Genomic DNA, 144,179 nt, shown 5'->3' with positions numbered 1-144,179 from the left:
CAAAAGAGCAAATGATCTCATACTTCTAATTTTTAAAAAAGTTTAACGTTGCAAGAAAACTTTGGTCGAGGGCCGCAAGAAGGCTAGGGCTGACAGTGACTACATCAAGAGACTGGTGATAAGCTAAGGAAGACAAGATAATATAAAAAGTTGTTTTTAGATTGGTTGCGCATAATTTATAACGAAGAAAGCCATGCAGATTTTTAGAGAGCAGATTTTTATCATTAATAATTAAAAAAAAAAAAAAAAAAAAAATTATCATCATAAACCGGACTAACATTGCTTTATTTCCAGAGAGAGGGTACTACCCAAGAGTTAAAGGATTCATAGAAGTTTTTTTCGGAATTGCGAAGCTTTTGGCAGATATTTTAAGTATTAAAAGATGAAAACTGTTAGTTCTTAAGGATTTATGAAAGTTTAGATTGGTAAGTTCCTTAATAATGTCTGTGATAGAGAAGCCCGAGTTGTCATTATAAAAGCATTTAGATTTAACATTTATTTAACCAAAAAAAATATTCAGAGCTTTCAAAAGTAAATTTAGATTTGAAACAGAGAGTTCAGAAGATCAAGAGTTCTTTAAGACCGGAAAAGGTTTCAATTTTGCCTGAAGCATCTTTTAGAAAACGGATTTTATCTTCAATTTTTAGATGTTTATTAATGTATTTGTAATACAAATGTGATTTTATTTGGATTAGGTTATCAACAAACCGTAGATTAACTGTTCAGCTATATAGAAAAAAACCAAACTTTAAATAAGTTATTACGAGCCTAAAATAAAATAAAATTTTCTAATAAATAGTGAAAGCTAAAATGTCTAAAGCAAAAAGAGCAGATCAAAAAGAAATATAAATAAGAAATATATAATATAAATCAAAATACTAGAACAAAACTCATATACAAATTTTGTATAGGAGTTTTGGGTTGTTCTTATAAACTATATGCGTCCTTCAAGAGGTTTTAATCTTCAATTCATAAATGATTTTGCAAATAAAACAGTTGATTTCTCCGGCTCTGAACAATTTGTTACTATTCTATTTGATGAAACGAAAGTTTAAGAAAATTTAATTTGGGATAAATACTCCAGTGAGTTAATTGGATTTTTAGATTCAGGAGATATTAAAACTAACTATGCAGCATTAAAAAAAGTGTGAGAGATAACATCTTATACCTTGGTATTTAACGTTAAAATTGTAGTAAATCAACTTTCTTTTAGTCTAGCTACATTTGCCACAACTGGAGTGACATTATCACAACTGGAGTGACATTATCACAACTGGAGTGACATTATCACAACTGGACATTATCACAACTGGAGTGACATTATCACAACTGGAGTGACATTATCACAACTGGAGTGACATTATCACAACTGGAGTGACATTATCACAACTGGAGTGACATTATCACAACTGGACATTATCACAACTGGAGTGACATTATCACAACTGGAGTGACATTATCACAACTGGACATTATCACAACTGGAGTGACATTATCACAACTGGAGTGACATTATCACAACTGGAGTGACATTATCACAACTGGACATTATCACAACTGGAGTGACATTATCACAACTGGAGTGACATTATCACAACTGGACATTATCACAACTGGAGTGACATTATCACAACTGGAGTGACATTATCACAACTGGAGTGACATTATCACAACTGGAGTGACATTATCACAACTGGAGTGATATTATCACAACTGGAGTGACATTATCACAACTGGAGTGACATTATCACAACTGGAGTGACATTATCACAACTGGAGTGACATTATCACAACTGGAGTGACATTATCACAACTGGAGTGACATTATCACAACTGGAGTGACATTATCACAACTGGAGTGACATTATCACAACTGGAGTGACATTATCACAACTGGAGTGACATTATCACAACTGGAGTGACATTATCACAACTGGAGTGACATTATCACAACTGGAGTGACATTATCACAACATATGCTAATATTTATAGCAGTGCGTTATTTTGAAAGTGTAAATTAAAAAGTCATTGCTGCAACTGCAGAGAGTGCATCAACAAATAAAAATTTCTTTAAAACTCATAAGAATTATGATGGTGACTCAGGAAAAACATTATATATTGCATTAAAAACTTTTTTAGTAATGATAGTAGATTTATTTATTTCTTTGCAGATGTACCTCATCTAATCAAAACTTCTTTAAATTGCTTATGTAATTCTGGTTCTGAATGTAAACCACGCTGTATGTAAAATAGTAGATTTTTTCTTCTTTGGAGTCATATTTCCAAATTTTATAACTCCGATTTAGAGAGAGGTTTAAAACTTGTTCTTAAATTAACAAGTGATCATATAAACTTAGCACTATATTTTCTTATGAAAGTACATCTTGCATCCCAAGTATTGATTGAAACTGTAGGAAATGTTTGGACCACCAGAAGCAGCTGAAACTGCAGAACTTCGTTTACTGATGAATATGTTTTTTGATTGCTTAAATGTGAAAAACAGTGTTGAATATAAAAAAGAAAAAGCCATTTTTAAAGCCTTATGAATCATTAGACGATTCAAGATTTGCTTTGTTAGATAACTTCCTCCTTTACTTAAATTGTGAAAGGAATCTATATATCAGCAAGAAGGAAGTGTTGAAGAGAGGTCAAAATCAAAAATGTTTATTTCTTCACAAACTTATGAAGGTTTGCAAAATACGCACTGTATTAATTTAAAGAAGTTTTAAAATTTTTACTTGAAAATGGTGTTTAGTTTGTTTTCTCTGAATAGTTCTGCCAAAGTATCTTGAAAACTACTTTGGAAGGCAACGCGCAATAGGTCGCAGAAAAGATAATCCATCTATTAGAGATTTTGGCTTCAATGACAATACAATCAAGTCACAGTTTTCTGTTTGTCCAATTTCGGTAATGTTCTATATAATGACAGTAATATTATGGGTATTGAAAATATTCCTTTACTAAAAAGAAAAAAAAAGGTTAAAGTCATTCAAATTAGAAACCAACATTGAGCGCTACTATTTTACATTTGATGATAAAAAAAATGAAATAAAAAAGTTATTTTTATAATCACAAAACTTTAAAAGCATTATTCGTTATTTATAATGGTATCTATAAAAAATTTGCATAAAGGCAATGTGTTTTTTCTTCAAAAAATATCTCTGAATAATCGGATTTTTTTAGTATAATAAAGGGTCTTCCATAAAGTAATATACTCTCGCGTGCTAAATACAATAAGGATGGAAATAAAAAGGGTGGTGGGAGTTTTAGTCCAAATCTAATAAACAGGGGGCGGGGTATTAATAAAAGAATGAGCAACAATTTTACAGAACACGAATAAAACAATTTAAATCTAGTGTGGCTTTCGGTCAAATGTCCTTTTTTTAATTGCTGTTATTTTTTTTGCTATAAAAATATGAGAAATAAAAAAAAATCTATTTTTTGACTAATCGAAATTTTTAGGTATTTTGACAAATCGAAATTTAGGTCAACAATTATTAAAGCCTATGAAAACCAATTTAAACTATTAAAGCCAATGAAAGTTTTTTTTATATTAGTTCTGAGATGCTTTTTGTTGATATCAAAAATTAATAAACGGGAGGAGAGGAGTCAAGTTAAGTTTGGGTGGTTAGAAAAAATTTCGAAAAGTTGATAAACATCCTTTTCACAGGTATGTGAGTTTACCCAAAATATATGAATGCATAGAAAGAGTTTCAAAGACAGCGAGAATGTATACGGTTTGTCTTTCAATCTCTTCTAAAACTCTTCTATTTCTTTTTTTTTAACATGAGCATTAAGTTTCACGAATTTAAAAAAAAAATTATTATGTTACTAAAAAATGTTGAATTAATTTAAAGTAGTTTTGTTTTAATGTTTTAAAACTTATATGCTGGGGAGTAGATTTTGTAATAAGTAATCCGTAATAAGTAAGAGAGGGTTGTTTTGTTTAAGTCTCCAGAGCCGACAACATCGGGGGAGGGGGCTAGAATGGCACGTGCCTCCCTTTCCCCCCCCCCCCCCTTTTTTTTTAGAAAATTTTAAACGATAAGGACTTTTTTCAGAAATTGACGATTGTGCCCCTCCACTTCAAAACCCATGTCGTCGGCCATGGTCTCAATCAAAGCAGCTTTAAGAACCAATCAAAGCAGTAAAACAGGAAATTTTTCAAATATAAATTCTTAAAATTATATTTGATCTATTTGATTCAGTTTTAATATATATGAATTGAGGTGAAAGTGAAAAGTGGGTACTCTGAGGCTCCAAACAAACAGAGGAACCAATGAAAACAATAGCTAAATGATGATAACAACATGCTGAATGCTCATACAAATATTTTTGACTAATTTTTCTTTATTATTAAATTATCAAGTTTAAATTTAAATTTTTTTTTTTTATCTTCAAAATAAACAAAAGTTTTTATAAACGCATAAATAATAAAATTTATATGAATTCTTAGTTTTTTAAAATGGAAGTTTGAAAATCGAAACGAAATAGCTTTACATGAACTAAAAATACTATTCAATCAAATACAAATAATAAATGCAACTTTTAATCAAATACAATAAAAATAAAATAGTATAGCATACTATTATATAATACAAACAGCTGACCCTAAAACCGACTTTTATTAATCTAACTATGTGTCACAACAAAAGACTTTTTTAATAAATAAAGAATTTTAACCATATTATTAAACAGAGTTTAAGTAGTGCCATTAGTTTTAAAAATATATGTGGCTATGAAAATAGCCTTTTATGTTCAACAAACTAATAAATATCATTTTCTTCCACTCAATCGAGTCTTTTCTTTTTCATTTTATGTTTTTCAGTACTGTCTCAGGCATAAGAAAACGAACAAACTCTTACAAACAATATAAGTAAGTGCTCTAGCAAGTTCTTACTAACTTCAGTTAATTCTAGATCATTGGAAACATAATATAATTTGATGACATGAACCTAACCAGATCTTCAGAATCTAGCTTTGAAAAGAGTTGTGTTGTTTTTCTGTGAAAAATATTCTTGCATGTCAGTAAAAGATCTTGAATTATATTGTTCACTTTTCACACTGTTAAAAAATTCGCCGTAGATTCAACGGAGAATGTCTGGCAGCAAAGTGACAGCACTTTCTCCGTAAAAATTAACGGTTTCCGTTGTTTCTAATTTCCGTAAAATTCAACGGAATAAGTCAGTTAAAAAAGATACAGAACTTTCTCCGTAAAATTGACGGTTTCCGTAATTCATTTTTTCCGTACAAATTAGCGGTGAAAGTCAGGCAGCAAAGAGACGGCACTTTCTCCGTAAATTTTACGATTTCCGTTAATTCAGCAAATAGACAGTTATATATATACTTAAGACAGTTATATATATACTTAACTCATCTTACTTTTACGCGAAAATCAAAAATAAATGAATAGAATTTATATGTTGTTATAAAAATGTAATTCAACTATTAAGAAACTACTCGTGAAATGATAAAAAATTATAATATAATACACATCATTAAAAAACTCAGTAAAAAATACAACATAAAAAAACTCAGTAGTTCTGAGTACTTAAGCCACACACAAAACATTTAAAGAAAATCTATTTTAATCATATAGACCAGGGATGGCCAAATAGCGGCTCGCGAGCCGCATACGGCTCTTAAAACGTCATTGCGGCTCTTTTCAAAAGATATATTGATTTACTGATAATAAAAACTTGAATTATTCATAGCCGAGACTTGTTGTTTGAAAAATGGATATAGCAAAAGGTGACAATAAAGCACTTCCCAAAAAAAAAATGAAAAGAAAAATTTAAGATGAGAACAGATCATTTCATGGTAATTGGACAGAAAAATACATATTTATTCAAAAAGAAAATAAACCTATGTGTTTAATTTGCAATACTGAACTAGCTCATAATATGATATGTAATGTTAAACGTCACTACGAAACAAAGCATATGTGTTTTTTCTGAAGAATACCCAATAAATTCATGTCATAGAAAAAATAAAATTGAGTTGCTTAAAACAATATTTAAAAATCAACAAATGAATATTTCATCTTCCAGCAAAGAATCAAATATTATAACAGAAGCAAGTTTTATTATAACTTGGAACGTTGCAAAAAGTAAACATCCTTACACGGATGGAGAGTTTGTAAAACAAAATCTTTTTGATGTGACCTCAGTTTTTGATCCTAATAATAGCAAAGTTCAAAGGTTAATTTCAAATATTTCTGTTTCTCGACATACAACTGAAAGAAGAATATCTGAGATTGGTGTCGAAGTTGAACAGCATTGGTGTTACATATCTAACAAATACTGCCTCAAATGGCAGTATTTGTTAGATATGTAACATCAGATGTACTTGTGAAAGAAGAGTTGCAAGATTTAGTAAAGTTATCTGACACAATTTGTGGAATTGATTTAAAGGAAGCCCTTGACACTGTTCTGGTGAAAGCCAATGCTCCTAAGAATAAGCTTATTAGTGTTGCTACAGATGGCGCAACAACAATGGTTGGAAAATAAATTGGGCTTATGGGTTTACTAAATAATGATCCTACGTATCCAGAGTTTATTTCAGTTCATTGTGTGATTCATCAAGAGCATTTAGCAAACAAAAAATTTTAATTTTTCAATTGCTTTTAAATCAGTGCTGAAGATTGTAAATTATATTCGATTTAATGGAAAAAATCACGAACAGTTTAAAAATTTTATTAGTGAATTGAATCTTGCTGAAAAGACCAAGTGACTTTTCCTTTTACTGTGCTGCAAGGTGGCTTTCAAGTAGTGACGTTCTTTATAGGTTTGTAGAACTATTAGAACCAATTAAATGTTTTTGCTTGAAAAGCAGAAGGCTATTGAAATCTTTGACGATGTAAATTTTTTGCAAGATCTTTTATTTTTAACTGATGTAATGCAATATTTACAAAATGTTGTCTTGCTCAGACTATATTTAGTTTTCAAAAAAAAGAAATTGCTCTTTTTCAGAAAGATCTTACCTTAAAAACTTTTAATCATTTTCCTCAAATGAAGAAAATGATTCATAATCCTAATCCTACAATTCAGTATTATGATCATAAGGTTGAATCATACCGGGAAGAACTACAGAATTTATTCGAAGACTTTCAAAACAGGTTTAAAGATTTGTATACTCTTAAATCATCATTAGCATTTTTAGCAAACCCTTTTTTAATTGATATTATTAGTGAGGTTTGTCCAAACAGAAAATATACTTGAAGAAACATCTCAATTTGAAATAGAATTATTAGATCTCCAAGAAGATCAAAATCTTCAAATGCTCCATAAAACACTAGCTTTATTAGATTTTTGGAAAATGGTTCCTGAAGTTAAGTATCCTTAACTAAAAAGGATTAGTACAAAACTTATTTCAATTTTTGGTTCAACATATACAGTATCGGACAAAACAAGTGCAACCAAATAACGCTAATTTAGTTTCTTTATATAAAAGTGCTGCATTTTTACAATTTAGAGAAATAACTATGTAACTGTTTAGAGACAAAGTTCTTCAAGTTTTATTCATCACAAAGTTCATTATTTGTACACGAAAATAAATAAATTTAACAAAAGTATTAAAAAAAGTTGATTTCCTTCTGGACAAAACAAGTGCAACTCGACAAAATGTTGACCAAGCTGTATTTCCTTATCACTATTTCGTGGCGAACCCTTTGTTGTTGATCACATCCTTGTAACTTTGAGGCGTAGATTCGATCAGGTGATCAATGAAACTTTGTGGAATCGCTGCCCAGGCTATTTGGATTTTTTCAAACAGTTGATCCTTATTACGAACACCTTCACGATTAATTCTGCGGTTGACGATCTCCCACAGGTTCTCGATAGGGTTGAGATCCGGAGATTGAGGCGGCCAATCCATCACCGGTAGGTGGTTGTCTTGAAACCACTGCTTGACTACTTTTGCAGTGTGTTTCGGATCGTTGTCTTGCTGAAAAACCCATTTTATTGGCATATTCCATTCAGCATGAGGTAACATAACATCTTTCAGGATATTTTTATACATGAAACGGTCCATTATTCCATCGTTTCGATGTATTGGACCTAGAACGTTAGCAGAAATACACCCCAAGACCATTACATTGCCTCCACCATGCTTCACGGTCTTATGGCAGTAACGTAAATCGAGGCGTTTTCTAGCCGGTCCACGTACACGGCAAATGCCATCGCTCCTAATGATGTTGAACTTCGATTCATCACTGAACAGGACAGATCGCCATTTCTGCACATTCCAGTCAATATGAGATGTAGCAAACAAGAGTCTTTTCTTCTGGTTTTTTAGTAAAATCAGCGGTTTCTTTGCAGGGCATCGAGAAAACAATCCGGCTTCAACAGCACGTCGTCTGATTGTTCGGCCCGATACAGGCAGCTCTAATTGCTTTTGTATCTCGACTGATGATATCCAGGGATCCTTCTTGACGGATCTGACGATCATAGAATCCTCTCTAAAAGTGGTGGAACGCGGTCTTCCACATTTGTTATCTGCTGCCAACTTCCCCGTAGAACGATATTTGGAACATAGTCTTGATACGGTCCTTTTTTTCACGCGATATTTATTACAAATACTTTTTTGTGACATTCCACTTACGTAATCGCCAATAATTTTGTTTCTTAGTTCCAATCCAAGACTGTCGGGAACCATTTTTGCACTTGAAGTCATAAAAATAATAAAAATAAATAATCACGCTTCTCAAGACTTACCGTGTTACATTTACCTTTGGATGATACAATAATGCTCTGTGGAACACAACGTCTTGGTTGGATGTGGAATGTATTGATGTAATGAAACACTTGTTGTATTTCACTTCTTGTATTGATGTTCTTCGATAAAACAATTTGATAAAACTCGTTTCGATAAACTGTCTTGATAATACTGACTGATTGACTTCCATATACTGACTGAATTACATGTCAATTTACATGTGTCTTATATAGTAAAATGAACCTGTGTGAACCTGTTCTGGAAGATTCTAGATGCTTCTTTTCGATGCTTCTGGAAGCTTCTGGATGCGTCTGGATGCTTCTGAATGTTTCTGGATATTTCTGGATGCTACTGGATGCTTCCAGATGCTTCTTCTGGAAACTTCTGGAAGCTTCTGCATGCTTCTGGATACTTTCTTTAATTATTAAAAAACTTCCGTGACGTTGACACGGACCAGACTTATGAAAATATAACAAACCAAAAAAGTTGCACTTGTTTTGTCCGCTGCAAAATGGCACTTGTCAACGAAATTCTCCCTGTGTGCTATTGCCTGTCAGCTGATTGCTCATGTCATGGCATACTATGACTCCAGACTCCTGAACTGTTTGCTGTGGTAGTATAGTTCGTTTCGTTTTTAAGACATGTAAAATTAGGAACACTTTTTAGCATTGTTCGATGTTGGTTGCAAATGTTTTGTCCAATACTGTACATGTGAATCTTTATTTTCGACTATGAAGTTTGTTAAATCAAAGTATCGCGTCAATCTAACTAGTGAACATTTGTTACAGTTGCTTAGAATATCAACTACAAGCTTGAAAACAGATTTTAAAAAACTTACCAGTAGTGTTGTCTTAGTGCCTGATAAATTTATAATAAATTATGCAAGTTATTATACAAGAAGAATTTTCTTATGGTCTTTTACAAAAAATAATTGATGTTATAAAAAGAATTCTCTCTGTTATGTCTATTTTTTGCTGAATGATGAAAAGATATTTTTTAATTGTAAAAATAAAAGTAATTTGAACTTAATTGAAGTTCATTGAAATTTTTTTTTTATTGTGTAGTCGTTTATTTATTTGATATTTAGCAGTTTTTAGTAACTTATGTTATTAAGTGGTTTTAAGCAAGTTCAATTCGAATAAAAGCAAGATTAATTCAGATACATTAAAATTATTTTTTTTCTCTAAGAAACCTTTTTATCTTTAGATTTTTATATCTTGCTTACAATTATTTGTATAAGGAAATTTATGGTTGTAGTAATTGTGTTAATTCAAAAAAAAAGTTATGATTTAGAGACGCTTTCTCAATTTTTCTACAAATAGTTTTCTAGTATGAATAAAAAGGAATCAGATTTTATGTAGCCAAGTTTACATTTAAAGAATAGCTTTTACTTTCTTTATTGTAAAAAAAACTAAATACTAAATAAAAATTGTGTACATACTAAGTTAATTTATAAAAGTTCAATTTCCATTTAAAAAATAAAAATATCGATGTATAAAAAATCTCAATTTACATTCGCTAATTATTTTTTTTAAGATGAAGTTGGCATAGCAACATATTTATTGCGGCTCTTCGGCACACGTCATTATTTATATGCGGCTCTCGCGTCTTAAAATTCTGGCCAACGCTGATATAGACCATATATGGTCTATATTAGACTATATATAGTCCGGTCAAAATAGACATTTCAGTTTACAATAATTCGCATAGAGCTGAAAATTGGTACAGACCTTGGGGACATTATTACAAAAAAAAAATCAAAAGTCCCCACCGATCCTGCATCTGCAAAAAAAGTTATTCAAGGTCAAAAGTTAAAAAAAATGGTTTTTCATATTTTTCCGGTAAACGATAAGTTTAATCAAAAAAAAAATTTATCAAGCAATAGTTTTAGATGAAATTATTTACAAAAATTCTCTTTTTTTCCTAAGAATCACGATTCCTGAGATATTGTTAAACTTAAAGTTGAAGAAGTCTTATTCAACATAATCTGTATATTATATTTTATATAATGTGTATTAGTATTATTACTATATACTATTTTATATATATATATATATATATATATATATATATATATATATATATATATATATATATATATATATATATATATATATATATATATATATATACATATATATATTTATATATATATATATTAGTATATTATATCTTCTTCGCTTTTTTCTTCTTCTTTTTCATCTTCTTCTTCTTTTTCTAGCTGGAAATGTTAAAAAGATATATAAGCTGTCTCATCATTAATATCATCAAAATCGTTATTTGTTGAAATTGATTCAAAATTGGAGCAAGACTGGCCTCGACAACTAATACATATTGATGAACACAATAACCCAACTTTTTTGCATTACATTTTGTACTGCAACCCTTTTTGCAATTGCAAAAGATGGTGTTGAGAAATATTTCTGGAGCTAATGGGAGTAAAGCTTGAATTGACTCCCACTCCCACCTACTAATTTTCAAACCCAGTCTGCTGTTGGTTCCTTATCCATACTTGAACTTGATAGTATACTCAATATAAGTGCTGACTTGCAGGAATAGGTGTAAGAAGAAGACAAGATAGTTGCATTCTTTTATTATTCCGTGTGTTTTTTACAAAACTTTTATACCTATACTAGTCTATAAAAACAATTTTTTTTTGGAGCTCTATAATGAGCACGAAGATGCTGTTCAAATAAGCTTACCAATCTACCATGCATTCAGCTCTTATAAGCTTCTTTATAATCGACACCATATTAAAATATTGCATCCATGGTTTTGCTGTAGGTCCTCGTTTTTCAAATTCTTTTAGTTTTTTATTGAACTGATAAAGAAATCTTTCACATTTTGTATTATCGTGACCACTTTCGATATCGTTATATAAAATTATGTTATTTATGATATTTTCAACGGTAATATTAAGCTCTGCAACTATCTCATCATTAATAACAAGATCTATTTGTGGCACCTGATCTTCTCGTGTAAATGAAATTTTCAAGGTAACAAATTGAATGATACCCTTTATGTGAAGCGTGCTATTACCGTCTAAAATCTTTAGATTTATATCAGCGTTATCTGCAACATAGTGAATAAGTGTGCCAGTTTGTGGTGGTAAGATTGATAAGAAAATGCGGATGATGAAGAATTGACGATTCCTCATACATCACAGTGTCGTTGTAGGATGCACATAAACCAAAAGAAGAAAAGATTTGTGTAAGACGTTTTGAACCAAACCGTCTATGAAAAAATACTGAGAGACCTAATAGTAATTTTGACTTGAAAAATCTAGACCTAACAGCAATGTAATACTGTGGCTGAAACCTGTACACGCTAATTTTATATGTACTAATTTAGATCGTTTATTTCTAAGAATTACTTGCTCCAAAAAAAATGTCGATGACTCCGGAATATCTCTGGTAATATCTTCGAACATTTGACTAGGTGAGGAATAATTGGTATTATCAAAGACTAATGATTAGATGTCCTTTCGAATGATTGCTGATGCAGTTTTTAAGATTTGAAATTGTTCTTCCTCTTTATTTTGGCTTTTTTTTTCATATTAATCTTGGTTTAGAATATCACAAAGGTTGTCGAAAAAACAAATGAAAGTTAATCTGCCCGGTTTTTCAGTGATAATAATTTTATTACCATACTTGATTTCAATTGTATCTTAATTGTTCTGTTATCTAAATCTGGAATTTTGCAAATACTTTTAAACTCTTCCAATAAAAACTGACAATCATCCTTCTTTCCACGATCAATAAGAATTGTTACAAACTTTTAAAAGTTTACTTCAAATAAAAGGTAAATGTGACAATTGTAAAAAAGTATTAATCAGCACAAGTCGTTATGAGAAATAACCTAACGTTTTAACTGCAAAAGCCAGACAAAATATCGTTTAAGACAAACTTAATTTGGTATAACGCAGGCCCGTAGGAACAAAAAATATATAAGGAAGGTGGGGGCAATACTATTGGGTAAGTCAAATAGTAGTAGGTCCAAATTTTTTTTGCCAAATGAACTTACGCCAAAAATACGGATAACAAATTAGGTCCTTTCTATCCTTTTTTTCTTTTATTTTTTAATTTGTAATCGCTTGCTTTTTTCTAATAATTAACGTTATATATTTGAAAAATTAATGTGAATCACAAATGCCCCTGCTGACCCCCCGTTTGTAAGGGGCTGTAACGTAATGAAATATTTTTAGCGTTTAAAACTTAGTTTTATAAAAAAAATTTTGTTTAAAAAATCTTGAAAAAGATGATTAGTATTAACTAATCATCTTATTTTTCATAACTGGGTTCATAAAAATGGCTTTACAAAAAAGTTTTATCAAAAAAAATTATTAAATTAAAAATATACTAAATTAATACTCGTAAATATTTTTTTAAACATATCACAATTATAAGAACCTAATTTTAATTAAATATAATTGATTTTAGAACGGATAAACAAAAATTTAAACCCCCTATAACTAAGCAATATTTTGTTGTTCTAATCCAAGAATCAGAAAAAAGCTGCAAAAGCCTTTTTTTTTATAGATGGTAAATGGCGCTAGCAAAACGAAAAACTTTCCTCTGAATAACTTTTTTTTTCAGATGTGGAATCAGTGGGGACTTTTTATATTTTATTTTTTATAATGTCCCCAACGTATGTACCGCTTTTCAGCTCTATGCGAGTTATTGCAAACCTACCACTATTTTTTCGACTATTTTGACCGGACTAATATGCAAAACGCGCTAAGTCACAAAAATAAATTTTATGAGTTAATTTCATTTCCATAATCTATCGATTGAAATCTATTTTCAATTTAAATTTTAGACCACTTAAAAGTTTTTCCTATAAATAGAAAAAAAAATGCATCAATTTCTGTTGATGCACACTATGAGTAGCTCAGTTTTTACTCATTTTCTTAAATTCAATTTACTTAGACTTGACGCATTTTCCAGATGAACTCCTCATATGCTGATGAATTAATTATTGTAGTAATAATAGTTATAATAAATATAAACAAACTATAATATATTATAGTAGTTAATATATATATTGTACCTTATATATTAAATAATATTTTATTATGACAAATTATACTATATTATAATATTTATTATATATATATTATAATATTTACAATAAATATAAACAAAACGTCTTTTGATCATGGTGGCCACTATATTTTAAAAGTTAAATTCCAGGACATTTTCAGGACTTTTTATTGCATTTTCCAGGACATTTTATATCCTAATAAATGAATATTATCAATTATCTTTTCATTAAATATAATAATATATATATATATATATATATATATATATATATATATATATATATATATATATATATATATATATATATATATATATATATATATATATATACAGTGGAGAAAATAGAATTAGCCTCACCATGTACTGATCCAATATTTTGTAAATCTCTAAGCAAATTTGGGCGGTGCATCTTTTGTATCCACACTTATATAATTATTGTTACAAACAACAACTTTTTAGATTACAATATAGCATAATTAAATTACGGTACGTTTGATAAAACCAGAAAATGTATAGTACTTAATATTTGCAGTAGCAAATAGAATTAGCCTCATCAATAATTATTTTCAGTTTACTTGTATATTTTGATCTGGTGATACGCATTTGTGACTTGGTTTTTTATTATTATTTGTAAGTGAAACAAAGACTGTGAAATCATGGCTCATAAAGTTTTTAACATTTGGTTTTTGATACCTGAATTTGAAATGGGACGTGGTAAGCGTATAACAAATGAAGTATTAGCAGTAATCAAAGCTTGTAAAGATACAGACTTATGCAATCGGTAAATTACAAAGAAAATTAAAAGATCTACAAAAGGAAAGTGGTGTCAAACGTAAAATTGATAATCGTACTAAACGAGTTATTGTACATCGTGCTGCTGCTCAGCACATGATTACATCTCAAATTCGTGTTGATTTACAATTACCTATAACTGTTCAACGTGTGAAAAAAATCTTACATGAAGATCCAAACACAGTTCGGAAAAGCGTAAACCAAGACCAAAACCTACTGTTCGTCATAAAGAAGTTAGATTACAATTTGCAAAAGAACACATGTCTTCGCAGGAAGAATGGCATCAAGTTCTCTTTAGTGATTAAAAAAAGTTCAATCTAGATGGTCCTGATATTACTGGCACGATCTTTGAAAAGAAAAAGAAACTCGAATGAGTCGTAACTTTGGTGGTGGAACTGTTATGGTTTGGGGAGCTTTTTCATTCGCTGGAAAACAACCATTGCCATGGATTTCAACAAAAATGAATTCACAGGACTACATTGATTTATTACAAATTAGTTTGCTTGAACATGGTGAAGAATTGATGGGTGAAAGTTTCACTTTTTAAAAAGACAATGCTGCTATCCATAACACAAAGCTTACAAAAGCTTGGTTTAGAGAGAAAAATATTCACGTAATGGAATGGCCCGCATGCAGTTGACCCAATTTGACATATATATATATATATATATATATATATATGTATATATATATATATATATATATATATATATATATATATATATATATATATATATATACACACACACACATATACACAGGGCCTAATTGAGAATAGGGGGGCATAAGTAGCAATTTGCCAAGAGCATCACACAACTTAAAAGCCTCTTTTCTATATTTAAGGACTTTTATTTAATTGGGGAAAAAAGTAAATTAATATATTGGGGCCTCTAATACATAAGTTGCCCTGCGCCTCATATTTTCTTTAATTTCAGCCGCTGTATATATACATATTACAATTTTTATACTTAGGTGCTTGCAGCCATGTATTTAAAAGATGAAATAGTAATTTATACTTTTACTATTTACACTTTTTCTAAAATTAAATTTGCATATTTATATAATAAAAAGTAATTTAAAACCTTAGAAAAATTAAATATCATAATTTGATTCGCAAGACTTAAACTCCACAATTTCAGATATAACAAAACAAGAATAAAATAAAACAAAAATTCAAAGTAATTTAAGCAATATGTTAAAAATAAAGAAAACCTTTTGATTAAATAATAAATCATAGATAATTCTCTATTGAAATTTAAAATTTAATTCAAACCATTTATATACATTTTTTTTTTGCATAAAAAAACTTTTTATGCAAAAAAAAAAATGTAATTTTTAACTTGATTTAGAAAAAGAAAATTCCAGGACATTTCAGGACATTTTTATAAAAAATTTAATTTTCCAGGACATTCCAGGACACTTGTAAAAATCCAGGACATTCCAGGACTGTGGCCACCATATTTGATATATTGATGTCCAATCAAACAGCGCTAGTTCGTTTCTCAGCGCTTTTTTTCCCGATTTTATTTCAATTTTCAGGATTCATTTATGCTATACACCTACATAATAATCAGATCAGATTAATAAATCATTACAGTAAAAAAAAAAAAAGTAATATTGAAAATATCAAAAAAATATATTTAGAGCAAGCAAGTAGAGCATACAGTTGCAGATAATCATGATGCAGTGATTTAGAAGAAAATGTAGAGTAGAAGTAGATAAAGTTAGAATACATTGCAGGTAATATGAAAAAGCTATTGATTTTTATAGATGTTTTATAACCAAGTGTGAAAGACTATCATCACAAATAACCCTGATCATTGTACTTTTGTGTTTTGGCAAGAGAGGAGCATTTTTATGGAGTAAATCCATGATTTCAGCTGGCAGCTTTTCCAGGGAACTTTGAAAACATCTATCCAATTGTCGAGCATAGGACTGAAAGATTCAGATGTAGTTACATTTAAAATTCAAGTTTGGATTAAAACCGGAACCAAAGCATGAACCTGAAGAAAACTTTTAATATTAGTGTTTCATTTTAAAAGTTCAAACAATCAAAATTAATCAGTATAATATAAATTAATAAAATAAATAAAAATAAATAATTAAATAATAATTTAACAACTATCATTAAAATTTCTATTCTACAGATAACTTTGTCAAAAATAAACATCAAAATTTTTTATTCTACAGATAACTTTGTCAAACCACAATTTTAAATAATTTAAATATAGATCAGATAATAAGAATAGTATTTGAGAGTCTTTTAAAAAGACTGCACTACAAAAAAGGAAAATATAAAAATACATCTAACATACTATTTTAATTAATATTTACCTTCTTTCCATGTATTTATCTTGCATGTGGTTTATGCTCCTCCGGCTTGTGGCTATATAGAGGCCACATACCAAGGTCCACGAAGACGAATTCAGCTCACTAAAGAGCATCATAACCCTCTTCGCAGACCAAGAGTAAATGATAGAAGAATGAAGGATATTTGAGAGAAAGTTAGAAGAAGTTGAGTCAGTAAGTTGATATAAAGACAGTAGATAGTATCGCACTAGGTATTAGAATGTGCAACTTATGTTCTATATCAAGTTCACTTGATAGAAACCCTTGTTAAGTATAAAGTTTCACATAATTTAGGTAAGTTTTATAATATAGATATATATATATATATATATATATATACATATATAGATATATATATATATATATATATATATATATATATATATATATATGTTATAATTTAAGTAATAATGCAATATAATATTAATGACGTCACTTCCCGTCTTCTGAATATTACAGTTATTAGTAACGCTATTTATATATAATCTATTATACATACGGTTATTTGTTACGCTATTTATATACGATAGATGTTTGTAGTTCTTATATAGCCTTTTTCTTATATTTGATAAAAGCCAAAAATATACATGAAAGACTTTTTAATTATGGTTTACAACAATACTATTATTATGGTTTTACTATTTTATTATGGTTTACAACAATTTTATCAAATATAAAAATTTATTATATATAAATATAAATCAGTATGGATGCAAAAATATTCAAAAAAGTACTGTGCGACGAACCAAACGAAGAAGACTATATATATTGGAAAAAAATGCTATCAATTTATCTAGATAAAGCCACAATCCCAGAGGACTGTAAACTTCAAGTCTTATTCGTTCTATGCGGAGTGAAGGCTTTTACGATAATTCAGGATGTTACATCATACGACGATGCAATCAAAATTCTTGATAACAAGTATCAAAAACGATCGACAGCGATCATGATGCGCCATAAACTTCGCTCTTTTAAACAAAAGGGAGGGGAATCGATTGAAAGCTTTATGAGTAACTTAAAACAATTTTCCAGAAAATGTCCAACAGAAGCTCTAACAGCAGATCAACATAGTAACCTACTAATATGTGATGCTTTTATAGCTGGTATCCGCTCACCTTCTATTCGTCAACGACAGCTTGAAGCTACGGGTGACAATCTAGAGTCACTTTATAAAACAGCTCTTACGATGGAATTGGCCACCGAAGATGCCCTTAATTTGACAACAACCATAACAGATACTACCACGCTACCAACTTTTGTAGCAAGTCATAATCTTACCGAATCTCCCTGTTTTTGGTGCGGTAATGATCCACACTCAAAAATCAAATGCCCTGCACGAAACTCTACATGTACACATTGTCATAGAAAGGGCCACTGGGCAACTGTCTGTCTTTCTAAGAAAGAAAACAAAACTTATACCAAAGCAGCAGTTGTTAAAGAATATAACGAAAAGGATGATAACACAATAATATCTACGGTCATAGCAGCAATTGACTCACCTGATAGACTAATTAACGTCACCATAAACGAAAATCTAACATATGCACTGTTAGATACTGGGTCCGACAAAACTTTTATTACATCAAAACTTCTTCGACAATGGAAATTTTCATACGACACTCAATCTACCTCAAAGGTATCACTGGCAGACAACTCGACATTAGAAGTTAAAGGTATCTTCCATGGTTTATTATTATTGGCTAGAGAAAAACTAAAAGTACAATTTCTCGTTGTGGACGACTTGGTAGCACCAGTAATTATAGGAATGGACGTGTTAACATGTCATTCCTCAATTACCATTAATTTTAAAGGAAACAAAGAGCCTCTAAAATTCTGTTTAGCAACAAAAAGCATGAAATGTTCAACATACGCCTTAATTCCTGGAATCGATATTAACAAAATAAAACCAGTAGCTACAACCTCACGACGTATTCCCAAAAATATCTCCGTCATAACAGATAAAATAAACCGCTTACTAAAAAAAGACATAATTCAAGTAAGCCGCAGCCCTTGGCGAGCTCAATGTTTTGTAGTATCAACAGGAAATAAAAATCGCCTCGTGATCGATTATTCGAATATAATTAATTTACACACTCCGCTCGATTCATATCCTACACCACGAATCGATGACTTAATACTTAAAATAGCAGTCCATAAAATTTTTAGCACAATTGATCTCAAATCGGCGTATCATCAAGTGAGAATACGACCTGAAGATTACAAACTAACCGCATTTGAAGCTAATGGCAAATTATATGAGTTCAAACGCTTACCCTTTGGATGTACAAATGCAGTACCAATCTTCCAAAGAGTAATGGATGAATTCATTCAGGATAATAAACTTGAAAACACATACGCTTATCTCGACGATATAATTATTGGTGGAAAAGATGCCCAAGAGCACGATAAAAATCTTAGTCGCTTTCTACACGCAGCTAAAATCGCCAACATTGAGATAAACGAAGAAAAGAGTAACTTCAAAAAAACTCATATCGAATTCTTATGCCACATTATTGAAAATGGAACTATAAAGCCAGACCCAAAAAGATACGAAGCACTGATAAATATGCCTGAGCCAAGATCGTTAAAAGAGCTAAACCGAATGATAGGTTTATTTGCTTATTACGCTAAGTGGATACACAATTGCACAGCATTAACTCTCCCAATTACTCAAGCAAGAGACAATTTTCCAAAAAAGGGTTTAACCCCACATGCCAAAGAAGCAATAAAAATACTCAAAAATAAACTTGTAGAAGCTTGTCTAGCCTCCCCTAATTTAAAAGTTTCATTAACAATAGAAACTGATGCCTCCGACTCAGCACTCGGAGGAACGCTATTACAACTTGGCAGGCCAGTTGCTTTCTTTTCAAGAACATTAACTAATGCCGAAAGGAAGCATGCGATAGTTGAAAAAGAAGCGGCTGCCATAGTGGAGTGCTGTAGAAGATGGAGGCATTTGATTAACTCAGTACCATATATTAATATAATAACCGACCAAAGATCCATTTCCCTTATTTTCAATAAACAGAATGCAACAAAAATAAAAAATGAAAAATTAACTCGATGGCGTTTAGAATTAGCTGATATTAATTATACAATCTCATACAGGCCGGGGAACCAAAACATTGTAGCAGATGCCCTTTCAAGATGTTGCTCGATTGTAAATAACACTAAAGCGTTTTACAGTATCCATTCCCAGCTATGCCATCCCGGAGTTACAAGAATGATACATTACTGCAAAACCAGAAATCTACCATACTCCACCGCAGAAATCAAACAATTAACAAACCAATGTACAACTTGCAATGAACTCAAACCACGTTTTTATAAACCACCCACAGGTCGTCTCATTCAGGCAACAAGGCCTTGGGAACGCTTATTGATGGACTTTGTTGGACCTTTACAATCCACTACAACAAACAGATACATCCTCGTGGTGGTTGACGAGTACTCACGCTACCCATTTGCATTCCCCTGTCAAGACATATCAGCTGAAACTGTTATACGACACCTTCTTAGCCTCTTTTCATTATTTGGTGCACCATCATCTATTCATACAGATCGAGGAACTCAGTTCGAAAGCTTAAAAATTAAAGTTTTTCTAGAAAAGAACGGAGTAATTAAAACTAGAACCACTCCTTACCATCCTCAAGGCAATGGTCAGTGTGAACGAATAAACGGAACAATACTAAAAGCTGTTAGTCTAGCTCTGAAAACCTTAAGTCTAGGAAAAGAGAAATGGGAAATAGTATTGCAAATGGCTTTGTCCTCCATAAGAGGACTTCTGTGTACCGTCACTAACAAAACACCCCATCAGAGGATGATGAACTTTCAACGCTCATCAATAATAGGCACTGTTTTACCTAACTTCTTAACAGAACAGGATTCCACAATCCTTTACAGACGTCAAGTACGAATGAAAGGAGTTCCACTCGTTGACAGAGTTCAACTACTAGAAACAATATCGCCCCACTACGCTCGAATAAAATTTCAAAATGGAAAAAATTGATACTGTTTCAACAAAAGACCTCGCCCCACTAGAAGACCTAAATCCCCCAACAGAATCAGTTCAACAACAATCCGGTGATTTGAACATTGAACAGATGATCAACAATACCAGCAATTCAATAAACAGAAACCAAGAAGAACTAAACGAAACCAACGAAGTAACTTCAAGCCAATTAGTTGAGAATTCAATTATAGATAGTATCCCTTGTAATCAGTCACCTACAACAGCGGTACCTAGTCAGCCTATGCAGAAAGTTACTACTCCCGAGAATCTTACTAACATACCCTCAAGAACAAGACGCGTTACGAAGAGGCCAAAGTATCTCGACAACTACTTTCTTTCCTAGTATAATATCAGAGGTTAAGTCTATACTCTCCGCCCTAAAACTTTCCTAATGTGGAGAAGACTGTTATAATTTAAGTAATAATGCAATATAATATTAATGACGTCACTTCCCGTCTTCTGAATATTACAGTTATTAGTAACGCTATTTATATATAATCTATTATACATACTTATTTATTTGTTACGCTATTTATATACGATAGATGTTTGTAGTTCTTATATAGCCTTTTTCTTATATTTGATAAAAGCCAAAAATATACATGAAAGACTTTTTAATTATGGTTTACAACAATACTATTATTATGGTTTTACTATTTTATTATGGTTTACAACAATATATATATATATATATATATATATATATATATATATATATATATATATATATATATATATATATATATATATATATATATTGTAAAAAACAAATAAATAATCTCAAATAAATACACTGTCAATCGCAAATTCAAAATAATGTCTAAATAAAATTGTAAATAAAACTTGGCTTATTAGTAAATTATGTTTGCTTTATTTACAATGTTTTAAGATCCTTTTCTCATGAGCTGAACTTTTTATAGTTTATATTATTTAGTGCTTCTTTTATATACAATACAAGTATAACACTAAATAATATGAACTTTAAAAAATTCAATACATAAGAAAAGGTTTTTGTACCATAAATGCTATATAACAATATTTTATAGGAATAATATTATATAGATATTATTAACATAGGAAACTAGTTTTTAAAAGTACCTATCTTTAACAAATATCTATAACTATTTATAACAGCTTCCTTAATCTAAATTAAAGATAGTTCCCTTTAATTTAGATTAGTTATTTGCACTTCTTTAAAAACATATAACACTTTAGTTCCAGTAAAACCAATATAAATATATATTAAAATCTCTAAATTGAAATTATTAAGGTGACCAACTATACTCATTTACTGAGTCTTGTACTCTTTTTTCACAAACCGTACTCTTTTCAAATCCTGTACTCTGAAAGTACTCATTTGTATTTATAAACATTTTTTTAGATTATTTTATTTCAATTTCATTAATTAAATATTTATTTAAATTCTTTATTCTTGTTTATGCACTTATTTTTTGAACTTTTATTACCAAAATATTTTTTGATTTATTTTTTCTTCATAAAACTTTTTTTTTTTCACTTTTCACCTATAAACAAACACTTCCTTTTACGATGTCATTACAAAGACGGCATAAGTTTTATGGGAATTTCCTTTCTGTTTAATTAATTTAAGATTTGACGTCTACAAAATAAAATAAAATTTTATTTATCTAGTAAAGGTGAAGTTGCATGTAAGTATTAATATTATAGTTTCATTTTCATTTTACTTAAATAATATCTGATTATAATATTTATTTAAAATTAAAATAAAAAATATATTACTAATTTAATTTTTAGACTATTAATTCAAATATGAGCGATAACAAAAGAAAGGAAAAACTGTTTAAACGAAAATTTAAAAAAAGAGTTTCCGTTCATTGTAGTTAAAAATCGAAATGATGACTCCTTGGTTAAACCATAGTCATAGTATTTAACTAGTCTGGAAACGCAGGACATTTTCTATAGGTTTCGTAAAATAACTTGAACTTTATGGGGTGATCGGATTGAGAGTGCATCAAATGTTTTTAAAATGACTTTTTATGGCGCAGACTTTAAAAATTTGAATGAATTCGATGCTGTTATTGAGTTGCTATTTGTTGGAGACCTCAATTTTAGTTCAAACATTAGACTACCTAATTTAATTTATCCTAACCAAAGTAAAGAAAGAATATTTATGAGTTTGTTTTGCAAGAAACGATGTATATCACATGGCGACTCATCACCTCAACGCCAAACACAAGGACAAGTTTACTGATAAACATTTAGTAAAGAATAAAAGAAAGCAAAGATTATTCTTAATCTTATTAGGTTTTAAAATTATTTAATCTAGATTGCAGAAAAGTTTGCCTCAGATAAATGGTATTCTACTATAAGCTGAACATAAAAATTTTAAATCAAGTATAAATATTTCAAATATTTCAAGAAGTCATTGCAGCTTAGTTCCTAGTGAAAATGTAACTGATTCATTTCATGGAAATGCTGAAATTTTGTACCGCTGATTCTACAAAATATTTTCTGGAAAAACAATTTCTGAAAAAACAATTTCTTTTTAATTTTCTTTTAAGCCAAAGTTGTACTTTTCTTTCGTGTTTTGAAGTAACAAATCTTGTCTTTGTTTATCTGACTGGTATCTCTTTTACCAATGATAGTATAAAGTTTAAGTGTGTAACCCACTACATTACTAAACAAAACATTCTATTATGACCTAGTGTGAATGTTTTTAGTTCCTCTAATTTTACAATTGGTCTTAGTTCTAACATGTCTAAGTTGTATCTTGAGCAGTGTTTATCGTATTTGTTTGCTGCTAAATATGCATGATCATCTAACACTTTATATACAAGTTCAATTTTTACATCGTAAACGATAACCTAAAAGCTTTCAAGATTTCAAAAAGTCAAACTAAATTGATATATAAAGAACATCAATTAAAAAACACCCTCTACTTTGGAACAAGAACATTAAAGAGAAAGTGAGATGACTTGAACCTACTAAAAGAGCTATTTTCAGAGCCACAGATTTTTTTTAAATATTATTGGTATATAATTAGCTCCTAGAGAAGTAAAATAATTACTTTATGTATATTTAATAGTTTTATGGTGTAGTAACTTTATAATAAATTAACAATTCAAAATTGAATAATAAAAATAATACAATTTATCTTTTTAATTTTAAAATAATAATGACAACACTACTATTCTACATATATTTTACAAATATAAAAGATATTTAGTTTTGAACAAATCTAACAACATCGTTTTTTTTTGGCATGACTTTATATTATATTACTACCACTTAATATTACCCATGTAGCTAAATACATTACATTTCCAGCTACTAAAAAAAATTTTTTTTTTTTTTTTGGTATTATTGAAGCCAAAGTCATAAAAAGTTGGGTTATCCTTGCGCAAGCACTAAGTGATTGTTAGTGTCAAAAATAATTTTTAAATAAGCTATTCCATTATATAATAAAATTTTTAATACAGCAAAAACTTATTACTTAGGCAGCAAGTTTAACACTTTTTAATAAATATTTTGTCAACTTTATATGCTCTAAAGTTTAGGTAAAATACAAAAGCCTCATTCTCTGTCTTCATAGAATATATAAGCAATATGGTTCCACAGTATAAACTTACCATCCTTACATATATCTTTTTTTTCCGTTTATTTTAAGTTGGATAAATCATATTTAAATAAGACAGTAACAAGTTGTCATACTTTAATGTGGTGGATTAGGTATAAAGGAATCATTTAAAATGCCTTTTCAACAACTTGCAATTTGCAGAAACATCGCAAGTTACAAGCAACAACTTTTAAGAAATTTAGTTGACAAATTTGGATTGCTTTTTAAAGCAAAAGAAACGTTTATTATGCAGTGGCACCAGTTGTAAAAAGCTTACGAGCTTTTGATTTTTAGTTTAAGAAGCTTTGATATACAAGCTATTTTTAAAGTAAATCCTTATTTTTTTTTTACAGTTTTTTACTTATTAATAAAACTAGAAAACATTTTTGCACAACATTTATTGTTAGAATTGCACTTCTAAAAAAGGTAGAAGTTCTACCGTAGGGTAGAATATTATTTTTTCCTTTAAAGGTAGAAAATTATACAACAAATCATTATTTTCAATATAAATTAGTTAATAATTAAGATATAATTTGTTATCTAAGGTAGATAATTATGCTGTATTAAGGGTATACCACATATCCTACCCTAAGATAGAAATTTTTAAGAGTGTTTTCCAGTAATAAGTGCTTTTAAACCATCTAAAATGATAAAATTGCACCTGATTTTCTATCTTCTCTTTACATTTTGTTGGTACCTAAAAGATACCAACATAATGTAAAGCGTGATATATAAATTATCAACTAATCCAGCTAAGTAAACTTTTTATAGAATATAGAGTTTATTAGGCTCTATTAGCTAACATTTTAAATAAATACTCTGAATATATGATACTAAGCATTTATACCCATATATATCCATCAAGTTATACAGTCGATGAAATGTTTGCATCTATAACATATTTTCATATAGCATAGCTTAAATGCTTATATGATTAGAATATGCATGATTCATACCACTTCAACCTTTCACGGAACTACATTTATCAACAGCTGATGTCTTTATTTTATGCTATATTCATCAGCTTATTCAGAATACGAAATGTATAAACAACCCAAAATAATAATTTGAAACTGAATAACCAAAACAAACACAATTTTGCTCCAGCCATTTAAATTATTGTCCCAGAATATATGCGACTTGACTATAGCGAATTACAATGTTTACAATTTGATGCACTCTAAAGAAAAAGCTGAGCGCTAGTATAGAGAGGAACTTAAGTGTTATAAGAAAACGGCCCGCGTTTCCAGACTATTTTAAATACTGACTATGGATTTAACCGTGTCACATGATAGAGCCAAAAATATTTATCCTCGAAAATATCACCGAAATATTTCACAACCGAAAAATTTAGAACCGAAAAGTATACTTTCATTGCAGGATCGAATTACAAAATCCTTTCTTGCGTCGAAAGTTTTAGAACCGAGTTTTACAACCATAAAAATTTGGATCGAATTACAAAATCCTTTCATTTTTTATTTTGATTTAAAAAACTTTATTTCACGACATTCGATCGAAATTTTTTCATTTCTAAAATTATTTATGACATTTCAATTGATAATTCGATCGAAGTTTTTTCGGTTCTAAATACAATTGAATCGATGTATACAAAAACGTTTTAAGTCATAAAAACTATTTTTTCGGGGAAAGAGAAAAAACTTATTAAACCCAAAATTATTACTTTAATAAATTCAAAAAAAATTCTGGGTGCTTTTGACATCTTTAAATATTAGATTTGTTAAAATATATATCAAAATTTGTGATATATATATATGTGTTATACATAGTTAAAGTTGTCTGACTTAGAACCTTTTTGTTTACATTTGTTAAGGATAATAACAAAAAGCTTGTCTTTTATATATTTATTCATTTTTTGTACAAAAAACTATTAAAAATCAAAGTTCAAACTATTACACATGTTAAATCACACAATGTATAAAAGGACCGATTACAAAGCCTTTGTCAGACACCTCACTGGATATCGTGTTCCTCTTCCCCGCCATTCGTCTCGTCGGTTGATGGCCAGCTCATGAGTTCATCATAAAAACCACTGAACTCATCCGTAACATATTGCACTAACTTCCTAATATCCTGCAGCTTCACTCTTTTTATTGGAACATTACCCAATGGGTAGCACACATTTTGCGGAAACTCGACGATGCGATCGACGACTTAAGACAACTTGTAAGTTTGGACCATCAGCCCATCAATGAGTGGCCTACAGACAATTAAATGGAACGATATGGAACGTGTTGTCTAAGACGTTTTTATAAAAACATGTTGCATGGTATGTAATAAAAAAATTGTTAAAAGGCTAATTGGGTATCGAAATTGCAATACAAATCTCACCTGCAATCAGTTCCAACAGTAATAGCAGGTACAGTTCTTCATTTGTAGTCAATGTACTCTTTACCTTTCACTCTAGATTCTTTAACAACATTCCTTTTCCACACAGCCTCATTTTTAACCTTTCTTCCACTGCAAGTACTAGGTTCTTCATCCATTATAAGTCTTTTTCATTAAAACAACGAAATGAATTGTAATAATTACAATTCATAACGCAATTTAATTATTAAATTGCGTGGGAGAAACCCTGTACGGCGGATTTGACTGACGTAGTTTCCTTGTGGAAATATAAATATACTCTAAACGGTTTTTTTATGAGCATATTTGAGGTGTTTTTTAAAGTATAAGTTGAACGAGGAATTTTTGTAGAGGCAGTTTTTCTAATGAATAAAAAAGATCTGAAATCGAAACATTGTGTTCACTGCGAGAAAACTACATGAATAAGCCCAAATAACCTCAAACTCGTAACCAAATCAAAACAAAAATTGGATTTAAAGCATCTGAAAGCTACCAGCAGAACAAAGCTGGTTTACTCAGTGCTGCCAACAAAAAACCTTTTAAGTCACTGGACCTAGAACCTTTTAGTTTACAGACAATATTTCAGCTCTCTATTTAACGTGTACGGAGAGGTCTGATTTAGAATGTTCTACTATACAATGGTGGAACTGTCTTCAAAGAACCAATTTTCATCAAAAAGTCAAATATTGAAAAAAATGACTTAAAACGTTTTTGTATACATTGATTCAATTATGACTTTCGATTGAAATTATATCGGTTCTAATTTTTTTCGTGAATATTTTCGGTTGTGTAATAAATTTCTCATATTCGGTTCTAAATTGAAATTTACGATTCGATTGAATCATAGGACGCCGATTCAACAAGTTCTGAATCACATCTCGAAAAGGTATAGTGCACATACCACCTAACATAATTGTCTTAACTAAAGTTTACTTTATAACTAAGGTGCTTAATACACGAGAGGGGACATAAACTAATTTATGGAAAACTTTCAGGCCGACCACGAGTTTAATAAAAAAACCCCAGGCAGTTTTTACAACCAATAAAGTAAGAATTATTACATTTTCTTTTTTAAAAAAAAACTATGTATTTAAATGTTAATCAGAAAATACACGTTATTCTTCATCATTATCTTGGTCCATTTTCTTTAAGAAAGCAGCCTTTTTTTGTTTAACACGATCTTGTTTCTGAGCAAGAGACATCTTCTTTCGACTCCATCTACAAAAGGATTTTAAACATAATCAGAAAAATATCAGAAAACAAAATTTATTAAATTTAAAGTCTTTATAAAAATAAATATTAGGTCTTTATATTTTTTATCAAAACTTAAAATAGTTTTATAAAACATTTTTAACTTTTATATCAAGACTATAATAATAAAATAAACTAAACCTAAGTTATAGCTTATTATTGAAGCTAACGTAGAATTTTACAAAAACATAAATGATTTTGGGCAAAAAATTGAATCAAAAATAAAATAATGATTTATATTTAAATGAAATCATAAACTTTAGTAGAGATGTCAAATCAGGCATAAAATGACAGGCTATGTACCCATCAATCAAATAATGTAAAGATAAAAGTTTAGTCAGAAGACACCAACCCTAAATTAGAGCATTGCTAAAAATCAACAAGATTTCTTTAACCTTCTGCTTATAATTAGTTCTCTAATTGAGGATCCACTATTACTAACTCACCTCTTTCCTTTAAAGTGTTTCTTTTCTGAAGGCTTAGAAGAAGGATCTGCTCGAATAGCTGCATGACACTTTTTGTACATTGCTTCAATCTAAATAACAGCATCAAAATAACTAATTTATTAAATTTATCTACATTTGTCTAAGAGCTAACTATAAGTATAAAGCATATAGCTGTATACAACATAAGTTAAAAAAATTGCACATACAGTTCCAGGAGTTACTCCTTCTTTGATATACTGTGAAAACTGTCTTTTAAAGGCTTCTTCATCTTCTTCTTGTAGCGATGTCATGTAATCGGCAACATTTTTTCCAAATATATGATTACGATGTACCTCAGCATTTAAAGCTTTTCCAGCATCATCATATCCAGGAAAACGACGAGTACTAAAATTCAAATTAAATATTGTAATTTTTTATAACCATTTAACATTAGTTATATTACATTTACTATTTAAACAGTTTTTAAAATCATAATTTTAAAATCAAATTTATGATTTTAAAATTAAATCAGTTGTTAAAATCATGTTACAATTGGATGATTTTTTAAAAAACTTTCATAAATGCAATTTTAGAGCGAGGATGATCCTCACAATTAAAATTTCCACTAAAGAGAGCGCAATAAGTCAAAAATTTTTAAGGTGCTCAAATGTAAAATTACCAGAAGGTGGACATGTATTTCAGGCACCCCTCTTTAGTAAGCCTGCAAAATGTTTTTTATGAAACAAATATTGTTGAAAACCATACTCTAACCCAGTTCTTTAGGGTTAGACTTTCAATAAAATAAACTTTATTGTTCAATTTAGGGTAAGAATATAGTTTTCAATAGATGTTATGAAGAAAATGACTCACTTTGTATAAACTTACTAAGGGGAGATGCCTGAAAAAAGTCCGCTTTATGTTAAAATAACTAATTTTAATAAAAAAGTTTCAATGCTTGACCTTGTTTGAAAGTGTAAAAATTGAAAATCAAAAAGAACATAGACCAAAAACTTATAACAATACATTTAAAAATTTTAATGAAGTATATCTGTATGATTCAAGTTTGTTAAAATAAAATTTACTAGTTTACAAAACTATATATGTTTTTTAAGTATTTATTTTATAAGTTCATTATAGGTCGTAACATTATGTAGTAAATCTACAGTTAAGCAGTTTAAAATAATTTTACTTTTTCACTTGTTGCGCTCTTGTGTGGAGACTTGCTTGAAGTAGAGACTAATAAATATAAACATAAAAAATATTGCTTTCAGTACATACATTAACTATTTTGTAACCTGCTGCTACATATAATTATTGTTACATTGACTATCTTATATATATATCCAATATCTTATATACGAGTGTTGCTACTTAAACTACTATCATTAAGCCTGCTGCTAAATGAAAGTGCTGCTACGTCAACTGAGGGTTTGACACGAGGCAGCAATCTTTTTCTCTTATTATTTTAATTAATATTCCTTATGTTTAAAAAGCCTCCTCTTACTAGAGACTGTTTACTGTAGATTTACCCTATTACACTTATAAAATAACGAAACAAGGACACAGTCATTTATTTGTATACTGTAGAATGAAAAAGCAACAATAAAAATTCTCAATAAACACTTTAAATTGGCAATTATAGAACTTCTTATTGACTTTTTAATTTTTTAGATTGACAATGTTAATTAAAATTCACTTTTTAACTGATTAATAGTTAGTCTCACAATTAGTATCAGTAAATATGCAGAGAAAAAGTTACAACTGACCTGTGAGGGATGTCTAAACCACCATCAACAGCACCTTTTAATGCACCAAAAACTCGAGCACCAGTTGTGGTTCGTTTTAAACCTACATCAAGGTAGCATCGGAAAGCATGCGGACCATCATTTACTGATTCAACATTATATTCAGCGCCATCTACTTCCTTTTGACCAGCATATGTTTCGTGCAAATTAAACTTTAATAACAATCGTCTGGCTAACAATAAACCAGTACAATAAGCAGCAGCATAATTAGTTAACCCGACCTTAACGCCATATTTTGGGAGCTCATGAGAGTATGCAGCACACACTATCACATCTCCCTCGATTTTGGCGTAGGCTATCTGGCATGCAATATCTTTGTTCGTGAATCGTACAATAAGACGATATTTTGGAGTGTTATATTTGTTTTTGTCTTGTGTTACCAATCGTTTACGAGCATAATAATCAGTTTTGCCCTCTCTTCGTCTTTTGAATTTAACTTGAAATCTTTTAAAGTAAGCTTTATTTTTGATAACTTTGACAAAACCCTACAAAAAGGAACGAAAACTATATTAGACATTCGCATGAGTATTCGGATTGAAATCTATTAAAATCCCATAAATCACTACTTTAGATAAACCATAACGAGTATATAGCTTATTTTTAAAGACTCCTGATTCTAAATATTAATTTCATTTGGAATACTAAGAAGTAATTGTACCATATTCACAAATTTGATATAGCCAGGTAGCTTCGGTTATGGGGCAACCTATGCAAAAAGAAATAACACGGTGAAAATTGCTGACTTGCGGTTCGCAAAACGGCTTATTTAGTAAAATTGCAGACTGCCCATTCTAACTCAAAATTAAGTATCATAAATAATTTATGATTATAAAAATTAGTATTTTTATAAATGATGATCCTTTAAAAAAAAATTAAACAATTTTAAACTAAAATAAAAAAATAAATATTTATGAAATAAAAAAAATTTAATAATATGGAAAAGTAAAATAAGAAACCACTCGCACGTGGTGAGAAGATTACGTTAAGTTTCCGATGCTTGTTGAAAAAAGAAGTTCATATAAAGATGTTTCACAAAATTAATTCTCTGAAATTATTTTTTTATTTATTTTGTGAATTATTTCTTTTTTTACAAATATACGTCTAAAATATTATCCTAATTTACAACTTTTGGCTAAATAATTTTAATATACTCAAAAAAAGTTGCAGTGAATATAATTTTCACAATAGTCAGGTTTCTAAATATACTGATAATCCATATACTTAGAAACCTGACTATTATATATATATATATTTATAATCAATTTGATTATATATATATATATATATATATATATATATATATATATATATATATATATATATATATATATATATATATATATATATATATATATCCGTATCAGGTTTGATTATATTTGTTAAGAGTCTGTACGAGACTTTTAATCTATGATAGACTACACGTATAGTGTAAGAGGTAGAAGTTCTTTAATAATCTGTCAAAAAAAAAGGGAAAAAGAAAAAAGTTTATGCCTGCATTAGCGTTCTATGCGACATTTCTTTTGTAACAACTTTGTTGTTTATGTTATACTTAAATACAATGTTAAAACCATACCATGTTGTTCCTGTTATAACTTTAATCATCTTTGATCTGAAATTTTTTTAAAATGGTAATTAAAAGTATTACTTTTTTTGATCAATTTAAAAAAAATCTAGTAGCGTTAAGCTTGGTGTTAATATAATAGTAAATCCAGTAAAATAGTAAACACAAGTATTACATGCCAAGTATCCAAGTGTATAACAAACTTGGTTACAAATAACCATTTGTTAGTTATTTTGCTAAATGTTTTTATTTTGCATATTTCTGTATACAATTAAAATTGTGTTCTTTGTATTAGAAATTATAAATTTCATTACTTTTTTAAAATATAATAAAAATCAGTTTTAAGTATTAAATACTTTATTTATTAAATATTTAAATTTAAAAAAATTAATTATACAAAAATTTATGTTTTTCATTTATAATTATTTTTCAATAAAAAGATAACATTTTATTTTTAGAAAATAATGAGTGACTCCAAAAATGTTGACTTGAAACTTTCAGCATCTTTAAATCGTTTTGGTTTAAAAGGACGTGGTGGTATAAGTACTGCAAGGTTGCCATCCTTAAAGCCTGCTAGAGATTTAACACTTGGAGGAACACCAAAGCGTACTTTTACACCAAATATTGTTGGGCGTTCAATCAAAAAGGAGGAAGTAAGTGAAACAAAAACTGATTTCAATCAAAAAAGAGGAGGACATTTTAATCAAGGTAGAGGACGAGGAAGAGGGCGAAATGAAATTATTGCTTCATCAGGAATTTTTAGTCAAGGACCAGCTACACAGCAAACGTTAGCTCGAGCATTAGGTGGTGGAAGTTGGAGTGGAAACAATAGTTCAAATGACAATCCAAGTAGTATCAAATATGAAATAAAGTCGAGCAAAGGTTTTCAAGAAGATGATTTTGAATCAAGCAAAGTATTAGATATACTCAATGAAACTGGTGAAATAGAAATGAAAGATACAAAATCTGGGTTTATGGTTCCAATAACACTTCCTCTTTCTTCAAAAGTTTTGCATGAGGTTAAATCTGAAGATGAAAGTGAAGAAGTAAAAGTTGCAGCAACAAAAGACATAAAAAAAAGCATAAAAAAAAAGTTTAAACAATCTTCTCATAAGAATGAACTTATTCAAAGTGAAGTGAAAATAAATGATTTGTTTAAATCTGACAGTTCTAATGGAGATTTTTTTTTTTTTCAATTTCCTGATGCTTTACCTATAAAACCTATATCTGATGATGGTGCCATGTTAAAACCTGAACAGGATATGAATATAATTTCAGCAGAAACCATTGTGACTGAACAATTAAAAAAATTCACTTTTCAAAATGTTTCTGAAGGTTACATAGGAAAACTACTGGTTCATAAGTCTGGCAAAGTTAAAATGCATTTAGGAAATGTTTCTTTTGAAATCATGCTTGGCACTCCATGTGGCTTCTTGCAAGATCTTGTATCAATTAATGTGGAGAATGACCCAGGGGAAATGATATGCTTAGGTCATGTAAACCACAGGTTAATAGCTGTTCCAGATTATGAAGCACTTTTAGGAAGCTTAGTTACTTAATTACTTTTTTAAATATGTATTTTTCTAAATTTGTTTTTGCTTTATTGGTACAGTTTTATATTTTTTAACATTACTTACTTCGTACAAGTGCAATAATTTTTGGTTAATTGGTGTTAATTGAAATGAAATAAAAATACACACATCTTAAAAATAAAAGTAGACCAATTACAGTGACATACTATTCATTTAACTTAAATATATATATATATATATATATATATATATATATATATATATATATATATATATATATATATATATATATATGTGTGTGTGTGTGTGTGTGTGTATATATATGTATGTATATATATGTATGTATATATATATATATATATATATATATATATATATATATATATATAAAAAACAAATATATATATATAACAAATTTATATATATATATATATTTAATACATTTATAGTATATATATACATATAACACATATATGGACAATATATTTAATAGATTTATAGTATATTTACATATAACACATTTATGGACAGTATATATAACAAATTTATGAACGAAAAGATTCAACCATTTTTTATTATTTAGATATGTACTTATAAATGCCAAATATGCGTGCTAGCAACACACAGAGTAATCAAGTGTTGTGTTTTGATTGCGTAGTTAATCCATTTTAAATTTACAAGTTCTTACTCAACTGCCTCCTATATTAGTGCACCCTCAGTTTAAAAGCAGATTTAATGCAACATGGTATAACTAAATACTAAAATACTTTCCAAGGACTTATATGCGGTAATGTTGTAGTAGTAGAGCACTCGCTCCATAAGCGAGAAGTTCCGAGCTTGACTCCAACTACATCAATGGTAGTACCGCTCTCGACTTGTTTCTCAGCGCAGTGGCCTTGTTTGTGAAGGTTCATGTTTTGGAGATATAGAATTGGGTGATAGTTGTAACCACAATAAAGTAGCCTCCTTGACTGAAGTGGCCTTTGTGGCCTTTAGGAGGTGAATTAACATTAAAAAAAAATTTTTTTAGTTGTACCATTCTTGTACCTAAGTTCAGTACCTTCAGTTGTACCAAATTTTTCAGTTATACCATTAAAGCCACACTTCAAAAAAGAAGTTATAGTTTACCCAAATTTTGCAAAGCAAAATTTCAAAACAAAACTTGGTGACATGTCTTGTTCTGCAACTTAAGCAGTTTGCAGCTCAGAAAGTCAGATTTTGCCAGCCAACAACTTCACGCTTCAATCCTAAATACAATGCTATCTAATCTAATTTTATGCAATTGTAATATTGGGTGCAATTTTTGCAAACGGTTGTTCTATGTTCAAAGGGGCTATCAGGTAAAATATTTCAAGGCATTACTCCAAGAAAATGTGATTACTGTTCTTGCCTAATGGCTTTTACTTATCAGTTTTAACTCTGTTGAAACTGATGGGTAAAATTAAAAGTAAAAGTTGCTAAACTTAGCTATAAGTTTAGCAACTTTTGTTAAAAATCTATTTATCACACTTTTATTATAGCTAAAAGCTATGATGAAAGTGTCATTTATAAATGCCTAATACTGTGATGGTCTTGAATCCTCAATGCTGTGAAGAAATGACTGTTCTAAAAGTTCTAGGAGCTCATACAAAGTACTAAATCATGTTTTATACTGTGGCTGCTCTATTTTTATATGTTTATGTAAGTTATTAGTGCAAAAATGGTTTTTCACTTTAAGTATTGGAAGGTCAGATCTTTTTGGCCTTAATAGTGTATATATAAGGTTATATACAAGGTCAAGACCAAAGTCTTGGTCTCAAAACTCATATTTAACTGTCTTGGTATTGGTCTTGAAGCCTAAAGTCTTGGTCTTATTCTTGTTCTTGAAAGCCTAGAGTATTGGTCTTGGTCTCAAACCTCTACTGTCTTTTACTTTCTTGATTCTTACGAAAAATATCAATTCAATGAATGGGTTAGTTATTAATAACAAACCGTAGATTGGCACAACTTTTACTTTCAATGAGAGTCTTGATCCCAGTCTTGTAAAAATTTTCAAAGTCTTGTCCTTGGTCTTATTTTTTGATGTCTTGGTATTGAACTTGGTCTTGAAGCATTCAGCCTCGGTCTTGATATATATATATATATATATATATATATATATATATATATATATATATATATATATATATATATATATATATATATATATATATATGTATATATTTATATATATATATACTCACTTTTCTTCAACTATGTTTGAATAATTTTAAATAATAAATTAGTATTTGTATAATTTGATAAATAAAATAGTAAATTAGTGTTTGTATAATTTGATCTTTCACAGTTTACTAAAATAGGAATTAAAAAAAAGAGGAAAATGTTCTCATGAAAAAATAACCTGATTACAAAATGCCCATGAAATTCAAAACATTTAAATGTGCAACACTGAATTTGTGGAAAATAAACACGCCTATTGGACACATAGAAATTACTTGTTGTGAAAGCGGATTACATTCAGTCATACAAACAACTGTTGCATTACCACCTGATCTTAGGTAAAAATTTTTTTAATTATTTTCTTTATTACATATTTATTATTTATTATCAAAAAATAATATCCAGTATTTTTTTCTTCCTATTCTTAGGGCTTATTCTCCATGGTATCATGGTGAATAAAGTCCTAAGAGTATGACTAGCGGCATCATTAGAAAGAGTGATACACTTTTTTTTTTATAAATTGACTGAGTGTTAGGGTTAGGGCATATGAAGGAGTTCTGCTGTTAAAAGCGTTTTACTACTGAATCTTTATCTTTATTTTTTTTTATCTTTTATACATGTCACTTTTTTATAATTGCAATGAAGTAGTATCTAGCAGCACATTGTTAGACACAACATCATAATAATTGTTTGATCGCTTAATATTTGTTGTTTGCATTTGATTGCAATTTTTTTTTCACTACAGTTTCTCATTCATCTTGGTGATCTTCAATAAAGTATGTACATAGGTATGAGGAGAGGTTACCCCAAAACATACAAATGCCTATAGGGGCTATTCAAGGAAAATAATTTGGGCAGCTGTATACCCCCCCCCCCTTCCTTGTGCTGCTGCTTGCCTTAAGGAAATTTGCCGGAAACATTGCTGAATATTGGCATTTTTTCGCTTAAAAACAATATAAGCTGTAAAGAGTGTCTCAATTTCTGATTTTGGGCAGCTCTCAAATGTTGCCAAAATATATTCAATGCTGTCAAAAGGGTCTAGAATACCCCCTGGCGTACAAGGTGTTTGAGAAAGCAAGTATGCACTTGATTTGACTCATTGCAATCTCTTATTTTCTATCTCTTTTAAAACTTGATTTTTTTTGTTTACATAAGCAATGAATTCACAACTTTAAAAAATCAATATTATGTTATGTAACAGAAAAATGTTGAAATAACTGAAAGTTTTTTTTTTTTTTAATTTTTAGGTTAGGGAACAGACAAGGGGGGAGATCCTAAATCACTGAATTTTAATGTGTATGTACTTGATGGGTGCCTCCTTATCTTTAATAATCTCTTATTAAATTTTTTTTAACTATAAAAAATTTTTCTTTTTCTTTATAGTTTTAAACTATTAACTCAATAACATTACACTTTTAACAGTTAATAGTTAAGTTAACAGTTAAATATTATAACATTTAACTGTTATAATATTCCTGTTTTTTTTTTGTTTTTTTGTTATAAAGTGTAATTCATATTTAATGTCAGGTTTTTTTCGTAGTAGAAGTTTACAAAAGAAAAAAAAGAGGAACTATTAGATAATTATAAAATAAAAAATTTGGTCTAAATATTTTTTTCTAAAAAATAAAAAATAAAAATAATAATATTTACTATAAGTTTAATGAGTTTAATGAGTGTTGCTCTAAAATGATAGATTTTGATGTCTTCATAAAGTTTAAAGAATTAATGCTACTAAAGATTTTCTTTTTTTAATTTTCTATTCTTATTGCATTTCTATTCACGCTGTGATATTGTTATTTCATTCATTTTGTTCTTAAATTTACAATAATGAATTCAAAACTTTTCCTTTGTTGTCTATGCCAAACAGAAACCCTCATTCTAATTTAAACTGAATAGCATAAACCGATCAAAATCTATTTATAAAAAATATTTCACAAGTCAAGTAAACAACTTATCATGTCCTACTTAAATTCTTGTGATAAGCAAGTACTCATACTACAAGTGTAGCAAGCTTTGTTTATATTGCTTAGAATTCCTGAGTATTTTGTTTATTTGTATCAGGGAGTCCCAAAAAGGACTCCGGATTTAAAAGTCAAAAAAAGATTACTTCATTCTAGTTTTTGGTATCCAGGAGCTCTAAAAATATAAATAAGTTTATGGACTACTGATAGAAAAAAAATAAGGACTTTTAGGTTGGAAGAACAATCATTTTTTGAACACGGAGTCCGTAGGTATAATGGCAACTAGGACTCCGGGACTCCAGGCTTAAAAACAATAAGTTTCAAGTCATTAAATCTCATGAATTTTTTTCTTATAGCAGATCATAATTCAACAAACATGTTTAATGCTTCCGGACAATACTGACTTAGAAAAAGTAGAGATGTAAAGCCGGAGTCCTTTTGGGACTCCGCATCCCTGATTTGTATGTTTCAAATAAAAGGAGTTGTTGCCCTTGCTTTATTAATTAAACATTAGTGACATTCCACTACAGTATAAATATTTTTATTGGACGATGCTGCATTAATATATTTAAAATTATGATTTTTAAATTTTGTGTGGATAAAAAGTATTTTCACTTGTAGTTGATGAAAACAATCAAAGTTGGGTGACAGGAATAATGTTGAAAAATGAATTCCAAAACAGTTTAAAAAGGCCTAATGTCGCTAAAAAAAGGAAGTGTCGCAAAAGAATTTAATGAATAGTGTCGAAAACAAAAAAAAGGAATAGTGTCGCAAATAGTAGAGTCTGAATAGTGTTGAAAACATAAAAAGGAATTGTGTTGCAAATTAATTTAATGAATAGTGTCGAAAACAAAAAAAAGGAATAGTGTTGCAAATAATAAAAAGAATAGCGTTAAAAATAGTAAAATCAGAATAGTATTGAAAACATAAAAACGCAATAGTGTTGCAAATTGTAAAAACGGAATAATGTCGCAAGTAGTAAAACCGGAATATTGTCACAAATAGTAAAAACAGAATAGTGTCGCAAATAATAAAATTTGAATAATGTCGCAAACAGTAAAAACAGAATAGTGTTGCAAATAGTAAAAACGGAATTGTAATCAGAGAGAATTAGCAAAAAATAGGGTCTCAAGTTTAAAACTATTTAAATGTAAAACATGTAAATATATAATTAAAACTATTTAAATGTAAAACATTGTTGTTTTTGAAACAGTTTTTTAATTTCTATATTTTTACTGATTAGATAAATATTATAATGTTTATACAATTAATTTAAAAAGCAATTATTTATTCATTGAGAAGATAACAGATAATTATAATTACAGGGGTTTTGGCTTTTTGAAAAATACAAATTCTTATTTTATATGAGGTATAGGCATAAATGATGACATTTTTTAGTTTGAATTAACTTTTAAAATTTCCAAGACCAACTTATCATCGATGAATTTTCCTCAATAATGTTTTTCTTAACCCTGCTTTTTTTAAAAGACTTGAGCAAATGGGCCATTCCAACATGGGCCAAGGGGCTATCCCCCCTTAATTTTTTGATGATTTTTTTTTGTTTGTTTAAATAGAGTAGTTTTAAGTATTAATTTTTTTGGTAGTCTTTGGTATGTTTTGTTGGTCCTTTGCCTCCCCTTTGCTACTAAAATGTCATGCACATGAATTACCAAAAGAAAAATATGTGGTTCTTTTTAAGGTAAAATAAAGTTTCACATTTCCATGAACTTGTTCATGGAAATATGAAACTTTATTTTACCTTAAAAAGAAAACCAAAAGTGCTAAAAAAAAACATTTCTTTTAAATTGAACGCTCTTTAAGGGCGGATCCAGACCATGTAGAAAGGTGAGGGAGCGATTTTTAGATTTTTAAGATTTCATGGATCCAGACTTGCCCTTGATGCACTTAGAATCTAGGTAATTCACTTTTTGCAGTTTTTACATTGTTTACCCAAAATTCTGATACAAAAAGGTCATCTTTAATTCATCATAGTCACTGGGTAAAAAGTGACGCTAGTCTTCGCATCCTAATATTTTTGCTTTAATAAACCCATTGCTGGTAGCAAAACTATTGTTATGATTATACTCTTATACAAATCTGGAGTAAAAGTTTATGATATTGAACATTACTTTCGTTGCTGCACAAAATGTATCTGTATTTCACTTTCTTCATATCGTAAAATTTTACAAAATCCAAAATAGAAAAACTGTAAATTCAAATTTCAGAAATTAGCAGCTTAACAAAAATGCAAAATAAAAGTGCATTAGAATCCCTTTAAGTCGGACTCTCAAGGTTAATAGATATATAGTCCGATGTAACAAATGGTAAAACAAAAAAATTGTCAAATTATTTGAAGATAAAGGATAATACCTGAAATTCATTTGCAACACTAATCCATTTTTTTGTTTTCGACACTATTCCTTAAATTCATTAGCGACACTATTTCGTTTTTTTGTTTTTGACACTAATCCTTAAATGCATTTGCGACACTATTTCATTTTTTTGTTTTTGACGCAAATCCTTATATTCATTTGCGACACTATGCCATTTTTTTGTTTTTGGCACTATTCTCGAAATTCATTTGCAACACTATTCCATTTTTTTGTTTTTAACAATATTCATTAAACTCCTTTGCGACATTCCTTTTTCTATTTTCAACACTATTCATTAAATTTATTTACGACATAATTCCTTTTTCTGTTATTCGACAATTAATAATGTGACAACTTGCGACACTATTCCTTTTTCACATTTTTGACAATCAAATTTGCGACAAAAGTTTGCAACAATTAAAATTTTGTGACACTATTCCATCACACCTCAAAGTTCATGAAATTTTAAAATATTTGGTTGTATATGACCTTTTGAGATTACAGTGTTGAGTTGATTACAGTGGCAAATCATCAAAGCATTAAATTTGCCAGCAATTTTTGTTTTTCTATAGGTATATTTTACTATAAATCGGTAAGCAAATCTGATTTTTTTAATGTTATTCTCTTCTCTAACTTAAAGATTAATCAATTAAATACAAAACAGAACCTTATTTTAACGCTGAATAACAAATTGTTGTTATGTAACTTTTTTTTTTTTCACAGTTTTTTTCTTATTATTAATATTCTGATTCACTTCCAACAAGGCTGCAAGCAACCACAAGTAAGTCGGGAGTTATTAGAAAATAAAGAAAGGAAGAGAAAGAGTTAAAGAGCAAGGAAACAGTTCACAAATGACTTAAAATGTTGTAAGTTGTATGAGTCAGGAAAACATGAAGATGGAACATGAACATGAGAGTTCCAAATAGTTAAAGTGCAGGGGAAAAAACTAGGCGAAAAATGTTTTTAGAGCATGCAGGAACAGATACAGTAAAAGGATAAGACTTTGCTGAATGACAAGTCAAATGGAATAAGTTTTATTTAATCGAACTAGAGATGATTTGAGCAATGAGCTCTTTGTTTTCCACTGGACATCTGTCCTTTTATCTCACTCTGCTCAACTCTTTTTAACTTACTTTTCATCCCTAAGGCGTTCACTGCTCGGTGCAGCTTCACTAAAATGCTTTGCATTTACAACAAAAATTTATTTTCCACGTGGACTGCGGAGCAACGACTATATTCCTGACTACCACATGGATGCTAGGTAAACTTATTTACCTAACAAAACCTACAAAGAAGATAACCTACAACATCAACAAACACATGCTTATGCACATACACCTCACATTCTGAATTAACACTTTATTTTTCTCTTTTTTTAATTTATTTTTATTTTCTTCTATAATTATTCTTTATAACATATTTTTATTAATAAATATTCACTGTATACGACACAAAGTCAGCCATGCTATACATACAGTCTGTTCAACTGACTAGAAGCTACCTGCTAACTGTTTTAGAAAACCAATAATTCCACTCCACTTCAGATACTCCTGTTAACATTCCTGTTAACAGTCACATGACATTTTCACAGTTACTCTTATAACTTATACATAATTCCATATAATCTTAGATTATTAGTTGTAAAATATATATACAGATTATTAGTTTGTTAAATAAATACACAAGTAATTGTTACTATGTTGGTGTAATTCTATTTAAATTTTGTAGATTATTAAGTTGCAACAGTTTGTTATTGTAAAATACATGTTATATAAAATATGTTACACCAGTTTTAATGACTTTCAACCAATTTCATATGAACAGCTCATACCATCAAGACATTCTATTACAGTAGACACACACAAATACACTGCATTGACTGTCTACATTGCATACACATCTATAAGACTCAAAACAGTTCATAAATCTTACTGACACTCGTGATACTGCAACAAAACACTGCACTTATCGACACTCATGTCAACAAAGTGACTTACAATTGTATGCAAGCTGTACTTAGCCCCATTAAGTGTCCCCTGGTCCCAGTGTCAATTCAGAAGTCTGTGGCAATCGTCCTGACAGGGTACTCTGAGAATAGTCCTTTTGGGATAACACAATGAGATACCTTGACGAGATACCCTGGTGTATACCCAGAGTGGAACTTCTTTTGGGATACCTGTCTCGGGCGAAAGTTGGAGGTCTTCTTGTGTTCATACTGTATCATTGGGCACGAATCCATACTGTACTTGAGACGTCAATGACACACTTAAATCGATAATGTATGTTTACCACCCTAATAATACAGACCACAGGATAACAACTTATAAAACGAATAGTTTTGCTCCGTCACTGATACTGTCTACACATCACACTTACGCTTGACACTAACAACAATTTAGTAAAACAACAGTAAATGACTCTTATGTATCTCGACTATTGTTTATTGTTATTGTTTATCTTTACAACATTATACTTATCATTTTTTAGTAATTTTCTACTTTGAGGCTCTTTGTTTTCCACTGGACATCTGTCCTTTTGTACTTTTATCTCACTCTGCTCAACTCTTTTTAACTTCACTAAAATGCTTTGCATTTACAACAAAAATGTTTTTAATTGTTTAAAAAAGAAATTAATTGGTCTAGGGTCTGTTTCATACAATGGTTTCTTTAATTTAAAGTCTTTTGTTTTACATTTATTAAAAACAATATTATTTTAAAGCATTTTTGAACGAAAATTTTTGTTGCTTTAAACAAAAATTTAAAACATTTTTGTTCATTTGACTAACTTATAACAGGTTAAAAAATATAATTTAAATTCAAATAAGTTTTATTTAAAAAAAAAAAATGTTTCTTGCTGATAAACTTCAATAAGTTGAGTTATTTAAATTTATTTCATTTTCTAAATATCCTTTTTGTATTATAACAAATAGAACATATCTGTATTATAAGTATATATTACATTTTTTTTGTAAAAAAGTGTCACATAAGTATTATATGACTTTTTTTTTTGTATTAGTTACTTTTTTGTATGTATAATGCCAAAAACTAGTTCTGTTATTTGGGATTATTTTGAAAAAGAACCAGTTTATAAAGATGTTGGAGTAGTTGTCAATACAATTAGCAAAAAGTGCTGAAAAATTTTCAAACATGCTAAGAGTTCAACAACTAATATGAGATACCACTAAAAAATAACTCATTCATTTTTGTATAAACTATTAGTTGAAAAAGAATGAGGAAATTCAGTTGATTGAAATAAGGGAGAGGAGAATAATTCTACAGAGACATAAGATAGGCTCTAACAAATATTTTTTTATGGGTACCATTTTAATTAAACAGCTCAATTGAAAAGTTATTTATTACTCATCAGCAAAAAAAGAATTATTTAAGAAGTTTCAGTTTGCTTAAGTAGTCCCAACTCAAAAAATATTGAAAAACAAAAGACAAAACAGTATCTAAGTCACAAAATAATATAGTTTCTTTACTTTCAAATACAAAAGTCAGTTCAAAAAAAAAAAAACAGCTGGTTATCTATCTTATTATCACAAAGTTCTTGTTTCATGAATCTCTACCTTTTAGTAAAGTTTTAATGATTTATAGTTTTGCTCCAATATATCATGGGTAACTTGCTAAGTGCAAGTTACCCATGATATATTGGAATATGTAGGCAGTTAGATGAAAAGTGGACAAGTAAGCCAAAAGATGTAAATTGTATAGGATTCATCACTGACTGCTGGACTTCTAGAGCTGTAGATTCATTCTCAAAATTTAAGCATATTGCTAATGATTACACTTTAAGAAAGTTTGTTATTTGCTGTGAAGAGTGTTTAGGATGCCATGCTGCCCAACATATTGCTAATGGAATAGACAAAATGATTGAGTCAGTTGTTGGCTTGTAAGCAAAACTAAAATTAATGATTATTTATGCTGTTAGCAACATGATAAAAATGGTGACGCTTTCAAAGCATGTAATTTGAGTTATGATGAAAGGAATAATACTTGTTTAGATTAATTTTTTTAAATGTTATACAATAATAATAATGTATACAATCCCAACCCTGGAAAAGTTGTTTCAGAAGCATGCGCAAAAGATTTTCATAGACCAATTGATTTTTGTGTTGCATGTCACATGTCAAAGACATTAGAATCGGTGATATGTCTTTAATTGAAGAAGAAATGTTAGTTGTTTTTTTTTTTTTCATAAAGCGTGTCACCAGAAGCAACACAAACATTTTAACTTGGTGGAAAGACAATTCAAAGGTTTTTCCCATCTTGGCTAAAATTTCCAGATCCATATTTTGCCAATATTGTAACTTGTAGTAGGGAAAACTTTAGCACTTATACAATAAGACAATTGGTGTTTTGCAATGACACCTTTGAGAATATTAAAATGAAAAATTGGAAATTAAACGATCCTGTGAATGTAAAAGGAGAAGTGATAATTTTCATTTTTTTACAATAGACAACTATATTTATGTGTTTCAGTATTATTTTGTTTACTTTCAAGAATATACAAATATGTTTTGCAACCTTGTCTATGTGTTTTAATTTTCAATATTCATTTGTTTGCTTTCAAAAATATTTGTATCTATTTTGCAGTATTTTTTAATTTATGCAAGTTAATGGAGTTTAATGGCTGCTAAAATAAATTAATGACTGTTAAGGAAAAAGTACAGTTTATAAGTTTTAACGGAACAGATTTAAACTGAAATTTAATTAATTTTTTTTAATGTAACACAAGTTAGCAGTTTTTAATGAACCACCTTACGCCCATGCTTATGGTAAACTTTGTTACAATCATTATGCCATTAAATAATCATAGTTTTATAAAAATGTTTAGTAGCATCTCAGAAGTCATTGTTAGATTTTTATTTTTAAAGGTTGATCTTGGCGCTGCTTATTTAAACGATAAAGCTGGCGCAGTAATGGTACGTTAAGAAAAGATGCAAAGTTTAAAACAATCACAGAACCATTACACTTTGGCAGTATACCATATTACAGTGTTATGAATAACAGCAGCAGTTCTGCAAAAACAATGGGTATAAAGGAATTGTTTCTCATAAAAATAGTACATAAAGGTAAATAAACATTTTTTTCTTAACTTAAACATCAAGCGAATAAACTGCAGTTTTATTAATCAGGAAAATCGTTAGTCGTAATACATAACAATAAATTGGCATAACAACATGACTATGAACTCTTAGGTGCTTAATACACAGAAGGGGATGTTTATTAATTTTCGGAAAATTTTTCTTTCCACACTAAGCTTAAGACCTCGTTTATTAATCTTTTAATTGAATTAAGTATTAATTTTAATATTAATAGTTAATTCAATCAACTTTACTTGTTATCATCAAAAAAACAACATCTCACAACCAAAATAAAAACAGAAAATTTATATATTTTACAGTTACTGATAAGAATAAAAACTTTCAGTGTAATCAAGCTTTAAAAATCGTTGACCTTAAAAAAATATCATTTCGATTTGTCTAAAACTAGATTTTGTTTATTTCTTGCCATAGTATAAAACTTATATAAGCATTCTAAATCCTATTAAAATTATGATAAAACAGCTGTTAAAAAAAGTGCATTTGATCACAATAGATCTGGACTAAAATTCCCATCCCCCTTTTATTCCTCTGCCCCCCCCCCCCTCTTCTTTGTATTAAGCATGGAAGAGTAGGGAGACAGGAATTATTTGCCTTTGCTTTTACTCTTGGAGGTCTGTAGCCCTGACAACAAAGTTTTTTGTAAATATTAAAGTCTTAAAGGGATCCTAATGTGCCAAGAGAAAACTGTATTCATATTAAAGAGAGTGATAAAAAAAATATTTGGGCAGAATTTTTTTAAGTAAAACAAAATAATAATGTATACCAAGAAAAATAAGCTTTGTTGTTTTACCTGAAGCTCGTCGTCTCCATGTTAGTTAGTTCCTCAAAGTCTTTAAAATATATGCCGCAATTCTACAGACTTTATAATTTATTCAAGCGCGTTTAATTCCAAAGAGTTTTAGTAAATGAAGTCATTGTACAATTTCTATAAGAAATCTAAAAATTCCTTCTTTTTTTTTTTTTTTTTTTTTTAAAGTTTATAGAGTTTTTTTTTATAGTTATAGATTACTAAAGGATTTGTTTAGTTACTTATTATTATATAAAAGTTTTTTTTCACCATAAATTACTGTAGAATTTCTTTAGTTATTTTATTTTCTAAATTTCGCAAAGTTCCACATTAAAAGTATGAATAAAATATTTCAAATACTTCATGCTCGTCTATTGCTATAAATTATTTTTGTGTGTTATTTATTGTTGTTAAATGATTATTATCCTTGTTAAGATTCTGTTAAAAAATTTATTTTGTACTATTTAACTCTGCTGCAAGCCGCTGACAGTGGCTTTTGATTTTTTTTAATTAGAAGTGTATAAGTATTTAGCTAAGCAATTACAAATGTCTTTTGAAGAAAAACATTTTTATACATTAAATTAGTTTTGTTTTAGACTTAATGCTTTAGTTACTATTTATAAAAACAATGGTTTTAAGCACTTTGCATTTCTTATTGTTCAATGATGCGTGTTAAAAAACTTATTTAATTAAAAAGTTCATTTGTTTATCTTTCTACTGATATAAAGTTTGTTATGCTTTTAAAGAGATTTACCATTCAAATTTTAATTAGTTGTGCCATCCAAATTTTATTTCAAAAAATGTGTGCTCGCAGCGAAAAGATTTTTGTTAAAATGGCTGGTAGTAAAAGAGTTAACCTTATGAAAGTTTAATTAACAGTATTTGTTTGCCAAACTTTTCATCGGGTACAAATATTCTTGAAATATTTATTTAATCATGCGAGAATATATTTAATGAAATTTAATTTGTAAAGCATGTATTGCTCATTTTATTTTATTTTTTAAAATTGAACAATTATTGGTCAATATTGCAAAAAAGTGTGGCATTATCGAGTCAATTTTAAAATTGAAATCCTTTAATGAAAAACTTTTTATTGTTAATTTTGGTAGTTTTTTTATTAGTATTTTTAAGAGACAGGTTTTAATGTAAAATACTTGCCAAATATGACAAATTGGGAAATATAAAATATAAATTATTTTTTGAGCATGCGCTGCAACACATTGACAATTTTAATTGCTATCTGTCTTCAATTATTGTCATAAAACGTTGTTATTGGTTTTAAACGTTGTTATTGGTTATTAATAAAAAGCTGTCTGTAAATTTGTTAAGTGTAAAATCTATAAATATTTTCTAAAAAATTAAGAATTCTGCAAATATCTCTAATAAATGATGACATTTACCAAAATTCTTTATTAATTAAAAGTTTAGGAATTTGTAAAATGTCATTTCGATAGGAGAACAAAAATGTCATAGTGATAAACAGCTTAAAAAAGTGATAAACTATAAAAAAAGTTCACATTGTTTACAAAAAAAAAAAAAAAGATTCAGAATATATAATAAAGGTGATCAAAGTCTTTTTTGAATAATTATTATATTTAAAAGAATGTTTATATTTATTACATCTTAACTTGAAAATCTTAATTTTTTAGATTCTTGCGCTCTATGAAAAAACATTCTTTTGTTTAGCTTTCTAAAAGATTTATAGGAAAGTCATACAATTGATAATAAATGTTTATTTAAAAAAATAAAACAGAAACAAATAAGGTTGATTCAGGAAAAAAATATCTTCAATGACTTCATTTACTAAAACTCTTTGGAATTAAACGCGCTTGAATAAATTATAAAGTCTGTAGATTGAGGCGCATATTTTAAAGACTTTAAGGAACTGGCTAACATGGAGATGGCAAGCTTCGAGTAAAACAACAAAGTTTATTTTTCTTGGTATACCTTTATTATTTTGTTTTACTTAAAAAAATTCTGCCTAAACATTTTTTTTTATCATTCTCTTTAATTTGAACAAAACTTGTTCAAATTAAAGGGATTCCTTTAAAAAATATGAATTTAGCTGAACTTTTTATCTTGCATTAATTATTGAAAAAATTTTCTTGGGGCACTTCTGGGGCCCCAAAAAATGTTTTTTTACTATTCATTTTGGCAACAATTTTAATCCAAAAATTTAATATTACTTTTAGCTGGTACCAAATATCAATTTGTATAACAAGCAAAAACAGTAGCCCCCTTTTTATCTCTTTAAAAAAAACCTAAAAAAATTTTTTTGAATTTTTTTGTTAAAAATAAATTTTTTTAATATTAAATATTTAAAAAAAAAAAAATTAATTTTATAAAAAAAAAATTTTTTCCTTGTAAATGCTATGAGCCAACTAGCCTCGTGAAAATTTTGCCAACTTACCCCAAAGCCTTTTTTCAATAAACAGTCTATAGATCCTGAAAAATGGCAACTATTAAAAAAAATCTGGCTGAAAATAGTAAACCAATTGTGGCTGGAATTTTTTAAATAATTTTTTTTTTTACATACAACTATTTTCTTTGTAAAGTAAATTTTCATTGTGAAGTAAAATGGAATGTTCCAAAAGTTCCGTTTTTGTTCAAAAAACACATAAACCCCAATATCTCCCATATGCATGCGCGAATTCTAACAATAGTACAGTGAATGATGAAATGGTCAATTAGGAAGGGTCTGTAATTTTTGGCACTTTCTGATGAAGAACTTGAAAATACAAATGCAGAAGGCAGCATTAGAATCATCTGTAAAAATAGTACTTTTAATTAATAGTGCAGTCCCTGAAATAGATCATTGCTCTGATGTTGCTACTGTTAATCATGCTCTACACAGGGTAATTGAGCTGGGGATCATTATTCCTAAGTTTAGTGTCCCATTCATTATCTAGAGCTGGGAATTGCAGACTCATTAAATAAACGATGCTTATTTAATGAATCTGCAATTAATGCAATTTGCAAAAAAAACCTGTACAGATGTGTTTATCTCTTTGAAAAAGCAATGCTAAGATAGTGATTGTTGTTATGACTTTGTTGGTGTGAAATGTGAAAGGTACAGTCGCCCATCAGTGAAATGTTGGACAGAACATCAAGTAGCTAGTTTTAACACAAACAACCATAATTTGGGAGTTTTAATCAGTTTTTACAACCAGCAAATAGCTGACCAATATGTTTCGATGAAAAAAATCAAATTTAAGCTTAAAGGCGTGAAAAAAAATGCGTCACGCTAGTATATTTCTATTCAACACAGCAAAGTAAAATATTCTTATTATCCAACAATTAAGTAATATTTTAAAAAATACCATTTTGATTCTATCTTCACTAATAATAATATACCCATTTACTTTGAAAATGTCAAAGAAACTGGAAAAACTGTTACCATGAATGCTCTTTAGTCATGAACAGAGGTATTTCTTAATACCTCTAGTATGTTTTCCAAATTAAAACATGTAGACGTTGATTTATTTGTAGAAAGATAAACTAGACAAGGTAACTACATAACATTCTTCAAAGGTAACTTGGATAATGCTCTTCAAAAAGTTGCTAATAAAATTCTCAACGCTATTTTCAATTTAATTTACAAATAACACTCCAAGACCGCCTTGATCCGGTATTTAATGATCCTATTTTTCAGCCAATAGGAGTTCTGCTTTATTCACAATTCTACCAGATGTTAAAAATATCTTATGGAAAATGTTATGTATAGTGCAAAAACATCCTGCATATCATAAAGTTAAAAAGTTTCAATGCCAACTTATAATTCAGAATCGGAAAGTGTGTTCTCATTTTTGTTGCACATTTTCTCCAAAGATCAGCAACAGTTTCCTTATAAAGTGTTAAAAACCATTCTCTGTTTTCGTTGTGTAAGAAGTTTTTTACAATACATTTTATGATCACGCTATTAAAATTATTTTCAAACCAATAGCCAAACACCCATTATCCAATAGCAAGAATTTTGCGTAAGGTTTTATTTATCAAATTGATGCTCCTAACGTTGCTAAATGTTTGATAACCAGAATAATATAGAGTTGTAAGGATGTTGAGTGGAATGTTGCTTTTATTAACAATTGTTTAAGTATAGTTTTTAAAAAATGATTGCTAAAATAACAGTGTTATTTTACTTTAACAACGGACAAATAAATCATACTAAGTATTTTTCGTATTTTCTATATTGATAAATTTCAAAGAATATTTTTGAAACATTTAAAAATTATGACCTCATTAAATTTGTTACTCCCTCAAACTGAGGAGGGTTTAAAGTTTATATGGTCATAATTTTTAAACACATAGTGACTATTCTATGAAATTAAAAATTTTTTGATAAATACTAATACACCTTATTTGATCAGAAAATAACACGTAAAAATTTTGATATCTGGAATCAAATTGTGTGCGTAAAATCAAAATAAACTTACATTCAAACGATTTTCTCAGTAAACATCAAACTGACTTTTAAGATTTTTTTTTTAATATTATTTATTCTAAGATTATAGACCCAATGGGTTTATATATAAATAATAAATTGAAGCAATATTCTAGATTAAGAAATTTGCATGCTTCTGGAACAAAGAAGGAATTGGTTGCTCGTGTATTTTCTGTATGTATCTATATTTGGTTGTTGATGTATTTTATAGAAATTTTTATTGTGCCTTTACCAACTGCTTCTGAAGAAGTTGATGAACTCAAAGACGAATATCAAAAACAAATTTTAATTAACGATATTAAATTGAGTGATCCGTTTATCTTAACAGATAGTTGATCGCCTAAAGAAGATATAATTTTAAATATTGGCCAATGGTTTTGTTTCCATATATTAACTATCTGATGTTTAACCCATTTGAAATAGGTAGCAATGACCTAAATGATTATAAAAATTCAAAAGCTTTCAGTTTTGAATAACACAATTTGGCTTCAAAAATTGGCATATCGCTGCATAAGTGAAGAAAGTCCATTTTGTACAATAAAAGGTGAATGCAGGCAATCATGATGTATTAATGACACATACCATAAACTGTGGTTAATTATGGAAAAAGAAAATGCAAAAATCCGATCTTGTCGCTGAACATGTATGGCATATACTCTCGAGTCCTTAATACTTTTTTTTTGGGGGGGGGGGTATTTATTAAAATGGGTGGGGGAAATTTCCCATCCAACTTAAGCTTATTAAGACCCCCTTCCTTCCTCAAAACTAAAAAAAAAATCAGTGAAAATTTGAAAATAATTATTTCAGTTACCGATAAAAACAAAAACTTTCAGTGTAAACAGGCTTTAAAAAATGTTAACCTATTAGGCTAGGTAAATAAAAAAAAGTAATTGCTTTTACTCAGTGTTTTTGGAGTTATTGGTCAACTTTAAAGGAATAAAAACTTTTTATTCACTTAAAGCTGAACAATTACATAGCAATTTTGGAGTAAATTGCTTAACTTTAATTAAAGTATTTGTCTTTTTTTATTCACCCGGCCTAATAAATCTCGATTTGTCAAAAATCAGCTTTTGATTAATTTCTCACCAAGGTATAAAATTCATATCAGCATATTCAATCCTATTGAAATTATGGTAAAACAGCTGGTAGAAAATACGTGTTTGACCGCAAGCCACACTAGAATTAAATAGTTTTGTGTGTGTTTTGTAAAAAAATTAGTTTGGATCATAGCCATCTGTACTAACAGGCCTCGTAAACAGGAATATAGAGTCCTGGGGCCAACAATATTTTAAAGTTATTTTGTTTAATAATAGCAAAGCAATGTCTTTACTAATTTTTAATTAAAGTACAACTATCTAGTTTATAGATACAAAAAATATCTAAAAAATATTGCGTGACAAACTGTAATGATAATTACAATAAAGAAAATAAAGAAAAAGTTTTTTGGCTTCCTCATGAAAAAGAATAATAAACTTGTTGGGTTAATGCTATACCATGAGACAATATACCTGACAGTCCAGATACAGTTGTTTGCGAAAGACACTTTCCATCTAGATATCCAGCAGTAACTAAATTTGGCCATAAATGGCCTTGTGATCCTCCATCACTTTTTACATGTATTAAAACCTAGTTTAATACCTACTCTTTCACCGCCATTAAGAACAACTTTTTAAGCATCTTCATCTGTCTGGAACATGCCCAAAAAATTTGATATATTTTTAGTTGCTGATAAAATTACATCCTTTAGCTCATTACATCAGAAGTTACAAAATAAAGAAATTGATTTTGGGTCAATTAATGTAAACTGGTATTTAGCTGGTGAACAGTTGCTGATCATTCAGTCAACAGACTTAAAAGAAAACTCTTTAATTGTCAAATTTATGCTTAAGATCAAGAATAATCTTACTTTTGAGGGATACTTTTGTGGGATTAAACATAAAATTGAATCTCTATCTGAAAACAGGATTTTTATAATCAATTCTTGCTCAAATTTACAAGAAGCTATTAGTTTTTTAAAAACTTAACAAAATCCAATAAAATAGTAAATCTTTTGCAGCACATCCATTATATGAGTTCTATTACAGTTGGAAAAAAAATACACCACAGAAACTATTGTACAAGCGTTTGAATACTTTGCAATTTTAAGATCATTATATGGAAGATTAAGGGAAGATTATGAACTTCCAAGTATTTCTCTTCTAACAAAGCTAACTTCAAAACTGGATTCTGCAATGGATGATACAGAGTTTTTAAACTATTCATTTTCAAGTTTTTTCAAAACTTGAAAATGAAATGCAGAAAAAGTGTTTACTATTGATTAACAAAGTATACATCAAATCATCTCTTACTTGCCATGCTGGCTCATTCTTTGGAAAAGCAGCAAATAAACCAGACTCTTTAGCAACTACTGTTTTAAGTTTTATACTAGTTTCACTTTATGGAGGACTGCAATATCTTTGCAGAAATTTCCCCATTTGTGAGCTTGGTTTTAAATTTCTGTTTGAAGAAACTCAATTTGTTTTAGAGGGAATAAAGAGTGCTGGAGGGATACTGGTTGCTATAATATGTGATAATAATCGTGTAAATCAAGCACTATTTAAATTGTTTGAATGTGTTGATCTATGGTTGACCAAGGACAATATGTTTTTGTTATATGACTTTATGCGTCTACTTAAATCTGTTTGTAACAACTGGGTCACAGAAAAAAGCCAAAAGTTACGTTATGAATATAATGGGGAAACTAAATATGCATGTTGGTCTAATATCTTAAGTTTGTTCAGACTCAAAGAAAATAATATTGTAAAATTGTCTAAACTTACAAGTGTGTGGCTGTTGCACCAAAACCTATTGAAAGACAAAAGGTGTGTGCTTGCCTACAAGTCTTTTGTGATGAAACTGTAACTGCTTTAAAATCTAACATAAATATAAAAGAAGCAGATGACACCATAACTTTTATTGAAATACTTGTGAAGTTTTGGGAAATTGTCAATACAAAAGGAGTGTATGCTGATATTTGATATTGAGATCTATATAGAGCAGTTATATCAACTTCAGAAGATGCTAGACTATCATTTTTACCTAGTCTTGCAACAATGGCAGCACAAACGACTAGCAAGTCATTTGTGCTGCCATTGTTGCAAGACTAAGTGAAATGAAGTTAAAGAGCAAGAATAAGCTAAATTTTATTATGAAGAATTCGACAATTATACTGCTAAAATTAATCGTGGAGGTTTGAAAATACCAAATGACAATGTTTGTCAGTGGACCATATTTTCTTATATTTTATTTCATGAAATTGTTAATAATGTCTGTAAATAAAGTCACCTTGCAATATTTTAATGTTAATATCAGAGTCTTTTAACTTTAATACAGAAAAGAAACATGCTATTTCACTTTCAAACATTTTTTTTTAAAACTATGTTAATTTATATGCACCAAGGTCATCTAAAGAGTCACAACAAAAGATCTTAAAGCTTTCAAAGTAAATCTATTGTGCGTGTGTTTTTTACTTATGATAACTCTATTGTTACTTATATTTTCTGTTTGTTTAGTGATTTTGGTAAAAAATTTAGTATTTTAATCTGTATCTAAAATATATGAAATGTTTTGAAAACTTTGTTACAAATTTTGTTGTTACTAAATATATTCAATTTATGGTTTTTTCGAAACTTAAACATTTTATTAATTTGAACTTTTTATTAATTTAAACTTAAACATTTTATTAATGCGGTAGTGGTGTAGTGGTAGAGCGCTCACTTCAAAAGCGAGCGTGGTAGAGCTCTCGCTTCAAAAGCGAGAGGTTCCGAGTTCAATCCCGCCACGTTCCTGGTAGTACCGCGCTCAACTTGTTTTTCTGCGCAGCGACCTTGTTCGTCAAGTTTCGTGTTTCGGAGTTATAAAGTTGAGAGAGAGTTATAAACTTAATTAAGTAGCCTCCTTGTCTGTAGTGGCCTTCTGGGCCTTGGGGAGGTGAATTAACAAAACAAAAACAAAAATTTTTTAAATATACTATATAATATTTTTTTTGACGCCTGATTGTGTGATTTTGTAAAAGATTTTGCATCTTTTAGCTGAGAAAAGTTTTGTTTTTGTAGGTAAAGTTTTATAGCTAAAGAATGTTTTTTTTATCTTAGTAGTAAGCTTGTTATGAATAAATAGGTTTTAATTATTAAGTAAAATAAATAGATTAGTTGTAGTTCACTCACACTAAATAAAAACGCTTTTTTACAAGCAAATGTTCATGCTACACATAACTTTTTCTTAGTTGTTGTTTTTATTGGCCCCCAGCCCCAGGCTCCGATTTGCACGTTTACGAGGCTTGTTGGTATAGACAGCCATGGTTTGGATTGATAAATTGAAATTTTTTTAAAAATATACTTATGTTGTAACATGGCGTCAGATTGGAAGTTTTTAGAAGAAAAAATACTCTCTCGTTCCCTCCCTCCTCCTCCTCCTCCCCCTCTACCTCCCCCCCCCCCACTTCCCTTTTTTTATTAGATTAAAAACCCTGTTTATCAGATCTCAACTAAATTTCCAACCCCCTCTTTTAATTCCATCCAGTTTCTTAAAGAACTTAGGAAACAATAAAGGAGGATAACAAGTTCTTTTTCAAACCTTCATGTACATTACATTCTTGTTTTTTCCACTTAAAAAGTTTATAATGCCTATTTGAATGACTGCACAGTTATCTCTTTCCATTGGGTTGGATTTAATAGTAACGTCACGATCATTTCACAATCGCCTAAGTCATTTTTTCATGTTATGAGAAATAAATAAAAAACAGAAGAAAAAAATTTGCTTATTTTTCTCTGACATCACAAAAAAAAATAAACTTTTTCCTAATTGGTTTAAGATATTATCTTAAACCAACTTATTTTTGTTTTTTATTACTGTGATGTAAGAGAAAAAATAGCAATTTTTTAAAATTTATTTCTTATAACATGAAAAATGACTTGGGCGGTTGTGAAATGACCCTGACTATATAGATTAATACTAAGTTTTTACAAATATTTAAAAAGCTTTTTATCGAATAGTCAGATTTATACCACCACAATTAGAGCTCTCGCCGCACAGTATGATAAAAGTTTAAGTTGGAAAGGTGTATTAAGTTGAGAATAGTAAAAAATATATTTTACTAGCTCGTTCTTACGCTTAGGGAAAAAAAAGAGGAGGGGTTTTAGGGGCTTTTTTGTTCCAAGGCTCTAATCAACGTTTTTTCAAAGTATTTTTATTTGGCATAAGTATAAACATATACAGTATCGGACAAAACGAGTGCAACCAAATAATGCTAATTTAGTTTCTTTATATAAAAGTGATGCATTTTTTCAATTTAGAGAAATAACTATGAAACTGTTTAGAGACAAAGTTCTTCAAGTTTTATTCATCACAAAGTTCATTATTTGTACACGATAATTAATAAATTAATCAAAAGTATTAAAAAAAATTGATTTCCTTCTGGACAAAACAAGTGCAACTCGACAAAATGTTGACCAACCTGTATTTCACTATCAATATTTCGTGGCGAATCCTTTGTTGTCGATCACAGCCTTGCATTTTCGAGGCATAGATTCGATCAGGTAATCAATGAAACTTTGTGGAATCGCTGCCCAGGCCTTTTGGATTTTTTCAAACAGTTGATCCTTATTACAAACACCTTCACGATTAATTCTGCGGTTGACGATCTCCCACAGGTTCTCGATAGGGTTGAGATCTGGAGATTAAAGCGGCCAATCCATCACCGATAGGTGGTTGTCTTGAAACCATTGCTTGACTACTTTTGCAGTGTGCTTCGGATCGTTGTCTTGCTGAAATACCCATTTTATTGGCATATTTCCATTCAGCATGAGGTAAAATAACATCTTTCAGGATATTTTTATACATGAAACGGTCCACTATTCCATCGTTTCGATGTATTGGACCTAGAACGTTAGCAGAAAAACACCCCCAGACCATTACATTCCCTCCACCATGCTTCATTGTCTTATGGCAGTAACGTAAATTGAGGTCTTTTCCGGCCGGTCGACGTACACGGCAAATGCCATCGCTCCCAATGATGTTGAACTTCGATTCATCACTGAACAGGACAGTTCGCCATTTCTGCACATTCCAGTCAATATGAGATGTAGCAAACAGGAGTCTTTTCTTTTTTTTTTTTTTTTTTTTTTTTTAAAAAAAACATCTTCGCTTCCAATAAGGCTGCAAGCAGCCACTAATTAAAGTTGGAAGTTACTGTAAGAGAAAAGATGAAGGTCGTAGAGCAAGATAACGATTGACAGACGATTTAAAAGATTGCAAATTATATGAATCAGGAAAGCAAGATGAAGGAAGCGAATTCCTAAGAACTGATGTTCGAGGAAAAAAACTAGACGAATAAGCGTTTTTGGAGCACTTAGGAACAGTCACAGAAAAAGGATGACACTTAATTGAATGACGAGTAACACGAGAATGAATTTTAGTAGATGGCACAAGAGACGCTAGCTCTTTAGAGCAGTGCCCATTATAGTATTTGTAGAAAAGAGAAAGAGAAGCAACATTACGACGATGTGATAATGGTTGGAGGTTGGCTGCAAGAGCAGGTCCAACTATGTTTACAATGCGTTTTTGCACCTTGTCTAAAAGAGAAAGGACATCATTAGAAGATCCGCCCCAGATATGGCAACAGTATTCCATACAAGGCCGGATTTGAGATTTATAGAGATAGAGAATAGAATCCAGAGTAAGAAAGTGGCGAGCTCGATAAAGAGATGCAACCTTAGCAGATGCTAATTTTGCAACCGATTTGATATATGGTTTCCAAGAAAGATTGGAAGTAAGAGTTAATCCTAGAAGATGAAGAGTAGGTGACTCATCGAGTACATCACCGTTCATAAATATAGGAAGATCTAAATTATTGCGATAACGATTGGCTGAAAAAAATTGAGTTTTATCAGAATTAAAGTTCACCAGCCACTGTGAGCCCCATGCTGTAGCAGAAGTGAGATCCTTTTCAAGCTCAAATGCCCCCTCCAGGCAATCAGAGGGTGTTGGTTTCTTATCACGACAAGAATAAATGGTAGTATCATCAGCAAACAATGCCACCTTAGATGTGAGAATATCTGGAAGATCGTTAATATAAATTAAAAAGAGTATAGGGCCAAGGATAGAACCTTGAGGAACCCCTGAAGTTACAGAATAAGAAGAAGAGTGATGTCCATCGAGGACAACTTTTATGCTACGATTGGAAAGGAAGGATTCAATGATCTTAAAGATGTTGCCGGATACACCATAAGAAGAAAGCTTATGGAGAAGACCAGCATGCCAAACTTTATCAAACGCTTTTGAAATGTCAAGAGCGATGGCCTTAACCTCTCCACCTTCATCTAATGCACGATAAAACCTGTAGATTATTACTGTTAGCAAATCAGCTGTAGAACGAGAAGATCGAAATCCATATTGATGGTCAGAAAGCAAGTTATTAGATTCGAGATGAGAAATTAGGTGTTTGTTAATTAAAGATTCAAAAACCTTGCTTATGATAGGAAGAAGACTTATGGGACGGTAGTTAGACGAATCAGATCGCTCCCCAGAATTTTTGAAGATAGGGATAATAGATGCGGCTTTCCAGCAGGCTGGAAAACAAGACTCTGATAAGCACTTGTTGAATAGTTTTGAGAGTATAGACGACAGCTCCGGAGAACACTTCTGCAAGACAATAACAGGTATGTTGTCTGGGCCACAAGCTGTAGAAGAGTCTAGGCAGGAGATCACTTTAGATACAGATGCTGGAGTGATATGAATGTCAAGCAATGGATCAACCTGTTTGTTGGCAATATCAGGTAGAACGCAATTAGTGGAATCAAGAGATGATATTGATGAAAAGTTTTTAGCAAACAGTTCGGCTTTGTCTTTAGGTGAGGTGACAAAGTCTGAACCATACAAGAGAGGTGGAATTATAGATTTGCCCTTATTATTGATATTATTAAAGATTCTCCAGAAGTCACGAGAGCCTAATTTTTGAGATGAGATACGAGATTTCATGACCTGAGAATAGCGGGTTTTGGTGTTAGACAAAACCATTTTACAGTTGTTTCTAGCAGTAATAAACAGACGTCTGTTTTCTGGAGAATTGTTTTGCTGATAAATATGGAAGTAACGGTTTCGATTGGCAATCGCAGCAGCACAGTGTGAGGAAAACCATGGAGGAGAGTGAGGCTTGACCTGGAATTGTCGAGAGGGAATAAAAGATTCCATGCCAGCCTGAATCCACGAAGTTATGTAAGAAGCACATTTGTCGACAGGAAGTAGAAAGATTTCTACCCAAGGGCCATCACGAAGAAAATCACGGAAAGAATCCCAGTCAGCTTTACTGTAGTTGTAAGAGGTTCGATAATAGGGGGATTCAGGTGATGAAGAAGAATGAGATATTAGTTTTAAAGAGATCAAACTGTGATCAGAAGCACCTTAGGGTGAATGTGGAGAAACTGAGCACTGACTAGGATCAGAAACAAGACATAAGTCAAGTAGAGAAGGTAAATGATTAGGGTTGTCAGGAAAGCGAGTTGGAAAGTTGACTATTTGAGTTAGGGATTGAGAAAGGCAAAAGTTGTGGGCTTTAATGCCTGCAGAGTCACTGACACTAGAGCCAAGCCATTCAGAGTGGTGAGCATTAAAGTCACCGACAACAACTATATTAGCTGATGGATAAAGAGAGAGGGCTTGGTCAATATGATCAGAAATAACATCAAAAAGAGTGCAGTCTTGAGATGAAGGAGAGCGATATAGAACAAAGAGAAAGGCAATAGAGTGAAGTGGTGCTAAACGAAAGCACATGAAAGAATAGTCTGTGGATTCAAACCTAGTTTCACGACAAACAGGTGAATTCTTACGAATGTAAATGCCCAGGCCAAGCATGTGACTATTGGAGTCTTTATGAATCAGAGGAAGATAACCATCAACACTAAGATCACACGATTCTTCTGGTTTTTTAGTGAAATCAGCAGTTTCTTTGCAGGGCATCGAGAAAACAATCCGGCTTCAACAGCAAGTCGTCTGATTGTTCGGTCCGATACAGGCAGCTCTAATTGCTTTTGTATCTCAACTGATGATATCCAGGGATCCTTCTTGACGGATCTGACGATCATAGAATCCTCTCTAGAAGTGGTGGAACGCGGTCTTTCACCTTTGTTATCTGCTGCCAATTTCCTCGTAGAACGATATTTGGAACATAGTCTTGGTACGGTCCTTTTTTTTCACGCGATATTTATTACAAATACTTTTTTGTGACATTCCACTTACGTAATCGCCAATAATTTTATTTCTTAGTTCCAATCCAAGACTGTCGGGAGCCATTTTTGCACTTGAAGTCATAAAAATAATAAAAATAAATAATCACGCTTCTCAAGGCTTACCATGTCACATTTACCTTTGGATGATACAATAATGCTCTGTGGAACACAACGTCTTGGTTGGATGTGGACTGTATTGATGTAATGAAGCACTTGTTGTATTTCACTTCTTGTATTGATGTTCTTCGATAAAACACTTTGATAAAACTCACTTCGACTGTCTTGATAATACTGACTGATTGACTTCCATATACTGACTGAATTACATGTCGATTTACGTGTGTCTTATATAGTAAAATGAACCTGTGTGAACCTGTTCTGGAAGATTCTAGATGCTTCTTTTCAATGCTTCTGGAAGCTTCTGGATGCGTCTGAATGTTTCTGGATATTTCTGGATGCTTCCAGATGCTTCTTCTGGAAGCTTCTGCTTGCTTCTGGAAACTTCTGTATACTTCCTTTAATTAATAAAAAACTTCCGTGACGTTGACACGGACCAGACTTAAGAAAATGAAACAAACCAAACAAGTTGCACTTGTTTTGTCCGCTGCAAAATGGCACTTGTCAACGAAATTCTGACTGTGTGCTGTCACCTGACAGCTGATTGCTCATGTCATGGCATGCTATGACTCCAGACTCCTGAACTGTTTGCTGTGGTAGTATAGTTCGTTTCGTTTTGAAGACATGTAAAATTAGGAACACTCTTTAGCATTGTTCGATATTGGTTGCAAATGTTTTGTCCAATACTGTAAGTTTTTAGTGTTTGCTTTATGTCCAGAAGTTAGCATCTGGTGGCTAGCTTCTATCTCAAACACAAAAAAATGCTACATGCTCCCCTGAATTTAACAATAAAATATTGTATTTTCAATGAATAAAGTTGACCTTAAAAATTAGAAAATCGTTTGGCAAACAATTATATTTGCAACGAATATTTTTCAAGCAGTACAAATTTTTAGAAAAATGATTTATAAAAAGAAAAAACAACCAAATTAATCATTGACGCACTACTTTCAGAAACTACCTATAAACTGAAACAATCATTTTCAAATGTCTTCGATATTTTTGAACACAATTAATTGTTTTTAACAGAAGCAAAATCGCTACCTAGTCTTTATCAGTTTAAACTATTTAAAGTCCTTTTAAATGATCAATGTTGTTAGTATTAGTTTTTATTTTAATATCAACGAAATCTTGAAAAGTATGCCATGATATATTAACATAAATCATGATATATTAGGAACCATCCATAAAGTACGTACGCAGGTATGGGGGGGTTCCCAAATTCGTACGAGCGCGTACAAGGGGGGGGGGGGGGTGTTAAAGACAGTGAGTACGTACGCGATTTGACTATCTCTCCTAAACTTGATTTTTTTTTTTAAAACATTAAATTTCTTGTGCGTAATAAATCAGAATTGTGTCTTAATTGGGCAGTGTGCAATTGTATGAAAGTCAACCAAAAAGAGTGCAAAACTTTATCAATAATTGGTAACCACTCAGACCAAATCATTAGTTAGTAACCACTCACACTAAATTGCAATACCTTTCCCAATACTTCTTTTTTTTTCTTTTCCCAATACAATATTTATTAGTCAGCGGTTGCAAGTACTTAGATCTTTTAGCTTTTAATCTTTTATCCTTGCGTTAAAAAGAAACTCTAGCTACTACATAAACACTAAAAACTATTTAAAGTTAATACAATTAAACTTAAATTAACTCACGTAAAATTAAAAAGCTAATTGACAGCAAATGTAAATAAACTCAAAATATTCATTCTTCAAAAAATTCTATCAGATTCCTTTTATGCAATAACTAAAAAATTAACCCTATCTACGAGCAGAAATTCTGGCAGATCTCCATTTAATATCAATGCTAATACCACCATATCAAAAATGCGTGATCAAAAAACTTTTAGTACAAAGATACGTGTTGTGTGATGGAATAATGATAGCGATTTATATCTGCCGAGTAACATTGTGCGTTGTCCATCAAACATTAAAAAAAAAGTTTAGCAGTGTAAATAAATATTTATTAATCAAATAAAAGTATTTTCAGTAATTTTATTTATAATGAAGTTAGAGCTCTTTTTTTTCTTTAGCGTAAAGGTTTCTCTACTTCATGGATGCATCATGGATGTATCAGCACTTGTTAAAGAGGTTTTGAATTGGTTTACTGTTTATTTTGAACATCCGAAAGCTACTTCAAGACTTTGCATACCAATTATATGTAGTGCAGTTTTAAAAAGTGATATATGATAATTTTTCATTGTTTTAAACGTTTTATTGTCGTTTATTTGAAGTTTCTTTGATGTTTTTTTTTAACGACCACATTTGAAAAAACACTAGTGTTTTTTAATTGTGGTCAAAGCTTAAATTTTCAACTTTTTATAATCAATTTTTTCTTTGACAGGCGATTTCAGAAAAAAAGCTTTGTTACATTTAGCTTCAGAAATTCAAGCCGGTGAAACTGTAAGTTATAAAAAACTTGCGGAGTTAATTGGAAATCAAGGTATAAGTTCATGGCATTTTTCTAATTAATTTTTTTGTTTTTAAATAAACTTTTTTTTATTTGGCATACATATTTGTAGGAGCAGTTCGAGCAGTTGGTTCTGCTATGTCAAATAATCCAATAAGCATTATTATTCCTTGCCATCGTGTTATAAAATCAAATGGTGATGTTGGAAAATATGCTGGTGGATTTAAAAATGACGTAAAGAAATGGTTGTTAGAGTTTGAGAGAGACTCTTAAAAAAAAACTGAGATAGTAAAACAGTTAAACGTGTTAACTTTTGAATAGTTTTTTGTTATATTATTAACAAAATTTAGATTTGAATCACCTGAAATTTTATATTCCTTTTTTTGTGGACAAAACAAGATAAACAAATCAAAACGATGCATTTTTTATTAAATATTTTTGTCTTTAATTAATTTACCGTATTCTTTTGTTTTCACTTTAATTATAGTCAAGACAAGAAAATTTAATGTGGGCCACGTGTCAATAAATGATAGTCAGATATTTTTTAACTATTGTCATTTTAGACGTGGTATTTATTAAGAAATTTATAGAGATTATTGTACACATGATTCTTTATATTTTAAAAATTTTATCTTGTAGCTTTTCTTCTTTTACTTATTTGTATCTTAATCGAGTAAACTGAGGTAAAAGTAAACGGTTTAGCTTCAAATTCAATTTTTTTTTTTTTTAGAAACAATATTTTATGTTAATTTTTTTTGTTTTTGATTTAAAGAGAATTTTTACATTATATATTACATTATATAAAAATTAAGAAAAAATATTTTGAAAATCTTTGAAAAAATCGATTTTTATGAAGAAAAAAAACGTTTACTTTTCCCCTTACAATTGGGGAAAAGTAAACTAGTTAATTTTTAATAACAATTTTTTAAGATATTAAGAAAATCAAGCAAAATTAATTAAAAATAAAATGAAAACTAATCTTATTAGAAGTTAAGTTTACAAAAAAACTATTTTAATCAAATATACGAAAAAAACTATCAATTCAAAAAAAGAGTTGTTTCATCGGCAGAAGCAGGTTCGCGGTATTTTTTCATGAAAAAAACTCATCATCGATTTCGTATTTTTAGGGGTAAACACGATCGACAAACCCAAGACTTGCAACTAAAAGCTTCACATTGGTACCACATTTCGTTTTGCAAGTTAGCAATGCTTCTTTCCAAACTCTGCGACACTTTTTGCACCTCTTGATGTCTTTGTCTTGTCTCGGTTTTTTTGAACGTTGCACTTGCTGAGTTTCATTAGAAGTGAATTTTACGTTTCTTTAATTGCTTTGACTTTTTGGCCTCATCGTCTTGCTTTAGTTTCCCGAGCACCTCAGATGTACCTAGACACTGGCCTTCAACTCTCGGAATGCTGACTCTTGGGTTTTTTTTGCGTGACAATATGGTGGCGCTGTAAATCATTTTTCAAATTACCTTTAAGTCATTCTGTGAAATGTTGCAACATTTGATACGTTTGAGTAGGAATCACTTGTATTGTTAAATTTTGAAGTTGGCGAATCGTTGGAGTTTGATGCTGACTGATGTTAGATGATGATATAGGCTGGGATGAGGATGATGAAGCAGACATGTGTGAAGATGATGAAGCAGGCTCAGTTGAGGATGATGAAGCAGGCTCGGATGAAGATGATAAAGCAGTCTGAGATGGTACTTGAAATGTTTGAGCAATTTGTAATTTTTAGATAAATAGCAAAGGCTGTCATTTATTTACGTTTTAAATAATTAATAACAATTAATTTCATGCATAAGTGTGAGCAATTAGCATGTTTACTTTTCCCCCGAAATACATTTATATTGGTTTTTTGCTCATAACTTTTTTTCGGAACTAGCAAATTCAATTTTGAAAAGAGTATCTTGATCGTCATAAAATTTTCTACAAAACAGGCTTTTTTTTGTTTAATAAAATTTAGTTTTAGTTTTATGAGTTTTTAAGTTGATTTTTTAGAAAAAAAACTTTTTTTTTACGAGGGTGAGAGTTGAGGTTTGCTAAAGCAGAATTAAATTTTTTTTAAATAATTTTTACACCTTTAGATACAGCACAAAGTTCTCTACAAAACGGTGCCTCGCATTTTTAAAGATTTTTTGTTTTAGCTTTCAGTAAATGCAAAGGAAACAATATTGCTAAACCGTTCACTTTTTTTTTTCATTTACTCTTACCCCAGTTTACTCTATTATAATAAAGAACACAAAAGAAAAAACTCAATTTGTACCTTACAATAAAAAAGTTTTTACTAAGCATCACAGACCGTCTCAAACGAAGAAAGTGGTGCAAAGAAAGAGCTGCGTAGACAGTACCCATTGGACAAGTACGTTTTTAGAACGTTTTTTAGAAGTTTTTATAAGGTTTAAACCTAATAAAAACGTCCAAAGAACGTTTTAAAAACGTACTGTGCCCACTGGGTAGAGCAATTGGGAAGAATAATTAAAAAAGTAATTTCTCGGACGAGTCAAACTTTTCATTCGCAAGAAAAGGGTTTTAAAGAGGAGATATTAAAAACAAAAAATTTAATCCTCGAAGCGGAATCTCGCACGGAACAGAAAAACGCACTATGTCACAGTAATCCTTTAAATGCTTTTCATGAATGATCACGCTCGGAAGTATCGCACATAAGTTGCAATTTTGTCGATATTATGTAGTTATTTTTGTGAGTATTTCAAGTGAAATATATTTCTATAACTTGTATTTAACATATTTTCGATGAGAAATAGCAGGCATCAAATCTAGCTATAGTATCTATAGTATAGTATATACTATAGTATAGTATTCTAGAGTATGGAGTTTTGAAAATTATTGTATATTTTTCAAACTATTGTGACATTAACACGCAAAAAAAAAATATATTTATATCAGCGCCGTAGACAACATTTTTAGATGTTTGAGCTAAGCGAATTTGAAATATGAAGAAAGCTCCATTTTTGAGTACGTTCATATATAAGAGGAAAGAGGAAAAAATGCGGTGATTGGAGACTGAGAACAACAAATACTCAAAAAGGGGCAAGGTAGTTTTATATTTGAAAAACAAGTAGGTACAATCGGCGGGGCGGGGCGGATCATTCAAGTAAGCACTTTTAATAGTTAGATTTCTGCAAACGAATCCAACCTTAGCAAACATACTGTTAAGTTTTTTTTTTAAAGAAATGACTACTCCAGTTTTGACAGGCTGCTTAAATCATCTTAAGATAGATTTTATTGCAAATCTTATCGCCAAGAGCAATAATGAAGATAGACCTACTACTCTCGATAATCCTAAGGCAAGCGAAGTTTATGTCATACAAGTGAATCATGGAAAAGGTTAGGCAGCAATATTTCAGTATACTTTTATAGTATTTGTATTTTGTAAATATATTTGTATACTAAAATAGCATAATGTAGTATATAACATAGTTATAGGATTATACTAGTAGAAATCAATTACTATGCCTTAAGTAAAGTTAGACTTTACTTTAAACACATTTAAAGAAATTATACTTGTAATCTACAATGCAGACCTACATGTAGTTTACAAGACTTTATATATTTTTATTTCTTTTAATATGTTTAAAGTTAAATCTAACTTTACTTAGGCATAGTTTATCCTTTAATTAAGGCTATGCTACAGTATAGCAAGGTATCTTATTGATAAATATGAGAGGAAATCTAAATGTCATTTAATATCATATTGAATATTTTTAAGATGTCATTTAATATGCAATATTTTTTGAAGCTAAAATTGTCTTTCCTATTATAATTTATTTGAAGATTTATTTATTATTGTAAAATGGCTCCATAGCAAGTTTACATGCTTATGTCTTTTTTATATTATGCCAATGTAAGACATAATATTAAAAAAAAATGCAGTTTTTTTAAATGACCTTTATACATTTATTTAAAAGTATCTTTGTTATGATTATTAAATGTGAGCGCCAATGTCCTTTAATTGTAGTTGCTTAAAAACAATTATTTGTAGTATATAAAATTTAGCTATGTGTTAACAGCAAATGAAATGGAAACTCACTTTGACAACTCACTTTTGATAATGAAATTAAACTATATCTGAATCGTTTTTTTTTTTGTTCATTTAATGAAATATGACTCGTTTTAGTAACGTGTAAATGATCCGCCCCGCCGTTTATACCGTTTAAATGATCCGCCCCGCTGATCCACTCCGCCTCGCCGTTTGTACCTACTCAAAAAGAAGTTAATGGAGAAGTGAAGGATTAAGCAAAGGATTTAATTTAGTATTTAGTATTTAGAAAATGTTTCCTCGATGTTGTGTAACAAATTGCAATGACAATTATAATCCTCAGAATAGAGTTAAAACATTTAGACTTCCAAGAAAATTGAAGAACGAAAACGTTGGATTGTTATAGTACCAAGAGATAATGTTCCTGATACTAATAACACCGTATTACGTGAAAGACATTGGCCAAAAAATTATCCAACTGTTACTGATTATGGGAAGCTGAGACCTCGTGATGTTCCGTCAGTATTTGATTGTATAAAGCCAAGCTTAGTTCCTACTCTACCCATGCCACTTAGAAAAACATCAAAAAGTCTTAATAATGTTCGCTGGCAAGAAGAGGATGAGTTAGCAATATTTAATTCACAAAAAAAAAAAAAAGAAAGTAATTATGTTCTATATGAAAAGTTAAAAACTAATGAATTTAATTTTGCTATTATTAATTATTTATGCAATGATATATTATATATTCAGTCTTCAGGCTTTTTAAAGGAAAGTGCTATTCCTAGATTTCTTCTTTGCATAAATAAAGATCTCACTTTTGAAGCATTTCATTGTGGAGTTTTTTATTTATTTATTTATTTATTTCGTCATTAAAAAGAAATAAGCTTTTACAATGTTTTTACAACATAAAAAATATAACATTAAAGTTTCGACCGGAGCCGGCAGAAGACATGGTCTTATCATCCAGCCCCGTTAATATAACTAAAAAATTCGATAAGAATGAAAAAGGAAAGTAGAAACTAAAGAGAAAACTGATTTAACAATCAATTTACTTTTTGCAAAAAAAAAAAAAGAAGAAAAAAAAAAAATTTTAATTATTTTTTAAAATTATTGTTTTTAATTCTCTATTTTATTCTACTTTTATTTTATTACACACACACACACACACACACACACACACACACACACACACACACACACACACACACACACACACACACACACACACACACACACACACACACACACACACACACACACACACACACACACACACACACACACATGCAAATATAAGTCCGTTCATATATACATACAAAACCAAATAAATTCTGTTTTATATTCCATCTACAAATGGCGTAAGTTATAATAAATATTGCATTTATAAATTGCGTTATTATTATAATATAGAATAATATCAAACATGTTTTAAGTACCATACAATATAATTAACATGTTGCGTCAGTATTAGATATTAATTAGATAACATTATCAAAATTTTTAATAAAAGGATAGTAATTGCTTTGTATCAAAATCAAATAAGTGTTGTTTTGTTGCACGTTTAAATTGTTGAGTTGAGGTTAAAGTTTTTATATTACTCGTTAAAACCAAGTTCCATAACCGCGGCCCTCGGCAAGATATCGAAAAATCAGCTTGTTTTAATAATGTTTTAGGTATAAAAAAGTTATTTATTGAGTATTTAGTTTCGTATTTGTGGTTTAAAGAAAAAAAGTAAGTTTGGAAAATCCTTGGTAGCATACCATTTTTAAACTTGAACATAAAAATAAGTATATTAAGAATATTTATTTCATAGACATTAGGCACTCCAATTTCTCTTAGTAGTGGTCTGGCACTAGCGTATTTATTTGCATTTAATATCAAGCGACTTACTCGTTTTTGTATTTTGTAGATTGTATTTAACTTTGAAGGATAAGTACTTGCCCAGATAACGTTGCAGTAGCTGATGTAGCTATGAATAAATGCAAAATAAATATTTTTTAAACAATTTGCGTTCAGGAGATGTTTTGTTTTATACATAATACCAATAATTTTAGATATTTTATTTTCTATTACTTTGATATGATTACTCCAGCTAATATGTTCATTAAGAATTACGCCTAAAAACTTGATTGAGTATTCTCGTTTAAGTTTTGTTTTATCAATTAGTAAATCAGGTAGTTTTAAGGGGAGGGTTTCAGATTTTGATAATTTTGTAAAAAGAATATATTTACTTTTTTCGACATTTAAAGAGAGTTTGTTAGCCTTAAACCATTCGTTCAGGTTCTCAAGTTCTTGATTAACAGTGTTAAATAATAGGCTAATGTTTGTGTGGCTAAAGAATACTTGCGTATCATCAGCAAAAAGGACAAAGTTAAGTATGTTAGAAGATAAGTAGATATCTTTAATGTAAACGAGGAATAACAATGGACCAAGAATTGATCCTTGTGGGACTCCACAAGTAATGTTTTTGAGTCGTGTTACAGTGTTGTCATATGATAAAGCTTGTTTCCGATTATTAAGGTAAGAGCGAAACCATTTTAAATTGTTATTTCTTATTCCATAATTATACAGTTTATAAAAAAGAATCTCATGGTCAACTGTGTCAAACGCTTTTGAAAGATCGAGAAAAACCCCAAGAGTGTATTTATTGTTGTCAAACCCATTTAAAATTTCGTTGACAAGTTTGGCTATAGCGTGTTCTGTTGAATGGTGTTTTTGAAAACCATATTGGTTATTATTAAGCAGGTGGTGGTTTAACAGGTAGTTGTAAAGCCTATTGTGCATTATGCGCTCTAATATTTTTGAAAAGCATGATAAAATAGAAATAGGCCTGTAGTTAGAAGCTATAGAATCATCTCCGCTTTTAAATATAGGAACAACTTTTGCTAGCTTTAGCTGATCAGGGAATACCCCATTTTTTAAAGACAGATTACAGATATGCAGAAGGGGATATTCAATAATATCGTAGACATTTTTTACAACGTTCACGCTAATGTCATCTAGACCTGGACTTTTGTTTTGTTGTAAGGTATTAAATGCTTTTTTAAGCTCATCCGGAATGATATCAAGCTCGTTCATAACTGACGTTTTTTTTTCTAAATACGATTTATAACATTTTTTTCCAGGAGTTATTTTATTAGCTAGTTTTTCCCCAATTTTTATGAAATAGTTATTAAATTTCTCTGCAATATCTATTGCCTTATTGGCTACTGTATCATTCTCATCTGTTTTTAAGTATTGCGGGAATACTTTGGTGGCATCTTTTTTTTTCCCTGTTACCTCTTTAATTACGCCCCATGTTTTTTTTGTGTTACCGCTATAGTTTTCTAATAAATTACAATAATATTTTTTTTTTGAATGCTTTTTTAATTTTTCAAATAGATTTTTGTATTGTTTATATATTTTTTCGTTTTTATAAGTTTTTTTTTTCAAAAACTTTTCATAAAGCTTTTGTTTTTTTTTTGAAGATTTGATAAGACCTTTTGTCATCCAAGGACTTTTAAGGTTTTTGAGTTTAGTTAACTGTTCAAGCTTCGGAAACGCTTTTTCGTACAAACTTGCAAAAGTGAGTTTAAAAATATTGTAAGCTGTGTTAGTATCTTTGCAATTAACAACCTGATCCCAGTTTTCCATTGCTAAGTTGCTTTGGAACTTTGTTAAATTTGTTTGATTTATTTGCCTTTTTGTTATAATCATTGTTTTGTTTTCTTTTTTGTTGTTGAAATTGTTAAGTAGAAAAAATATTGGAAAATGGTCACTTATGTCAGATTTTATTATTCCGCTTTGAATGTTAAATTTTATAGTATTATTTGTAAATATGTTATCGATGAGGGTAGCGGTTTGGAGAGTTACTCGAGTCGGCTTATTTATTAAGGGTACTACGCCGTGCTGTAAGAGATTATTTAAAAAGCATTTAACATTGCTATTAGTTTTTATTTTTAAAAGATCCAAATTAGTATCTCCCATTATATATAAGCGCTTATTTTTAGCCAGTTTTAGGTACAGATTTATATGTTTTTTAAAAGATTTTATATTGCCATCTGGCGGCCTATATAAGCCACTTATATACGCATTTGCTTTATTTTGGTTTGTTAATTCAACCGTGAAAAGTTCACAGTTTGCGTTCAGTATGCTGAGGCTTTCTATTTTTTTAAAGTGTATTGTATTATGTATGTAGAAACATATTCCTCCGCCAGTACCTCTACTACGAGTTTGATGGAGAGCTTTATATCCTTGTAATTGAAAATTTGAGTTTATGGTATTTTCGTCTTTGCACCATGTTTCTAAGAGGCATATTACCGTAAATTCGTGACTTATGTCTTTTAGCATATCTTTAAAGTTTTCAAAGTTTTTACTCATGCTGCGTATATTTAATGTCAGCGCTGAAAATGTATTTTGTGACGCATTTATAAAACAAGATAATTCTTCGATGCTGTAGTAATTAGACTTAAATGAGTTGTTTTCAAAAAAATTTTTGTCCGGGTCGTTGTTATTGTTCAGAAGAAGAGTGTTTTCTTTATCAAAAATTTCAAAATATTTTGTTTCCGTCATTGTCATAATTAAAAATTTAACAGTTTAAAAACCTACACGCATACATATACATACACACACATATATACATATATATACACACATATATATATATACATATACATATATACACATACATATATACATATATACACACACACACATACCCATACACACATACATACACACATATACATATATATATATATATATATATATATATATATATATATATATATATATACGCTAAGATATAAATATCAGAAATAAGTGTTATTTTTTTTGGATATTATTTAATTTAATAATTTTGTCATACCTTAAACCGACATTTTCACCATTATTGCGTCTTTCTTTTACTTCAGCCAGGAGTCTTTTCCTAATATTGACAGTCTCATGGGAAAAATCTTCGTTTATATAAGTCTTTGTACCTTTTAGTCTATATGACTCTTTTAGAATTTTTGTTTTATCATTGTATCTTAACAACTTCATTATAACTGTTCCAGAGGATCCTTCTTTTCTGACTCCGTTTCGATGAGCTCGTTCGATTTCTATTTCATTTAGTCCCAATTTATTTACTAAAAATAATTTAACTTTCTCCTCAGTTTCATTCCATGTTTCTTTCACACTTTCTGGTAATCCGTCTATTCTTAAATTATTTCTTCTCGATCTATCTTCAAACTTTCTTAGCTTTTCATTTATATTTTGCGTTGTAATGTTTTCCTTTTCTACTCGTTCGTTGTTTTGTTTGTGGATAGTTGCGAGTTTTTTGTCAAAAACTTCATCATGAAAGTTTAAGCTCAATTTTATGTCTTCGATATCTTTTACCATTATCTTTGTTTTGTTTGCATTTTCTTTAGAGTTTTCTTCTACTTTGTCAAGTCTCTCGTTAATTATTTTTGTATTTGCGCTTAAGATATCTATAAATATTTGTTGTTGTTGTTTGAGCATCGTTTCCATTTCTTTTCTATATTCTAAAAACATTTCCTTTAGCATTTTTTTAACTTCTACAAGCGTAACTGACATTTTAGATTTATCTTTTATTTTGATATTTGGTTGATAGATATTTGAAGAGCTGTTTAAAAGCGTCTGTTCACTGCAACGTTTTCCGCAACAAAAAAAAATTCGCCTCTCTAGTTTTTTAAAATTAGTTAAAATTAGTGTTATGACTTTATCATCTAACCGATTTTATATTATGAACAAATTTTCTCATATCCAAGAAGCATTAAGATTTTTAAATTGTTGTAAAATAACACCCAAAAAAGAAATTGTATATCAACAAATTTTGTCAATGAATAAAACATGTATTAGGGAAAAAAAGTATCCAACTGAAACAATTGTGCGAGCATTTGAGTATTTTTCTCTTTCACGATCAGCCTACAATCGCATCAGAGAAAATTTTGAACTTCCAAGTTTACGTACTTTAGGTAGAATTACATCTAAATGTTAATCTTTAGATGATACCACTTATATCAGACATATTTTCTCTAATCTTAGAGATGATAGACAAAAAACATGCATTTTACTTCTTGATGAATTTTATGCTAAACCAATCTTGCAGTATCATGGTGGCATAGTATTTGGTAAATCAGTTAACAATCCTCATCTATTAGCAAACACAATACTGAGCTTTTTGGTTGTAACATTGTTTAATGGACCAAAATTTCTTTACAAAATGTTACCAGTCAGAGAACTTGATGCTGAGTTTCTTTTTGAACAGACAACCCTGATTCTTGATGCAATTAAAAATAATGCGAGCAATGTTGTTGCTATTGTCTGTGATGGTTACAGAGTCAATCAGAAGTTGTATAACTTTTTTGAACAAATGAGGTGAAGGAGTTCTTATTTATGTAAAAGGATAACATTGTACATAACGTTGGAATGTGTGCGTATATTTTTATGATATAGTAGTCATATAATACACAGTATTATATACGGTATATTTTGAATATTATTGGTATGTTTTAAATTTTTAATAAATTTTGTGATGTTCATAAATAAATAATAAATACTATTGTCTGTTAGAATAAAACTTCAAATGTGTATAATCTTTACTTGTTTTTAGCAGTTAATCAATAATAAAAAGAACTTACAAAAGTGGTCATCTAAACAGATGAGTAAAGTTGAAAATTACTTAATAAAAGCTAAAAATGCACCATTAAAAGATTTAATTGAGTCGATTGAAATAACCATTGGAATGTCCAGCTTCATTTCCTGTTTCTCAATGTCAATTAAAAATTCGGTAGTCACCGACAAAAATTTAAACTTAGCAGTAGTAAAGTTAGAAGTATCAGCAAAAAAAAAAAAAAAAAAAAAGAATGTAATCATGCAATAACCCAACAACCACATTTTCTTACTTTTTGTTTTTAAAGTACACGTATAACTGATACTATAGTTAAAGAGACGACGTTGATAGAAAACATAAGGCGAAAATGTTTAAGCAAAAAAACTTTGAGACTTGAAGATGTTAGCATAGGGTTTGGCCTTGAAACTCTTGTCCTTGTAACATGTGGCCTTGGCCTTGATACTTTTGGCCTTGTTAACAACTCTGCTTTATTTAACATTTTTATAATAAAACACATCACAAGTTATAAAAATATTGAACTTTTATCATAAGAATTATTATCACAACTGTACCACAGTAATTTTGTTACTTGGTTAGATTTCAAATTTTTTCGGTAGACTTCTTTCTAAATACTTTTTAACTTAAATTCCGACGAATGACTTTAAAAGCAACAGATTTAGTTCCGTGAAATAATGAAACATCAGGTTAAGCATATAAAATAAAATCAATAAAAAATATTGCCATATACATTTTTTATAAAACATTCCTAATAATTAATATATACATATACTTATATGGATGGTTAAGCGCCAAACTAGCCTATACAACAAAGTTGAAAAAAATTAGTTTATATTAAAAAATGATTTATGTAGTGTTTCTTTGCAAACACCAAAATACTATAATTAAATTTTTTAAGTGCACTGAACTGCAATTATTTTTAATTTTTTCGGTTTAGTGGCTTTTGTTAAAGACTTTGTGTCAAATTATCTCATCTCAACATATTCGTTGTATAGGCTGGTTTGGCGCTGAGGCATCCATACGTATGCTATTGTTTGATAAATTTACTAAAATAAATCCTAACTATAAAATTACCTGTGTAAAATTTTTGGAAAACACAAAAATAACTCACGCAATACTGACCTTAATTTAAAAAACAACTTAAAAAAAATAAATTAGCGATTAAACAAAAAATTAACGTGATTTTTCAAATTATTCTAAAATTTTTTTTATACAATTACACTTCCTCGTAATGCCCCAAGTTCTGATTTGCTAGCAGTTTGGCCGAATTACTACTTCTCTGCCGTTTTCGGAAATCATTTATTTTTTCCGTTTCAGCATTAAGTTCGTTAATCAGTTGATTTTTTTTCTTCTCAAAATCTTCGCTATAATTGTTAGTAAACGAATCAATAGAAAATATATCTCAAGCTTTATGATTAGTAAGCAAAGTAAATATAATGAAATAAATTATATTATTTCTAAAAACTCATAAATTATGAATGCACGAGCATATACTTATTAATACAATGCATAAATTATGGTCGATGTTTAGTTAAAACAATTTTATCACCTTTTCTTTTTTAACTCGAACTCACTTTTTGCCGTCTGGAAACAATCAGCAAAAATGTTGTTACTATTGTCTTGTTTTGTTTCTTGTTTTGTTGAAGTGTTTCGTCCATCAAATAAACTTTTTACCTGAAATTCATTTTGTTTTATTAGCGTATTTCTACATTCGTCATATTGATTATTTTCTTGTAACTTATTTTGAGACAACAGTAAATCACTTTTATCGGATTGGTCTTTTGTTAACGAACGTCTGGAGATTTGAGGACTAGTAACAAATTTACGAGCATCTGCAGATAACGAGGATAGTGTATCTTGAAAGAGTGAACTGTCTAATTCTAACAAATCTGACGAAGGCTTATAAAAAGGACAATTTTCTTGGGAATTATGGGTAATATCTTCATTGTTCAGAGTGGTATCAAAATTATTACCGTTTATTACAGGAGGGCGTCTAGATTTTATGGGGGTTGAAAACGGTGGCGGGCGAGGCGGCGGAGCAATTTTAGGTTTTTTTTTATATTCGATTTCAGTAGATTTGATTATAAAATCCTGTAAAAGTGTCGTCTTTTGATCATCTCCACACTGTTCTTTGAACAAATTTTTATTAATATCTTCATTGATGAGAGCAGTTTTATACTAATAAAACAAAAGAAAAAAGCATACGTTTTCAGTTTAAAGAATTAATTAACAAAAACAAAAAAAATTATGATTACTTTACTCTTTGGAATGTTATTATAGATTGGATTCGAATCAAATGAACTATCTGAACTATCTTCAACTGAAGACTCTGACGAACTCATATCAATGAAAGCATTTACGTTTGGTTCGCTATACGTTTTAGGGCAATGAGTTTCGATTCCAACAGAATCTTGAGTGGCGTGATATATTTCGAAATGATCTTTTTGGGAATTTTGAATGCTTTTTTCCGAGTAGTAAACGGGTTTTAATAAGAGTTCCTTACTTAACAATACCTTTTTGGTCTACAATAACACATTCAACTTTTAAAAATATTTTTAAAAACAAAAATACTCTAAAATTATTCAAACATAAATAAGTTGGCTGACCTTTTCGCTTCCATTCCAAATAAAGACATTTTCTGAGCTCCCTGATTGAGAAGACTCGGGAGAACTGATATCAATAAGATTAGATATGTTTGGATCACTATGCGATTCTTTAACATTTGTTTTAATTTGTGAATAGTCCTTTCGAGCTGCACGCAAAGATGAAGTCTCTTTAGAAAGTAAAGGACTATGGGTGTTGTCAAGTGGTTGGGGTGGACGCGGCGGAGGAGTCTTAGCTGGTTGAAGTAGCTAGGACATTAACAAACCTATTCAATAAAAACTCAACATAAATTAAAAAATTCAAAATAAAAGTTTGCTTACAGTTTTGCGATTAAATGTGGCATATAACGAATGTCTGTCTGCTTTCAATGGATTAATCTTTAGTCGTGAATTTGGCATGGTGTTAATTCGTTTTACCGACACAACTGATTCAGTTTCTGTCTCCTCCACTTTTTTAGTTTCCTGTATAAAAAATACAAATGTATAATAAAAACTATGGAAATATTTTTAAAAATAAATTGTTAAATACTTTAATATTTTGAGTTACCGTCATTTTCATTATGCCTTTATAACCATCTTTGACTTTTGTTTTTAGCTTTTTCTAAATATCACAAAAATTACAAACTTTTTTTTAATAGTTACACTACAAAAATAGATAATTTTGATAGCATAAATTAATTTTGATAGCATAAATTAATTTTGATAGCACAAATTAATTTTGATAGCATAAATTAATTTTGATAGCACAAATTAATTACAGCGTTAAAACCTCAATTAACTAATTAAGTGCTTTTAAATAATATATTTTGCCTAATATATTATTTAAAAACACTTAATTAGTTACAAAATTTGCAGTCATTTTTTCAAACTTTTTGAGAGCAAGACCCGGTAGTTTTTCTTGAGCAAAAATTAGCAGCCTCACAAATCCAGCTCCTCAACCCAATCATAACATCTCCAGTTTGTTAACCCCGATCATAACACCTCCAGCCATATTATCTCTAGTTCGTCATATATTAATGTAAAAAATTAAAAAGAATTCTACAAACTTCAGATTTTAATCTAAAATTTTGTAGATATTATAAACTTTTATTTTCTCATTTTTTAATACCCTCATTAAAAAAATTAAAATTGATAGATTTCAAATTTTAAATTTCAAAAAAAAAAAAAAAAAAAAAAAAAAAAAAAAATAGCACTTACAAGACTTAAAGAAACACTAGTCAAAGTTTTCACAAATGAAATGAAAAAAAATTTCAAATAAAAACTTAACAAGTTTATTATTTATTTGCATTCACACTAGCCTCATCAATATAATAAATATGCCAAACAAACCAATACATTTTACAAACTATTGAAGTAAATTATAACTAAAAATGAAATCCAAAGGAATTTTACACTAATACCTAAATTTACATTTAGTAGTAAACATGTACTTTAAAATGAGACTCAAAAAAGGTTATACTGATATCTTTTCAATCCAAATAACCTAGATTTGACCAGTGTGGTGCGAATATAGCAACATATCAGGGTGGAAAAAAAACAACATTAAAAAAAAAAACAACTAAAAACCGTGGAAGTTTTAAAAAAAAAAAAAAAACGTTGTTGTTTTAATTTAAACACCTTTTTTTTTAAATAAGCTGTTTTTAATCAACTTTTTCAATTAAAAAAGCATTAGGCATTTCACTTGAGTAAATTATATCTTCTATCAGTATTACTGATACAATTCATCAATCAACACATCATTATTTAGTGTTCTGTGTAAACAACAATATAAAAATACTGTTATACAATATAACGTTGTATGTAATAAAAACGATTGATTGCACTTTTTATGTATTAATATAAAAGTTTGTTCATTTTTCTTTTTCTTTGTGAATAAAAATGTCATAGAAAAATAGAAAATTTTGACAAGCACTACAATAACAAGAGGGAGGACGAAAAATCATTAAAAAAGACTTATGTTTAATTTTAATAAGTTGAATACTTGAAAAAAGTATTCAACTCATCAAAATTAAGTTTTTCAAAGTTACATTGCACTTTTTCTTTTCACCTAGAGCTATTTGTATGCGTTTCATTTTGTGTGTGTTTTTTTTGTATTAAGTTTTTGTTTTGACTTGTTTCTTTACTCTCAAGTGAACTAGAATATGTTAATTTTTTTGCAAAGCATGCATATATTTTGCATAAAATCCCCACTTTTTTATAAATCTCTATATATAATAATGATTAGGCAAGATGGTATTTTTAATGTACCAAATACCAGCCTGTTACTTTTTTTTCTCCACTTTGAGCACTGATAACAATTAAGTAAAAATTTTTTTTAGCATTGGCTAAATTAAATTATTTATTTTTTATTTTTTGATTTAAAAAGAAACAGTTTTAAACTTGAAGTTTGAATTTTTTTCGAAGTTTTTTTCATCCATGTTGAAATTATACAATGTGAGGAGTTTTTAAATAATATTTAAATAAAAAATATCAACATATTTAAAGCTTTTTACTAAAAAGTTTATATTATGCGCTGGCTTTATTTTGCTGTGTAAACTGACTTACACAGGTGTAGAGACAGGCACAGGCTGTAGCCTGCCATTTCAGCTGAAGCCTGTATATATATGCATATATATCCAGCCCTCAAAATTAGGGTTGGCATTTGGCAATGCCAACCTAGAAGTGTTTGAAGTCGACAAAAAATCACCAACCTCATTTCTATGTTTTATGATAAAACCTTTGTCTCAAATTTTTTTCACCGACCTGATGTTGACCTCTAACAGATTAAAATCTGCAGTAATTGCCAACCTTAATCTGTTAAAGGTTTGTTCTCATTTTTCCTGATTCGGGGGGCTGTATATATGTATGTATACATATAAATATATATATATATATATATATATATATATATATAAATATATATATATATATATATATATATATATATAATATATATATATAAATATATTATATATATTATATATATATAATATATTTATATATATATATATATATAATAATTTATATATATATATATATATAATATATACTATATATATATATATATATATATATATATATATATATATATATATATATATATATATATAAAGATATATATTCACACACACACACATATACAATATTACATTGACCACGTCCCTGTAGTACCGCGCTCAACTTTTTTCTCCCCTAAGCAGCCTTGTTCCTCAAGATTTGTGTTTCGGAGATATAGATTTGAGAGAAGGATATAACCACAACTAAAAGTAGCCTCCTAGACTGTAGTGGCCTTCATGGCATTGGGGAGGTAAATTGAAAAAAAAAGTTAATAAATAAATAACATATTGTAAATTATTATTGTAATAAATATATTAGTAATATTGTACATGAGAAATACTTTCTTGCTGTAAATTTAAAGTTGTTTAAAAAATATTATTTTGGTTTAAATTGATATTTTTTAAATGGTTTATACCATTTGGTTTAAACCTATCAACATATATAAGGAAGTTAAAGTTAACCCTGCAACATATATAAGGAAGTTAAAGGTACAGTTAAGCAAATATATAAACAACTCTTATACTTATAGATAACATTTTAAGTTTTTAAAGATAAATTATTTGTAATATTAGTTTAAATTGTTATATCTTTGGAATGCTGAATTATTTCTCAACCATCCAGTTGAGAAAAGAATACTGACATAATAATATATGATACATACATACGTATATAACACATGTATACATCATATACAATTATAGATGTATATAATATATGTAAATATATACATATATACTTATATATGATTTATACATGTTATATAGATAAGTAAATATAGTTGTTAATACTATACGATAACAATTTAAACAACCAAAATAAACTTGTTAATATAAATGAATGCATGTAATGCACATAAAATAATAAACCATATTAACAAAAAAAATTTAAAAGCAACCTTCATTTCTTTGACTTCTATTTCATTAACCTATAAATACAAACAAAACAAAAAAACATAAAAAATACCTTAAGTATATAAAACAATGGTAAACATTTAAAATTAGAAAAATGGGGGGTTCTTAGTTAATGGGAGAGTCAGAAATATTTCTAAAATTGAATAAATGGGGAGAGTCAGTTTTAAAAAAGCAAACAAGGAAAAACAACAATTTTTTCAACATCTAAAATGGCTTCAGCAAATAAAATTAACATTAAAAGTAATCACTTAAGAAACTTAACACACTTTATTACAAAAAAATATTTTGGATTTTGAAAAAAAAAAAAAGAAGGCCAGCTTTTTTGTAAGGCAGTTTTGAAGAAGCAGCTGTGGAGTATCAAAAAACATGCTTAACAAATGTTGTGTTGTGAATTGTCATTCAATTTACGATGGTGAAGTAACTACAGTTGTATTTTTGTTTCCAAAAAACAAAAGAGTTAAAAAAAAATTGGATTAAATTTGTAATTAGGAAAGATTGGACACCTATTAATTCTTCAGTTGTATGCATCAAACATTTTGAAAAAAAATATTATAAAAAAGGTAGCACTAATCAACCTTTTTGATTAATAAAAAATACTAAAGCCTATTCTAACTATTTTTGATTGCACAAATTTATCTGAATAAGGTTCATCCAAAAGTTACAGAGTGCATTCATGTAAACAATGAGATGCATGTTAAATTATTTTACAAAGGTTCACCTCTGCCATTGCCTGAATGGTTTCGTCAAGGAAAAGATTGTTGTTTATCTCGTAAAAGTATACTTTATAATTATCCTACCTACATTAAACCACAAGCCGAACAATTTTCATCTTTAATGACTGAATTACAACAAATTAATTATATAAAGAAACCTTTTCTTTACGATATACTTATATGCAGTATATTACAATATACTTCTATGCAGTATATTACAATATACTTCTATGCAGTATATTACGATATACTTCTATGCAGTCATACTAACTTTTGCATGAAGAATTGCTTTACCATCAATATCGTTACTTAAAAAAATAACTAATGGGAATATTGATGCCTAAAGTTGTGCAAAACGTTTAAAATTAGAAGATAAGATATCTCGAGACATTTACTTGATTTTGATGAAATGTACTTGCAAAAGTGTGAAGAGTTTTTTGTTTGAGAGAGTATTTTGCTAGTGATGAGTCTGGAGAATTGTATAAGGGAATGGTTTGTTTTATGATAGTTGACCTGGAACAAAACATTCCATATGTGATGAAATCGTCACCTGAAAAAACAATCAATGCTGAAAGATTGAAAGATGAAATTTTTGAGTGTCTTTGTATTCTAACTGAATGTGAATTTAATGTTAGAGTTGTTTATTTACAGATTTTATGTTTGATGGATTTAAAGATCCTATAATTTTTTGTGGTGGAGAAATTAAATGGAGCACCATCCACAATATTTATGAACAAGACCTCGCTCTTGCTGCTGGTTTGTGTAAAGCACCAAAAATAACAATAAAAGTATTACATCCTGGCAATTTTAAACAAAATGTTTTTTTAGCACTTTCAATTTTTGATAAAACTATATCTGCAGCAATTCTCTCATATTTTCCTGATCTTAAAAGTAGTGCAGATTTTCTAACATTTAACAAGTGGTGGGTTTTATCAAATTCTAAACGTCAGTATTCAACATTTAGGTAATGCAGTCATTTCCGGAGACATAAACCTGAATTTCTCAGGGAAATGGCACATTGGATTGAAGTTTAGCAATCACAAAAGTTACCAAACCGTTTTCTTTGAACAAGTTAAAACTTATACTATGCATGTCCACGCGATTGTTTTTCCCTTTTTTTTCTTGTTCCCGTTCCCCTGAAAAAAACAGATGAGTGGAAACTCACCTTTATGATAATAGTATTTTTATTACTATTAATGTTATTGTTATTAACTCTAGCAAAATTTTACCTCATTAGTACATGTACTACTTGTAAATATCCATATTATTTATATATTATTATAGTTATTACACAATAACTATTTCAGAAATATATATTGATTGTTAAAATATGCAAAAGTTAAATGTCTGAAATTTAGAAATAATTTAACATTGTTTAAATTAATAAGCTATTTATAGAAATAAAATATAGTCAAAGAAAGTAACTTGATGAAAGTTTGAAGGTAAAAAACTTTGATGATAGTTTGAAAATGCCACTTGAGTCAGAAAATAATTTAACAGATTTGAAAAACTTTTTTCTTAATATTGATAAAGATCAGCAATCCTGATCATACTTATTTAACAATTATTTCTAAGAGTGGTGTCACTATTCCTTCACCATCAATTTTAAATTATGTTTGCACATCCTTTGCTATGATTGACTACTCTTATAATAAACTAAAGAAATTTAATTTACATCATGAAAAGCTTTAAAATATTTGTTAAATCACTTTTACAACTCTTTTCAGACTTTCTCTTGTTCCGTGCATGAGAATAAATAGTTAAAACTTGCTGGAAGAATTGTTTCAAACATTTTTCTCAATTATAAGAGTTATCTCTACAAAGCAAAGCTGCTGATCATGTAAAATTTTTTTAAAAGAAAAGATCTAATAAATTATATATAATATAATTATTTTATATTGTAATGAAAAAAGAAAAAGATTTAAATGTTTTATATAACTGTTCGCGTTTCTTAAATTGTGTTTACTTAAATTCTAAATTTTAAAATTAAGACTTTTTATTTATTTCTTATATAATGTGCATTTAATATCTGAATTAATGAATATATACTACTTTTGTAGACTTTTTAAATATAGAAAGCAAATTAATTTTGCAAATATTCATAACGTATTAAGTTTTTGAGACATTACAATTTCAAAAACTGGCCTTCTATTCCTTCTATTTTTTTAGTTTCAAAATGCAAAATTTCCAGCTGAAGCAAAATTGTGACAAGGAGAGGGAGGGGGTCAGTCGAATGTGATGTCACAAAATTTATTTTAGTATTACAGTTTAATTACTACGCGTTCAATTGAAGGAGTGTTTTAGATTGTCCAAATTTTTACTCACTCTTCTTATTTTTATGCGTATTGCCGTATTTTAAATAGTTTTAAATTCGCAAAAACTGCCATCACATTTTTGAAGCCATTAAAGCGCAGCGATGCAAAATCATTAAATTAAGAAAGTAAAAATTAAGTTTAGAATTTAAATTCAGGGTTTAAATAAGTATATAAAACATTAAAAAAAAATTATAATAAATAACATAATAACATGTAAGTTAATTATCTTTTATATTATTTATTTTTGTGATTCTTATGTTTTTAAACATTAGAGTTTTAGTTCCGTGCACATTTAAGCAAGAATATATAATAATCTAAATAACTAAATAAATATATAATAACTAAGTTAAATAGACTTGCTCATGCTTTTCTTAATAACATTACATCTATTTCCGTTCTGTAGCTAGCCAAAAATAAACAGTAAGTGAAACCATGCCTCGTCTACATGGAATTTTGTGGGAGCAAATATCAAATATATGAAGATAGTGTCATCCCTGGGTCAAGTACTGATTCATCAACCATTAATCAGTGATATGGAATGTTAATCAGTTCAAGTTAAAACTAAACATTTACATACTGAAAACAGTTCTATGATTTTTTTGTGTAAAAATATGATAAATATTTTGAGAAAAAAACTAATTCCTTTCCAAATTTTTAAAAGAAAAATGCACTTGAAGTCTTGTAATTTAGAAAACAATTTCAAGACTTAATTTTTGGTCTTGAAAAGTCTTGTCAAGTCTTGATTTTCTTGAAATTATTTTTATGTAACAAGACCACTTTGAAAAAGTATTGATATGTCTTGAAACATTTCAAGACTATAATGGAAGTGTCTTGGTATTGGTATTGAAATAAATTTTTTACGAGACGCAGACCCTTATTTTTTATTAGTATATTTAAATGATTTGAAATATCAAAATAAATACATTATATCAAGCTTTTTCCATATTTTATAAGCTAACACAATAAAAAAAAATTAAAAAAAACATACATAAAAAAAAACTATAAAAGATATACATTTCTTTTTTAAACTGGTAACTCAACATTAATTTTTTAATGAAAAAGCTGCATAAAAAAATCAAATAAAAATGATTTTGCTACCATCTTTTTTATAGTGAATTCTTAATCATTTGAAAAAAAAAACTTTTTTTAAGCAATTTGTTATAATATTAAAATCAACTAAGGTTACAAATACCATTACAATGCACTATGGTAATGAGAATGTAATTATTAAATTGAAAAATAATGGTTTCATAAATTTGTACCAAGTTTATTAAACCATTAAGCATTCCCTACCGTACCCTATTGTAGTACTCTGCTCAAGGCAGCCACCTTGTGCTTTAGAGAAATAAGGTTTAGAAAGAGTTCTAACAAAAATTAAAAAAAGAGTAGCCTCCACGTGGCCCTCTCAGCTTTTTGGAGGAAAATACAGTAAAAAATAAAACAATAATAATAATAAAAAAAAAATAGTTTAAAATTAAAAAAATGTATTAGACTTACAATATCTTTCAAATACCCATATTTTCCTTCAACAGACTTTTTCAATGCGCCTCCTCCTTTCTAATTAAGCCATAAATATTTGTGAAAACATATAAAATGTGTTTTAATACTTTATTGTTAGTATAAATCTCAAAGTTACATAATAATATTGCTTTCTAACACTTAAAATAATAAACAAAAAAATATATTATCAAAACAAATTGTTAATTAATAATAAGTGGAATTGACTAATAGTAAGTAGAAATTAAATAATATTGAAAATCGTGATCGTTATTATAATTATGGATGGTAATGTAGATAAATAACACCAGCAAATTTAATAAAAATAGTCTCTTGATTAAAATTATGTAACAAACAACTGCAACAGCTTTGTTATTTTATTTACTACTTTGCTTTATAAAACAAGCGATAATTTTAAAACTTTCTAATTTTGAAGCGATTTTTTAAAAGCAATAATTTTAAAACACTCATAAAATTTATAAAAATCATTTCAATTTTAAAATTTAATTGCAAATACACTATTAGCAATTACATATATTTATTTTAGAAATATACCTTCATTTTTTCTCTCCAGTGGCCATAAATATCAGCATCATACTCTAAATATATGTATAAACACATATATGCATATATAGATACACACACACACACACACACACACACACACACACACACACACACACACACACACACACATATATATGTATATACAGTACTGTGAATAAGTTTTAGACCACTTGTATAATTAGACGTATTTACAATTTTTTTCTTATGTAATTTTTTTAAAGCGTACTTAAGTTTAATAATATATAAAAAAAGTTGAAAAAAAATATTATTTTGAATAAATAAACAAAATTGATGAGGAAACATGAGGGATTTGTTTGCTTATTTATTAAAACGATGGGTCATATTAACTACATCCAAAACAGGATATTCGAAGAATGCTGTTACAGAAATCAGAGAAACTGGCTCCCTTGAAGATAGAAAGAAAAGTGGTAGACCTCCTAAGCTAACAAAAGATGACAATAAACATTTAAAAACCTTATCTTTAAGAAATACAAAAAAAGCATCAACCGAGCTGGCAAAAGATCTTTACAAGTGGGAAAAATGTCAGCTCTTCTTTTATTCGACGGCACCTACTTAAATCTGGATTAAGAGGGTGTGTTGCAATTTGAAAACCATTATTACGGTGTGGCAATAAAGAAAAACAACTTAAATATGCAAAACAACACAAAGATTAGGCCCAGGAAATGTTCAATTGGGTTCTGTACATTGATGAGTCCAAATTCCAAATTTTCGGAACGAAAGGACACCAATATGTTTGAAGAAGAATTGAAGAAGCCAATCAGCCCAAGTGTTTAAACCCTACTATTAAACACAGAGGAGACTCTTTATAAGTTTGGGGCTGTTTATCTTCATCTGGAGTAGGTGATTTGATCAAAAGAGGGGGGCGACTCACCGGGGAACGTTATGTGGATATCCTAAGGCACCATGCTGTATCATCCGGAATGAGACTAATAGGTCATAATTCTATTCTGCAGCAGAACAATGACCCAAAACATTGTTCCGAGTGGCAAAAAATTATTTAAATGAAATGGCAGAGGAAGGAGCACTGGAATTGATGACCTGGCCTCCCAAGAGTCCAGTTTTAAATATAAATGAGCATATTTGGGATTACCTGGACAGAAAGAAGGTTGAACATGCTCCCTGAAATGCTGAAGAATGTTTTGAAGTACTTCAAAGAGACTGGCACAACATATCCAGGATTTTATAACTAACTTGTATGAATCTATTCCCTGGCAAATATTGGTTGGGAGGCAAAAGGAGGACATAGTAAATATTAAGAGTTTTTTATAAAGTTTGACATTAAAAAGTTTGTAATTGTTCCATATTTTGTGTGAAATACATGTGTTTTAATAAGTTTATAACTTAGAACTACAAACTTAAAGATTATAGGAGAATTCTCCGGGATTTTTTGAAAAATTATAAGTGGTCTAAAACTTATTCACAGTACTGTATATCTAATACTGCTGATTTAGGTGAGCAGTGTGACCTCATACTGAAATAGCCTACTGCTGGGGGCTTCAGTACATACATCGACTGACAAATAGCCTGACTCATTGTGGAGTGCTGCTACATTGACTGAGGGTTTGGGATGGGGCAGCAATCTTTTCATTCATTATTCTTTGTTTTCTTCTTTTTCTAAAAAAGCCGCATTGACATTGACACACACACACACACACACACACACACACACACACACACATTTGGTCCCATAAAATTAGAACATTACTGATTTGATTAACCTTCTTTATATTACTTGCTCAAATTTAAACCCTCAGTTTGCAGTTTTTATATAAGGTTATTGCAGTATAACATTATCAACAACATTTTGTACAAGGGTTATGTGTACAAATGATATTTGTATATTTATATAAGATCAAATAAAACACTACCTGCATTTCTTTCAATAACAGCCTGCTCAAAAATATCTATCATATCAACTCCATCATTAAGCATATCCAATCGACCAGCAATAAACTTCAAATTTGAAAAACAATTTATAAATCAATTTTCAACACATTATCCTGTTTAATAAGAGAACATTTACAAATAAAAAGCAACTTTATACCTGCCTAAAAGACTGTAAATCCAGTATTTGATCAAGAAAGACCTTCATACTTCCAACACGAGTGTTTAAAAACCTTTTTTTTAAAAAGAGAGATAAATCCTCTTAATAATAAATCTCTTTAACTATTTTTGGTTTTTATATCCATAAACAAACAAGGTCAAAAATAGTTTTAACAGTTATACAACATCTATTACAATTATAATACTGTTAATTGTAATATCTATAATACTGTTATAAACTTTTATATATATATTTTATAGATATATTTTTTTAAAGAACAAAAAACATAATTTAAAATTTAAATTTTGCTTTAATATAAAATTAAAAATATTATAAATATCTAAGATACTTAAAATATAAAATAATTTTTGTATTTAAAATAAAAAGCAATATAGATCATCATTAGAAATATGTTCACAGGAAAATATAAAAGGAAAGAATATGAAAATATAAAGTATGAAGTAAAGTTAAAAAAATTGTGATAAATGTTTAAATGAAGACTCCTTTTGTTGTTAGCATATTAAAAAAAAATAAACTATTGTTATCATCATTTGTATTACAAAGGATGGTACAAAAGTTTGGTTTTAAAAGCATAGAGAGCTTTTCATATACAATGACATTGAAGTGACATTGACAAATTGCAGGATGGAGATGCAAGTAACCATCTTTTTTATATAAATTATATTACTGCAGGCAAATAAATTTTAAAGCATTTTACTTGAATATATTATTTTCATTAAATATTTTGCTTAGATGCGTTGAAAAACACTTGAAAAAGTTCAGCAATGAGCTACTAAGATTAGACAGGCAATGAGTCAACACAGCTATGAAGTAAGACTAATTAAACTCAACCTAACTAATTTAACTGTGCGCTGACAAAGAGGCCACCTCATTTAGGAATTTAAAATCATAAAAGAAATCTACAAACTGAAAGAGTGTGTTCGAACATGAAAACCAAGAGCTGGTCATAGGACAACTTAGAAAAGAACCAGTGGCTCATCCATTGAGAGGCTACTGCTGTGAGATGATAAGTTCACATTGCAGCTTATTTTAACTACCGAGATGTGTTAAATAAAACAAACAGATCTATTAATTAAATAACATTTTTAGCAGAAAATTAGACATCTCAACAGTATTTTACAAATTTGGTCTTGTACAACATGATGATGATATGAAGCCATCTTATTTTCTCTCAACACAAAACTCAGCTGATAAAAATTCATGATTGAGACAAGAATGATCAAGACCAAAAATTAAATTCAGAACATTAAAGTCTGAAACTTTAATTTTAAAACACTTTGTTGTTTAAAAATTAAAGTTTCAGACTTTAATATTCTGTTGTTTTAAAATAAAAGTTCATTCCTACTTACATCAAAATATTAATGAGATACCAAATAAAATTTTTTTAGTTAAATATATTTAATTATATTTAATTTTAATACAAATAAATAATGACTCTTACATTTCATCATCAAAAACAATGCGACCACCCTATGAAAAAAATATAAATCACTAAAATATAAATATATACATTTTTTTAAGGATTAACAAAAAAATTATTTACTAATAGATTGCTGTAAAAATACTTTTTTTATAAAATACTGAATATATATATGAAAGAAAAGTTTGCTGCCCCATGCCAAACCCTTAGTCAATGTAACAGCATTCCTTTGCGGAAGCAGGCTGTAAAATACTTAATGTATGAACTCAAGCTCAAGCAACTTCCTGTTTTTGTATGATGTCATCCTGGTGCGTCTAATACTGCATTTATATATGTATATGTGTGTGTATATATATATATATATATATATATATATATATATATATATATATATATATATATATATATATATATATATATATATATATATTACTGCATACTTTTTTAAATTGTTTACATCTTTTATTATAAATAATAATAGTAAACAATGATTTTATTTTATTAGAAAACATTTAGCCTGTTTTTCCTTACTTAATCAGCAATAGCATTAGGATTTATAATAATACCTTTGGTGTATCTATGAACTTCAATGCATCTCTATATCCACCGATCAAATCAGCAAGTGCTTTTAAAAATAACTGTGACACATACTTATTTAACGCTTTATCTGTTCGCTGAAGGTGTTTGTGTAAACGCTTTGTGATCTTTGAAGGAAAACATTCCATATCTTTTTGATCAAATTCAATTTCATTAGTATCAGCATTTAATATGACAACCTCATTCATTGGCATTTGTCGAACTTTCTAAGCAATGATGTTAGTTCAAATATAATTACTTAACATATTTTTTAATTAAAAGAGATGAATACAATTGATCAAAATGACTTACGGCCATCATTGAAGAATGTATACCAAGCAAAAAAGGCATAGGTGCACTAAAATACAATTTTTCATAAAAACCGGATACATTAAAGAAATATATTAAAACTTAGTCTCTCTTTTATAACACTCATGCAAAGTTGTCAAAAAAGAATTCTTAGTAGAAATGACTTTATAAAACTTAGCACTTAGTGAACATTACAAATATCTAGTAAAATATTTCAAATTTATATTATTCAAACTTTTATAGTGTATGAAACTAGTTTAAAAAAAAAAGAATAATCGAAATTTTGTAAATTTTTAAAACAAATCCAAGCGAACTAAATTTTGGTCTTTCTTCCGAGTAAACTGAACAGCACACTTTAAACTTAATAGCTTGAACTTTCATGTTATTTAGCGTAAATTCAATTCAAAAATTCATATTAAACTGAATACTTCATGTAAATAAATTAATTACAATCAATACTCTTATTTTTTTTCATGATATTTCACCTAATTTTCAATAAGTGTTGTTATAATATATTTATTAACTTACAGCCAACTAAAATAAAAAAAATATATACACATAAATAAAGGGGGAAATTAAAAATTAAAAAAATTAGTTTTAATTTTTTTAAGGCATTTTATATTCTGAATATAAAAGATAATGAAAGATGATTGAGCCCCGCTAGAATCCCTTTCTAGCAATAAGATATAAAGGGTATAGAGAAAAAAGAAATTACTATTTGCAACTTTCTCAATCAAAAGTTTATTTTTAGCCTCTAAATAACTAAAGAAATTAAAAAATTTTCAAATTAAAGAATATTTTCAAATTCATATTTTTAAAATTGTAAAAAAGCTTTCAAGCAATAGTTTGAAGATTTTTAATTTATGCAATAATTCATATAATTTCAATAAAATTTTATTAAGTAAAAATGGTTAATAAATAAAACCATTTTTGCAAATGTAATTAAAAGATAGAAACAAATTTACATACCAGCAGTAGTCTAACAAATGCGGAGGAAGTATAGGTACAAAAATATGTTGCCTAAAATTAAAAGGTAATAAAAAAGGTAAATGGTAATAATTGCTCAAAATGTTTTTAGAAAACAATAGCATTATTTATAGAGTTTGAAAAAAGTTTTTTTTAAAGGTTTTTTAGCATTTTGAAAACTAGAGTACCACAACAATTTAACCTAAATTAGCTGTTAAAAGGTTATTTAGCAATTTGAAAACAAGGGTACCATAACAATTTAACCTTAATATAGGTGTTAAAAGGTTATTTAGCGATTTGCAAACAAGGGTACCATAACAATTTAACCTTAATATAGGTGTTGAAAGGATAAAAAGCAATGCACATAAAGTACAAATTACCAGAAAGGCTATTGGACAAAGATCGCACTGATTAACTTTTTGGAAATTTGTTTACATATATCAAATGTCCAAATTACACAGGTCAACAAAAAATAAAAGGTTTTTTTTGTTGCTGAGCAAACAATACTTTTTTTGTATAGCATATCTCATTTCGATTTAAAATATGCAACCTTTTTATCATGTCAAATTTTGAAGATATTTGGGTTCAAATCCTTAGCATTTGGGGTAAAATCCCTAATATTGTCAAAAATAAATAAATTTAATCAACAAAAATATTTCAATCTGGGTTTCAAAAGAAGTGTATTTTTATAGAGATTTTAGAAAGAATATTTGTTTGTAATAAAAACAAACATTTTCTTAAAATTATTTTAATAGTATTTAGCGTTTTTTTACTATAATTTTTTTAGTAACATTTACTTTCTTACCTTTTTTTGCTAATATTTACTTCTTTTAATAAAACTTACTTTCAATAATATTAAAAACAATTATGTTTACTAAAATCTCAATAAAAAAGCGCTTCTTTTGAGACCCAGCTTGACTTATTTTTGAACAAATTTTTTTACCCCAAATGCTGAGAATTTAAATGCAAATATTTTCAAAATTTGGCGTGATTAAAGTAAAAGGGTTGCATACTTGAATTCAAAGTGAGAAATGCTATACTTAAAACATTTTGTTTGCTCGACAACAGAGAAAAAACCTTTTTTTTTTTGTTTATCTCTGTAGTATAGAGAGTTATCATAAACATAAGTATAGAGAGATATTTGATGTTGAACTTCATATAAATTACTCAAGACCACATTTACATTGGTTCTCAAGACCACATTTAGATTGCTGTGATTAGAATAAATCTAGAAATGGAGAAAGAATCTACCACTTAAGCAGATAATAAAACAAATTTGAATAGCTTATCAAGAAAGACAGGTTGAGAGCAAATATGAGTTGTTCTTTGATTTAGAGATGTATTTGAACTTTCAAATAAATCTCTATATCAAAAATAAAAAAATAAAATATTCATTTTCGTTTTTTTTTCCAACATGCAGAGAATCACACGAAAACTAACTAGAAATATAAGCAGTTTGAAAAAAGGTCATAAAAGGATCCCCAAGTGCCGAAACAAGTTGTCTTTATATTCAAAAAAATGTTAAAAAACAAACTCTTTGGCCAAAATATTTTAATTAAAACTAAATAAATGCATATCAATAAAACAAAAATTGTTATTTTAGCCAAAAGTTGCCTTCTCTATCTTTTTTTTGGTTCTCCGAGTCTTTATAATATACACTGCAATCTGCAGACTGTATAATTTATTTCATGTGCATTTAATTCATAACAGTTTCAGTATATGATGTCATTGTGGATTTGTTTTAAGACATTGAAGTATTTTTTGTTAAACAATTAGAAAATCATTTTCGCCCCAGGCGTCATGAAAGCTCTCAGTGGACTTGCAAATGACTAGTACAAGAATTTCATCAAAAACATATTAAAAAAACTGTAAAATACAACAACAACAAAGAACTTTTCCCATAATCATGATCATGGGAAAAGACACTTAACTTTGAGATTTAAGTACTGAAAGAAGACACAGTTTCACAGTGAGACAAAGAGGAACTCTTAAACACCTTGCAATATGCAATAAAAAATATTGTAATAAATTAAAAAGCCACAACTTTGGCTTACATCATAAAGTGTCATAAAAAAAAGTTAATGACTAATTTTTTTTTGGCTTGTGCAGAAATAAAAGGTTTTGAAGCATTTTTTATGGTTCTGTCAATTTGTTAATGATTTAACTAAAAAATTAAATAAGTCCCTTGATTTCACCTTTTTATTTATTCTTTATTATTCAACCTACTTTCCTATTTTTTGGTCTTATTTTTCCATCAGTCTTGTTTTCTTCATCTGTGAAGAATTAAGACAATAAGCTTAATCTAATTAAATATCAAAATTAACATATTTAAAATTAACATGTTTAAATGACAAATACCATTGCATTGGATAGAGAAGAGCTACTGAACCATGTACCACAGCAGTAAGCTGCAAAAAAAAATAGATATAAAATATACAAAAGTTTACAAATAAAAAAATAAGACTGATTTACAAAACCATAAATTTGTATTAACCTTTTTATCAACTTTTTATTTATAATAACTGAAAAATGACTGACTGGAAAATCGATATGTGGAAGGTCATAAAGATCTTAAATGCATGGATGCATATACAGTATTGTGGAAATTAATTGCATCAATTATTCTGTGCTTTCTATAATTTAACTGTGATTAGAAGGATAAACAAATTTAAAAAAAGTAAATAAACAAAGATGGACACTACACCAAGAAAAAGATCTAAAATATTAACTTTACTTCAATATTCTGATAAATCTCAACGGGAGATAGCCACATTATGTTCAGTAAACCATCAACAGTTAGCCAGGTTAAGAAGGATTACATTGCATTGTATCGAAAATGTGGTCGAAAACAAAAGACCGCAGAATGAGATGACCGATATCTGATGCTGGAGAGTATCAAAAATCAAAAAAAGACAAGTGACCAACTAATGAATGATTTAGCTACACATGACATCCATGTCTGCTCGAGTACTGCGCAGAGGAGGTTGATAGCTGTTAGAAGATTTGCCAGAAAACCTTTTAAAAAATTATTACTTACAGATGTCATGAAGAAGAAGCGTTTCTTGTGGGCAAAGGAATACAAAAAGTGGACTAAAGAACAATGGAGAAGGGTAAGACAAAATGTGTTTATTAAATCTACAGCTATTTTATTTATTATAAATATATAATCATACTATTTTTAAAAATTGAAGCTATTAAATTGAAGAGACTTGATAACAGTTAACTTGTTTATTTATTGATTGCAGGCTTTATTTTCGGATGAATTACATTTTGAAGTGCAAGGCCAGCAGTCACAGTTTGTTCGTCATTCTGATGGTGAGCCTAAACATTTAATTCCAGAGATGTTAAAAGTGTTTTCAAATGGAAACAGAATATTACAGCAGGATTTAGCCACATGCCATACATCCAATAAAGTCAAGAAATTCATGGTAAAAAATAATATTAAAACACTTAGATGGCCTGGCAACTCCCCAGATCTTAATTCGATTGAGAATCTCTGGGCAATTGTAAAAAAAAGACTGCGAAAACATGACTGCACAAATAAAACTAAGCTTACCACCACTATCCTTCAGATTTGGATTGAAGACACAGAAATCCAAAACATTTGTAAAAATTTAGTGGATTCCAGGCCAAATCGTGTGCAGAAAGTCATAGCAGCACGAGGAGGACACATAAAATATTAGTGCATGAGATTTTATTAAATTAGAGTAAGGAAACTTAAAATTTCCTGGATTTTTTTCTTTTTAATTTTGATACAATTAATTTGCACAATACTGTATATATATATATATATATATATATATATATATATATATATATATATATATATATATATATATATATATATATATATATATATATATATATATATATGCACCCATACATTTAAGATCTTTATTACCTTCCACATGATGATTTTCTAGTCAGTCATTTCTTGAAAACACAGAGGTTTTAAAAAAGTACCAAAAGTGCTCATACTAGCCAAACTACTTGGTAATATGAGCACTTTAAATTAGCTTAAAATAACATTAAGTAAAAAAATATACCAACCTGATAGTTAGAACTAATTTGTGAAATAATATGATTCATTATTAACAAAACATTTTGCATTAAAAGATCAAATTTAAGTCACTTTTTATTGAAACAATACTACTTTGTTTTATGCAAAAAAAAAAAAAAAATTGTTATTATTTCAATTTTATTAACTCAAACCATTAAACAATAAAATTAAAAATTTTTTGAATTTAAATTACAGAAATTTAATTAGTATTGTTGAAATATTAAAACTTTTTACTATGTTTTGTTTTTATTCAAAAAGCAATTAAAACCACTGCAATTTTTAGATATCATTATGTTACACAAAAATGATATCTTTAAAAAAAATCAAAACTAAATGTTTCTATACATTTTTTTTCCAAACAAAAATGGAATGGATTTTTAGCTAACATATTTTTCTTTGTAAAAAAATTAAATTTCATTATTTTAGCATCAAATTTCCGCGCCACAGATTTATTCATGCGTGATGATCTAAATATCTCTCTCTTCTCTCTCTCTTTTTCTCTCTCTCTCTCTCCCCCTCTATATGCATGTATGTATGTATGTATGTATGTATGTATGTATGTATGTATGTATGTATGTATGTATGTATGTATGTATGTATGTATGTATGTATGTATGTATGTATGTATGTATGCATATATATATATATATACATATACATATATATATATATATATATATATATATATATATATATATATATATATATATATATATATATATATATATATATGCATTTACATACATATATATATTATTTATTTTATCCATTTATTTAACCATAAAATATAGAAATTTACAATAATATTTTATAAACTTACATAAATAAGGTTAGGTGTCACTCATATAGTTAAAAACTAGTCAATGGAGTGACACCTAAAAAAAAAAAAAAATAAAACACAGAAAGAATTATAAATAAGAAAAAAAAATTAAAAAAGAAAGGAAAATAAAGCACTAATAAATAAAGATGATATTAATAATGGCAATAATAATATAATAAAAATAATAATGTTAATAATAATGTGAATAAAAAAACAAATAGTAACTATATCATGATAACTTTACTAAAAATTATAACTAATGATAAAAACAATGATAAAAATAATTATAGTAAAGTTTATAACTATGACAGAAATTAATAAAATAAACATAACAATTGCAAAAATTAGGACAATAACCATAAAAACTATTACTACAATTGAACCACTATCACTATCATAAATAATATTAATAAGATTTATAAAACAAAGCAAAATTAATGATAATAGTAATATTAGTAGAGTTAAAAAAGACAGTATAAAATAAAAGTATAAATAGTTTTATAAATACAGTAATATATAAAAAAAGCAATAATAATAAAAGATAAAATTAATATTCATTAAATATATACTCAAATATGAATTTCTTAATTTGGTTTTGATTGAGAAGAAGAATGTTAGTAGTAAAAGGGTATTTAGTTAAAATCTTTTTTTTTATAAATGGTATTTATTTGGTTCCAGTGAGAAATACATTGATGTTTAATAGAGAGCTTGCCATATTTGATAGTGTTAAAAAAAGGAAGTGTGCAAGTTAAAATTTTCAGTATTTCGAGTGTAATATTTGTGTGTGTCACTTGTTTTAATAAAAAATTATTGAATGAATTTGGCAGTTTATTTTGAAGAAAATCAATCACAAAGACACAATTATAAAGCTTTACAAGATCTTGAAATTTTAGAATTTTTAATTCAGAAAACCTATTTTCGATATTAGATCGTAAGGGAGATAATGTCATAATTCTTAAGGAAGTGCGTTGTGAACTGTTTATACGATGTAATAGAAAACTACCATTTTGACCCCAAACAGTGCAACAATAACTTAGATGTGAAGAGAATAAGGAATAGTAAATTGATATTAAAACATGTTGAGGAACATAGTGTCGTATTAATGACAGCATACTATTGGCACGTGAGAGCTTTTTATTTAATTGATAGTACCATGATAGGTTTTTGTCAAGAAATATCCCAAGATATTTTATATATTTAGATGGGAAAAGTCTTTTACCATTAATTCTAATTTTCACATTATTACTACTAATCTTTTTTTGTGGAGGGTGAAAAATAATAAATTCAGTTTTATTGATATTTAGGAAAAGATGGTTACTATTTAACCAATGACAAAAATGATGGAGATCTGAATTAACTTTTTTACAAAGTTGCGCGAGTGATTTATTTATGCATAGAAGATTAGTGTCGTCAGCAAAATGATAAACAATCGAATTATTTATAGAGTGAGGCAGATCGTTAATATATATTAAAAACAGTAAAGGTCCTAGAATAGAACCCTGTGGTACACCATACTTAATAACTTTACATGTGGATTGAAACCCATTAATCGAGACAAACTGAGTACAATTGTTAATATAGGATGAAAACCAATCATTAGCGATACCCCGTATACCATAGTGATACAATTTTTCAGTTAAAATCTTATGGTCAAGAGTATCAAATGCTTTTCGGAGATCAATAAATACGCCACAGGCAAAAGAACCACTATCAATTGCACCATGAATCATTTCAGTAATGCTAATAAGTGCATGGGAAGTAGAATGTTTTAAACGAAATCCAAACTGACGGCCGTAGAGACACTTAGAATTATTAAGAAAGTGGTAGATACAAGAATACATTAATTTTTCAAGAACTTTGCTGATATTTGATAATAATGATATTGGTCTATAGTTATTGCAGTCAAGTTTTGAGTCCTTTTTATGAATTGGTTTAACAAATGCAGTTTTAAAAATATTAGGGAATATACCAGTAGCGAATGAGAGATTAAATAGTTTAGACAGTACTGAGGAAATATCATTAGCAAGAAGTTTTAGAATAAAGGTTGGAATACTGTTTGGACCAGAAGCCTTGCCATCATTTAGAGAAAGAATAACTGATATTATTTCATTTTTTTCAGTAGGTTTAATGAAAAGAGAGTCAGGGTTTGATATTTTTACATACTTATGGAAGTCAGTACGAGATGAACAAATTTTTTTTTTCAGTTCTTCAGGGATTGAAATAAAAAAGGAGTTGAAAATTTCCGAGATTTTCACTGGATCATTGATAATGGTGTTGTCTGAAGATATACAAGATGTATATGAGATATCATTCGAGCGTATATTCAAAAGAGTTCTAATACCCTTCCACGTAGCTCTCAAACTATTGCTATTGGTAGTAAAGTAGTTAGAATGGTGGTTTTTTTTGCTTCTTTGAATAAGTGTTACAAGTAAATTTCTATAGGTTTTGTAAGTTTTTTCAAGAATTAGTTTGTCATGAAGATTTTTTGTTTTAAGGAACTTCTTAAATATATTGTTTCGTTTTTTTATCGAGGTTAAAATTGCTGAAATAATCCATGGTTTAAGCTTCGACTTAAGCCACGTTTACTAAGTTTTTTTAGTGGTGCGTGTTTGTAAGAGAGTTAAAGGTAGTGAAGAAATCTTCATTTGATTTATTTGTATTACTATTGGAAACTTTGACTACTTTATCCCAGTTGATTTCCAAATAATCATTCCTGAATTCTTCACTATTTAATTTTTTGAAGTTACGAAGAATAATATTGCTTTTTCAAGATTTAATAATTATTTTTTTTAAAGATGAATAAATTAGAAACTGTGGCAAATGAACCGATCTTCTAATAGTTAGATTGCCGGAAAAAATATCTTTAGAAGTTGAATTAGAAAATATATTATCAATTAAAGTACTTGAGTGATTGGTAATTCTTGTGGGTAAAGATGTAAAAGGAAGAACGTTATTTGAAGAAATGGCATTCAAATACTCAGAGATAGAATTATCTGAGGTTGCTTTTATAAGATCGATATTAAAATCACCCATTATAAAGATAATTTTATTTTTTTCAACAGCATGTTTTTCAAATAGAATAGCTAGATATGAAACAATAAATTCATTAATATCCATGTTAGGGTGGCCATAAACACAACCTACTATGATATTAGACTTTCTGGAGAAAATGATTTCAACAAAAACAGACTCTAAGAATTGGGGTTTATACATAAGTAAATCATTTCTAGATTTATAAACTAGTTTATTAGAAATGTAAAGTAGAGCACCTCCAAATGAAGTTTTTGTTGGCGTATGTTCATAAACATATCCACTAAGATTAATTGGAGTTGTTGGGAGTAAATCAGATTTCGGCTTTTTCTGTGACTCCGATTATACTAAATTCATAATTTATTAGAGATAAAAGTGAGGTTAATTCATCAAAATGTTTAACTAATGAAGCGATATTTAAATGAAATAGAGAAAAGCAATTAACTTTATATATAAATATATAAATATATATATATATAAATATATATATATATAAATATATATATATATAAATATATATATATATAAATATATATATATATAAATATATATATTTCTATTTGTAAAAAATATACTTATTTTTACAATATTTCGAGGGAATATTGATACCCTCGTTTTTATTTGTTATAATGGCTTTAAATATAGTTGATAACGAGGGTATCAATATTCCCTCGAAATAACATAAAAATAAATATATTTTCAACAAATAGAAATTAACCCAAAAAAGAAGTTTTATTTTAAAATATCTATACAAATAAAATCTATTGAAGATGTCATTTAAAATATATAAATATATATACATATATATATATATATATATATATATATATATATATATATATATATATATATATATATATATATATATATATATATATATATATACACACACATATATATATATATATATATATACATTTCTACTTCAACGTGTTTTTTTCCACCTAAAACAGCAATTTCAAATATTTTGAGTGCGTCTAATAGCGCTTCCGTTATAATATATATAATATATATATATATATATATACATTAGGGTGATGCAAAATTTGTAGGTTCAAAACTTTAGTTGTCCTCAAGCTTGCCCTTGTTCTATATGACAATAGTAGTTATTGGGCAAAATTTGAATCAAATCGGATGATATTTAGGGGTTGCCATGTTATGTCACATTTTGGTATAAGGTTACAAAAAGTAAAAAAAATATTTTTTATTTTTACATTTTTTATATTATATTACTGAATTATTTATTATCAATTTCTTATTGATAATAAATACTAAATACTATTATTAGGCAATAATAAATCAATCATCTTCATCATTCAACAGTCATCTTCATCAGGGTAGACTTTGATGCAACTGGAAATTCCTTCCGGTGAAGATCAACCAATCTAAGAAGAAACTGCTTTTGGTTTTCATCTTTCGTAACGCTTGAGTTAAAGGATGTTATAAGTGCTATGCCTCGTTCCGCGCAATCGTTGACGACTTTCATTTGACGAACCTTGTGCTTCATTTCAAGATATGTTGAATCCATATCCCACTCTGAAGATTCTTTCATTAAAAATGATTCAGCTTTTTCTTTTCCATTTTTCAAAATTAGATCGAAAAGTTCTGCGGTGCGTTGTGTGACGAAGGAAGACAATGGGCTGTGACAATCGAATGTGGCAGCATCAAGTCTTTTGAGAGATTTCTGCCTTGGCTGTTGTTTCAGGTTGTTTGCCATGTCTCTCTTGGTGTTGTTGTCGACACGGGAATCGAAGAAAGCCAATCCTATTAGATGTTCAGAAAAATACCAGAGGTGGCGATGCAAAACTTTTGCTGCATTAATTGCAATTGTACGATTTGGATATTCTTGAATCCGTTGAAGAAGCTTGGCATCATTGAATGGTGCTCGTTCAGCTAACGGAGCTTCATTCCAAAACTGTCCGTATACAAATGCCACAAAAAGACTTATATCTGTTATTCCTTTCTTTTCCTTTGCAGTAATAACAAATTGATCCTGAAACAAATATATCTTTATACAATATATAGCTTTTGCCATCCAACGTGCATTGTGTGTTGCACCTGGAGCCCGAAACTTCACTTTGAACTCCAATGTTGTAGTTGATCCTCCAAGGAAAATAAGGCACAAATTCAAGAGTTCTAAGTAATCATCCCTGGGTTGTTGACCTTTAATTGCTTCACTATAATATACTACCATTTCTTCACGGAGTTTGAGAAAAAAATCGCAGTTGTAAAATTCTTTATTCCCTATAGTGAACACCTCCTTGTTGATTGCTGGCCATTGTTTCTGGAAACGGTTAAAAATTCCAACTTCAGGTCCTCCACTGGTTCCAAATGCAGTCGTGAAAATGGTGGAAAGCATGACTTCAAACATATGGTGCCTGCATGCTATCCATATAAGATTACGGTCAAGATTCTGCTCCATTATTGTGCAGGCACCATTGTTCAACCCAGTGTTAGATGAAGTAGTATCAAAAACCAGTCCCCGAACAAATTCTTTTAATTTCCAGTCTTTAAGAGCCTTCATGCAAGCATCAGCCTGTTGCTCACCCGTACCTCGATCAATCTTTGGAACGCCCAGCAATTTTTCCACCCCACCACCAGTCACAAGGATGGCAATTCTATCCACTTTTTTTTGACCACCAGTGATATCAGGTAAGAGCTTTCCATCCCAATGCAGAAGAAGTGGATCATCAGGAGAGAAATCAACCTTGTCAGCTGTAGTCACCGCTTCACGAACAGATCGCCTTTTTCTGCGGATTGTGCTGTACGACAATGATAAATCTTTTACCGAGTGACCAAGAGCCTGAGACACTGTTCCAACCACGAAGAGTGCACGGCGATCAGAAATATTAACACGATCAAGAGATGATACAACATTATTTGTTAGAACTTTCATCTTCTTTTTCGTTGAACCACTTGTGCTCAGTGTGCTGGAAGCGGAAGGAGTCTGATATTCATCATCATCCGAGGAACTAGAGCTACTTTCACTCACAATGTCAACTGCTGATGAAGAAGAAATGAGTTCTGTTTTTTCCATCAGTTCCGCTTGACTTCTTTGACGCCTCAATTCCATTTTAGTTTCTCGGACTCGTTTCCGTGCCTCCCTAGCTGTTAAATTCCGATCAATTCCTGCCATACTACAACTTAATGGATCTTCTTGCTGCTGACGTAAAAATGCTTTATCTTCATCGTTTTTCATAACTTCTGATGCATTCTTGGTTGAAATATCAAAAAGTTCTTCAAGGTCAGCGTGGAAAATTCCTTCTTTCATTTGACAGCTGTCCAATTTTGATCCTCGGTGTTTTTTCAGCAGCAGATATTCGTCATAAAGTTTTTTTAACTTTCTTTCCGCATTGTCAATTCTTTGAGTTGGAATTTTTCCTCTCTCCCATATAACAAGAACTGCTTCAATTGTTGCCCGAATACTTTTTTTCACTTCTTGTTTCTCTTCTATATGATGGAAGAGCAACCTCCGAAGAACATCCCCTCTTGAAGGAAGTCTGGCAGTCGACAGAGTTTGTGTAGGTTTACCAACAAGCCACACCTCAGCAGAAGATCTAGTGGTTGCCATATTATCAATTTCTAAATTATAAATAAATAAACAATGAAAAAACAAATTTGAGAAATTTGAGAAAATCACAAAATTTTACCAATGGTTAATTCATCTTATAAAACATGGCAACCCCTAAAATTGCTTCTTTTAGTCTAATTTTTGGTACACATGATCCTAGGTGATAAAGGAACACAGGCAACCTTGAGGAGAATGTTTTTTGTGACATTTTTTTTTTCTATTACAATCTGAATCACCCTAATATACATATATATATATATATATATGTATATATATATATATATATATATATATATATATATATATATATATATATATATATATATATATATATATATATATATATATATATATATATATATATATATACCTATATGCTTCATGATAAACCTACTGACAGAGAAACAAGTTGTTGAAAAAAAAAATTAGATAAATGTTTTTACTAATTTATTATGTTCTGCAACATTGAGCACTTTATTTGTAGAATACACTAACATTATATATATAAATATATATATATATATATATATATATATATATATATATATATATATATATATATATATATATATATATATATATATATATATATATATATATATATATATATATATATATATATATATATATATATATATATAGGCTTGGTCGGGAATTAGTTGTTTTGAGAACATTTCAAAAAACAAACAAAAAAAGCGCAAAAAAGATTTTTTGGACCGATGAGAGACTGTTACAAAAAAAAAAAAAAACTAGAAAAAGAAATTAACTTCTAATGTGAAAAACTTAAAGCGAAATAAATTACGTTTAGAACAATTATTTTCGAAACATCGCTCTCTTAAAAAATTTTATAAAATTAAGCGACATTTCTTATATAAAGTAACATCTTACGATTGCTTAATAAGGAAACAAATGTTCTTTTACTTATTAAAGAGTTTAATACAGTTTTTATTTATATACTTGTGTCTTATTTCTAGTGCTGGATTAAGGAGGGTTGGGGTTCAAAGGGCCCCGCAATGTTAGGGGCCTCAAAATAGTCAAGAAGAATTTTTTTTTATCATTTTTATGCTGTGGCACATAAAAAGGCCTCCAATATAAAAATAGCCACCGGCCCCAAAATGTCTAACAAGATTCTAATAAAACTAACGCTAGCTTTAGTTTTGAGTTAAATTATTTTATAAATAAAAAGTTAATTTTTTTAATGATAATTTTGTTTTGCGTGAAAATTTTAACATATTTGAAACAATTTTTCTTACTAAGATGAACAAATCAAATAATTAAATCATTGAGTTACTGTAGAAATTAAACTAATTAGATTCAACTAAAAAGGTTAAAGTACATTATGAGGAAGCGGAACTGATTCACAATATCGTAATTATTGTTGAAAGTCTTTTTGTTTACAAAATAAATCGTAAAAAATTGCTTTAAAAGATTACATAATAAAAAACAGATACACAAAATTCCATTTACATAAAAAATACATACTTTTTAAATAAAAAATAAGAATATACAAATATACAAAATAAAAATACATATTTAATTAAAACATATATTTTTGTAAACAAATAATAATAGTTTAAAAGATTTACGGCTTTGCAGATGTGGCTGCGAGAATGAGCCATAGTATTAAAGTAATAGTTCGTTTGATAGTATATTATTAAACAATTTATGCTAGAGATATCAAAACTCAGCAAACTTCGAATAATACGATTTTTAAAACAATTCAACAGAAAACTCTAGATATTTATTTTGCTTAGCCAGCCTATTTTTTGAACCAATAGAATTAGTTTGTTCGTAGATTTGGCGGGTTTTTAGTGTTCGTGAATATTCTTTTTATTTGCACCAGATGTTTTAAGAACATTCAAGTTTATGTTTCCATGTATGTCCAAAAACAAAAAATTTTTTGTTTTACAAACATACACAAATTTAAATGTTCTCAAAACAACAACAAAATCTGGCCAATTTTTTGCAACTAAATATTATTTCCGTGGTCAGTAATCGAGAGCGTTTTTAACAAATTTTTTTTCTTTATCATTAATTTTTTAGATTGATCATAGAATAAACATCAGTTAAAAATGATTAACTACTTTTTTAACATTATGCGAAAATTTAGTTAAAGCAACAATGTTAAAAAAAAAATTTGATAGTTTTTTTTTAAAATTGTTGTTAAAAAATAGTTAAAAAAATTAATCATAAACCATTGCTAATCATTAAAAAAAAGAAACTAAATTGTGCAAAAGCAAACATAAGATGATAATGTTGTGTTTTAAGAAATAAATAATGTTTTAAGAAATAAATAGTATAAGTTTAAATATATATAGGTTTTTTTAAATAAGGAAATGTTTTTTTTCCAACCAAAATATTTAAATTTCATTGATAATTTTTTTTTATAACAATATTGTTTAATTAAAAGATATTTGATTAATACTTTATAAAGATAAAGAATTAAAATGATTCTTAATGTGGTTTTAAATTAAATTTAATTACCATTCAGTACTTTAAAATAGGCAATTGATGTAATTTAACTTTTAACAATGTAAATATGTTTATTGAGAAAGTCACATTTTTTTTAAAATTTATTTTTATAAGTCCTTATGGTCTTATCACTGAGCACCGTAGAAGAGCATTTAATAGGAAGTTCACGCCTCCTTCCCAACCGATGTCACAAAACTTGGTCAGAAGTGGGGTTTGAACCACGAGTCTTACATTTCTGAGGCAAGTGCGCTACCACTGCGCCATGTCTGCTTATATTGATTGTTGAATAACAGAATAAGGAATAATGTCGCAAATGAATTTAATGAATAGTATCGAAAAAAAAAACAACTGAATAGTGTTGCAAATGAATTGAAAGAATAGTATCAAAAACAAAAAAATGGAATAGTGTTGCAAATGAATCTAAGGAATAGTGTCGCAAACATAAAAAAGGAATAGTGTCGAAAATAGTGAAAACGAAATAGTGTTGCAAATAGTAAAATCGGAATAGTATCTCAAATAGTAAAAACAGAATAGTGTCGCAAATGAATCTAAGGAATAGTAATTATTATTTGCGACACTATTATGTTTTTACTATTTGCAACACTATTCTGTTTTCACTATTTGTGACACTATTCCTTTTTTATGTTTGCAACATTATTCCTTTTCTATTTGCAACACTATTCCTTTTTTTTTGTTTTCGACACTATTCATTAAATTCTTTTGCAACACTATTCCTTTTTTTTGCGACATTAAGCCATTTTAATACATTTGACATTCCAAAAATTCATTTTTCAACATTATTCCTGTCACCCTATATATATATATATATATATATATATATATATATATATATATATATATATATATATATATATATATATATATATATATATATATATATATATATATATATATATATATATATATATATATATATATATATATATATATATGTGCACACACAATTAAACATAAAAAGATGTTTAGAAATTTTCTGTTAAAGTTTTTATCAATTATAAATTTAAATACTTTTTTAAAGCTTAAAAAAAAATTAAAATTACGAACCAAACTCAGCTTCTCTGAGGTCACAATAATCCTTCTTTCAAACAGCATACTAAATTAAGTATTTTCATATAAATATCATATTTAATACTTTAATCATAATTTCCTATAGTATATAAAGTTTTATGACTAATTTGCTCTATATAATAAAAATAGATGGCATAACCAAAATAATAAAAACCATTTAACTATCAACTTAAACTTTTTAAAAATTTATTGATGTTGTTTTAATTAATACAAAAATAAATAATAAACAACTTTTTTGAATATGAATTTTTTTAATATCTTTGCCTTTTATTATTTCTTACTATTCTTCTTTTTTTTTATTTATCTTTATTATTCTTTTTCAAATTATCATTAAAATTTATATAACTGACACCAACAATGTCAATCTTTCTTTTTTGATTTATTATTATTATTTTAATTTCATATAATTTTTTTTTGTTAATATTAAAACTACATTTTTTTTTTGTGAAGATTAAACTTATATTAATTATAATCATCATTATTACTAGTAATAATTGATATAATTTTAATCTTTACAAAAAAAAAAAAAAATTAAGATAAAAACAGTATATGCAAAAAAGAAAGATTACCATTTAATACAATTTAACAAACTTGTAGATTAACATTAGTATCTGTAGTTTAACTTAGTATCTAAAATACATAATTTAAATCTTTTGTTAATTAAAATCTTTTTTAATAAACAATTATAAAAATTTGTTCATTTAAATTTGAAATATGTGACAAAAAGAATTTAGGAACTATTGAACTCATTTATTCAAGTTTTAATTACTTAAGTCTTTTCTCATTGACAGGTCAGGTGTATGGTCTCCATGATCACCCTGCAACTGGTGACAAGTAACCCAGTGTAACCTGTTCTGTGTCCTGCTGCCTTGTAGGATTTGCTTTCAAAGCAAAGGCTAGAAGAAGTAATCTTCCTTCCATCAGTACTATTTAATATCGGTCATGCCTGTAAAAAACATTTTTAAAATTTTTTGTGTGTCTTTTGTATAGTTGAAGGTGCCTTAGTTAAAGTGTTAGCTCACATGTAATTTACTTTATATGTATATTTGTGTTCAATCAAAACCTCAAGAAAAAAAAAACAGAAAAAAAAACTCTTTTTAACTACTCCAGGTCAAGTTCAGGATCATCAAGATCACCCTGCTATTGGTATCATGTAACCCAGTACTACCTTTCTCATGCCCTGCTGCCTTGTAGGTTGTGTTTTTTTAGGCAAAGGCTAGGAGAAACTAAATCCAACTTAAAATTCCCTTGGCTTGGAGCTTTTGGTTGAGTAAAAACTAGAGATGGTGTCTCGATAAAAATACTCATCTTAGGCAGATGTTAACTGCATCCAGCTACTGTCTTGTAGGAGGCCTCCTAGGCAAAAACTTAAGGAGTAAGCAGAATAATTTGATTTTGATAAAGTTTGGCATGCTGGTCTTCTCCATAAGCTTGCTTTATTTACTCTATTTTAAAGTTTTTGTGATTATCAAATAGTTTCTTTGTGAGTGCTATATTTAAGTCATCCTTGAAGGCCAATATTTTTCTTCATTTCCAGTATTTCTGGGGTACCTCATAGTGCTATCCTTGGTCTTGTTTTATTGCTTATCTACATTAATCATCTTCCAGACCACCTTACATCTAAAGTAGCTCTTTTTGCTGAGGAGCATAAAAAAGCGCTTTCCAAAAAAAAAAAAAAGCGTTTTATTTTAAATTACAACAAAACTTTTTTGTTCATTAGTTCAACTTTTATGAAAAAAGGCTTTTTTTTTTACCAGTTTTTTTAAAATTATTTTAATGAGTATTTATTCAAAGCATTGAATAATATTCTAGTTAAATATACTGTCAACCATTTTCCTTGCTCTATAACTCTATTTTTTTTTCTAGTAACTTCCAACTGAATAGTGTTTGCTGGCAACCATGTTGAAAAGCACATACCTTAATTTTATTGGTTTTGTTGTAAGGCAAAATATCAATTTTTTTCATATAGACAGAGGATGGAAATATTAGTTGATGGATTATAAAATTTGCATCAAATAATTTTACATTATAATATTAGATAGGTTTGTTTTTTATGCTTCAAAATTCTTTTAAAAATTTTCTGCTATTTTTATAATTAACCATGCATTAAACTTTACTGCATTGAAAAAAAAAAGAAGCAAAAACTATATTTCCATTTTTTATAAAAAAGAAGCAAAAACTATATTTCAGTTCTTTATAGTTTTTTTTTTACATATTGCATAAATACAAAAAGTGCAAAATGTACATAGTGTTATGTATAAAGTAATAAAAATAAATAATAATTAATAATAAGTAATTTTGTGTAAATTAACTAAAAATTTGATCATTTAAAAAATGATTGTCTGGTTTTCAATTTTTTTTCTATTTCAGCCAATCAATTTTGATTGTCAACTTACTGAATAGTTATTTTGAGCACTGTAACAACTTTAATCATTAATCTTTTTTATTTCTATACAGTTTCTATACACTATACAGTTTATATGTCTATATATGCTTATATATATTCTATACACTATACACTTTGTTATTTTAAAGTTTGATTTTTTATTTCTTTGCTTTTCATGTGCGAAAAAGTGTAAAGTACACTATGCATTTATTTCTTAATAGTTCATCAACTGAACTATTAAGGAACAAATGCAATGCATACTTTGACTACTGTTTTAAGGATAAGAGTGAATTTCAATAAGCAAGGATAAGCAAGTGGACATACATTAACAGTTTTTACATGTTAGTACAAAAGTAATTGTTTTAATTATTTTTCTAATAAAAAAATATACTATCCATTATCAATATATTAGGATCTACCTTACAAACAAATAAATCATGTTCATTGGCTGTATTTTTGCATAATATTCTGTCAAGTTTCTCTAAAATAAAACATGAAAAAAATAATAAATTGTTTATATATAGTAACTTGAATTATTAGGAAAACAAAAAATAAAAGAATGATCTTAGTAAATAATAGAATTGTTTTTTATTATCCTTTAAAAAATATATATATATATGTATATATACATATATATATGTATATATATATATATATATATATATATATATATATATATATATATATATATATCAGGGGCTATTCTAGACCATTTTCGATAGCGTTGATCATACTAGGGTGCCACCCAAATTGGCGCCCAAATACGATCATAGATTTTCCATTAAAAAACAATTTGTTTTGGCAACATTTTCAAATTGAGCTTTTGTAAGAGGGAAAATGTGGTTGATTACAGGCAAGAATGTCCATCTTAGTCAGCATCAATAAAAAGTTCTAGCTGTTTTGTTAATCTTAAACATATCCATGCTATTAGCTTTAAAATTTGAAACTAAAATGGACACAAAACAAATTTCCAAATTAAAAAAAGAATTCTGTAGTTTTTTAATATTACTGGCACATTTAAGGAAAGACTTGAACAGTTTTATATATTTATGGGAAAACTTAGCCAGGTTTACTGCAACTTCTCTTGGGATTATTGACTTATGTGATATCCAACATTACAATTTTCCTTTTCATTTTTAGATCAAATGTTTTCGAGGTCAAAACAATGCAAGGGCACACTATCTAATGACATGATATGCCATGTTTACAATGTCTTTTGTTTTTTATTGTAAATTTGTTGTTACAACCTCAAAGTTTCAAAATGCTTTCCTAGAATCCTGCTAATCCTCCTTCTTTCTAGATTCTTGCAAAAAAGTAAATAAAAAAAATAAACTTTGAGAGTTTTTTTATCATTAAAAAGTTTTGCTATTAAATAATTCAAAAAGTGACTCATCACTAAATACTTATTTTGAACAGTCTACTACAGACAAATGCAGCCTACCCTTTAACAACTTACCTGATCTAGATTAACTAAATTAGATTAGTTTGACTAACTAGAGACTAATTATGAATAATTCTTATGTTTAACTTTAAGGCTTGTTTGCCTTATAATTTGCATTTATGATTTTAAAATAATAGTTTAGTAACATAAAAATCAATACATTAGCAAATATAATAACCATTTAATTTCATATCTATTAACTTACATTTTCAGGTATGGATGGTAGTTTTCTTGTATCAGCAATTTTAATTGAGTATGTCTTGTATAAAAAAAAAAAATTTAATAACTTTTTTGTTAATGATTTTTAAATGCATTTGAATATTTTACTTAAATATATTTAATTACATAATTCATTATCTTATTTAAACATAATTAAGTATAAATTAATAACACATAATTAAAAATGCGTTATTTATTTGTACATACTGATGTGAATGGAATTTATTTAAACATTTTTAATAATTCTGCATATTCAATCAAAGTGTAAACTTGTTTAAATATTTGTGTATATTATGATATATTAAACTATGTGTTTATAAACTGTTTTTAAATAATAAGTAAAAAATAGAAGTAAAAATACTTGATCTTTTCCAGATACATTTAGTTTGATTGCCAACGTTGTTCCTGGATTAGGAATTGATTGACAGTAAAGAAGTTCTAAAAAATGCACACAATCCTGAAAAAATAAAATTTATGTTTTAAATTACAATCTCAATAATACATAGTCAAACAAAAAAAAAATTGAAGAAACAAACAAATTGACTTATGAACAAATTATGAACAGCTGATGAGTATTTATTTATATATATATATATAATGTATACATATTAGTGGTTCTAAAAACAACTTTTTTTAAAAATGTCTGCTGGCACCCCTTAAATGTGTTCCATATAATAAAATAATATTGAATTAAAAATTTTTTTGAATAAAAAATATTTTTAGGGGTTGCTACAGATCCTTGAACATTAAAGGGGTCACTAGTATTATCAAGAAAAAAAATTGTAAAATATGAATCATTTTAAAAATAAATCATTATTTTAGATTAGTGAACACTTGACAATTTAATTATTTAACCATAAAATTAAAAAAATTACAAATTTTATAAATTACAAAAATTATAATGTGGTTAACATGCTTTTTACAATAATTAACTTAATCTAAATAAATGCTGCATATACAATAGTTTTAGTTTAACGTGAATTGCTTAACGTGAAGGTGAAATCACCATTTTGTATGTAAATTGTGTACTGCGCAACGCTTTAACAAGGCCTGAATTTACCTGCCTTGTTAAAGTGTTGGTAATTTAAGACGTGTTTAAGATGTCTAAAAATACATATAAAAAAATCCTTATACATGATCTTAATACAAACCACCTTTAAAAATCCATCTATAATAGGGGCTAATAATAAGAGCAACTTTTTTTTTGGGGAGGGGAGGGGCAACAATTTTCAAGACCAGTACTGCCCAAACTATTGCTAGGTACGGCACTGGCATTGCCTATATTGGTGTATATTTCTGTATTGTTTATACAACCATATTTTTGTGTGTTGTTTATAGTGTCATGTATTTTTGTGGATAGTTTATATTTGTCATGCGTTTTTGTGCATTGTCATAAAATATTGAGTCATTCCATATCAAATCACTTAATGGTCATAAGAGTACCACCTCAAATTTGCTTCAAATTTTGACCACCCACAGCTTTTATGAAAAAAACACAATCCTGAAAATTTCGCTTCATTGACCAAACTGTTCAAAAGTTATAAATGAATTAACATTGACCAAAATCGGAAAAATTTAAGTATCTGGAGCTTACAGTAGATTTTTTTGATTTTTACTAGATCATAACTTTTTAAACAAAATAGATGATCACCTGAAATTTTAAAGGGTAATAGTTTTTATTTTTGTAGGTATTTTTGACTGATTTTAAACAGTTTTTGAGTTCTTGTACCTCAAAGTTGCTAAAAAGCGCATTATTAGAAAAATTTTTGGAAACTTTAACAAGCTACAGTTCAATACCAACAGACAAGCTGTGGCGATTTTTTGTTACTTTTGTGTACTTGGAGTAACCGCTCGTGGAAAAAATTAAAATTATGTGTTAAAAGTTATTTTAGCACTTGCAGCAGCCTGTTAAAATATCACTTTTTTAAAAAAATACGATAAATTACATTCACTTTTTAGGCATAGAAAGTAGCGTAGGCAGTTAAAACAAATTTTGAAACTTTTTACTGGCAAGGTTCTATATATAGACAATCACCCAAAAAAATTTAAAGACTTATACTTTATCTTATGACATAATTGTAGCCCTATGACTTAGGTGTATGTTTTTTTTTTACCTAAATAAATAAAGAGAAGCAGCAATTTTCCTAAAATAAAATTATCAGTGTCTTAACCTAATTTATTTGATATGACTTTATAATATGTATTTGTTAAATTTTATGCATATAATATAATTATAATGATCTAATTTTCATATGGTTATAATTTGAGTGTAAAATACTTCAATTGCTTCAAGAGTTTGTATTAAAATCTAAATCTACACAGTATTTTCTGGATTTTATTATTTTAGTTTTTAATATTGCAAGAACCAAAAAGTAAAAGTTTTGTGTATGCAGAAATAGTTATATGCAGAAATAGTTATATGCAGAAATAGTTATATATAGAAATAGTTTATTGGTTGCATTTTAGACAGTTTTAATCACATTTGTACTTGAGATATAATTTTTACAATTTTATTACTGGAAAAATATAAAAAAGTTTACTCTTAGATTATGTTACATGTTTAACACTGGATTTTATTATTTTGAGATTAGTAAAAAATGTCAGAGAAATGTTGTGTAGGAAGAGTTTTAAATGAAAATTGTGATAAAATGTCATATTAGAGAATGGTAGGAAGAATAAGACTAAAAGATACTGATATTGAAGTTTTAATTCAAAGGATAGGATACACTTTCGAACCAAATGAGACATGTTTTCACCATGAAAAAGCCTATATTTCTAGATATGAAGCATTTCAAAAATACTGTTGTGATCCATTTAAAATCTACAAGAAAAAAATTATTATGGGATTGTGTAAAGTCAACATATCAATAGCAAATCAACATATGTACAAACTTTTTGATCAAACCTGGTCAAAAAGTTTGTACTAACTGTATGAATGAATTCAAACTTGAAAAATTACAGAAGCTAGTCAAGATGAAGCTGCTGAAGAAGATTTTAGTTGTTCAGACCTTGATAAGACAATTCTTAATAAGAGTGTGTCTTTATTGGAAACATCTCCACTCAAAAATGTAAGTAGACGCAAAAAATTAGGATATGGAAAGCAAAAAGCTAAAAAAATCGCAATAAGTATGATAAACCTAGTAGCGTCAGCATTGGATATAGACCCAAAAGATATAGTATTGGAAAAAGAGCAAAAATGTATAAACTGTAATGATTTAGACAAACTGTTAGATGCAATAAAAAAAAAAATGAAAATAAGTTTGAAGGAAGAGAAAGTTCAACTACTATCACTAACTTCTGATAGTCAATTAAAAAAACTTAGAAAACATTTTCAGTTTCAGAACATCTTGTTAAAAAAGCTCGAAAGTTGAAAAAAGAAAACTTGCTTAACCTGAGGCTAAAATAGGAAGCCTTTGGAAGATACTGTTAAACAAAAAGTCATTGAAATTTATGAATCCAAAAAGTTCACAATACAATGTCCAGGAAAAAAAGACTTTGTTTCTGTGCGTAAAAGTAATGTAAAAGTTCATAAACAAAAACATTTAATATTAGTTCGATTAAAGGAGCTTTATCTAGAGTTAAAGAAGTAATACCCTAAGCACAAAGTTGGATTTAACAAGTTCTGTGAACTAAGGCCGAAATGGTGCATTACAGCTGACAGTAGTAGTCAAAAAACTAAGTTGATGTGCGCTGCTTTACCTAAGGGCCATTTAATATATTACAAAGATTTGATGAAAGTATGTTTGTAATATAGATAGTTGAAGCTGCATGTTTCATCTATGTTCCAACTGCCCTGGTAAAGTAAATTTAAAGACTTACTTGGAAAATGTGTTTAAAATAATGATTTTGATTTTGATGATCAGATCATATACAAATAATGGGTGTCAACTAACCGAACCGCACTCATCACAGTCTAAACAAGCATTATCGAGTTTATTGAAACACTAATGAAACTTTGTATGATCATTGTCACCACCACTTTATCAGAGAAGCACAATCCTCCTACATATCATGGGCAAAAAGAACATTAGATCAACACATGTACCATTGTGAAGATTACAATAAAAATGCTGAGCATTACTTCTTTGCTACATCCCATGGAAAAAGTCCATGGGATGGAATAGGAGGAACTATAAAAAGAGAAGCAGCAAAAGCGAGTCTTCGAGTAGCAAATGCAAACCAGATTCTCACACCAAATGAACTGTTTACATGGGCTGAAAAAAACATTAAAGGTGTTAAATCATTTTACATTTCAAGTGATGATATCAATAATCATGAAACTTATTTTAACCTAAAGAAACAATATGAAGAGATGAGCACAGTCCCAGGCACAAGAAGCTATCACAGTTTTGTACCAGGTGGAGAGAAATTATTTTTACGGAAAATCTCTAGTGATACTGTCTATGATACCCATTTGCTGAATAATATTAACTTGGCAAAAAAAGATCCTTTAAACCTTCAACCTGGTAAATACATTGCATGCTTTTACGATGATGAATGGTACATAGGGCTTGTGCTTGAGATTTGTAATGAAAACCAAGATGATAATGTAAAATTCATGCATAGAAACAAACTAAATTTAAAATGAACAAATGATGCACAATCAAGTCAGTGTTGGGTTCCTTTTGACAAAGTAATATGTCAAATAAGTGCTCCATCTATTAAGGGTAGAAGTGCTAGTGACTACAAACTTGCTAATAATGATTATGACAGAATTATGAGTTATGTAAATCAGAGATAAAGAGCTTAGTGTACTTGTGTTTCATGTGTATATACACTTCTTCTTTCAGCATTTTGATTTTTTTGAAATATAGTATAACTTGCGCTATTAGGTATCCTTTTAAAATTAAAAAAGCATTGCATTTAAAATGCTAAAATTATGTCATAAGATAGAGTAACGGGTGATGCGGAAGTTATCGGACAAATCCTAATTTCATTATTTGAGCATAAAATTAGTTTTTGTGATTTTATGCATAGGCATAAACGTTCTATAAAATATAAACTTTATTATTTGAAACACAATTATTTAAAATGAGGTTAAATGCAGCTGAACGAGAATCTTTTCGAAAGCGACTAAAAATGTTTTTTGTAAATAAACCTAATATAAAAAAAAAAAATCGTAAATCATTTTGAAAAGGAAGGATTTGCTCGAAGTACAATATATGATAACCTAAAAAGACTTGAAACTGTTCAATCGTTTTCTGATAGAAAGCACCCTGGTCGTCCGACATCCTGAACTAGAGAAAAGAAAGCCGAATTAACGAGACTTGTCAACAATCGAAAAGGGGTCAGTCAGAGAAAAATAGGTATTAAATTTGGTGTAAATCAATCAACAATTGGTCGTCAGTTAAAAAAAATGAATATTAAATATAGAAAATGTGAAAACACTCCAAAATACACTATAGAAAAACAAGTAAAGGCAAAGAAAAGAAGCAGGAAACTAGATAACTAACTCTATAACACAAAATCGCTTCTAATCATCGATGACGAAAAATACTTTTGTTTTGCAGGGGACAACATGCCTGGAAATTCTGGATACTACACAAACAACAAAAATACATGCCCAGAAAGTGTTCGTTTTATAGGAAAAGAGAAATTTCCAAAAAAATTATTAGTGTGGATTGCCATATCTGACCGTGGTATGTCCGAGCCATTGTTTCACACTTCCAAGGCTGTGGCGATCAATTCATCAATCTATATTAATGAATGTTTAGAAAAACGACTTCTTCCATTTATTCACAAGTATCATGGAGACTTTAACTATTTATTTTGGCCAGATTTAGCAAGTTCTCATTATTCTAAAGATTCTCTAAATTGGATGGACCAATATGTCTATTACGTTGATAAAGAATCCAATCCCCCAAATGTGGCTCAAGCACGACCAATTGAAAATTTTTGGGGACATTTGGCACAGAAGGTTTAGGGGGGAGATTGGCAAGCTTCAAAAGAGCAAGTTTTGATTGATCGCATTAAACTAAAACTACAAGAAATTGATTTAAACTTTTTACAGTCGCATATAAAAGGCGTCAGAGCAAAATTGAGATCAATTGCAGATGGTGGTGTTTTTCCATATAAAAAATAATATATTTTTATTAAAAGATAAATGCTTTATTTAAAATAATATAATAGTAGTTTGTTTTTTACTTATAAATAAGTTATTAACATTTTTATTTTGTCCGATAACTTCCGCATCAAATTCTTTTTGGTGATTGTCTATATATAGAACCTTGCCAGTAAAAAATTTCAAAATTTATTTTAACTGCCTACGCTACTTTCTATGCCTAAAAAGTGAATGTAATTTATCGTATTTTTTAAAAAAGTGAAATTTTAACAGGCTGCTGCAAGTGCTAAAATAACTTTTAACACATAATTTTAATTTTTTCCACAAACGGTTACTCTAAGTACACAAAAGTAACAAAAAAATTGGCACAGCTTGTTTGTTGGTATTGAACTGTAGCTTGTTAAAGTTTCCAAAAATTTTTCTAATATTGCATTTTTTAGCAACATTGAGGTACAAGAACTCAAAAACTGTTTAAAATCAGTCAAAAACACCTGCAAAAATAGATAATTTGGGTGAAAAACTATTACCCTTTAAAATTTCAGGTGATCATCTATTTTGTTTAAAAAGTTATGATCTAGTAAAAATCAAAAAAATCTACTGTAAGCTCCAGATACTTAAATTTTTCCGATTTTGGTCAATATCAATTCAATTATAACTTTTGAACGAAATTTTCAGGATTGTGTTTTTTTCATATTTATACATAAAAACACAATCCTGAAAATTGAAATTTTCAGGATTGTGTTTTTTTCATAAAAGCTGTCGGTGGTCAAAATTTAAAGCAAATTTGAGGTGGTACCCTGGGGCACTTTTGAAAAACTAGGTGATTTCATATAAAATAACCCTATTGCATGTTTATTAAGAACACAAAAATAATGATTTTATATAGCATCATCAGGTGTAAACTACAAAAGCATAGGTTTGTAGTGACTTTACCCAGTTCCTATCAAAAGCATATTGACCAATTAGTCTGGTCAAAATATGTCTAAAAATGGGCTAACCTGGACAAAATTTGAATAAATATGAATTTGGTATGAATAGAATAATTTTATCTACTTTAACATATTTATAAATTCACCAAAAATTCTTTTGGGCAAAAAATTATGAACATTTTTGTTAACCTCACTTGGTAGGAAATTTTCTCGAAAACCAAGAAAAAAAACCATGGGGTCTGCTGATTATAAGTTGCTATAACTCGCTGAAAAATGGCGCAGAGTAAAATTTAAAAATATATCTGATTTACTTTAAAAAGGACTGAAATTTTTTTATTTTGAAACCATAGCATGCGCAAAATGTGCAAAAAAAAATTTTTTTTTGAATAATATATTTTGTGTACTTTGTAAAACATAGAACCACATGATGTTATTAATTATTATTTTTAAGTTATTATGTTTTAAGTTTTAATATATATTAATAAACATAGTTCAAATAAAAATATAAAATGTTGAACATGTTCAAAAAAACTTATTCAAAAAAACTTATTATTAAGTTCATGAACCTGTTGATCAAGTGATTAATGTAGGAAAGAAAGGTATCAATACCTTCTTTACAAGTACATAATAACAAAAGCCTTGAAGAAGAACTGAAGGAAAAGAATGCAGTGAAAATGCATATGGCACGATTATACTAACCCAAAAAGAAAAATATCAAAACATCAAACAAAATATTTTAAAAATAAAAGATTGCGTTCTGTAAGTCGTTTTCTTATCTCCTTAATCTTGTGCATGTGTCATTGAGCCACACACTCAATTATATTTGTGTATGTAGAAGTAGGATTTTTTTTGTGTGCTGAAAAACTGTTCTTTTCAACTGTTTTAACATTTTAATTATCTTTCTAATAAAGACAGCTTGCTCCTTTCTAAAAAGCAAAACATCAGCCAAGCTTGTAAACTAAATTTATTTGTAATTTGGATTGATAGATTTAACTGGAAACAATGCTGTTTTATTTGTGGCAACCTAGCATTACCTATAGCATAACCTGATCATAAAAATTAGGTTATTACCTTGTTTTCTTTCTACTTTTTTTTGCTTCTGCTCTTTGGATTTTTATTGTATGCAGACTCTGGACAAACTATTATGACTTTTATTACACACTTTATGAGAGCCTTAATTTTGTTCTGAACACCTGTTCAAGATATCTCTATTTGTTTTACCATTCTTTAACTTCTCAGTGTATTCTCTTGGACTATTTCCTTTGGACTCGACAATTTTCTCTAGTTTTTTTATGCAAATATTTCTATTTTTTAAATTATTTATGTTTGAAAGCTACAACTATTTTCTCCAGTTCTGGATTACTACCTATTACAATACACTTCTAATACGGTTTTGTAATTTTCGGCAACATACAATCTAGCTGGTTTCAGATTTGTTTCAACTGCAGATTAAATATACACATCCATTTACAGCTGCCATGGGATAATATATGAAAAACCTAATAAATAAATGACTATACTCAGTGTAGTTAAGGTGCTTTTTAAGAAATCGTTGTCAATCAGTTATTAGTTTCAACAATCAAGATGTTTTTATAAGATATCAGGTCTGCAAAATATTGCTTTAAGAGAAAACACTAAAGATCTTAGTGTGGACTACAAACAATCTTTTCAAAATTAAAATACATTATTCCTATCAGGATTTTATGTTATATAACTTAATATTATATAATGCAGTATATTTTTGAATCCTAAATTTAGCTATAATCTTCAGACCTGTGAAATATCAAGTTCAAATTCCAGAGGAGTTCAAAAATAAACTTTAGAAATGTCTTGAGTTCTGTATTTTTGAAAATTTTTTATGAAATTTTTTTAAAACACAAGCAGAAGTAGTAGTGTTGAGCAAAAGTGAATTATCATTTATTTCATTTCATTTAACTCATAGATCAAAGATAAAGATTCTGCTAAAATTTTTGATTCAATTTTTACTTACTCACCTTAACTATACTGAGTATAGTTATTGTTGTATATAATATATTTATATTTGATGCGGTAGTGGTATAGTGGTAGAGCACTTGCTTTATAAGTAAGAGGTTTCGAGTTTGATCACTACCACGCCCCTGGTAGTACTGCGCTCAACTTATTTCTCTGCGCAGCAGCCTTGTTTGTCAAGGTTCATTTTTTGGAGTTTTAGAGTTGAGAGAGGGTTATAACCACAATTAAGTAGCCTCCTTGCCTGTAGTGGCCTTCTCAGCCTTAACGAGGTGAATAACCAAAAAAAAAAATCTATTTGGGTTGAAAAGCCTCTAATAGGTACAAATGAATTTACAAATGAACTACAGTCAATTTTCTGGAAGAAAAAAAAAAGAGAGAAATACCATCATAATAGGAGTGAGGAAAAACAACATAATGGGCTATTCTCATTCAATTGTTACAAACATATGAGACTCTGGTACAAACATTTTCCAATATAAGGCTATAAAAAATAGTTTACAACAGATATGCAAGATATATACTGCAATATATAGCAATTATTATAGTAGGAGATGTACTAGATATAAAATAATATTTCGTTCAATATGTTTATTGCACATACTAGTAAAAAGACTAGTTAGTTCCGTTACATGTGTGACGTGTACAAAAATATAATTTTATACTTCCATTAAAATTTTGTGCTAACTGGCTATGATTAAAATAATGTTTTTTATTTTTTACAGACAATATATTGATGTTTATAAATATATTGATGTTTATGAATTATATTTAAACTGTTATTTCCTCTTTTAGACCAGGGCTTGTTTGGCCAATGTTCTAAAATTAAAAAAAATTATCTTATTCTTTTCATTAGTATCACTTGTTAATTTCTTTTTATTTTGAATTTTATTTTTAAAAATAAAGCCGGCATGATTTGCCAAACCTTGTTCAATAAATATATGTTTAGTTAAAGATCTAGGTTGTGTCCTCATTAATTTTGATAAAGCTTTTCCAAAATCTGACTGCATTGGTAAAGATTGCAATATTTTGAAATTGAAGCTATTAACTTATTTAACTGGTCATTAATTTTTTGTCTACCTATTTGTTTTCGTATTCAGTTTTCTTCTTTATTTAAACTTTTTTCTGTGCTATTCAAACAGTAAACTATAAACATTTACAATAACCTTAAAATCAATTATTTACTGATAAAATTATTTAATAGCATCTATACAAGCAGATTCAAACTGAAAAAAACTTTCAAAATACCACTATGTAGTGATTTTCTTTATTAAATTGAGGAATACACTGTCTCCTCTGAATGCTTTTTTTAGCACACCTAATTTTCACTTTGCTTTTGCTACTGCTGCATCTACTAGTGATCTTAATTTCAAATCATCACACACAAAAATAACAAGGTCATACTTGACTATGGTACATTTTAATGGATAATGACTGTGGTACATTTTAATGGATAACGAAGTCTGTCTTGGCCTAACATTGTGTAACTATATGTTGATTTTTTTCTTTTTTTTTTTTGCAACCAACATCCAGAACTTTACACTTGTCAAGATTTAAAAAAATGCGCAAATTTCTAGTCCATTCAACAGCTTTGTCAATATTGTTTTGAAAGGACGTATCAGTTGGCATTTTTATATAACTGTCATTATTTTGCTGTCGTTTGCATAAAGTTTTATATAGTTGTCTGGTAGGAAATGTTGTCTGGTAGTTCATTTATGCATATCACAAAAAGTAAGAGACCTAAAACGGATCCTTGAGAAACTCCACTTGTTACTTTTTTCCATTCAAATTTTTTTTTTCTAATTGTAACTCTCTGTAGACCCCTGGATAGTTTTAATTTGATCCATTCTTTGAGCATTCCTTGCATGTCGTAAGCTTTCAATATATGTATAAGTCTTTTGTCTGGTACCTTGTCAAAGGTCTTACCTAAATCAGTATAAACAATATCGACAGGTTGGTTACAATTGTAGCTTCAGTTCAAATGTCACGAAACTCCAACAGATTCATTGTACATCCTTTTCTTTTCACAAAACCATGCTGAACTTTAGTAATTAAACCATTGGTTAGCAAGCAATCAGAAATTAATTTGTGTATTATTCCCTCAAGTTTTATACACGGTGTTGATATCTTTGAGATGGGTTTATAGTTATTACATTTGGACTTAGATCTCTTTTTAAATATTGGCGTAACTTCAGATTTCTTCCAAATATGAATCTTCTGGAGTTGCAATTGAGGAATTGAAGATAAGTGTTAGGAGTACTGCATAAGCGCCCGTCAAATCTTTTTGATGTGGTCATCATTAAGTCTTTTGAATTTGGTCACATCAAGGTTCATCAGTCTGGATTTCACTTTTTGGTAATTGCAAATCACTTCTCTTTGGGTAAATTCAATATTGGTTCGATTGTGGAAATATGGTTAAGACCTTCTGGCTCTATTTCAAATACAGATTGAAAATACTGTTTTAGAGTCAAACATATTACCTGTTGGTCTTCTATAATTGTGTCCTGATCAAGATTGAGTAAGCAAATATGGTCATGTTTTATGATTTACATAGGCATGTAGTTACTTTGGGTCAACTTTAAAGACACAAGCAATATCTTCTTCATGTCTTAAAACCTCTAGCTTGACTATTGTTTTTGCTATTTTACATACTGCTTTATATAAACTATGAACAGTTTTATGAGTTTCTTGATGCTGGTATGTATTGACACCACAGTTTATGTTTTTTGGATAGGGCCTCTTTGACTTTTTTCTGTAACCCAGATGTCTTCTTTCTCTATTAATTTATTGCTTTTTTTTTTAACTTTTAAAATTTCTTAACATGTTAAAGAAAATTCTTTTTAACTAGTTATTTTTTTCTGTTCGTTTTATTTATCATAGTTTTATTTTTCTATCAATTTATTTATATAGTTTATTTTTTTAGTTTTAAAATTGCTCTTTAACTTGAGTCTTTTTTTATCATTAATTTTTTAGAAATTTATAAATATATAAATTGAATCAATAAAAAAGGCAGCGTATAAACTATTTCTTAAATACATTTTGATTTAATAATATATTAACTGTTAATATATTATTAAACAAAAAATATTTAAAAAATAGTTTATACACTGCACTAATTATACCTCATCTAGTAGAGAAGATAACTTATTTAGTATTGTGTAGAATGTTTCAAACCATGGCATATAACTAAAAATAGTATATAAATAGTGCATAATAGTAAACTAAAAAATATCTTTCACAGAGGTGAAATTTAGCATAAAAGTATTTAAAAATGAAAAAAAAATTTTTTATCAACATCTTCACTCCCAAAAAGGCTGCAAGTAACCATTATTAGAGTTGGAAGTTATTTGAAGAGAAAAGATGACGTTTATAGAGCAAGATAACGATTGACAGATGACTTAAAAGATTGAAAACTATATGAATGAAGAAAATAAGATGAATAAAGAGAATTCCAAAGAAACTGATGTTCGAGGAAAAAAAACTAGACGAATAAGAGTTTTTGGAGCACTAAGGAAAAGTCACAGTAAAAGGATGAGACTTAATTGAATGATGAGTAACACGAGAATGAATTTTAGTAGATGGCACAAGAGACACTACCTCTTTAGAGCAGTGTCCATTATAGTATTTATAGAAAAGAAAAAGAGAAGAACATTACAAGGATGTGATAATGGTCGGAGGTTGGCTGCAAGAGCAGACCCAACTATGTTTACAATGCGCTCTTGCACCTAGTCTAAAAGAGAAAAGGCATCATTCGAAGATCCGCCCCAGATATGGTAACAGTATTTCATACAAGGACAGATTTAAGATTTATAGATATAAAAATTGAATCCTGAGTAAGAAAGTGGCAAGCTTGATAAAGAGATGCAAGCTTAGCAGATGCTAATTTTACAATGGATTTGATATATGGTTTCCAAGAAGGATCGAATGTAAGAGTTAATACTAGAAGATAAAGGGTAGATGACTCATCAAGTACATTACCGTTCATAAATATAGAAAGATCTAGATTATTACGATAACGATTAGATGAAAAAAATTGAGTTTTATCTGAATTAAAGTTCACCAGCCAGTGTGAGCCTCATGTTGTAGCAGAAGTGAGATACTTTTCAAGCTCAAATGCCCCCTCCAAACAAGTGTTGGCTTCTCATCAAGACAAGAATAAATGGTAGTATCATCAGCAACAATGCTACCTTAGATGTGAGAATATCTGGAAGATTGTTAATGTAAATTAAAAAGAGTATAGGGCTAAGGATAGAAACCCAAATGGATTTAGCAATAGTAAACAGATGTCTTTTTTCAGGAGAATTGTTTTGCTGATAAATATAGAAGTAATGGTTTCGATTGGAAATTACAGCGCAATGCGTGGAAAACCATGGAGAAGAGTGAGACTTGACTTGGATTTGACTTTGGACAGTCGAGAGGAAATAAAAGATTCCATGCCAGCCTGAATCCAAGAAATTAAGTAAGAAGCACATTTGTTAGCAGAAAGACAAAAGGCAAAAGCTGTGAACCTTAGCGCCTGCATAGTCACTGACACTAGAGCTAAGTCATTCAGTGTGATGAGCATTAAAGTCACCAACAACAACAATATTCGCTAAAGGATAAAGATAGAGGGCTTGGTCAATTTGATCAGAAATAACATCGAAAAGAGTGCTGTCTTGAAATGAAGGAGAGCGATATAGAATAAAGAAAAAGGCAATAGAGTGACGTGGTGCTAAACAAAAGCACATAAAAGAATGTGAATTCAAACCTAGTTTCCCTATAAATGGTAAAATTCTTACAAATGCAAATGCCCAGGCCAAGCAAGTGACTACTGGAGTCTTGACGAATTAAAGGAAGATGACCATTAACACTAAGATTACAAGATCTTAGTGTTAGTGACAGCCGGACTTAAATTAGTCTCACAAAGAGCAAGTAGGTCTGGCGAACTTTGCAAGAGATAAGTCTCAACAGAAGAAAAGTTGCTTCGAAGACCACAAATATTAGTGAATGATAGATTTAGAGAGCATGGTGATGACAATGGTTTTTTGAGTGTTATAGTTTTTGGTACTTTAGTCGTTTTTAAATTTGTTAAAAAACTTGACTTAAAGCACAGATAGTACTCAGGACACTATTTATTAGTCTACGCAATTGCCTCAATACTATTAATAAACCTTAAGCCATAACAAAAGGCTCTAAATGTGAGCTTGACAATGCATACCAAAAGTATAAACAGGGACACCACCCATGTGTAACATGGCAATGTTAGTACTCTGATATTTTACAGCTGTTGATGAAATTAGCCTCTCTGAGAGCTATAACAGAGTTTGGGAAACCTGACTACCAGCCCGCCTCAGAACCTTAACCTGAGTTTTAGTGCTGTACCCTGATTAGGAGATAATAGAATGAGTTGCCTAGTCATAATAACAAAGACACAAGCAAAACCCATGCATTGAGTAAAAAAGATCCAGCATTCATCTTCCTAAACTGGAAACAATGTATTATTATTACATCTAGACCAGCCTAATAGATGAAGAAAGGGTGCGAGGCTGGTTAACAGACAGAATCTGTTTACCCCTTAATTACACTTACTTTATTATCTAACATAACATTAATACTTTTTTTTAATTTGAAAAATTATTGAAATCTACCTTATTATACAGAGGCAACTAACTGCATTTGGGGGATAACGACAAAATCCAAAACGGAATTTGCTATCCAAATCTGTGAGTACAAAGGTGGAGTACTGGACACCATCACTAAAAAATATATATATTCAAGTTGCCTTTTTTTTTAGATATATTGTGTTAACAAAAATGTAAATTAAAAGAATTTAGGAAAAATCAAAAAACCACCTAATAACTGCACAAGGAAAACAAAATGTTGGTATTTGTTTTAACACACCATCCTAAAAAGTATTTTTTTAAATATTGTTATTAAAAAGCAAAAAATAAATAAGGGGGAAATTTACTTCAATAAATTCTTTAATTTGAAAGAGATTAAAAGATTTATTTTTACTATGTATTTTACCATAAAGAAAAATTTACAATATTTGTTATAAAATGTAAATACATTGTTGGGGTAAGAAGAAGAGAAATTCAGTCTTATCGCCAAGCCAGTTTAATAAAAAACAATAAACAAGTTTACCGTAAATTATATTTAACAAACTACTATGCTTTCCTACTAACAACAAATAATCATAGAATTAGTTGGAAAAACACGACTCGTAATATATTGTTTAATATACCTTTTAAGCAACCTCTCATTAGAAAATTTATTATTTTTGATGATTAGAATAATTTTTTTATTTTTAAAAAACTACGATTGAGTGGACTGCTTATTTTCAGAAATATTCGATTATAGTGATTTGAGCTTTATGTTTTTTTAAGCAGTTCTCTCCAATTTCTATTTATTATAATAATGTGATGATAATAATTGAAAATAAAATTAAAACAACTTTTCCATTCTATTATAAAACTGGATTTTCATTATTTTGATGTTAAGAAAGAAATTTTAATTAAACAAAGTATAATTTTTAGAGAAAATTTTCAGCTTAAAAAAAAGACTTAAAATATAGTCATATAGATATCAATCTATTGTTTTTTAATAACATATCTTGTGTTTTTTGATTTTTTAAATTAATTTTCCCTGTCACTTTTTTATATGTGATGATATATACAAGTATTTTAAGTTTACTTTACACATTGTACTACTTAAAGTGTCCTTTGTAAATACTTGGTTACACTAAGTTAATCCCTGTTTGATTTAAATGCTAAAACTCCATACACCTTGATACACACAATTTAAAAACAGAAAGACTAATATAATATAATAAATGGATTAATGGAGTCCATGATTCACATAAAAGCAAAAAATTTGCAAAGGAATTCTAACATCTCAAATGAACATCAAAAATTTTCATTAAAAAAATCAACCTTTCTAGGTGTCTTGTTAAAACTAACATCTAAAAAAGTTTACAAGACATTTTTTATGTTTTTAAATTATTCATAATTAGCAAATATAAACAATGGCAGTATACTTGACTTTGAAAATTAATTTTACAAATACACTTTTGAAAATATGACATATTCAGTTTCATTTGTGTATAATATTTGTGTATATATACTACACATTACTTTGGGCTCAACAAGTTAATGGAGTTCTGAACTATCAGTACTCACCCATAATGATCAAAAATATCTTTTCAATACAAATTTAGTTAGTAATCAAGGCAGTTAGACACAAATTACAACAAACTTTTTTAAAAAAGTAGACAAAAAAAATTCTTATACTTTAAGTAAAACGAATAAAATGTTTTTACCTTGTCATCAAAATTTTTTGGAAAAATATTGTTCAATGAAGATTCTAAAATATATTTTTTAAGATATACATTAAATAAATTACAAAATTAAATACATTAAAATTAAGAACATTAAACATTAAAGTTGATTTGGTAAAAATGTCAAATTTATCTTTTTAAAAAACATTAATTCAATTTTGGGCTATATAAATTATAACAATTATATAAATAGATAATTAAACTATATTTTACCAAAAGTAACAAAAAAAATTATAATAACTTGTACAAACAATAAAAAATTGGTTGTGGGCATTGGATTAAGAGATATATATAATGATCAATTTTAAAAAAATATATCTAAAATTGGTAAACAAGAAAGGAACAACAAACATAAAATATTTAGCAAATTATATATTAAGTAAAATGATATACCTTTGTCTTTGTTAACAAAATATGAAGGTACTTTTGCAAAACAATGAAACAATGTTGGTGGATTGGAACTGTAGATAAGCAAAATTTATTAAATCTCTTATCTCATAACTCCATTTAAAATATAGTTTAGTTATAAACTATAGTTCTATACTTTGTATCATCTAAATTTCAAATATTAATTTCAATATAGTATATCTAAATTTCAAATATTAATTTCAAACATGATCTTTAAAAAAGCTTATGATCTTGGAAAACTAATTAAATGCGGTATAAGATTTGAATCGAAATCATGAAAATGGAAAATGTATTAAAAAATAAATTAATAAAGCAGTGTTAACATTTCCATTGCAACTGTTTTTTACTGCTGAACATGTGAAGAGTGTTGCTACATCAACTATCTTACAGTCTGCTGCTACAAGGGAGTACTACTACATTGACTGAGGGTTTGGTTTGGGTAGGCAGTCTGCCAAATAATAAAAATTTCAAATCTAAATCTAAAAAAATGTTAATAGCATTAACATTTCATTTGCAACTTTTATTAGGCTTTTTCAGTGAATGATTGCATTTGTATTTTTTTATTTAAACAATTTATTTAAGAGACAATTATTACTATTGGAAAATAAATTATTTTTCTGGAAATTTTTTTTCAATATAATTCCAAATTTGCATGTTACAATATAAGTAAAAATTTGCCTTTTTCGAAATAACTCTTAAGCTAAATTTTTGATTTCCTTTCTTGAAATTTTTGATATAATTCCACATTTTCAATACAAAGCCTAATTTTTTATTTTCAAACTATTTCTTTTTCATGATTTCAATTTAAGTAATGCTACTTGAAACACCATATCTTTTCTGATCAAAAAAATATATAAACACAAATTATGCAAATGCGACAGAAAACATGACATTGAAAGGAAATAATCAAATGACTATCAAAATATTTAGATTATTATTTACATGAAAGTTATGAAATTAGAAAATCCTTTCTCGGAAGATATCATGCAAACTCTTTGCAATGTTTAAAGTGACCTTAAGTGGAAAATAACTTTCACTATCTATCTTCTCTCTGCCATTTTAACAATGAAAACACCAATAACAAAAAACAACAACAAAAACAATAATAACTATAATAAAAGTAAGAATAATACATAATACAAATAGCAGTATCAGTAGTTGTAGTAATGGTGTGACAAAAAGAAGGTATTTAAGTTCATAAATAATTACTAGTGTAAAAATATCATTTATTAACAAGAACAAAAAGTTTTTTTAAAAAACTTGAAACATTTAAAAAAAGATGTTATTCTTTAATTTTTCCAAAAGAAGATTGCTTCCAGTATGGTATTGTATAGTTTCATGAACACAATTAACAGTACAACATTCAGATCAAAACAAAAACAAACTTTTTATAAAAAATGATTCATTCTTTATAATAGTGTAAAATTTTTATATAAAATTCTTAATAAATTTTTTGGATATTATTCTTAGAGTTAAGTTTGCTTAGGATATTACTAAGCATCACGAAAACAAATATTAGGTATACTTACTTTAAACGCGAATCAACCATCTTGCTTTATTACACTTCTCCATACCATAAAGCTTATTGTTACTCACTAAAATTACAAAATTAAGATTTTTATTTATAACATTTATTGGGATTTCATAAAGACTATCTATAAATTAAAATTAAAAAAAAATTTATTTCAAAGTAATCATTTATTTTAACGACAGTCAATGTGATGCATCCGTCCCTTAAACAATGCGTCCGTTTAATCAAAACAGTGAAAATCCGCATTCATAAGATTGCCGCCCGTAAATTATTAAACCACCATACCTCCCATAAAAATCAAGATCAGAGGTGCATGCAAGAAAAACCGGGATGAGATTGCATTCATATCTTCAAAACTTAATTCACAATCATTTGCGGACTTGTTTTATTCTAGAGCCAAATTTAGCCCACTGGTTGTGAGTTGAATATCTCTCTTTATAATAATATTCTTATATATTAATTTATAAAATAGTCTTATATATATAATAATAGTCTTATATATATAATATAATTCTTAAATAGTCAGGAAGTTATTTATTTTAAAATGTTTTACAATCAACTTTATTTTATAAATGGAAATATTAAAAATCAGATTTAATAAAAACTTTTAAAATCAATTTTGATCTGTAGCGACAATTTGATTTTAATAAAAAAGGAACGTTATTTACTTACATTTCGTACCCAAACCTGTTGCAAAAAACGATCAAAAAATATTATAAAAAGCAAAATAAACAACATAAGCAAAATATTTGTTTAAATTAAAATTAGTTACATCAAATTAAAGACCACAACTAAAAGATAACTGTTTACCTATTAAAGTCACATAAAAAATCGAGGTTTAACACAAATTGAATCATAATTTGAAATATAATTTTGACAAAATATATAGTTAGTAGGGCAGACAATTGAGCGAATAAGTTTCGAAAGCCAGCTCTGTTAGATAGAGTAATTTGGTTTGGATTTAAAAAGCATAATAATAATCATTGTAGCATATACATGTAAATATGTTTAAGCTCAAATTATGTGATATATATGTTAGGCTTTTTTTTTTAAAATCATAAAATTAACTAATTATAAAAAATGACTTTTTTGGTTGGTAAAAACTTCCTTGGTTATGAAAAACCTATTTTGTTCTGTATTTAAGTACGGGAAGTTTTAACTTATGTACTTTCTATTTTGCTAGTTACTTGTTTTTATATTTTATAAAATTTTTATCTTTTAATTAAATTGTTTTTGAGCAACAAAGAACTTCATTTAAACTTAAAATTAGTGACAATAATTTTTAAACAAATATTATTTTTTATTTTTTAATATCATTATGATTTAAATATTAATTAAAAAAAAAAAAAAAGGACAAAATGAAAGTTTTTATGAAAACTATATTCAAAAAGTAAACAAATCTTTAACTGTAAGTTTAATTTAATATAAAAATTACAATTATATAACATAATATTATTTGACAGTTTATTTTTTAGATTAAGTGAATAAAATAAAACTTAAAGAGAGTAAACAAAAAACTTGTAAGTATGTACTAATTATAATTACACGTGTTATTACCATTGAGTTAATTTAAATCGAGCAAGCAATCGAAAGAAAAAAAAAGAAATTTATCATCATAAATTAAAGAAATAAAACAAAACAAAATTGAAAATCATAATTTAAAACAAAAGAAAGCAAAAAAAACAAATTGAAATAAAAGAAGCTGCTATGAATAAATTTCATTCGACTCAGTCTTTATGAAATTATAAAATTATTTTAAAATTTCTCTACTAATTGGTAGTACCAGGGCTGGATATACCATCGAGGCCAGGACTAAAATTTAGTATAAGATCTTTTGCTTTTGATAATGCAACACTCGATTTAGTAATTCGGTAGTTATTAGTAATAAATATATACATATATTTATTACTAATAAAATCAAATAAATAAATGACGTAGTGTGCAATCAATAGTGTTACACTTCTTCTCTAGAAATTGTGTCAGTTTGTCCAGATTTGAATAGTGTCACTTTTATTGTACCATTAATAGATCATATATTTTCTTTTCTAGCTTTTTAGTTAGCAAAGTTATTGGCGATATCAATTCATTTCCTTTATGATGTCCTTTTCATTACTTATAAAAGCCAGGTTACCAAGTCGCTCTTGAAGCATTGAGGTATGCAGTCTATTTTTGATCAATTTCATTTTAGAAAACAATCTTTAGGCAAACAGTTTGTTATCAAATATGTTGAGATTACGGAGCGTAACATCATCATTAGGGAACTCATCCTGCACACCTTGTGTATAAGTGAATACATGACATTTTCCATTATCGCGTCTATTTGCTCTTCATCAAGAAACGCCTCCAAAAAGTCTTTGAATTGCACTAACTTATTTCTAAAGGAGAATGAATTTAAATCGTTTTTTAGTTGCGGCAAATTTGTTTCCTACTGATTTAACACTTTCAGAATAAAAAAAGACTAATCTCGCTTTTTTTTTTAATTTCTGTATTTTATTCTAAATTTAATGTTTATTTTTAAACAATATATAAAAAAGAAAAAGAAAAAACACAAATGAGTATATCAATAAAAAAAAAAATAATAAAGAATACAGAAACTCAAAGACCCATTAAGTCTTGTCGCATAGAACCACTAAGATTAGAAACTAAACTTTTTTAAAATTATACTTATTTTGGTGTTTATGGTGTTTGAGGTGCTTGTAATAATCTATCTAATACCTAATGTAATAATCTAATGATTGAGTTACTTTTAGTAAGTTATAGAAAGTTGATTCTAGTGAATATATTTTTATGTCCATATATTTTAAATAATTTTTTTTTTCTCTTTCTTTGTATACTTTTTAATTAATAGAGTTATAGAGTCTTCGTCAGATTTTCAGATTTTATTTTGGGTAGTGAAATTTACAATTTTAGTCAAGTTTTATGTATAATTTATGTATCTTTTAGTTCTTAGTTACCCAATGCTGTATGCTAGAAGGTTAATAACATAACAGCATGGTAAGCAGCAATCATGGTAAGCAGCAAGCACCTTCAATTTTATATTCTCTTTTTTTTTGTAAGAAGATATTATTTTGTATAAATGCTGCATAAACTATTAACTTAGTGCTGTGAATACACAAAACTCAGAGGTTCTTTCTATTGCATTATTATTGCATAAATTATTTGATTAACATACTCTTAAATGTCACTTTACTGGTAAAAAAAAAAGGTCCTGGTTGGCAGTCGGCAAATGCCAGCTAACCAGGACCTTTCTTTTTTTAAGATCTTAGTCAGCAAAAAAGTTTTTCTTGGCCTTAGTCGGCAAAAAAAAAATAGTCCCCCCCCTCCTCCTCCATCTTTTCAGGACGGCCCTGACTAGTTTTTTATTGTTTTTTACTTCTACTAACAGGTTATAACTACTAGATTCTTGGTATAATACTAGTTTCTTATTTGTTCTTTCTAATGTTAAATGAACTAATTCTTAACTAATTTAACAAAAAAATTTTATCTTAATTACATTCATTTTTTTTAAAAAGAAAGATATTATACAAACTTATTATGAAAAGTATATTAAATACAAAAATTTTAAAAATGATTTTTATGTTAAACCGAATATTTTATTTGTATTTAAGGCTTGTACATTAAAATAAAAGATATAAAAGTTCATCACAAAAGTTTCTTAATTTGTAATTAACCAAATCCATCGCCATCTTGGGAGGCCAAAACTGGCCTCAAAAAATTTGCCGTATGCGCTATCTAGTAATATTTTGAGATCAGTGGTTTATATATCTATCAGTAACGAATGCAGGATTTTTTAGTGGTGGTGGAGGGAAGGGGAGGGGAGGAGGAAATATTTTTGTATCGTATTTGGGTTCCTAAAAAAAAAATAGTTCCTCAATTTCTAAGATATTTTAGAACTTTCAGATTCTGGGGGGATGGGGGTGGTGGTGCATGAATACCCTTATCCCGCCCCCTGGATCCGTCGCTGATATATATACGTATAACTACTATAATAGAAATATCTTAAAGAAAATAGCTTTTCATATTTATTAAAATGAGGACAATTATTAAATAAATAAGTTGAAAGAAGTATATAACAAATGGTGCACAATACAAATCGATAAAACTTTGTTAAACAAATTATTGTCTTTGTGCTTTATTAACAAACACAGCATTTATTAACAACAACAAGTTATCTTTAGGCCAAATTCGGCAACGATCCACTACTCCAAAGAAGACAATGGCGTGGTACAACAAAAATGACATCGATATTGTCTCAAAAGATGCAAATCCTCAAAACTCCCATGAGCAGCGCCTTATCGAGAGTTACTGGGCAGTATTAAAATTAATCTTGTTGAAAAAAATTGGAATTAATTTGTTATGTATTTCTCGAGTTATTGCTAAAAAAACCCGGTCTTTTTTTCTAAAGGTTTTTTTAATAGACGAACAAGATATGAAATACGAATCTACTTTTTTCTAACCATAGCAGATTTAATTATTTCCACATCTGAACGAAAATTGCTTTAAATTGAGACAAACTGAATGATTTTTGTTCAGCTACTTTAATTTTGAAAAGATTCAAATTTTCAATTTAATTAAGGTCTGGTGACTGAGAAATCCAATCTAACATCTTAAAACTGCCTTTTTTTATCACTATTTATCATTATTTATTAAGCTAACTTCGATGTGTATTTCGATCTCCATCCTATTGAATGATGAAATTGCGAGATAAGCCTGCAATTTTGGCGCTTAATCTCAGTTTTTTTTTCATTATATTTAGTGAAAACTTTTTTAGTCATTATTCTGTCAATGAATTTGAGTTTGTCAACACCACTCCAAGCAAAAGAACCCCAAACCATTACTTGTCCTATAATAATAAAGAAAAAAAAATTAAGGTATATAGAATATTGCAACATTTTAATAAAGCTTAATGATACCTTATGATGGTCCGTTTGAACTCTTTTTTGAAATTTTAACCGGGGTTTTTACCAGTGATGGCATTTGATCTAAAAACGCTAAATAGCAAAAATTTCGAATAGGAAGTTCAAGTAACAGATTGTGCAAAGTGTTGCGCAACGTTTTTACCCATTAACTGTTATTGCTTCTTAGTCTGGTTCACACAATTTAATCGTTAATCACTAAAGAATAATTACACAAAAGTTTATTCATTTACGACTACTTGTACTTATCCCACAAGAGACTTACTTCAAAACACCACAAATGTTGCTTAACATAAATCAGTTAAGTTACTCTCATTCCAATATTTTTCAAACATTCTAATCTCGATACTTTCGTGTCATTTAACATTATAAAATTACCTTTAAGGAAGTCATTAATTCTTAAGTTCCTAATTCTCTTGAGGCAAAAATAATTCTTAAAAACATACTTCAACGTTAATAAAAGTATACGTTACTACAGTTAATTTATAAAATTTTTAATGAACCTTATTCTATTTTTTTTTAATGTTACAAAGTTTATATCTAAAGATATAGTTACTGAAAAAGTGCAACAACGTTACATTAAACTACAGCATCACGAAAGACGAAAAAAAAAAAAAATGAATTGTTTAAAAAATAGCAACTCAAACCCCTTGAATTTTATTCAACCATTAATGATAATAATAAAGTCAACGAGGGCACCTAATTTCCTCTTAAGATGTTACGGAAGAAGATGAGGTAGATAAAAACTTTTCAATGAAAGAAAAATTATTGCCAATCTGCAATAACGCTGAAAATTTCCAAAAGAAAACTGTTAAAAGAAATTTGTACAGTTTTTGATGGATCCGGGTAAAAGAACACAGCTACTTATTTTGGGAAAGAATTAAGCGGTAGGTGGAGGTGGAGCAGCTTTAAATCATATTACACTTTCTATAATATCAGTTTATAGAGAAAGAGATCAGCTAACAAAATTGAAGAAGCTAAATTGATTGAAGAAAGTTGGGCTCCACCTGAATTTTCAAAAATCCATTGGGCTAGAAAAACTTTCAAGCAAGCTACTGGAAAAAAGGAAAAACGAGTTGTGTAACGGACCACCTCCTAAATTGAAATGGGCAATGTTGCAAAAAATCTTGTATGTAATCTTTCTCGTATAAACAATATTAAAGAGCGAGGCATCAAGCTCACAGGAGACATCCAAATCAAATGTTTTGATCCAGTTGAAAGTGAACAACTTTCTCAAGTTGTGGAAAATAATTAAAAAAGTTTCAAGCTGCATATTACTCAAAAAAAAAATCAACTGTAATAAACAGGGGTGTGGAGTCGTAAATAAAAAGATTACCTAAATTTTCAGAGTACGACTCCGACTCTAAAGCAAAATTTTGGAAAAAATCTTTAAATTCTTTAAAAAATATAAGGAGATAATTAAGAAAAATTTTTTTTGTCAAGTATGAAAAATTCTTTGAAGGTTAAATATTTTGTATATGCACGGTGCAATGTCGAAAAGTTTTACTATTGGAGTTGGTTTGAGTTTTACTATTGGACTCCGACTCCGCTAAAAATGTCGCGACTCCAACTCCACAATTTCGACTCCGACTAAAAAGTTATTGTTTGTTGGAAATAAATTTTCAACAAACAATAACTTTTAGTAACGTGATTAATTGTATATTTTTGTATATTTTAAGGTGGTACTTGGGTGAAAAACTCAAATTCTTTATTTCTTATTATTTTAATTTGATATTTTGATACATTTATCAAATATAGGTAACCAAACTTTGAAAGAAAGAACAAAAAATTACAAAAAAGTCCTTTTATTGGCCCAAAAGTCACAAAATAGTCACTTTACGGTGCGTCAAATTGAGAAAAAACCACTTGTAGTATGCTATTGGAATTTTTACAGTTTGTTTTTAGTATAATTTTACAAGTATGGAAGCAGAATTGGCTTGATTGGATAACTAGATCTAAGATAATTAAAATTTGAACATATTATTTGTAATAAGGCTTGAAAATGAAACTTTAAGCCCAGGTTATTATGGTCCGAAAAATATTTTTTCAAAAAATGTTGGTTCAAAACCTGCATCTAATAAAAAATAACCACTATGCAAAATTTCAAGTGCGAAGCTCAAACCAATCAAAAGTTACATGACGCACCGTCCAAAAGTTTTAATATTGAGATAAATGCTATTTAAGTAAGAATTCACTAAAAAATCAAAATTTTCTCTATATATTCAAAAAAACTAATTTTTATGATTGATGATTAGAAATAAAACATAATATAAACTAATATAAACCATAACCATACTTCAGTTCTTCTTCTGATTCAACGGTATTCGTAAAACCTTTATGCACTCCTCGAATATGCTTTCTCCTCTTCTTTACTGAATCAAGCGATTTTCTATCCATTTGCATTACTCGTCGATTGTTATTTGAGACGCAGAAATCATTTGAGTAAATCCAGGAACAATACCTAATCCTTCTAAAACCTTTAAAATTCCAGTTGAACCGTCATTAAAATTATTAACTGCAGAAGCTACACCTAACTCAACAGTAGTTTTACACACATAGATATATTTTGGACATCGTTTCCAAATCATTCCATTTAGTGACTCATTGGTATTTTGCGTTTTGTCATGAAGACATTTTTTTAACAAATTATCATCACTCAAACTTAAAAAAAACAGGCTTTATTTCTTCAAGGATAGCAAAGGGTGATCCTACCTTATGGTTGTATGTTGCTGTATTGTTTATTTTGTTAGCCTGATATTTACACCAACTATCAGCAGTTCGTGGGCACATTTGGTGTCTTGATTCAACATCTTTTGCTTCAAAGCAATGGAAAAGCACTGCTCCAATAGCTTTTTTTAACTGGTAAACAGTAGAACCTGTCAATTGCCGAACTGCGATACCAAAATAATTTTGCAGTTTATTTATAACTTTCTCAGTAAGACGACCTGCACCTCCTGCGTTTTTCCATCAGATAATTTCTGCTTATTTGTTGCTTTGAGTTTCCGTAACCGTTCACCAACTTGCTTTTGGATATGGCCTACACATTCCAATTTTTCCACAACTATTCCTTTGTATGGATCTCTAGCTACAATATCAGGATATGACTTAGAGTCTCTATTTATTTTGTATATCGGAGCTTACGACTATCTTCTGAAGTAACAAAACAATCTACTAAAGCAGCAGCTTCCATAGAATCAGCCGAAACAGTATGATTGACGTTGCAATCATGAGTTAAAATATATTCTTCATATTCATCAGAACCCTTCTTTGCTTCCCAAGATTGATATGACTTACAAACTTTATATCGTACACGATAATCTAAACACTTTCCTGTGTCACTTGCTATTACAGTAACAACATCATTTACTGATGCATAACCTCTTCGTTGCCATGATCCATCACATGATACAGTTACATTTGAAATACCATTTTCATCTTTGTCAGTTGCAAATAATGAATCTCTCAATTCAGCGGAGGCATTGTTCATAGAACACGTTACAACATCATTTTTTTGTAATTCATTAAACACAGTAACATTCATTGGAGGTGGCATGTTTAAACATCCACACAATTTTTCTAAACCGGTGTGACCTTTTCCAATTTCCCTCATTGCAATAACAGTGCGTACATTTACTTCAAATGGAGGTCTACCACAATTGCTTTTCCGTTTGCATTCTTTACTCAAATGAAAGGTTGCACACCAACTACAATTTGAACATTGCAACAATAACAGTATTGATAAGCCTTGCTTTCTCAAGACATCAAATGTTAACCTAATGGTCTTCTTTTTACAATCAGGGGATGTAGCTACTAAATTAATAATTTTTATAAGAATATCGGAAGAAAAAAGTAGAATAAACGAATTATACACAGTTAAGTTTGGAAAATTTACATAGGGTAACAAATCAGTGTCATTGTTGGGCAAGGACAATGCAATGTTAATTTGATTAGATTTATCAGTGATTTTAGAATATAGTGGTTAACTTGTTGATAAATATGATAGGTTTATTTTCTTTCCTGAAGAAGAAATAGGTGGGTTAGATGATGAAATCTCATGTGATTCTTCTTGTTTTTTTTGTATGCTAATTACCTTTAAACGAGCGTCTGAAAAATGCCTTCGAATGGCCAGACTTTCTCTGCAACATAGGCTATGTTGCAGATAATGAATAATAAAAAAAAGTAGAGCCATGTCATAGCTCTACTTTTTTTTATTATTCATTATCATTAACTATAACAAAAAAAAAATAAGTAGCACATGAAAACCAATCAACTTAAGGTGGCACACAACTGAAAACAAGTTTTTTTGTAAATAATCAAAATTTTGATTTTTTTTTTTTTAATGACAATTATTTTATATTAAAATAAAATAAAAAACAGCTAATTTTTTTTTTTAATTAATTTTATTATCCATAATGGCCAAAAATGGGTTGTAAAACATGTGTTTTTAGTAAATCTTCAAAACCTAATAACTTAATTTTGTCTCAACTACTGAAACTAAAATTTTGAACATAGCTTCCTAATCATATTTCACCCTGTTTGACCGTGGGAATTTTTATAATTTAAATTATTTCATGAAATATTGCATTTCTAACAAAATCACCTAATATATATATGAAATATCAATAAATTCAGCACTATAAACATCAATATTTCACTTTCTATAACTTTTTATGAAAATTCTGAGGGTTAAATGAAGTATTATATTATGATAAACAAATCCTGAAAATTGTATTATGTAATTCTGTTTTGTTAATGAGAAAATGTGTTTCAAAGTTTAAAAAAATACATATTGAGAAAAAAGCAAAAATAAGAAAAAAATATATAACAACATAAAAATTATCAAAATCCACCAGAGATGTAACTATCAGTTGTTTCTTTTATTTGCTGATCGTCTATGAAACCTTTTCTCTGCATTTTACTTTTATCCGTTGACTTTGACTTCATATGTCGAATTCTGGTTTTGTCAACTTTACTTGACGAAGCTAATGTAACAATTCCACTCAAGCCAAAGTATTTTAAAACTTCTAATACACCATTAGCACCATCATTATAATGCAGCACTGCTGAGTATGTTCCCATTTCAATTGTAGACTTACTAACAAATGTGTGCTTTGGTACGCGAGACCATATAATAGAATTTAATGCTTCATTGGCATTTTGCGTCGTTCCATGCAAACATTTAATTAGAAGATCATCAGCCTGAAGATCCTTGATGATTGGTAAAATAAGATTCTTAATCCAGATAGGTATACATGATTTTGATTTGTAATTTGTATTATTTAGAGCCCAATATTTGCACCAACTTGCCAATCCTCTTGGGCAAAACTGATGTTGCATTTGCTGGTTTTCAAAGTTGGTAAAATGAAATAAAATAGCATAAACTGCCTTTTTCATAGCATACAAGTTGTTGACATTTTGACGAATGGCCATGCCATAATAGTTTTGCATAGAATTTATACATTTTTCTGTTAGGTTACCTCTACCTGATAAAGGTGTTTTAGTGCCTTTGTGTGCTTTGACTAAATTTCTAAGTCGTGTACCCAATCTTTTTTGCACATGACCTACACATTCAAGTTTTATTGGAGTGATGTCAAAATCCTGGTAAGGGTTTGAGTTTTTGACATCTTTGAATGAAGAAGTGTCTCCATCACCTAGAAACTCTTTATAAATTAGATTATTTTTTTTAACCGAGCGATTAAAAATTGTTACTGCTCCTGCAGACTCCATACTTCCAGACGAAGATTTGTGATTTATTTCACATTGATGATCAATTATCCAACACTGATATTCTGGAGTTCCTTTTTTACTGTTCCACATTTTACAGCCCATGCAGTACTTAGACAAAACTTCAATATCAATGCATTTATCCCCAGAAATCGCAGTAACTACACCGTGCAATGAATTGTGACCGCGTTTCTGCCATGTACCATCAATTGAAACTCTTACACATGGTATATCCTGAGCAATGTCAACTTTTTTAGAGTCCTTAGTCGCTAATAACATACTTTTCTCTGAAGCACTTTTATAAGCTACCATAATAGTTTTGTTTAATTTTTGAAATCCATTTTCAGATATACATTTTAAGTTCATGCAAGATGAAAATGTTTTTATAGCTCCATAACCACAGCCTACTTCTCGAAAAGCTATTATTGCACGAATATTAACATCATATGGTGAGTTAGCTGCTACTGCATCAAATTTAGCATTTATTGATTTGTTTGATGAATTAAATCTTTTAACATAATCACAGTGTTCACATTTTAATTGAAACAAATGTGCAAATCCTTTTCTACTGGAATCAACATCTGTTAAAAGTAATGGCTGAAAGCAGTTGTTGCATGCAGTTTTAGCTATAAGTTCTTTAAGAATTGAAAAATTAATAAAAACAAAATAGTTATCTTTTCCAGAATCAAATGTATTCCAGTAGTTGGGTTTGATTTTCCTTTCACTAGAACAGCTACTTGCTGCTTGAGTTGTGGACGATGTCATCGTCGATGATAAGATGTAAGAAGAAGATGATTTTTTATTTCCAACAACACCATTCCATTTTCGTTTTATCCTTCTTGATAAATTTTGTTTAGTTTTATTTCCTTGTTTATTCATTTAAAAACAACTTTATTCCAACTAAATTGAAATCAATTTTTAAATTATTTGGTATAAAATGAGAGAAAAGTTACAGTATAAAAGACTAACATTAACAGATTAAAAACACTCTTGTTCGTAAATAAAATTTTGAATTATGACTTTTAAAACTGAAAACTAACAAGAGTCTGCGTATAACAAATTAAAACCAAGTTTGTGATGGTGTTTTACTGTTTTGAATTCAGAAAAACTCCTATGACTGATGGTTGCTAAGGCGTTGTTAGGGAATTTATTTTCAAGTGTCATCTACTAAAATGATATTAAATCAACTTTTATATCATTTTTGAGACTAATTTTTTTTTTATATGTTCAAGGAATGGTTATAGAATCAAAATACCCAAAAATCTAAAAATTGATTTTTTTCAAAAAACTTGCTTTTTTTCAGTTGTGTGCCACCTTAATAACAATAAAAGTAGCAAATCTTTGTTATAGTTAACTTATTTATTAAGTTAACTATAACAAAGCTCTACCATTTTTTATTTATTTCTTACTTATTAAAACTAAAGTAAATGACAATAAAAAGTCATTTAAATAATAATAATAACAGATAAAAATTCATTTCATTTAAAACTAATTAACGAAACCAAATAAACAATGATTATAAACATGAACAAATATTGATTTACATACAACTTCATACAACTTTTTGAGAAAAAATTTTATTAAACTAAAACCTCATGTAAACGTTTATTAGTTTGGTGACTTTTTGCATGGCAGTTTAAAATTCTGTAAAGTACTTTAATGACTTACCAACAACCAACCCTGGGACTCTAAATTATAAAGAAACATACTTTTAGAGGCTTTAAGTGATTCAAAATTGGTTGCTAGGGGCGTCGCTATGAAAGTTTGAGTCCTGATTTTACTAATGCCTATTTTAAAATGGAAAGTTAGATATTTTCTTTATTGTTTTTTTAAAAACAAATTACATAGGCGTTTTATATATAGTTTCAATTTTTACTATTTTTTCATCCAAGTACCACCTTAATAAATCTTTTGTGGGATACGTGCAAGTCATCGTTAACTAATCATATTTTGTATAATTATTTCTTAATAATTAATAATTAAATTCTGTGAACCCCTCTAGGAAGCAATAACATCTAGTGGACAAAAATGTTGCGCAACATTTGCGCAATCCATTTTTCTAACTACTAATGTTTTGCGGGAGATCTAAAAATTGTCTTAAATTCAAATTTTTTTTGTATTCAGCGTTTTTTGATTAAATGTCACCACTCGTAAAAACTCCGTATTAAAATTAAAAAAAAAAAGTTTAAAATAGACTATCCTAATTGTACTTTCTCTGATGGTATTGTACGCAAATAAAAAAAAAAAATGGGTCGCCATTTTTTTTTTATTTGCGTACAATACCATCAGAACTAAACAAATATATTTTTGTTTCATTTGATCATAAAACTCGTCGCCATTGAACTTCGACTTTTCAAGTGCTTGGAAACAGTTTGAGAAATTACTATTATAACATGATCTGTTTGTAAATTTTTTATAGATTAGGTGTCTTCTATCTTGCTCAACTTTCCTAATAATTTCTCGTTTAATGCGTTTGGTATTTGTTTCCTAATTATTTCTCTATTTTAATGAGTATAGCTGTTTTAGCTGAACGTTTTTTTCTAAGCAAGTTCTTGATGGTACCCATTTTTTCATACTTTCTAATGATGTTTCTTACACTATTAAGCTTAAAAATTACTCTTTCAGAAATTATTTTATATTCTTTTTCATCTTTATAGTGTACTAGGATTATTTTTTTATTGATTTCTGAATTTTATGTTTTTTCACCATTATTCTATTATCAAGAACTTATAAAAAATAACTTTTTTTGCTCAAAATTTGGTTGAATAATTTCAATCATCCAAACTAGTTTACGTGTTTTTTTTCTGCAACTTTACTAAATCATACAACAGAAAATTTAAAAAATTTGCACTGTAGTATTAGGGATTGTCTTTAAATTACATTACGCAATTCTTAACCATTTTGACCCCTTCGTCACAACATCATAAAGCTTTAGTAACACGTCCCACATGTGTCGTCTTTTTTTTGTTTATTTGTTTCGAAAAGTTTTTTGATATCTGATATAAGTAGTATGAGAAGTAAATGATGGCCTGCTTTCATATAAGATCATGAAAGTGTTAAAACAATTTTTTACAAAAAGATGTCTTATCTAGTTATAAATTATTTTGAAGATCAGGCCTGATTATTGGGAGCTTAATATTGCAGTTTCCTTTCTCCCGATTGTGCAGGGTTGAGTGGCTATAAATAAAATTATTTAATCTAGAAAGTGATTATGGGATCGAATATTTCAAAAGTTATTAATAAAGCAAGTCATTATGGGATTGAGATGCTGACAAATATCTTCTGTGACGTATATACAGCTATGCTCAAATGTATGGAGCACCCCTATATTTTATTTAAAATTCAAAAGTAATGAACAAATAGTAAATGTGAATGTGTTTATTTGATACAAATTATTTCAATTCAACAATATTATTTAATATAATTAATATTTTGTAGCACCTCCCTTTGCCTTGATCACCGCACGTAGTCTTTTGGGCATGCTGTCCACAAGATCCTTACATACATTCGCTGGTATTTTTTCCCATTCATCCAGAATTTTCGCTTTAAATTCTTCTTTGGATTTACATCTGTAAATTGACAACTTCCTCTTCAAAATAGACCACAAATTTTCTATGGGTGACAAATCTGGAGACTGGGGGGGGGGCCACGTAATGAGGGGAACTTCATTTGTTGAAAACCAGTCCAAACTTTTTTTTGCCTTGTGGCAAGGAGCGTTATCTTGTTGAAAATAATATTGAGGGACATCTTCGTCAAATAATTTCAATATTGATGGCTCCAAAACTTCATTTAGCATGGTAATGTAGCGCTCTGCATTCATCCTACCCTCACATAAAAATATTTCACCTACGCCACTGGAGGCCATGCAACCCCAGATCATTGTGCCACCACCGCCAAATTTGACTGTAGGGATGATACATTCCGGCTCAAATGCTTCGCCTGGTCGTCGTCTTACAAAGGTGCCTCCAGGTTGCCCGAAAATCTAGGTCAAAAAAGTAAAGGAATACAAATTTGATATTATAAATTTTAACATGTAAAATTTCAGGTACTTAAAGGAATAATTTCGAAATGATATTTTTTTTTTATTTTTTGGTTACACCGTAAGTCATAATGATGCCTTACCTCTATATTTGATTCGTCTGACCAAATAATTTTGGCCCAATCTTCTGATGACCAATTTTGGTGCTGTTTAGCCCATTCTAAACGAAGTTTCTTATGGTGCTCAGTCAGCAATGGTTTTCGGCGAGCCCTTCTTCCATGTAAATTACCTTCTTTTAAGTATCTTCTAACACTTGGAGCAGAAATTTGAATTTTTCTGTGCTCCCACAGATCGCTAACCAAGTCTTTAGAAGATTTGGTCCGATTTCGAAGTGAAATCCTGTTGAGGAAACGATGGTTTCTAGGAGAAAGTATACGTTTTCTTCCCGTTTTTGGTCTATTTTTGTATGAACCAGTTTCACTAAATCTATTTATAGCATTTTGCACTGCTTTCCTTGAGCATTTCATAATTTTTGAAATTTCCACTTGGGAATGTCCTTGTTTATGGAGTATCACAATTTGGCTTCTTTCACTCACAGAAAGTTCGCGTGTTTTACTCATAATGAAAATAAATAAAGAACGATAAAAAAAATCACTACTTTTAAACAATAGATAATGAGCGGCTGACAATAGTTACGTTTAAGATAAGAATGAAATGAATATCTTAATTCGACAGAATTTATACTAAGTGAGTATGTAGACAAGTTAAGACAAGTCTAATCATGCCCAGACAAGCAAATTCAACATGCATTAAATGATTTACTAATGCTTAAACGTAAAAAACAAATAAAATACCATTTAAAAAAAAATTCATCATGTATATCTCATTTTTTAAACACAAATATATTTAAACAAATAGGTGCTCCATACATTTGAGCATAGCTGTATATATATATATATATATATATATATATATATATATATATATATATATATATATATATATATATATATATATATATATATATATATATATATATATATATATATATATATATATATATATATATATATATATATATATATATAGAAAGCCGACGACACAAGTTTTAAAGTGGAGGGGCACAATCATCAATTTTTAAAAAAAGTCCTCTATATCTAGAACTTTCTTTAAAAATGAAATAAAAAAACTTATTTGTTTACGCTTGTTTTGATTGGATACCATTTTTTATTTTTCTAGATATAATAGAAAATTTCTCCCATAGCAGTTTTTACTGTTGGGTTTAGGCAAGGTTAGATTTTGGCGTTAACAGTCTTCCGATCACTAAATTTACTCCTGCCATTAACCAAACGGAGACATAAGAATACGAGTTTATTTTATGGCTGGCGTTAAAAACTGCCGCTTTACTTTTAACCAGCCGATAGTTTATCGCAGGGTTTAACGGAGAGATGTAAATACGGCTACAGTTTAACATCAGGTTAAAATTTAAAATTATGTTTATTGAAGTATTAACTGTAGTGTTGTTATCAACTTCGACTAAGTCGACTTAAAGTCGACTTGTCAAAAGTTGAAATTAGTCGACTGTGAAAAATCTAATAGTTGATTTAATCGACTATGGACTTCCTACTAATCGAATAAAAGTCGGTTTAGCCGAGTAAAAATCTTAAAATCTTTATGTTTTTTCGATTTAACTTTAAAATCGATTTGACTTTTCAATCTTTAATTTTTTTTTGTTTATTTAATAACAATAACATGTAGGGAAGGATTGCGTATGTTGTGCATGTTAACAGTCTATTGCTTTTTTGCAGCCGAAATATTATAATATTAGGAATTCAGTTTCCTGAGATGAGCTTTTTTTAATGGAACTCAAAAAAACTCAAAATAACAAAAAAATAATCACATAAAAAAATTAAATAAAATTGTATTTTTCAGAACTATACTTAAGTAAAGTAATTATCTCAACCATAAAAAAAACAAAACAATAATAAATCTTTCCTATCTTTAAAAAAGTTTACAATACTATTTTTTGAAAAAACTTTCGCTCTTGAAATACCAAAATGAAGCCCCGTGTAGAATAACTTTAAAAAAACGCGCTTTTCTTAATAAAAAGCCGCATCTTATCTTGAGCGTCTAAAAACGTATCATCTTAAGCAACTTCACCAAGTACTATCATAATTTAAATAGCGCGACAGCAGCCTATGTAGTATCTCATATAACCCTTGGAATTAGCAATAGATAAGCATAAAATATTGAGGATGTAATAAATTTTATACAAAATTGCTTGTAGTACTATATATTTTTAAAAATGCATTACTTTTACCTTACTCGTGTAGTAGCAGAGCAGTACAAACTATATTTATAATCTTCAATGGGCTAACTAACGCAAAATGTAGTTGGCTTAACTGAAAATCCAATGCCATTGTGCCTACTAACGTAAAATGCGGTTTTCCCCCATTTTACTGCAGTTGCGACAACGGAATTTGGGGTTTAAAATTTATGGTTGCTACGGATACACATCTTAA

General features: G+C 28.7%; 5 protein-coding genes across 7 annotated transcripts in view; 3 read left to right on the top strand and 2 right to left on the bottom strand.

The window, feature by feature from the left end:
• Window positions 1–27,934: 27,934 nt before the first annotated feature.
• On the bottom strand, window positions 27,935–31,144 carry LOC100203379 (large ribosomal subunit protein uL18). The gene is made up of 5 exons (XM_065791473.1): window positions 31,012–31,144; window positions 30,315–30,838; window positions 28,776–28,953; window positions 28,570–28,658; window positions 27,935–28,090 (listed from the first exon to the last, which is right to left on the bottom strand). The coding sequence occupies exons 1-5, from the start codon at window positions 31,012–31,014 to the stop codon at window positions 27,988–27,990; spliced, it is 897 nt and encodes a 298-aa protein (XP_065647545.1). The 5' UTR covers window positions 31,015–31,144; the 3' UTR covers window positions 27,935–27,987.
• A 1,223-nt stretch (window positions 31,145–32,367) lies between these two features.
• On the top strand, window positions 32,368–33,554 carry LOC100214590 (DNA-directed RNA polymerase III subunit RPC4). The gene has a single exon (XM_065791472.1). The coding sequence runs from the start codon at window positions 32,379–32,381 to the stop codon at window positions 33,471–33,473; it is 1,095 nt and encodes a 364-aa protein (XP_065647544.1). The 5' UTR covers window positions 32,368–32,378; the 3' UTR covers window positions 33,474–33,554.
• A 2,197-nt stretch (window positions 33,555–35,751) lies between these two features.
• On the top strand, window positions 35,752–62,745 carry LOC100199101 (methylated-DNA--protein-cysteine methyltransferase). Its single transcript, XM_065791471.1, has 4 exons — window positions 35,752–35,983; window positions 61,729–61,874; window positions 62,040–62,138; window positions 62,218–62,745. Exons 1-4 carry the CDS (start codon window positions 35,838–35,840, stop codon window positions 62,376–62,378), a joined length of 552 nt encoding a protein of 183 aa, XP_065647543.1. The 5' UTR covers window positions 35,752–35,837; the 3' UTR covers window positions 62,379–62,745.
• A 10,660-nt stretch (window positions 62,746–73,405) lies between these two features.
• LOC100207503 (DENN domain-containing protein 1B) lies at window positions 73,406–127,157 on the bottom strand. The gene is made up of 26 exons (XM_065791470.1): window positions 127,037–127,157; window positions 125,493–125,560; window positions 125,082–125,125; window positions 123,616–123,668; window positions 123,412–123,519; window positions 120,907–120,970; window positions 109,167–109,262; window positions 108,792–108,845; window positions 107,565–107,626; window positions 104,736–104,784; window positions 92,076–92,125; window positions 89,721–89,771; window positions 88,755–88,800; window positions 88,433–88,669; window positions 87,888–87,916; window positions 86,426–86,498; window positions 86,250–86,334; window positions 84,349–84,392; window positions 83,794–83,853; window positions 79,253–79,282; window positions 75,869–75,922; window positions 75,643–75,783; window positions 75,325–75,570; window positions 74,974–75,240; window positions 74,268–74,896; window positions 73,406–74,082 (listed from the first exon to the last, which is right to left on the bottom strand). Exons 1-26 carry the CDS (start codon window positions 127,054–127,056, stop codon window positions 73,935–73,937), a joined length of 2,808 nt encoding a protein of 935 aa, XP_065647542.1. The 5' UTR covers window positions 127,057–127,157; the 3' UTR covers window positions 73,406–73,934.
• A 16,899-nt stretch (window positions 127,158–144,056) lies between these two features.
• Window positions 144,057–144,179, top strand: part of LOC101236342 (axonemal dynein light chain domain-containing protein 1) — a 75,478-nt gene continuing 75,355 nt past the window's right edge. For 2 of the 3 annotated variants that reach the window (XR_010636792.1, XR_010636793.1), the window contains exon 1: window positions 144,057–144,179. This exon is cut by the window's right edge and continues 5 nt beyond it. Coding sequence is in view for 1 of the 3 variants with exons in the window: in XM_065791468.1 (XP_065647540.1) it covers window positions 144,154–144,179 (26 nt within the window). In the remaining 2 variants the exon portion in view is untranslated. The other variant, XM_065791468.1, reaches the window with a different exon arrangement.

This window comes from Hydra vulgaris, chromosome 02, assembly GCF_038396675.1.
Source record: "Hydra vulgaris chromosome 02, alternate assembly HydraT2T_AEP".
NCBI classification, from domain to species: Eukaryota; Metazoa; Cnidaria; class Hydrozoa; order Anthoathecata; family Hydridae; genus Hydra; species Hydra vulgaris.
Note: the sequence above shows the minus strand (reverse complement) of the source record. Positions and strands in the feature narration are given on the sequence as shown.

Excerpts from the sequence above, each read along its gene's own strand:
- LOC100214590 (XM_065791472.1), top strand. The coding sequence starts at position 32,379 with ATGAGTGACTCCAAAAATGTTGACTTGAAACTTTCAGCATCTTTAAAT.
- LOC100203379 (XM_065791473.1), bottom strand. Across the intron at positions 28,954-30,314 it reads GGTTTAGACATCCCTCACAG|TACTCGTCGTTTTCCTGGAT; the intron begins GTCAGTTGTAAC and ends TTTGAATTTTAG. Across the intron at positions 28,659-28,775 it reads AAGGAGTAACTCCTGGAACT|ATTGAAGCAATGTACAAAAA; the intron begins GTATGTGCAATT and ends GCTGTTATTTAG.
- LOC100207503 (XM_065791470.1), bottom strand. The coding sequence starts at position 127,056 with ATGGTTGATTCGCGTTTAAA. Across the intron at positions 125,126-125,492 it reads TTTTGTTAACAAAGACAAAG|AATCTTCATTGAACAATATT; the intron begins GTATATCATTTT and ends AATATATTTTAG. Across the intron at positions 74,083-74,267 it reads TTCGAGTTAAAAAAGAAAAG|CGAAGATTTTGAGAAGAAAA; the intron begins GTGATAAAATTG and ends TAACAATTATAG.
- LOC100199101 (XM_065791471.1), top strand. The coding sequence starts at position 35,838 with ATGCCCATGAAATTCAAAACATTTAAATGTGCAACACTGAATTTGTGG. Across the intron at positions 35,984-61,728 it reads GCATTACCACCTGATCTTAG|CGTAAAGGTTTCTCTACTTC; the intron begins GTAAAAATTTTT and ends TTTTTTCTTTAG. Across the intron at positions 61,875-62,039 it reads ATGTAGTGCAGTTTTAAAAA|GCGATTTCAGAAAAAAAGCT; the intron begins GTGATATATGAT and ends TTTCTTTGACAG.